This window comes from Acanthochromis polyacanthus, chromosome 6 (assembly GCF_021347895.1).
Source record: "Acanthochromis polyacanthus isolate Apoly-LR-REF ecotype Palm Island chromosome 6, KAUST_Apoly_ChrSc, whole genome shotgun sequence".
NCBI lineage: Eukaryota > Metazoa > Chordata > Actinopteri > Pomacentridae > Acanthochromis > Acanthochromis polyacanthus.
In genome coordinates, this window is record NC_067118.1 from 43,197,185 (window position 1) to 43,328,054 (window position 130,870).

General features: G+C 40.6%; 1 protein-coding gene across 1 annotated transcript; it reads left to right on the forward strand.

Annotated features, from left to right (window-relative positions):
• The first annotated feature begins 27,352 nt into the window (after window positions 1-27,352).
• sema3bl (sema domain, immunoglobulin domain (Ig), short basic domain, secreted, (semaphorin) 3bl) lies at window positions 27,353-107,058 on the forward strand. Its single transcript, XM_022209015.2, has 16 exons — window positions 27,353-27,690; window positions 50,710-50,870; window positions 63,162-63,224; window positions 72,926-73,045; window positions 82,548-82,638; window positions 85,333-85,449; window positions 85,707-85,849; window positions 88,950-89,064; window positions 89,142-89,211; window positions 90,002-90,146; window positions 95,591-95,822; window positions 96,033-96,124; window positions 96,392-96,433; window positions 96,956-97,181; window positions 100,204-100,331; window positions 101,399-107,058. The coding sequence occupies exons 1-16, from the start codon at window positions 27,585-27,587 to the stop codon at window positions 101,912-101,914; spliced, it is 2,367 nt and encodes a 788-aa protein (XP_022064707.1). The 5' UTR covers window positions 27,353-27,584; the 3' UTR covers window positions 101,915-107,058.
• The last annotated feature ends 23,812 nt before the right edge of the window (window positions 107,059-130,870 follow it).

Consider the following 130,870-nt stretch of genomic DNA (forward strand, 5'->3'; position numbering starts at 1 on the left):
GTCTGAAGTCACACAGGGCAGGAAGAAGGCCTTCATCAAGGAAAGGAAGAGGAAAATGACAAAAACGAGACACAAAATGACAAAAACGAGACACAAAATGACAGGAACTAGACAAAAAAGGACAAAAACGAGACAGAATGATAACAAATGAGACAAAATGGAAAAAATTAGACAAAAAATGATATTACGAGACACAAAATGATAGAAACTATGATGGCAACATCTTTGACCAATCGCACTTGAAGCACTTTTTGCACTTACTACAGGTTTTTCCTTGTGTCTGAATTCTTGCTTGTGTTGTACGTCGCTTTGGACAAAAGCGTCTGCTAAATGAAATTGTAGAATTGTAGAAACTAGACAAAAAATGACAGAAGTGAGACACAAAACAACAAAAAAGAGACTCAGACTGTCCAAAAGGGCAAATGAACCAGGTCATGTTTGGGGCTACTCTAGAAAACAGTCTTCTTCCATCAGATGGAAAACTCTTTCCTGCCTCCAATGACTGGATTTTCCAACAAGACGAGGTCAGTTAAAGCCTGGATGGAGAACCAGAACACTGGAACCATGCCTTGGCTGCTCAATCACCAGATCTAAATCCAACTGAAAACCTGTGGAAAATCATCACACGCTAAACGGAGAACCACAAGCCCAGAAACAAGCAGATTAGTTAGAATGAGTGCAACAGGAATGAACTGCTGTGATCAGAAGCTGGTGGAGAGCATGAAGAGACATCAGGAACAATGGTTCTGGATCAGTAACTCCTGGTGGATCATGGGACTAAAACAGACAGAAAACATGGAATCCTAAAAGCTGTTTGTGGCAGAACAATGCCATAGCTACTGATGGAAGAACTGAAGGGATTCTGGTTATTATCCAGAAAACCATTAAAATGTTTGATATCAGCTCTGAAATTAAACTTTTATGACATATCTTTGTTGTTATCATTATATTTGTCCAAACAAACGGACCTTTAGTGGTACCAGGCATTAAAATGAACAAGAAACTGAAGAAAACAAGGAGGTCTGATCATTTTTCCATGACTGTATATTTATGTGTGTGTGTGTGTGTGTGTGTGTGTGTGTGTGTGTGTGTGTGTGTGTGTGTGTGTGTGTGTTGGGGGGGGGCGGTAATGTGGTGTCCATGTATGTGTGGTTTTGTGTGTCTCTATTCAGGGTCATCACCAGAGTCTTCGCTCTGCAGCTGACAGCTCTTTGCTCTTTGATGTTTTGGACCAGATTGAATTCCTTTGAATCTGTTTGATAAATGGAGTAATTATTCTCTCTGAGAGCATGGACAACGTCACACCGAGGAGATGCTCACTCCTCTGACACTTGGAGAGTTTTATTTCTGTAGATGTGAAAGGAGAGAAGAAGCTGTTATAGAGGACAGTCTTATTCAGAACCGCCTTTATTCAGCAGAGGAAGGTTCTCTGATGTGTTGGCTCCACATCCATGTGTTTAAATGCCTGTTTTTAAAAAACAGAAACCAGATGATGATAAAAAGATGATAGTTATACATAAATCTGCTCACAAATTTTGAATTAGGCTTCCATGTGCCTCAACTGGAAAGACTCATCGCTCCCATCATCTGTGACTGATTACAACACAGTTCTTCTCTTCTTTGGCAGTTTAAAGCTGCTTTCACACGTGTGCTGAAGCCCTGAAGATATCTCAGAGGAGCTGGAAGTGAGAACATAAATGTCCACTTCAGTTGGATGAACTTTAACCTGGCAGAGTCTTTACTGTCTGGCTGTAAATACAGTAGGTCATAGTGTGGAGGGAGTAGATGTGGTGATGATGTTTCTATCAAGCAACAGGCATGAAAATCAGAATTCAAACACCTGAGGGTCAGTAAGACTCCATGACATCCAACAGTCTCTACATAATTATGTTCCGCTATAACTACACTCAGTTCTCAGTTATGTTCTGAAGGGAACCTATTTCCTACCAACTTATTTTTGGAACATTTCTGGTCAAAGTATCTTTGATATTAGTCGTTGATTTTACAGCTTCAGTGTCGCTCCTTTTCAGCCAACCAATCATATATTAGATGGGGACTTGTCACCATGGTAACTCCAGAAAATACAAGAGAAGCTTCAAACATGGAGGGAAAGGATTGTTTGTTTTTTTGCCATAAGAATATTCCTAAGTCTAACCAAAATTTTAACATGTAAACGTGTCTATGAAGATACTTTAACAAGTTCCAAGCCTTACCTGGAAACAAGGGGTATAACTCTTATTTTGGGGCATAAATCCATCCATCATTCATCCATCCATCCATCCATCCATCCATCCATCCATCATCCATCCATCCATCCATCCATCCATCCATCCATCCATCCATCATTCATCCATCCATCCATCCATCCATCCATCCATCATTCATCCATCCATCATTCATCCATCCATCCATCCTTCCATGTTCTTCCTCTTATCTGGGGTCAGGTCATGGAGGCAGCAGATGAAGCAGGTCGTTCCAGACGTTCCTCCTCCCACCAACACTTTCCAGCTCTTCCTGGAGGATCCCGAGGTGTTCCCAGGCCAGATGAGATATATAATCCCTCCAGCATGTTCTGGGTCTACCCTGGGGTCTCCTCCCAGGTGTTCAGAAAACCTCCTAAGGAAGTCTCTCTGGAGGATCTGAACCAGACGTCCAAACCACCTCCACTGGTTCCTTCAGAGGTGAAGGATCAGCAGCTCTACTCTGAGCTCCCTCCAGATGTCTGATCTTCTCCTCCCATCTCTAAGGCTGAGCCCAGACACCCTACAGAGGAAGCTCATTCAGACGCTTGTGTCTGTGATCTTGGGGAATAACTGTTTACTAAAGCCTCATATCACCGTTCACAATGACTTAAACGTTTGCTTTGAGCTGGTTGCTTTTGCTGCAGGGCGTCCGTCCACAGTACAGGTGGCAGAAGAAGCCAGATGTGGCTCTGAGCTGTTGCCCCATAAACCTTCCTGACCTAACCCGGCACTGACCGGTCATCCATGTTGCTGAGGAGCATCTGGAGGCTTAAGATGTGACCTTCTTTCATGAAGGGATACCAGAGCGATCAGTGGACTGAGTGCATGGAGGTGAAAGGAGATGAGGCTGAAAAATAACGCAAGAACGTCTCTTCTGATGTTTTCAGGTGAGAACTTCTTGAAGTACCCTTGTAACAGAGATTTGATACTTTCCTAAACCCTAACCATGGAGTTTTTTCTAGGGCCCAGCTGATTAAATCAAATGATTAAAGCCCTTTTCAAAGTAACGGGTCAGTAACGTCCAGGAGGAAGCTACAGCCAGGTAAGATTACAGGAGTGGGCGGAGCCAACAGGTAAGTTTAAAACGATAACATTACAGTGAGACTATTTGTGACCATTATAGATTTAAAATGCTGTCAAAGATGACATGTTGTCCATCTGAGAAAGGATCTCTGGTTTTTCTTTTGGTTCACATGAGTCCTGATTCATGGCAAAGAAAATAACTGAGGAGAGAACATGTGACTGAATGTTTTATAATAGTTTCAACCTACCTCTAATCTGCAGCAACTGGAAGTACCAGAGCAGATGTATTTCATAACTCATTTATAGGGTGACTCTTTCTGCAGGTGATATCATTTCCCAGAGGTTTAATGTTTAATTCCTCTCTGTTGTAAAGTTAAACAAATGCTAAAGGACAAAGTATTAAACAGTAAAATGTTCTGCCTGTTAAGGGACCAAAAAGTGAGTTATTTTATTCATAATATATTTTTTAAATTAATCGGTGAACAGAATTTTTTAGTGCCAAGTATCAAAATCGTCCTCAAAAAACCCACATCGGTCGGGTCCTTAAAAGAACACATTGGCATGTGTTTGACTGGAAGCTGATCAGTTCTTCCTCTGGGTGCTGGGGGGAAGGTTACACTCTGTGTGTGTGTTTGTGTGTGTCAGGTTGTGTTTGTGTGTGTCAGGCTGTGTTAGTGTGTTTGCTTTATCTTTGGGGACTCATTTCAGCCGAGTCAAGCCAAGGATTAGGACGAGGCGCCTCGTGGAAATAAGAAATTAGCCTGAGGGCTGAAGAGGTGTTAGTGTGTGTGTGTGTGTGTGTGTGTGTGTGTGTGTGTGTGTGTGTGTGTGTGTGTCAACAGAAGTCAGAATTTACATAGCATCTTAAAAAATGAAGTAAAAACAACAGTCTGTGCAGCAGAAGATACTGTAAATCATCTCCTGCAGGTTTTATTTGCATAAAATAGACTCGACTTCTACTTTATGCAAATTTGACGTGGCATCCGGAGATCCGAGACTTCACAAAAATGTGATCAAACGTCTAAACTAGCCGTCAGTGAACTAAAACCAGGACAGACTCAGCTGCTGCACAGATTATTTCTCATCTCAGACGCTTTCGGAAATATTTTTCTTGAACTGTTTTCGTAGTTGGAGAAGAAGGAAACAGGAGCTGAACACTGACTGCTGGCCTCAAGGACCCAGGTACCAAGCAGGACATTTTCAGATGTTTACATGCAGGAAAAATGCATCTAATGGACACGTAACATCAGTCTGTCCTGGTTTTAGTTCACAGATGGCTAGTTCAGACGTTTGATGATAGTTTCATGATGCGTTGGACTTCCACACGCCTCACTGAACTCGAGTCTACTTCATGCAAATGAGCACATTGGACATCGAATGGGATGCAGGAAAATGGCAGATCTAGTGGACATGTACCTTCACGGTGAAACAAACCGTCTTTGCAGCATTTTGAGCTGAAGACACATCCTGAGGTCGTGAGATTTTCAGTAGTTTGTAAAACAGGGCAAATATGAAACCTTAAAACTTTGTGCTGCATGTGAACATCACACCACTTCTAATGTGAGTCAGAAATGCAAAATAACTGCATATGAACGTAATTAGCAGCAGATGGGGTTGGCTGTGGGGTGTGCTGTGAATGCATGTGATGTGTGTGTTTCTGTGGACACACACATTCAGCTCTGCAACATTTCCTTCTGAAGGGGATTAAAGGGGCTTCATTCAAGAGGAAAGCGTTCAGAATCTGTGAGTTATCTTTGCCATACTATAAAAGCCTGACTTAAAGGTGAGGGCGGTGGGAGAGGGGCTGACGGGGATTAAAGGGGCGGTCTGGGATTCATCAGCAGGGCAGAATCAGAAGGAGTGTTGGAACCACAGAGAAAACAAACCCATATTTATGCACTTAAAACCTGCCATTAAAAGCACATTTATGTTTATGCGGCTAAATCTACTCATTAAGTTTCACGTTTATGTTTAGGTGGTTAAACCAGCGTCATTAAATATAACAGTAGAGCTTATTTTGTTAAAGAGCAGTTGTTAAAACACACTCAGCTGTGTTTACGGCGATCTGAAACCACCAATTAAGATGTGAAAGCCGGTCCGTATCAGATCCTCCCATCAGAAAAACAACTGATCCAGATGTGTGCCAGTGGTTTTATTTCAGAGAGCTTTAGTACAGTTTGGTAGAGACTGGTGTAATAGACTTATTATCAATCCTCAAAATAAAACTGAAGGTACTGATTACAAAGTGAGCAGCCTCTCCTGTCCTCACCCTCCTCTCCCTGCTCTAAATCATCCTCCCCTGGTTGGTTTCCAGAATGCAGCAGCTGAGATAAACTACCTCTGACCACCTTATCAACAGAAACACCAACATAAATCCTCTTTAACAGAGTGCTGGGACAGGTTTTCCTGTAGCTAACATTCCTCAGTAAACTCTCCTCCTGTACCAGACTGGAGGAACACGCGCTCTATGCCGACACAAACTGATAACTCAGTGGAGTTAGATCTGAATGGAGCTCATTTAGTGGATGTTCTATGGAAATAAAACATCAAACTACATTTGGAACAAAGCTGACTATTGAACAGAATATTGCTGCTGCGTCAGGATTGATTTATAATACTGCACTGGATCTATGCAGTCTGCAACGCTATGAGCATTAATATTTGGACACGACTGTTTCTGTGTCGCTGTGTCTGTACACATCCAACAACTGGAATTGTTGGACAAAAACTACTTAAATTATTGCAACACAGGAAAGAATGAAACTGTAGGAACCCATTAAGTCCATACACAGACTGGTAAAGCATTAAAAAGGAGAAAAATAGCATATACAGCAGGTCCTCGATTTACAACGTCCTCGACTTACAGCGTTCCATTGTTACATCAGAACTGGTTACATGGAACTAGTTGATGAGCAGAGCGGATGAATACGTCACATGGCGCTATCAGACGTCTTTGTTTCCATTCTCTGGTTGTACTCCACCTTGGATTGTGCTACATTCTCTAACTTTTTACCTTCATTATGGCTCCCAGCGTAAGTCAGACTCTTCTGATGCTGGAAGAAAAGGAAAGCGTCTCCATGGAAGTGAAATTAGACAGAATAAAACGCTGGGAACAGAAACAGCGACCAACATGGGTCAGGTTGTAAAAACAGGTCAGCATGTTGTAGTGACCCTCTGATGAATGAGTGAGACTTTATCTGGTTCTCTGCTGGTTTATTGAACCTTCACACAGGATACTGTGGACCGTAGCCAACGCCAGAAGAACTAGAAAACCCATAACTTAGCTCCAGAATAAGTAGAAAAACCCATAAATTAGCTCCAGAATTAGCCGCCGTTCCCAGCTCTCTCTACTGCTGACTCTCAGCCAATCAGAGGTGAGCTAACTAAACATGACACGTTCACTGACATCAGGTAAATCTGGAACTGAACAATAAACACTGAAACCTCAACATCAGTCTGTTACAATGTTCTGTTATCTTCTAGTAAAATGATTCAAACATGCATGAAAGTGGTTGGTATTCATGACTTTATGAAGAACTGATGGATGTTATGATGAACAGAACAGATTTGGTTACATTTTCACCAGAGTTCCAACTTACGGCGAAAATTAGCTTGCGTAAATCCAGAAATAGAACTCCGATGTAAGTCGAGACCTCCTGTACTTTCTATCACTTTATTTACATAGCTCGGTGATAATTAGTCAAACTTTAGTACTCTGTGGACATTTTTTCTAAATATTGACAACAAAAAGCTGTTGTTCTCGGCTGTACCACTGCATAGGAAGATGAAGTCAGAATTTAATATAGAGAGTGTGTTAATGTGCCATTTCTGCACAGATACTCACTCTTTTTAAATATATTTTAAACCAAAGTCATTCCAAGTGTCAGAGAGGGAAATAGAGAGTCAGTCCTGCTCTAACAGCATCACTCCCAGATAGCAAACTATGGGTGAATCAATGTTGAATCTATGTTGAGACCTAACGTCGAAATTATACAGAAAGCACAAGGTTGATAAAATGTTGAGTCAACGTTTGCTTTTCAACCATAAATCACACTTTACCCAGATAGCAAAAGATGTTAAATCAATGTTGAATTAGGGTTAAGAAGGTTGAATTGTGGTTACGGTTGAAGACTGATGGTTGGATCAACGTTGATTCAACAACATTTTGTCAACATTGAAGTTTGTGTTTAAAAGATTCCATTGAATCTACGTTGTATTTTGGTTTAATTAAAATGTTTGACCGGTCAATGTTTAATTAATGTTGAATCTATGTTTGCAAACATGTAATCTATGTAAGCAAACGTTGACTCAACATTTTATCAACCTTGCGCTTTCTGTATAATTTCGACGTTAGGTCTCAACATAGATTCAACATTGATTCACCCATAGTTTGCCATCTGGGCTGTTTCTGTGTGTTTTGGAAAATCGTAGAAAAATCACACTTCATGCAGCTCCATGTTTACATTTTACCTCCATATTTTCTGTGTTTTTCTTACCTTCGCTTCTTTCTCCAACCTTTCCTTCCTCTCTGGTTTTATTCCAACTGTTCTCTGTTCCTAAACTAACTCCACCACTGTCCTGCTGCCCTCCTTTCCCTTTTTCCTCTCAGGCTTCATTTCTACATCCATCCCATGCCATCTCTAATCCCCTGTTCTTTTCTCTCCACCATTCATCTCACCGCCTCCTCTACGCTGGACCATAAACCTCCTGACCTGTGTCTCTCAGGTGAAGTGAGCTGCAGTAAAGTCTGGAGAGAGTGATGTGAGGATTAAAGAAGGTAATTGGACCGGACACTGACTGTAAATCACTGAGGGTTTAGGTTCTCATAACGAGAGCATATTTCTTTTTTACCAGCCTCACGTTCATTCTGAGTGGATGTGTGTGAAAGAACAAGCGACACACACTCAGCCTGGTGTAGGATATGTGAACGTTTAAATGGATCGCTGCCATGTGGAGAAAGTGATCAGTTCAGGAGCTCAGGAGAGACAGCAGCAAACAGAAAATGACAGAAACTAGGAAACCTGAAAATCATCAACCGGCTTCCTGCAGAAAACTCTAGAAGAGACGACAGATAAAATAAAATAAAATATAGAAATAGAAATGTATACCAAATACATTCCATTCAATGAGAAATACTGTTCTGTATGCGGTTATTTTTTACACCTGTCAGTCAAACTGTTCTCAGGCTGCTTTTTATAAGCGCCGTTATATAGACAAGAGCAGATTTATGTGGTCGGTAAATGTTCTGTATGTGGAGGACGTTGGAAAGAAATGTGTTTGAGCTGCTGGATGTTAGATGCTGGGAGAGGAATTCACAGAGACAGAATAATATGAACAGATAAAAGGAAAGTGAAGAGATAAAAGAGAAGCAGGAAGGAAGGAAGGAAGGAAGGAAGGAAGGAAGACATCGGACAGAGAGAAAGCTTGCGATGAAAGGAAAGGAGGGAAGGCCAGAGATGGACGGGGTCCAAAAGACCAAAAGAGAGAGAAATGACTTCAGCACATTATACAAATAAACTGTGGACCTGCAGGAGAACAAATTACAGAACAGAAAGGATGGAAAGTGGTGAGGACATCAATGTAGAACGACCCTGAAAACAAAGGGTGAAAGACATCCCATTTATAGAAAGCAGAATTTGTGATACATCAGTTTCTCTGAGTTAAGAGACTTTGGTTGAAGTTCAAACTGCCGTGTTTCCCATGTATGTGGCTGTTGGAGCTCTATTGTAACTTTGCACCTCTCAGCTTCAGTTGTAGAGAAAACTAAGGCCACATTGTGTTATCAGTCTATACTGAAGTGACTTCTGGGGGCTCAGTGCAGCTTTTTTAAAGGTGTGAGTGTAGCACAGACAAAGCAAAGTTAGCATCACCTATAGAGTCACTTTGAACCACGTCCAAAGAGAGCATCTACAGAAACTAATCTCAAGACTAGAATCAGTTTGACATCCCTGGTTTAAAGAGTTGTTTGTGCGTTTGTTATCTTAGAAAGAAGGCAGACATCCCACTGTGAGTATTCTTACACATCCAGTGCTAGACGAATCCTCTACTGTTGGCAGAAGAGAAGCTTTTGCTGCTCTTATTGTGAACCCTGCGTCCAACCTTGGCTGGAATCACAGGTGACAACACCAGGTTGAGCTCCAAGAGTCGAGCTCTATAAACTGTTCTCCATTTAACTTTTTAGGGAAACTGTAATCTGCCAAGCAGGAAACCACAGGGGCTGTAATCCGGCTCCACTGGGCACGCTCAGTAGTGTTCACTGGCTCGGTCGGTTGACAAGGGAAAGGCGGAGTTGGCTTTAAAGAGGAGAGGAAAGACGGAGCTGCTCCACTGAGCATCAGCGAAGCAGGAAGACTTTTATGAAAGAGCTTAGAACTGAGAAGATTCACAGGAGGGAGGGAAGGAAAATATGGAGAGTTTTATTACGTCATTCATTGTTCTGTAGGGGCCTGAAATGAAAGTATCAAAGGTGGCTGACTGAAGGCCTCTCCACACTGTGTGATTTTAACAATCGATAAGGTCCCTGCTTGCTCCACTGGACAACATGGATCTAATGATCTTTGGGCAGGGTTAGTGCACATTAACAATGAAAACGCAGTTGAATCTCAGCTTATGATGTGCGTGAGTTGACGTGAATGAAAAATAAAACGTCAATCAAAGCATAAACGGAGCTCATACAATCACAGGGAAAGTAGCCAAACCTGAACCCTACAATCAAAGAGAAACTAGCCAGACGTGAACCCTACAATCACAGGGAAAGTAGCCAAAGATGAACCCTACAATCAAAGAGAAACTAGCCAGACGTGAACCCTACAATCAAAGAGAAACTAGCCAAACATCAACCCTACAATCACAGGGAAACTAGCCAAACATCAACCCTACAATCACAGGGAAACTAGCCAAACATCAACCCTACAATCACAGGGAAACTAGCCAAACATGATCCCTACAGTCAAAGAGAAACTAGCCAGACGTGAACCCTACAATCAAAGATAAACTAGCCAAACATCAACCCTACAATCACAGGGAAATTAGCCAAACATGATCCCTACAATCACAGGGAAGCTAGCCAAACATCAACCCTACAATCACAGGGAAACTAGCCAAACATGATCCCTACAATCACAGGGAAACTAGCCAAACATGAACCCTACAATCACAGGGAAACTAGCCAAACATGAACCCTACAATCACAGGGAAAGTAGCCAAAGATGAACCCTACAATCAAAGAGAAACTAGCCAGACGTGAACCCTACAATCACAGGGAAGCTAGCCAAACATCAACCCTACAATCACAGGGAAACTAGCCAGACCTGAACCCTATAATCAAAGAGAAACTAGCCGGACGTGAACCCTACAATCACAGGGAAGCTAGCCAAACATCAACCCTACAATCACAGGGAAACTAGCCAGACCTGAACCCTATAATCAAAGAGAAACTAGCCGGACGTGAACCCTACAATCACAGGGAAGCTAGCCAAACATCAACCCTACAATCACAGGGAAGCTAGCCAAACATCAACCCTACAATCACAGGGAAACTAGCCAAACATGAACCCTGCAATCACAGGAAAAGTAGCCAAAGATGAACCCTACAATCACAGAGAAACTAGCCAAACATGAACCCTGCAATCACAGGGAAAGTAGCCAAAGATGAACCCTACAATCACAGAGAAACTAGCCAAACATGATCCCTACAATCACAGGAAACTAGCCAAACCTGAACCTTACAATCACAGAGAAACTAGCCAAACATCAACCCTACAATCACAGAGAAACTATCCAAATATGAACCCTACAATCACAGGGAAACTAGCCAAACATCAACCCTACAATCACAGAGAAACTATCCAAATATGAACCCTACAATCACAGGGAAACTAGCCAGACATGAACCCTACAATCACAGAGAAACTAGCCAAACATGAACCCTACAATCACAGGGAAACTAGCCAAACATGAACCCTACAATCACAGAGAAACTAGCCAAACATGAACCCTACAATCACAGAGAAACTAGCCAAACATCAACCCTACAATCACAGAGAAACTATCCAAATATGAACGCTACAATCACAGGGAAACTAGCCAGACCTGAACCCTACAATCACAGGGAAACTAGCCAGACATGAACAGAGCCCTTGCCCTGCTGACATTCATGTGTACATGTGATGTTATGTTGTGTAGTTTTACTTAACATGTGGATTTATTCCAACTAATCGAAGTATTGCCAGTATTTGTGTAAATACTCATATAATGATGTTTTTGTGTTCTCTTATAGATTATAATTCTAGATTTTTTCTATTCTTTTCTATGTCTGTAGAAAGTACACTTCTGATGCAGCTGTTTTAATATTTAACATCATACACCAACATTTTAACCCACATTTTACACTGTAAGCCTGCCTAAGGTTCTCTGTTTCCTGACTATCTGTAATTACCTGCTGCAGTAACGTCCCTAACTTTCATCATCTTTAACTACATCTTCCTGGATTGAAGAGGATATATGCTAACTGTATCTGTACTTATTTCATTTCCATTTTATTTCATTCAGAGAGAAATATCTGCAGATGAGAGGTAAAGCTCCACACAGATGTTGACTCACACATCTGTAGACTCCCTCCCACTCGCCTCAGCTTAAACACTGCTTTAGTTGTTTTACAGGCTCTGTGATTATTTTGGTAAGCCGTAATGATGATGGATTGACTGAGGTTTAATGGAAGGAAATTTAATGTCTCATAAATTTTAAGGTGGCACTCTGTTTTGCCTTGTTTCAGGGGTTTTAAAACCATTACACGGTGAGGGTTACGGGACGTTAAACAGCCCACCTTTACAGCCTGGTGAGGGACCTCAGCAGGAACAGGACTGCTGTTCATCATCTGCAGGGAAATAAGAGGAATTTAATCTGCCATTTTCATCTAATCGAAAGTGAAAGTTTGCTCTAAATCAAGTGTTTTCTTCAGTCGGTCCAGTCAGCGGTGAGTTTGATTAATCAGAAACCTCTGGTGTTGAATTTACAGCTCAGTGATTATAAGGTAAGTTTCTGAAGAATTATAAAGTTATGTAGGCCAGAAAAATGTTATTCCAGTCGGTCGACTTTAGCTGTTAGTTTTGGAAATGTGACTTCCAGACAAAAACCCTAAAGCTGAGCAGGTGATGTCATTGACAACAGATCAGTGTTGGCCGAGTGTTTAACGAGTCCTACAGAGAAATTGGTGGTTCTGATCTTATATGTAATGCCAATGATCATGCACGCTGGCTGAAGGACAGATAATCCCTTAAATTCAAAGAATTAAAAAGAGCTGTTGGTTCCAGAAACCGGTCCCTCCAGGATTTCAGGACGTTTTTCCAGATTGTTGCGTCCTAAAATGCTTGAATTTGTGGCAACTTTAAGCATATTTGTTGCGATGAGTCACAGAGATTGGTTGAATTTAATTGTTGAGAAATAATTTCTGCTGGTTGACAGATTCATGCCACGTGGACACATTTCCAGTGCAGTCAAAAGGGTAAACATTAGTAAACTTTGGAATCTTTTGATTGGAGTTTTTTGTTGGAAAACTTCTAGACTAAAGTATCTGAAAAAAACCAAAACAAAACAGATGAACCAAAACCACGTTTAACCACCGAGGGACAGATGTAGATAAATACGTTGTGATTTGGAATAATGCAGCTTTGTAATGTGTGTGATTATTATTATTAATATTGAGTTGGAACACGACTACTTTTCAGAAATGTTTGGGCAGTGGAGCTGAAGCCAGAGCCGTGTTTCTGCTCAGTGATTGTGGTTCATGATTACAGATGAAGTCACCACTGAGCAGGTTCACTGATCAGATGATAACCAAACAGGATGAGACCAGTTTGACCATTTAGCTACATGATCAGCAATTTTCCTCCACATGAAAGCACAGTCTGAGTTTCAGTAAGTAATTTGGGGAAATGCAGGAAATTACTGATAATGAAAAGCAATTTAAGTATAGCAGAACCCAGACTGCAGTAATCTGATTTTTTTTTTTTTGCAGCATTTATCAAAAAGTCTGCAGCTTTCATCCCAAACACACGGCATCTCCTATTGGTTCTCTGCAGAACAGCGTACTGGTCTTACAGGATTTAAAACAACTTTATAAAGCCATTTAACTGAACTTAATGCATAGATTTTCTGTGAGTTTCTGTGTGAAACAGAAAATTACAGCTAGAACACAAAATACAAAACAAAAATACATAACGTGGCCAGAAGTGCAGCTTTCCTGGAACCTGACAGAAGTTTAAAGGACAGAGTGTTTCCTTTTACTCAGCTCGCTGTTCATCTTTGGGGAGTTTTAAAAGTTAGTGGAGAGTGTGTTCAGTCTTTAGGGGTTGTGCTGCGAGTCTGCAGGGAAGCAGTAAAGACAACGATGTGATTGGAGGTTACGGCTTGTGTGGAACCAGTCATCAATAATTCCAACTTTACCCCAAAATCTGAACCTTCAGACTTTCTAGAAATGTCAAACTGTCAAGTCCAAAAGCTCCTTGACCACCCAGGACATCTCTGAAGGTTTGTTGGAGCTAAATATTGACACACGGCGTTTCACTCATCGCCTGTTACACAACACACACACTCCAACACACACACACACACACACACACACACACACACACACACACACACACACACACACACACACACACACACACACACACTATGTTTTTCTATCATTGTGGGGACTTACCATTGGCTCCCATTCATATCTACCCCCTAACCCTAACCCTAACCTTAACCAAACCTTAACCCAGACCAAAACAATGTCTAACCCTAAAGAAACATTTTTGCACTTTTACTTTTTCAGTAACAACAACATGGCCAAGAAAACACTGTTTAAACTTGTGGGGACCAAAATGAGGTCCCCACAAGTGACATAGTTTTCGGTTTTCCTACAGTTGTGAGGACATTTGGTCCCCACAAGTATAGCCAGCACCTGAGCACACACTCCAACGCACACACTCCAACACACACACTCCTGCAGCCTGACAGTGATGATGGATGTGATTGAGGCTGGAGGGAATCAACAAATAAACATCTGGCAGCGTGATCTACGGGTCAGGAGGTCACAGAGCACGCTCACTGTGTGTGTGTGTGTGTGTGTGTGTGTGTGTGTGTGTGTGTGTGTGTGTGTGTGTGTTAATGACACTGTCACACTGATCAGCCTCATCAGGTCTCCGTGGTTCTGCTGCAGGAACCTCCAGCAGTCGTCACTTTGTCCTGGAGGAGTGGACGCACACGACCGGCTGTAGGCTTTAATTTAACGATGATTGTTGAAGTCGTCTCTGCTTCAGTAGAAGGTGACCAGTGATGAGTGACAGGGAAGACTGGGACCACTGGGAGGAGGTGATACAGAGGTAAGAGGAACCAACAGGGCCTCTGTAGGTACATCGTAGTCTGACATTCACCCCCAGAGAGAGCACAGCTGTGATTGGTGGAGTGTGTTTAACTCAGGAGGAGTTTTCCCAAAAAAGATGGTACTTTTGTGAAACTAAATGTAATATGTAATAGGTTGTAACTGTGTCTAACTTGCTAATAATGCTAACACAAGAGTCAGTATTCTGCTACAGGAAGTCCTCGATTTACATCGGAGTTCTGTTCCTACAGAATTATCTATCTGTCTAATCTCACTTCCATGGAGACGCTTTCCTTTTCTTCCAGCATCAGAAGAGTCTGACTTACGCTGGGAGCCATAATGAAGGTAAAAGTTAGTGAATGCAGCACAATCCAAGGTGGAGTACAACCAGAGAATGGAAACAAAGACGTCTGATAGCGCCGTGTGACGTATTCATCCGCTCTGCTCATCAACTAGTTCCATGTAACCAGTTCTGATGTAACGATGAAACGCTGTAAGTCGAGGACGTTGTAAATCGAGGACCTGCTGTATATGCTATTTTTCTCCTTTTTAATGCTTTACCAGTCTGTGTATGGACTTAATGGGTTCCTACAGTTTCATTCTTTCCTGTGTTGCAATAATTTAAGTAGTTTTTGTCCAACAGTTCCAGTTGTTGGATGTGTACAGACACAGCGACACAGAAACAGTCGTGTCCAAATATTAATGCTCATAGTGTTGCAGACTGCATAGATCCAGTGCAGTATTATAAATCAATCCTGACGCAGCAGCAATATTCTGTTCAATAGTCAGCTTTGTTCCAAATGTAGTTTGATGTTTTATTTCCATAGAACATCCACTAAATGAGCTCCATTCAGATCTAACTCCACTGAGTTATCAGTTTGTGTCGGCATAGAGCGCGTGTTCCTCCAGTCTGGTACAGGAGGAGAGTTTACTGAGGAATGTTAGCTACAGGAAAACCTGTCCCAGCACTCTGTTAAAGAGGATTTATGTTGGTGTTTCTGTTGATAAGGTGGTCAGAGGTAGTTTATCTCAGCTGCTGCATTCTGGAAACCAACCAGGGGAGGATGATTTAGAGCAGGGAGAGGAGGGTGAGGACAGGAGAGGCTGCTCAGCTGGGATTAAAGAGTGTGTGTGTGTGTGTGTGTGTGTGTGTGTGTGTGTGTGTGTGTGTGTGTGTGTGTGTGTCTGGCAGCAGAATAAAGAATCTTTTCCTTGTTTATGACCCAACTTTGCTCCTCCCTCCACAGGATGCAGCATCCAGGAGAAACCCGTAATAAATGATAAATTAGAAAGAGATAATGGTCTCTGAGCATGAAGGGAGCAGTAGTTCCTTTTCAGGCTTCAGTTTTTAGTACAGAGAATGAAACCACATGTGCACAGAGTTCCATATTCAGACGTTAAGAGCTGAGTGAACTAATAGCAGCAATAATGCATCCATAAATGTTTATGATCAGACAGTGATTCTGTCTGATGTTTTAGATTATATCTGCAGTTTAAAGCGGCTCACTCACTTTGAGCTGTTTTTGCTTTTACAGTTTCGTGGGATTCGTCTAATATTTGATGCCGTCTGTTGAGCAACAACGTGCACACATGGAGAACTCCTGCAGCGGAGATGACCTCACCGACACCCGACTCGTCCAGAGAAAACACACGCAGGACAAAATGTAATTAAAGTGTTTCATACTTTTTATGATTTACATTTTATTGGCTTATTTTTTAATACATTTACATCTAGCAGAGTGAAGGATTAATTTTAACTGAGATTCTTGACGAGTGACTCAATTTCAGCATCTAAAGACATTCACATACAGTCATGGAAAAATGATCAGACCACCTTTGTTTACTTTAACTTCTTGTTCATTTTAATGCCTGGTACCACCAGAGGTCCATTTGTTTGGACAAATATAATGATAACAACAGAAATAACTCATAAGAGTTTAATTTCAGAGCTGATATCAGACATTTTAATGGTTTTCTGGATAATAACCAGAATCCCTTCAGTTCTTCCATCAGTAGCTATGGCATTGTTCTGCCACAAACAGCTTTTAGGATTCCATGTTTTCTGTCTGTTTTAGTCCCATGATCCACCAGGAGTTAGTACTGATCCAGAACCATTGTTCCTGATGTCTCTTCATGCTCTCTTTTTTGTCACTTTGTGTCTTGTTTTTGTAATTTTTTGTTTCATTTTTGTCATTTTTCTCATTTTTGCCATTTTTGGTCTCGTTTTCATCATTTTGTGTCTCATTTTTTTGTCTTTTTGCATCTCCTTTTTGTTGTTTTGTGTCTTGTTTTTGTCATTTCACACACACCATGTTCCACCCATTCTGAAACAGCCCCAGATGGTCGCTGATCTAACCCTAACCCAATACAATATATGAAGTATGATGGAGTCAGCTGCATTTAAAGTCCTGATCCTTGTATTCTTCAGGTCATGTACCTTTAGTGGGACCAGGCTTTAAAATGAACAAGAACTTAAAGGGTGGTCTGATCATTTATGTGTGCAAACACTTCAGATTCAGATGATTCTAGCAGGAAACCTCAGAATCCTCTGTGCTGTAGCTAACAGAACCGGTTTGAGCAGAACAAGGAGCTTTCCTCATGCAGCTCCACAGATGAGTCTTTCTGCCTCCTCAGCTGTTTCCTCCTGGTCTGGGAGTGTTTAGTGTCCGGTGGTCAGTGTGAGTTCACTGCTAAGGTCAGCCTCTAATCATCTAAATGAGACCTGGGGAACATGAAGGTGTGTTTCTGAGTGTGTGCTTTGTTTGTAGAAGGTTCCACATGTCGTCCCATCATGCTCCAGGCTGTGTGTGTTAAAGACTCTTTACTTCACTTCATCTCTGCTTTTTCTGTTTCTTTCCCTTCATAAACTGTCAAAAAATGCGTTCATACTAACTAAAGTTTAATCTGTTCAGGAGTCACTGATTTTTTGACTTGACAGCAAACACACAGTTCTTCTGAACACGCTGCAGCTGCATAACTGTCTTTATTCATATTTCTGTGGTTTAAAAGTCAGTGAGAAATGAACAAACCCAGAGGATGGACAGCAGAAATGCCCAGATGAATTTCAGGCCAAACTTTCTAAATAAAACGTGTTTGTTTAAATGCAGTGAATCAGTTTAACTCCATAAACGTCTCCTGAGTGAGATCAGACCTGCAGAGTCACAAACTTCTTCTCTGAAAACCCTTTTTTATAGACGTGCTTTAGTTTTATTCAGTTCTAGTGTTTTATTCTGCATTCTGTCCTGTTTATTTTAGATGTTCTCTCTGGTTTTATTTGACTTTTAGCTGCCTGTTCTTTGGTGTGATGTCCTCTCTCTAATTCTTTAATTCTCTGACTTTTTCATTTTTAATTTCTGACTTTAACCTTCCATCTTATTCTTTAATTTTCAAACTGCCTCCTTCCCCCGTTTACTATGAGTGCTAATCGAGCTAATTATTCATTTAATTTATTGTCATTTTTACTATTTATTTTAATGTCTTGTTTGATAGTCTGTGTTCATGTTTTGACTGTTAGAGCTCTTTTTCTTCTTCTAATACTAAGAAACAGATTTTTGATGTGGACACTGCGTGAACTCTGTAATTTAGTGCCGTTTGGGGTGATTTTTATTAGATATTATCTGTAAATTAACAAAACGGGAAAAATAAACTTATTTACCATTTTTCATTCCTTTTTTCTTGCTTATAGCGGCTGATATCTGTAAAGTTCTGACATTTTAGCTGCTTTAAATAAAATAAAACTGTAATTTTACAGTCAGACATCATAGATATCATCCTCATCTGTATTCTTACTCGTGGTGATCTGTTTCTTTGCAGTTTTGCCTGTTTTTGTCAGGTTGACGGGTAAATTAATCATTTTTTTCTGTCTGTATTTTAACAAAGCTGTAAAACACCAGATACCAACACTGCTGTCCTCTCTTTGTTTTGCCTTTTCTACCTCCCTTCACCCTCTTTTTCTGTTTCTTCCCGTTCTTCTTCGATCTCATCACTTTCTTCCACTTTTTCTTTCTCTTAAATGTTGTCTGGCCGGTTTCTTCTTCTTCCTTCTTCCTCCTTTTCCAGTCCTGAGTCTTCCTCCTCTCTTCCATCCATCTCTTCCTCTGTGGTAGTAACGGTTGAAGATCATGTTCTCACATCTTCCTGGATTAACGTTAAGAATTCTTGTCTGATTTCCTTGACTTGGAAGACGGAGGAAAGACGTTATTACAGCTGTGTTTGTGTTGGGATTTCTTAATTTTTATGAGCCGTCCCTCACAGCGTATAAAGTTCCTGAAAAGCCAAATAATCTGTGGAGGAAAGTGATGGAGGCTGGAGGTCCTCCTGGTGTGGAGCTCTGCTGCTAGAATCACTGTTGGCTGGTTAGTCTCAGAGTTCTTCTACGTCCAAATAACTGTCCACCGCTGGCTCAGCTGAAGGAAAGCGTGCCTTCAGGATGATGTTTCTGAGCAGAACACAAGCCAATATGATGTTTGAATTTATCATCACAGGTGCTGGATTGTGAAAAAGGAGGTATGTTGAGTTATTTACTTGTCGTCTTAAATCTTAAAGAGTTGATTTCACAACTTCATGAGACTTGGAGACAAACACGTTCAACTTCTAATACATGTTTTTGTAATTTTATCGTAGTTAACCTGTCAAATTGTGCTCTTGTAAAAGACATTCTAGACTTTTTCTGATTAAATAAAATGAAAAAAAAAACCCAAGTGGCAAAGCTCCCTGCAGATATTTGGTATCAGATAGAAATAATAAGTAAATGAGCACCAAAATCAGCGTTACAGCCACAAACAAACAAATAAAATCTCTAAAAATAACAGTGCTCTCTCTCTGAATATGAGGCCAAACACTCCAAAGCTTCATGGAAACTGGGTCAGCGTTCCCTCTGCTCACAGATGCAGCAGCTGCTGCAAAAGTCTTTTTCTCAATTGATTTCTTTCCCCTCCGTCGATGGAAAGCACTCTGCGCCTGATCGCTCTTTCTCGCTAAAGTGCTCCCTTTTTACAAAAGCTTTCACGCAACTCGTTCCAAGTCAGCTGAAAAACACTGAAGAAAGGTTAAACAAAGTGCAGCCTCGGTGTAGAGTTTTACAGGTCTGTGTTAATCTGCTCCAAATTAGGTTTGTGACATAAAATGTGAGCACATGAAGCAAACGCCTCCATCAGTATCCTGCTGAGAAATGTTTAAAAAACACACCAGGGCTCATGCAGGTTTCAGTGAATTTTCTGGGTCCAGTTTGACAGATGGGTAATGCTAGCTAGTGATTTGTAATGCCAGCTGGTAATTGCTAATGCTAGCTAGTGATTGCTAATACTAGCTAATGATTTGTAATGCTAGCTGGTGATTGCTAATGCTAGCTAATGACTTGTAATGCTAGCTGGTGATTGCTAATGCTAGCTAATGACTTGTAATGCTAGCTGGTGATTGCTAATGCTAGCTAGTGATTTGTAATGCCAGCTGGTAATTGCTAATGCTAGCTAGTGATTGCTAATACTAGCTAATGATTTGTAATGCTAGCTGGTGATTGCTAATGCTAGCTAATGACTTGTAATGCTAGCTGGTGATTGCTAATGCTAGCTAATGACTTGTAATGCTAGCTGGTGATTGCTAATGCTAGCTAGCAATTGCTAATGTTGTTGCTGCTCCTCTTGTGAAGTTTATCCAGAACTGAGTCCCTGTGGTCACTAGAAAACAGTTTTCCTGCACTTCTGTCTCACTTTTCTGCAGAAGGTATTTCTGCACAGGTGCGAATAATAAAGCTAATGGTGACTGACTTCATTCAGTTCTGGTTCAAGAAAACGGATGGGAAATACATCCATTTCCCTCCGTTTATCCGGGGTCATGTTGGCAGCAGGCTAAGCGGGGCATTCCACACATCCTGATACTTGGAAATGATCTCCACTTCCTCCTGTGGGATCTTAAAGTGTTCCCAGGCCAGATGAGGTATATAATCCCTCCAACGAGTTCTGGGTCTAACCTGGGATCTCCTCCAAGTTGGACGTGCCCAGAGAACCTCTAAAGGAACGTACCCAGGAGGAGTACTTACTGGATACCTGAACCACCTTGGCCAAAGGAGCAGAGATTTTACTTCTAGCTAACGATCCTGTCTGTAGGGGTGAACCCAGCCCCCTACAGGAAAACTCATTCTGGTCACTCGTATCTGCATTCTTTTGGTTCCTGACCATAGAGGAGGTTTAGGATGAAGATCGAGCTTTGCTTTCTGGCTCGGTTTCTTCTCCACCACAATGGTTTGAGCCTATAATTACGACTCTTTCAGGTAAAGTTAGCTGTGTCTAATCATTAATGTAATGTAGTTCCAGGAATAAAATAGTGACTGTCTGTGTTTTCTTTGAACTGGTTAGATACTGCGTCTTCAAAGGTGCATATTGTTTCCAGTAAATAGCCATCACCACCACATCAGAGTCTCTTATGTGTCATCATCCACGTCTTTGTTTTTCATTAGGGAGTGCTCTGCTGTTCATCATGTATTCACCTCAAACACATCAGCACCGTCTAATTCAGACTTTCAACGCCTTTTAGTATCTTTTCTGGATCTTTGTCTAATCAGAATTTAGCTTAGGGGATAAAATTTGAAAAAAGCGAAACACAAAACAACATAAAAAAAGACAAAAATACACAAGCGAGACAAAAAGGAAACACAAAAGACAAAAACACGAAAGAAAGAACAACAAATAAATTGAAGCACAAAATGAGAAAAATGAAACAACAAAAGTCAGACAAAAAACGAGACAAATGTTACAAAAATGAGACACAAAAAGACAAAAGAACAAAGAACAATCTAGTATTTTACTTTCTGATCCAAAGAACTTGGCATGGTCTAGAAATGATTTTAAATTTATAGTTTTACTAATTTACAATCTGCAGTTAATGTCTTCTCTGTAATTTTTACCCTTTGAGGGCCGGATTGGACCCTCTGGAGGACCACTTTTGGCCCACGGGCCTCATGTTGGACACCCTGATCAAAGCTCTTTGTGAACGCTGTTAAGGCTGCTATAAATAAAGTTATTTTATTATAATTAAGCAGGCTCCAACCTCACTGTACAGCATGATCTGGTAACACATGGTAGTTTATTTTTGGCAGTGTTAAAGCTTCCTCTTTTATCCTCTTAATGTGACTTTCTCTCTCTGTCTCTGTTGGTTCTTTCTTACTGTTCCTTTCCAGAGTCACTTTGTCCTTTACTTTAACTGCGTTATGTGGGTTGAACCTCTTATTGCCAGGAACGTTAAAACATTTATGAACCCTGAGGCTCGTACACAAACACTCCAGCTGTCTCCTCGCCTTGTGCTGTTCCTCCACCCGGCCTCCCACATTGTGAATTCATGAACTTCTTGCACTGCCGTTCCCAATCAGCGCTCCAGGAGCAGCGGCCCGATCTGTCAGAGTGACACCATGTCAAGGTGCTGCTAAACGTTCTTACGTTTCACCTCCGCTGACAGCTTGAAGAGCATAATTTGGCCCTGGGAGGGTTTGGTGAGGCGCTCAGACATCCAGCTCCCAGAGAGGTGATTCAGAGAAGAACAGCAGAGCTTTCAGAGGGAATTAAGTTGTTAAAGAGACGGAGACACAAGAGGATCCTTTAGGAGCAAACAGCATGTCTGAAAACCACATGAGCATCATTTGTGATTGGTAATGACACGAAGGAATTTACAGAAGAGAGGAGCAGCAACAGAACTTTGTTTAGTTCAATCATGGCAGCTCCTCATGTTCCTCCAGCAGTCTGTGGTTCATCCTGAGGGTCAGTTTAAAGTCTGAAGATGTGGAAAAAAATGTATGTTCACAGTGAAACTTCTGATGTCCACATTTTCAGCATTTTTGGGAATTTTTTGAAGATTTTTGGTGAAAAAGAGAAATATTAAAAAAATGTTTCTTTAAGAGCATTCACAAAAAATCATCATTGACTTTTTTGTGAATATTCTTAAATAAAATAGAGGCTTTACTGATATCGATGTAATCACTTTAGATATTTTTAGAAGATTTTTGCTCATTTTTTGAACATATTTACAAGGGAAACTTTTAAGGAATTATTGGAATTTTCTTCCTGAAGATTTTGCAAATTTTCTGAAATTTTGGAAATTTTTTTCTGAATTTTTGGATTTTTTTCAGACAAGGAAACTTTATTTTTACAGAGACACTTCTGATGTCCACATTTTCAACAATTTTTGGGAAATTTTTGAACATTTTTTTGGTAGAAATAAAAGAAATGATTTTTAAAAAAAAGTTTTTTCATTTGCTGGATTTTGGTTGATTTTTATGTGAATATTCTTAAAGAAAATGTTAAAAGTTTTACTGATATATATGGAATAATTTTAGATATCTTTAGGATTTTTTGGAAGGTTTTTAACTCATTTTTTGAAAATATTTACATGAATTTTCTTGCCAAATTTGGGGATTTTTTTTTAAATAAAACTTTTAAGGAATTATTGGAATTTTCTCCTTGAAGGTTTTACAAATTTTTGGAAATTCTGGGAATTTTTTTGCTGATTTTTTTCAGACAAGGAAACAACATTTTTTGGTAAATGAAGACAACAGGAGGCTCACAGAAGCGTTTCTCCTCCTGATCTTTGCAGTCAGCTCGTCCTGTGACAGATCCAGGGTCTCTGATGCTTTCACACTTTAATTCATTCAGCTCTTGAACTCCCGCTCTGCTCGTGGCCTCTTCTGCTGCTTTCCCACGTCCGTTTGTCCTTCAGAGAGACGAGTGTTGTCCGGTCTGAGATGCTGAGAGCTCTTCAGTCCAACAAAAGCTCTGAATCACAGATGTTCAGCAGTGAGGAGAATCAGCGGCTGTAATGAAAACGTACATTTCTTTCATGAAACTAATGCTTGTTTTAAGGGTCAGCAGCCACCAAAAACAGTCACTACTGTTAGAATCTTATTTTCTGATGCTGCAAACAGCATGAGCAGTTTGAATCCATCACTTGGTTCAAATTACTGAGAAAAAGAAGAAAATGAGGGTTTTAGTTTTCCAACATTTTCATGATTGATGCAAGAAAAAACATTTTTCATGTAGTTAATAAAAAGTGATTTTAAAGAAGGAACAGAGCCAACAGGCCGTGGCTGTGGGGAGAATCATTTCTTTGCTTTTTTATGTTTTTCAATATTTCATTTATTAAGTGAAATCAGATTTTCTAAACATCTCCTTCAACCATAACATAGAGCATTAAAGTGATGAGATAATGATGTTAAACAGCAGGAAGAACTCTAAACAATCACATCAGCTCACTGGCAGCCTCCACACAAGACTTTTACGCATTTTTATTCCATACCAGCGTGTCTGATTCAGTTAGAAACCATATCTGCTGTGTTGTGTTATGGAACCAAAACACAGTGAAGATAATGTTCCTGGTAACATAAAACCAGCAGAACGTCAGAAGGAAAATTGATGTTTGGTCTCTAAAAGATGCCAACAGAATCGCCTGAAGAGAAGGACAAGCAGCAACATCTTTTTTCCATCAGTGTTTACCCGAAACACGATCTTAATTTGAAGGAATGAGATGGAGGTTAGCCCACGGCAGCGCTGTGGTCTCATCTGTCTGCAGCACTTCTGCTAATCATTATTTAGGTGATTTTCTCAGCGATAAATTAATGCTGACATTAATTCATGCGACACTGAGTGTGTTTTTCTTTGTGGTTCACGGTAGCTCACAGCAACATAAAATGAGTTTAATCACGCTGTGATTCCTGACAGAAAACACACATTTCCATTTTCCTGTTTGAGGTTTTCAACTTGGATGCATCCGGATGTGTGATAAAATATGAATGTTTCCATCAGAGACGTGAGGTAGCTTACTGTAAAGCAGGAGAGTCAGATGATCTTAGTCCAGGTTCCACATTAAACCAGTCTGAGCTCCAGTAAAACCAGTAAAACCACAGCAGAATAACCTCTAAATAACCACAACTCCTAATGGTTCCTTTGTTTTAGTGCACAAATGTTCACATTTAAGGAATTATCTTTTTACTAAACATCATAAACAACCTGAAATTTATGAAGAAAAATAAGTTCAGTTTCATCCACATTCATCCTCAGTTTATCATTTCCACATTACAACTTCCAGATCAGAGTGTCTACAAAGGAACACAACATTTAGTCACCTGGAGCTGAACCACAGAGGATTTTACTTTATGATTAAAACGACAAAAGACAGACAAAAACAAAAAAAAAACAACAAAAATAAGACAAAATATTACAAAATGAGACACAAAACGACAAAAGAACAAAGAACAATCTAGTATTTTACTTTCTGATCCAAACAACTTGTCATGGTCTAGAAATGATTTTAAATTTATAGTTTTACTAATTTACAATCTGCAGTTAATGTCTTCTCTGTAATTTTTACACTCTGAGGGCCGGATTGGACCCTCTGGAGGACCACTTTTGGACCACGGGCCTCATGTTGGACCCTCTGGAGGACCACTTTTGGACCACGGGCCTCAAGTTGGACCCTCTGGAGGACCACTTTTGGACCACGGGCCTCATGTTGGACCCTCTGGAGGACAACTTTTGGACCACGGGCCTCATGTTGGACCTCTGGTTTAAATGAAGCTGTCTTTACTCATCTGGGGTTCTCCAGAATACTACGGATGAAGCAAAGTTAGATTTCCTAGATGTCATGCAGGAGCTCTGCTCTCTGCTGCAGCAGTGGAACATAACATCATAACACTGATACATGTAACAGTAATAACACGGATGGTTCCTGTTGGGTAATTCTGACTTCCAGCTATGCTCATTGATGTTTTGACAACTTGTCAGATCTGTAGAGAAATAAATCCTCAGCTGCTCCAAAAAGAGACGTGGAGCGGCTCTTCAACCTCCTCCTCTGCCCGCATGAACGATGGATGAGAGAACAGGAGCTCCCCACAGAAACACTCACACCTTCAGTGGCTCCTTCTCAGCCCAGATGTGACCCTGGAGGTGGTGAATAGATGCCCCTGGAGGTGGTGAATAGATGCCCCTGGAGGTGGTGAATAGATGCCCCTGGAGGTGGTGAATAGATGCCCCTGGGAGTGGTAGGGTATTCAGGAAGGTGCCCCTCAACTTAATTAAAGCGCTGAACATGTTAGAAAAGACTGAAGGGGTGAAAGGAGGTCACATGAACAGAAAGTTCTGGAGAGAGAAACGGAGATGAGAGATGTTTTTCATTTATTGCCTCATTGTTCCGACACTAGAGCTGCTTTAAAGGGCTGTATTCACCTACAGAGGGTTTTTTTTTGTAACATAAAGCTTGTTTTTTATTAGGGAGTGTTCTGCTGTTCATCATGTATTCACCTCCAACACATCAACACCATCTAATTCAGACTTTCAACGCCTTTTAGTATCTTTTCTGGATCTCTTTCTTATCAAAATTTGGCTTAGGGGCTAAAATTCTCCTGTTTCTAAGCAATAAATCAACATTTCTCAGTTTCAAACTGTAAAAAAAATGTGAGTGCAAAGGAGAATTTGTAATATTTGAACCTAATGTACATTAATTAACACTTTAAAATCCCTTCATCTGCTTACAACTGCAAAAGTAACTACAAAAAAGTTTCCCATCTGCACATATATTACATTAAGAATCCCTCTGAGGTCTTTTCGTCCAATCACAGCCATGAAACTAAACAAATCCTTAAAACTCATTAAAAACTTTAAACTGATTGGTTCCATGAAAATAAGAACTCTTGGATCATTTTGGTAGAATTTAGTGTCTTAGTTTTTCTTGTAAACAATAAAAATATAATTTGTGTTTGTGTGTCTGAAGCAGCCACACATTTTGAAAGACAAGAAAGATTTTTCATGATAATATTTGAGATTGTCTAAAGTTTGAATGGTGTCTGAAAACTTATTTCTGCTGTAAATAAGAAGTTTTTCTATGAAAGTTCCTCTGAGCTGCACTGTAAACACACCATGTATCAGTTTGTCTTTTTATGTGTTTTTGTTGTATTTTCAAATAAAAACCACAAACAGTGTCATCAGTGGCAGTCTCCATGTGAGACTTTTATGTATCACCTCCCCAATTTATCATTTTTATTATTATAAACACTGTGTTCTGTTAGATGCACTGTGTTGGTTTTTAGAAGCAGCACAGTGAAGATAAAGTTTCTGGAAACATCAAACCAGAAGAATAGAATAGAATAGAATAGAATAGAATAGAATAGAATAGAATAGAATGTGCTTTATTGTCATTATAGTGTCCAATGAAAGTGAAAGTGTCTCCTTTCCAGTTCCAGAATTCTTAAGAACTCTTTACAAACAGTCTGTTTACACATGTAACTAACAGTGGATATAAAGCAGATGAATGAGGTGGAGTGTATTGCTCATTTCACATTAAACTGTTGGCTGGGTGTGAGAGTTCAGGGTGCTGATGGCTCTCAGATAGAAGCTGCTTTTAGTCCGTTTGTCGTCACTTTGATGCCTCTGTAGCGCCTCCCAGAGGGCAACAGATCAAAAAGGTGAGAACCAGGATGTGAACGCCAAAAGGAAAAATCTTTTCTCACGTGTTTGAATGAAGAAAAGGACAAAGATCGTTTTCTATCAAACCAAAACATGAGCTTCATTTCAAGGAGTTTTCCAAAAGTTCTTTTCCACCTGCGCTGTGAGCATCTGAATCCATTTAACCTGATGATGATCAGCGGTGAGGACCAGGTGCGTCTGGAGGGAGGGGCCTCAGCTACGGCTCTCTCTCTCTGCTGTAAAGGCGTGGTATCTCTCCCTCCCTCCCTCCCTCCCTCTCCTCCTGGGTGAGACAGACTTGTGCTGGGCTGTGGATCTGCTCAGAGCGCGGCAGTCTCTCCGCGGATCAGGACTCCAGGTGTTTTACGCACGGAAGGAGGATTAGATCACCTGGAAATGCTGGCATCGTGAGCAGGAGGATCGAGCAGTTTCCCTCTGAAGTCTGCGGGAATATTGTGTTATTTTGAAAGACAGCATCTTGTAAACGCGGGAGGACACCAGTCCAGCAGAATGAAGGGATTTACACCTTGTTTGAGCGTGATTTGTGCCGCGCTGCTGTTGGCCACCGTGACTGGAACCAAGTTAAATGTACCGCGACTGAGACTCTCCTATAAAGGTAATTAAACATCTGTCTGTCTGTCTGTAGAGGGCATCAAATTAGGGTTGACGTGTGAAGCATTTCTTAGTTTTCTTCAGTAAACAGTTGAACTTTTTATTCTTCTCCTCTTCGCGGTGGTCGGAGCTGGAAGCGTTGGTTCCGTCTCGGTGTTCTGGCTTCTGTTTCTGGGCTTCATGTGCTTCAGGAGGCGCGCACACGTTTATTTGCGCGTTTTCCAGGCGGGGTGCAGCAGCCAGAGGAGCTTCTGGCGGAGGTTCATCTCTCTGCGGTTCTCATCCGCCGGAGTGATCCTCTGGTTCCTGGACTTTATTAGAATCCACACAGAGCTGCTGCTGAGGAGGATTCTGTTTGTCAGGGTCCACAATGCTCGTTTAGGTTCAAACCTGGATAAAGATCTCCATGTTTGAAGCCATAAAATGTGATTTCATGCTTTCCTGGCTGCTTCAGGACTTCATATCTGAACTAAAGTGAAACCTGACCACATCCAGGGTGTTTCCTCTCTCACCTACAGCCCTGCTGCTGGCCATGACTCACGCAACTTAAATGATAATAAGCCAGTAAAGTGTGTGTGTTTCAGTGTGTGTGCTCATTGTTTGGCTTCACTCAGGCTAAAACAGTTCTGCAGCCATCATCATCATCATCATCATCATCATGGCTGCTCGATATCACACAGGATTTCCTCCTGTTCAGAGAAACTCACCGTCTGAGCTTACTGCTCTTCCTGTTGGCTGGACTGGAAATAAATCCAGAAGGAGAGAGAAACCAGCACAGAACTAACAGAGGGATGTCTGGATATTTAGCAGGACAGAAAAGAGCAACAAAAACAGGAGAAACGGGGTGAATATGTGGATTCAGTTCTTAAACTTCACATTTCTTCTTATGCTGCTCATATCTTTGCTTTAGGATGTTTGAGGAAGTCCTCTTAAAAATTCAAGAGTTTTAAACCTCATATTCTGGGCGCCTTTTGACCTTTTCTTTTTCTTGTCACTATTACAGCACAGTAAGTCTTTATTAACCCTCATGTTGTCAGATTGACCCGTTTTTAAGTTTGAAAATGTGAATAAAAAATATGTTTTCACTGTGAAATTTCTGATGTCCACATTTTCAACATTTTTGGGAAATTTTAGAATTTTTTTTGGTGGAAAAAAGAAATGTTAAAAATGTTCTTAAAGAAACTGATATCTATGGAATCACTTTAGATATTTTTGGATTTTTTTTTTCATTTTTAAAAAATATTTACAAAAAAATTCTTGCCAAATTTGGAGGATTTCAAAAAAAATTTACTTTTAAGGAATTATTGGAATTTTCTTCCTGAAGGTTTAATAAATTTTCAGAAATTTGGTGATTTTTTTTTTTTTTTTTTTTCTGGTGAAATTTTTGGATTTTTTTCAGACAAGGAAACAATATTTTTTTGGTGCCTGTAGATGAAGACAAGAAATATGAAAAAATAAACTGAAAATATCCATAAGTAGTGACTGAGATTGTTCAAATTCCTCTGGATGGAAAGAACAATATTACACAAAGCAGTGGTATTGAAAGTATTCTTTTATTTAGTCAGGAAAAGCCCCTGAATTCATCTGAACATAATGAGCTGAGCACATTTCCAGCCTTCCAGAAGTTGCATTTTTGCATTGTAAAGTAAATTCTTCTTTATTTGAGCTGTGGAGGCAGAACAGTGGAACTTCTTTTAGCGAACAAACACAGTCGAGCCCTGAGCAAACACAACCAAAGGAGAGAGCAGAGCCCACGATGCTGAGTCACTGCCATTAAAGCCTCTAAAGCACAGAAGACTTTAAACCATTTTTTCTTCATCAGAAACACTCAGGTCTCATTTTGTAGCATCTTGAGGAGTGTGGGAAGAACTCTGTGGATCAGAGTCCAGCAGGTCTTTACTTCCTGCCTCATCACCTCAGATCTGACCCCAGTTTACCCTCTTTTACAGAATTTACCCTCTGACTCAAGTCTTCCTTCATCTTTTATCTCTTTTACCAGTAAATCGTCGTCTTTTCTCTCTTTACTCTCGTTTCTTTCTCCTTTCTTTCTCCTTTCTTTCCTCTCATTTCTTTCTGCTTTCTTTCCTCTCATTTCTTTCTCCTTTCTTTCCTCTCCTTTCTTTCCTCCTGTTTGTCGTCCTCATCCCTCACCAGAAGCCCACAGGGTGTTTGTATTCCCAGGAGGACGTCGAGGTAATTAGGCGACAGGAAAAGCTGTGATTATCTCGTTTCAATCAATTAGTGGGTAGAAGTTCAGCAGGAAGAAGACCATTTTTACCAACTATTAAAGTACTTACTGACTACAGATGCAGCAGATTTAGTGATCTGCAGGAGAAACCACTGATGCAAAAATACATCAGTTCTATTTTTAAAAAAAAAGATTATTATTTTATATCATATGTTGTGTGTGTGTGTTGAGGTGACATTGTGTGGATGTAGTGTGTGTTGTTGGCTGGACTCCCAGACCTCTACCAAGCATCTAAACAAACTTCCCATCATGCATCTCTCTCCCCGTCCGTCTTTCATTTGACCTCCTCTTCCTCTAGCTTCACCTCTTTGTTCTCACACACTGACTTTAAACACACACTGACTTTAAACACACACTGACTTTAAACACACACTGACTTTAAACACACACTCTGATGCAGCGTTCCCTCTGTGTTGATGAGGCTGGGGGGGGGTGGGGGGGCGTCTCTGCTCACTGGTTCTCAGACTGAAGGGTTCTGTTTGTTTTTGCTTCCATGCTGTGAACGAACACGTTTGTTTTTCCAGTTGGCATCGCCCAGATGCTTACGTACCGCCGGCTGCTGGCTGTTTTAAGGCGGAGCTGGGTAATCTGTCACCGGGAGGCCGATCCAGACTCCAGGGATGATGGAATGTAGGGCGTCTCTCATCCTGTCATCTCCTTTCTTTCATCCATCCATCTCTCCTCCTCTGCCTCGTCTAATTGCTCGTTCATCACCATCTTCTTCTCCTCTCGTGTTTTTCTCAAGTTAAGCTGAATTTCTGATCTAAAACCCAGCAAAACAAAAAGAAGACAAGAAAAGCAGTCAGAGTTCAGTCCTCCTCCAAGGCTGCTCAGTCGTTGCATCATTTCCAATCGATATGTCCTGATAAGTCCTCAGCTGAAGGTATTAAAAATGCTTCTACAGCACTAAACCATTTTCACAGTCATGTTCAGATGCAGTGTAATCAATGACTAAAAGGAATAAAAACATGTCCAAAATGACTCAAATTTGACCTCATAAAATAAGTATGTTTTCTAAATGGTGTCAAAAATGACTAGAAGTTGGTCCAAAATGACAGATTAGTCCAGAAGTTGCTCAAAAAAATGCTCTTTAACTGTTCAAACCCTGTCCAGCATGAGTTAATGATCTAGGATGGCTGAGAAGGGTTAAAGAAATGGGTCCAGAATGACTTTAAAATGTTTTCAAGCTATTAAAAGTATTAATTATTCACAGTTACAGTTTTATAAACACTGTTGGTCCTCAGAGGTGGATTTGTAGCAGGATCACAATCAGCTGATGTAGTGTTCACTGGTTGTCATGGTTACAGTGACGCTATCTGGCAACGATACAGAAATCTTTAACTAATCCATGGATCCAGACCATAAGCTGCATCACTGCCAGAATCTGATCACTTGGTCCTTGAGTCATTTCTGACCTTCACTGGAAATTTCATCCAAATCTGTTGGTCTGTTTCAGAGGAATGTTGGTAACAGACAGACGCCGATCATGACAAAATAATAATAAAGCATTTGTACTAACCAGATTTAGTGAGAAAACCCAAAAATGTGTGCCACCATGAATCCATCAGAGCTCACTCATAAATCGGGTCCTTTTCAGCTGAACTTCAGGCGGTGTTTAAACATGTGAGCAGAATAATATCTACTGTGTGTGCAGTCACCATTTTCCCAGTATTAGCAACACATGCGAGAAAAATATTGTACATATTGATTCCAGCTCCCTCCAACTTTTGTAAAACAGCAATACTTTTAAAAACCCGTAAAACACTTTAAATCACCGTCTGGGATAAAACACTGAGCGAGTATCTGTAGACAGTACCAGTGTGTTTAATTAGTAAATTAATGAAGGATTTCTTCTTCAGACGTTGTGACTGATTCTGGAGTTTTGGGTTCAGAAGAGAGAAACTGAAACGTTGAGCAGCAAAGCCAACTTTCTGGTTAGACGTCCTATCTTTTATTTTTACTAGAATGTATATGAGCTAGAGTTGTAAGAAATGTGTGGAAGCAGAGAAGCATTCAGAGGTTTTAATGTGCTAGTAATGGATGGCATGTGTTTAAATGTGAGATGTTTGTGTAAAATCCTGACAAACAGTCGAGGAGCTCTTTACTCTGTGGGCCTGATTGCCAAAATTCAGAGTTTACAATCCATGAATAGCGGTCCAAAGAAGAAAGAAAGAAGAATGTAGGAATGGAAACAGTTTGGAGAGAAATTCCTGATGTGGGTGAAAGTTGTGATCCTTTATTGATTTCAGCTGTAAAGAAGCTCTTTAAGCTTTCACATTAGGATGGAGGGTTTTTAATGTTAACGACATTTTTCTCAAGTTTTTTATGTAACATTTTGTTCTGGAATTATTTACGGGAACAAAGTAAACTGACTAAATAAACGTTTTTCTCATTTTTAAAGTAAGTAAAAATCAATAACTATGGATTTCAACTGCTATGAAATGTACTTAAACAGAGCAGGTTCATCAGGTTCAAACTTCTCTACTTCTTCACCCACACTTTAAATAAAAGCTATGAACCTGCTGCTCAGGTGTTTGGCTGAAAGGTGAGGATTAATGTTTGCTTCAGCCACATTCACTTCCACATCCGTGTTAACATCTTCATCCCTGGTCTTCATTCAGCTGTGAGGATGGTAGTTTAAACGGTCTCAGCTGTCAGGATGGTTCCGTGACTCACAAAGGTCTAAATAAAATCCAGTAGCGCACATCAGTGCAGCATGTGGCCACAATAAAGCACAAAATATTAGAGACTGCTTTTATTGTTCCTCGTTTGGAAAACTTCAGCGTTGGTTCATCTTTAATGACTGAAATACAGTTTTTGTTGTTCAAAATTACATTTATATCAGACCGGCCGTATATATTCACTGCTTTTATGTAGAACACACCATGAAAATGTCCCATATTTAGTTTGGAGGCGACACCGTCCTGTCTGGTATGTGGACCTGCTGACAGAAGAAACACGCTGCATGTTTCTGACACCACGGCATGAAGTGACGACTCACACCGGATGCTGGATGTAGATATGTGCCGGTGATCACAACACAGAGACGTGTTGCCTCTGATGTAAAGGTCTGTGTTCGTTCAGCTGCTAGGGTGCGCGTTTGGAGCCGAGTGTGTGTTTGGCTGTGAGAGTCACAAAAAGAGCGACTGCATCTGATGTGGACATCTGTGAGTGTGGAGGTGTTGCTTGTTCAGCATGTCAGCAGCGTTTCTCATGTGGCAGCCCTTCAGATGGAGGAATTAGGAGCAGGAAGTGTGAGAGAGACGAGGAGCTGTAGATAAAGACGAGGACAGATGGAAAAGAAGCCGGTGTGAGAGGAGAGGAGGTGTCTGGGATGTTAGAGGCAAAACATAAAGGATGAATGAAACAGAAATGAAGAAATTAAAGGAGACTCCCGATAAGAAGCAACCAGAGTGAGACATCCCGTCTGAAAATAACCCCGTCTTTGATTGTTTCTGCTGGGATTGATTGAAAATAAAGAATAACCATCCCTGCTGACTGGTTTTCATTTATGGAGGAAATAAACGAGACTCATTTGGCAGATCAGACTTTAAATGAACCTTGAACAGGCTGGTAGTTCAGGTGTTTGATTTCCATCAACTAAAAGTAGATACGGTTGTTGTTAAACCTCCAAAACCAGATTTTTCTGGGTGTTTTCTGCTCTCATCACGTTTTTACTCACTGTGGGCTCATTTTTCACTGCATTATAAAGTCCTGAACCTCTGTAGAAACCTCACACCAGCAGCTAGAAGTAGAGAGAGCTCAAAAAAATAATAGAATCAGCGTGTACCTGCAGATGTTCTACGACTTCCACTGGCTTCCATACTTGTACAACAAGACAAATATTACAGAAATGAGACCAAAAATGACAAACCTGAGAATAAAAATGAGACACCACAAAACAAAACAAGTGACAAAAAATGGACAGAAATTTACAAAGCGACAATAAAATGGACGAACGACAAAAACAAGACTAAAAATGACAAAAGTAGACAACACAAGCAAGACAAACAGAACAAAACCATGAATAAAGCAGAAAACAAAATTAAGATAAAAACACAAGTAAGACAAAAAGGAAACACAAAATGACAAAAGTCAGGCAAAACAAGACAATATTAAAAAAATGAGACACAATTAGGACTTACTAAGACTTTCTTGGTTTTGAACTTTTCATTAAATCTGTTAAAAGTAAAAAAAAAAATCTGTAGAATAACTGATAAAACTGAGTCCAGGCCTGTTTCCTTCAAACCCTCAGACTTATGTTGTACGTCTTTAAGAGCGAGCTTTGCTCAGTGTAAACATCTTAAGGCTGGACTTCCTGTGATAAACACCCACTGGGAGATAAATGTGACACATCCCTGAAGTCCACGGCTCCACTGATAAACTCCTGCTGGATTGAAAGGCTTAGCGTCGCTGCCAAACACGTCCAGATAAACGCTGCATTGATGCCCTGACAGGTCAGGCCCTACCAGGCAGCGCTCTGAATCAGAACATGTGGCCCCATTGCTGGCAGCATTCACCCAGCTGAAAGATGAATTAAAGAGGGGAGGCCATGAAAGAGAGGAAACATCAATGAACCGCTGAGAACACAGAGGAGAAAGGAGGACGTAATGAATGAAGGACTCATGAATGTCAAGGGAAAGCAAACGATGGATCCATGAAAGACTAAACGAGGAAGAAGAGAAGCATTAGAGGAGGATGAAATGAGTCATTCCATCTCATTTCAACAAATCTGAGGAAATTTTGTTGCATGACCTCCTCTGATCATCTCCAAACTTTTTTTTAACTATCCCAACATAAGAATAGATTACTTGCAAAGTTTTAACATCATATGATTGCTATTTGCTAAGTTATAAAATATTTAAATCCCTATTTTTCCACTCGGAAATTGATATTTTAGGTAGAAAGGCTTGATTTAGGAAGATAATACTGGGAACTGACTGATGATATAGACTTACAAGTGATCTGAAGGGTTCAAACACCTTAACAATAGAGCAGGAAAAAAAAATTTGGAATGAATATACCCATTTCTCTGTGGTACAGGGCAATTTAAAAATTTGGCGAAAATGGCATTTTTCAAGAATTTAGGCATTTTTTTCACAAATTTTAATAAGTAACAAGGTTCATATGTTATAAAAATCTCAAAGTACCTTAAAAGTTCTCTCTAACCTAAAAATATCCAAGAGCTAGCTAGTCTCCTTAGACCTCAAAACGATGCCTATTTATGAAACAGACTGAAAAACACCATACATATATTGGCACAGAAACCAATGTGGGACATGGAGTAGAAACATGAAACTTTGTCTGTATAACAATAAACATCCGAATAATTGATATCTGAAGTATCAACATTGTTTCTTGAATCCTTCATGGCCAATTTAACCAAGAAATGCACTATGTTTTATAGGCGTTTTTTTAGGAATTCTAACTAATATATTGCAGTTAAAATGAGTTATATTGCCTTAGGTCCCATGTAAAACATGTAATTTGTCCCCAACTTATCACACCACTATTTCTGTCCTTTGAACTGCTTGAATTTCTCTGAAATCAGGCCATCATCTGCACCAGATATGTGGTACTGTCCACCACGGCGTGTTGAAGGAGCAGTGATTGGACAGAGGATGTGGGCTGTAGGCACCCACACTACGTCATCCTTTCTAGGCCATGTGAACTTCTTGCTGGGACCTTTTGGGTGCATGAATTTCACTTGCAAATCTTCAAATTCAGCTGATAAGTCAAATACGATACCGAGGCTGTCCTGAGAATGCAGTCTGGGAGTGATGCCATTTCTTCTTATTCAGTTACTGTATGAAAGAAAAAACAATGTCTATATAATAATTAACTTCAGATATGCCCTTTGTAACTTATACTACGATGCTGATGCTTCAGATTCATCTTTCATCTTTAGTTGGTCATGTAAATGGTTCCTAAAAACAAAAACGAGGATCAAAATGTATAGTAAATTGATTCAGCAGTTGCTCATCTTTGGCACAAGAAACAAATATGAAAGTAAGTTCACACATACTTCACACATACTAGTTCCTCCAAAAAAAATTTGAACCGCGTACCATGTATCCCACATGCACTTTTTAATGCCTAAAGTTAGGCTATTTTGGGTCTACACCTGAGTTCAACAGCCTATAAATCAATAAATAAGCTTTATTTTAATGTTTTAAAACTTTTACCTTATGCAACTTTCATTAGTAAAGAAGAAAATTCATTCTTTCAATGTCTTTTCACAAGAATAAGTCCTAAAATAGAGGCATGAAAAACCCAAAATAAAGTCGCCCATGAAATAATAAGGATATTTTGGGAAATTCCACAGTCCAGTATTTTTTTATTTTCATTCATTTCTATACTTTTCTCACCAGAAGGGTAAAAGTTTTGGAAGGGGAAAAAATTCTGACCATGTAAAAGGAGTATAAATTGCTTTTTTTAGTAGTTTAAAACCCTAAAATCATAGGCGAGGATTAAGTTTGGACTGACTATGGGTATTAGATTAGATCATTACTGCTTATACTGTATGTTTATAACCATAATACTTTGCATTTGTTCATAAAATTACCCAAATAAAGCCCAAAAAAAAATTTGGGAGGATCTGAGAAAGTGGTGCAACAAGCATTTGTTGAATTGACATGGAATGACTCAAATACCAGAGGAGGGCAGATAAAGAGGAGGTCATGGTGGTGGAGAGAGATAAATGGATGAGAGGGGCGACGAAAATGAAAAGAAACGGGAAAGACGGGAGGTTGAAAGAGTGAGGAGGAAAATGAGAGCGGCGGAGGAATGACAGATGGATGGATAAAAGAAGAGAGGAGCTAACCTGGAGGCTAGGAGACACTGGGCCCTTTGAGAGGAAAAGGTTGAGGGTTCAAGTCCCAACAATGTGTCTTTGACCATCTGTCATGTAGATTACTAAGTAGTCCACTTACAGAGCGGCGTTATGGGAGACCTGTGAGGGAGTATCCTGTGTCTCCGTCCTCTGTGGGATCTGTACTATTGTTTGACTAGCATGTTGAATAAAGGGAACATGCATGTGTGTTCTCAGTTTTTAGCCAAAACCAACCTCGGGTCCTCAGCGCTGGAGGTTGTTTTAACATAAGCGTTACAAATCACAGCGGTACACCCACACCAGAGGGGGTTCAAGCCCTGAAAACTATTTATCTAATCTTTGAAGACTGAAGACGTGCAGCAGCTCCCCTCCTGATGCCGTCCCTGTCAGGAAACAAAGATCCGTCTCAGGAGATGTTTTCCAAGAGCGTTTTTAAGGACACTCTTGAATTTCTTCACTTGTTTGCCAAATCAGCACTTAAAGCTGTTAAGAGCTTCTTATTTTCAGTGTCTAAAGATGCTGAATGCTCTGTAAAGTAGAGAGTCTGTGGGCTGTGCTGTGTATATGAAGACCAAGACATTAAAACCACATGTATGTTAATGAGCAGGTCCCCCTAAAACAGCTCTGAGGACTTCATAGGACTCCTGAAGGCGTCTTGTGATGTCAGACACTAAGACATGAGCAGCAGATCCTTTTCAGGTACTTGGATCGGTGGAATTCAGAGGCCAGGTCAAGAACTTGAACTTCCTCAAAGCATTCTTGAACAGTTTTTGGAGAATTATCCCGCTGAAAGAGGCTGCTTCCACCACAGAGAGCCGTTACCATGAAGGTGGTGCATCAATGGTTAAAGGGATGTCAAAGGAACATCCACGTGAATGCAGGACCCTAAGCTGCCCACATCATCTCTTTCCTCCGTAAACAACCCAAAAAAATGGCATCATCTTGATGACAATGAAAGAACACAGTGATCTGTTTCCATCAAGCTTCAAGGATCTCTCTGGTTTTGTTTGGATTTGACCTGTAGAAACGGTGAAGGAGGCCTTTCAGGGATGTTCTAACAGGAGGGATGTCAGCTGTGTTTCATGGGCTGTTTATTTTATTGGACTTTACATACCCTGCCTGTCCAAAAAAAAGTGTCCACCTGGATTTAACTAAACAGATCAGATCCTTCCACTGGATTATTACTGCAGTGATGACAACAAATTCTTCAACCCTAGCTGATGCAGTGAGGAGCTTCATGTTAGCTGTGGTCATAAATGATGTTAATCTGTCTCAGAAGGGTCAAATTATTGGCCTGCATCACGCAAAGAAAACAACTAAGGAGGTGAAACGACTAAAATCAGGTTAAGAACCGTTCAACGCATCATTAAAACCTGAAGGATAGAGGAGAACATCATCTTCAGGAACTAATGAGTCTGATGAGTCCAGAGTGATGGGGGCAGAAGTTTAGGTTTTGGTCTTGGTTTTAGACCTTTCAAGGTCTGGTTGAGGACTGGTTTGTCTTGGATGCCACAGTGAATGAGTGCCGTACTCAAAGCTGAAAGCAGTCCAACAACAGTGTGGGACTTTCTTTTGGCCGGGCAGCATATCTTGCTGTTCAAGTTACTTTTTCTGTTTTTGTCTCACTTGAATCGCTCTAAAATCAAAGTAAACATGCTGGTATCCTTTCCTCCATGGCAGGGCTTCAGACTGAGACCAAAATGTTCACGTTTGCGTACTTTTTTCTGAGAGTGTGTACATTAAAATTTCTAGTGGTTGCATTGTGGGGGTGATTGATGATCCTTAAGCTGTATTGGTGTCACTCTAACTGGTACAGACAGCTAAGCATTAACCACAGTGGTGGGAAGTAAGACTTTGTGGTATTTATACTTACAAATGTGAGGCTTTTTCGCTCATAGAAAAGACTGCATGTAGAAAATAATAATATATATTGGACAAATCTGACTGTAAAGCTCCTAGATTAGGTCTTTTCAAGGTCACACACCTTCCTGAGCACCAGAACTACCAATCAGCAGCTACTGTATGTGGGGGGTTTAGGGAACATTGGTAGCTCGTAGAGTCTATCGATAAGCAGATGTTCAGCAAGTGATGTGTTTTGTCTCATGAGGTGAGAGGAGCTACCAGTGGAAAAGGGATGTTCTGATGTTCATATCCTTATTGGGGACACTTTGAGCAGTGGACTGGGGTTTTTATGTCTTTATTTGATGGGGACGGAGAGAAAAAGGACGGATGACATCCAGAAAAGGACCAGATCTGGAACTGTCTCCATAACCAGCATTAAGGCTTTGAGCAGCTCTTTTGTGGGTCCATCCTTCAGTCCTGACATGCATCAGTGGTTCTTAGGCACCCATGACCTTCTCAGTAGATCACTGGTTGTCTCTTCTTGAACCAAACACTGCATACCAGGAACACCTGACAATCCCTGCTATTCTGGACATTCTCTGTCTAGACATCAGTTTGACCCTCAGAGTCTCTCAGATCCTTTAGCTTTTTTCCTGCTTCCAACAGTTTCAAGAGCAGACGATTCACTTGCTGTCTAGTAGATCTCAGCATCGTAGCAAGATGATCAGTTTGACTAATTTGATTAAAGTGTCTTTGAATTTGTTCTGATAACTTCCTCTGTTTTCTACAGCAGCTCACATCATTCCTTTAAGGCTTCTTAAGGTTAAACCAATTGTTAAATTTCAGGTGTTTCATCATTTGACCTTGGTTTGTCTAACGCCAGAGACAATCTAATAAACAACTGTGCCCTTGTCATGGTACTGGGGGGAAAAAAATGAGGTTATCAGCATTTATCACCTACAGGAAGCAAAACTTTCCTGGAAAACCATCCAGTTATTACAGCTTCCTGCTACGGAGACGTGTTGAAAAGTAAAAGTCCCCATGTAACATGTGCAACATACAGAGAATCACCACACATAACATGACACAACATGACATGATATGGCATAAGAACAAAATATTATATAACATGACATAACAACATAGCATGATATAACATAACAACAAAACATATAACATAACATGATATAGCACAATAACATAACATGACACAACATGACATGATATAGCATAACAACCCAATATTACATAACATGACATAACATAGCATGATATAACATACCAAAACATAACATGACATAGCAACATAACAGCATAACATATAACACAACATAACATGATATAGCACCATAACATGACATGACAGAGCAACAAAACATGACTTGACATGACAGCAACATAATATAACATAGCGTTACATAATAACATAACATGACATAACATAGCAACAAAACATGACATGACATAGCATGATATAACATGTGACATGACAGCAACATAATATAACATAGCATAACATAATAACATGACATGACATAGCATAACAACATAACTGTTCATTCACACTGAGGCTGAAAGCTCTTTAGGATATTTTGTTCAACAGAAATAAATCGTTGCAAGTTTTAGTGGAATGCCTCAAGTTTATCTACGTTTTATTTTGAAGGAAATGCAATGCCAAACTTGAGCAATTCCACCAAATCTGCAATTTCCAACAAGCGAGTTCTCTGCAGGGATTCTGTGGGTCTTGGAAAATCAACCTGCAGTTTATTAGCAACACTTTGTTGCGAAACGTAACGCTGTCGGTTCTGCAGCGCTCACATGTGGCCCCTGGACTGAAAAATAATCGTCTGTCTTTGCTTCATTTTCTCAAACCTGCACGAATGTAGCAATAAAATTAAAGTATAACTTACCCAGCTGTCCACCCAAAGCTTTTAATGCTTTAAACAAGTCACAGAGAAAACTTTGTGATCTGCTGGACTAATGTTGAGTTTGGCTCCTCGTACGTCCAGAGAGCTCGCCGGGCCGTGGTGTTGAAATGACAGATGCTCTGCCAGGGTTTTGTTTTATGGTGAGTCTCGCTGTTCCAACATGAGACAGAAACATCCCTCCACTGATATTTTTCTCTGGCTGAGACAGATAAACAACATTAGCAGGAGACGTTAAAGGATTACCGGCTGTTCCACGTCGAGCAGCCGGACCTCACTGCAGAAATCAAACGCACAAAAAGTGAAGTAGGAGAAAAGAAATATACACAAACCCTTATATTACAAAGACAAAGAGGGCTTTTCTCATCCCCTCGTGTCACTACAGGATCCTACCATTTGACGCTTTGGCTCAGAATGAATGCAAAGTGACAGAGAAACAGGCCAGAGGTGATGGGAAAAGTCTTTAAAGCAGGATGGGGGAACATTACACGTCAAACGCAGTCCGCTGAAACAAACACTCCCTCCCTCGTAGCAATCGATTAGTTCCACTGGAGCCGCCGAGCACAAGAACTCCTCTGTTCACTGACATTTCAATTAAACAGCAGCCGACAAACATCCCAGTGATACCAGAGGAGAAAAGCTGAATATGTGATTCAGTGATACAAGTGGCACACGAGCGTCCAGCTGTATAATTACAACCAGATCTCTTTGGTTTAAACAAATCAATTCGTTTCTTGACTTTTAAATGCTTTAGATGTATTTTGGGGTTTTTTTTTGCACAGATTTATACACTGAATATGAGCAGTTTATCCTAAATCTGTCATACAGAAACCATATATCGTCATCAGCGCGGCGTTTATGAAGTTTAATGTGGAACAATTACACAGAATAACAGGGCAGAAAAATGAAAACAACAATCTTACACTCGTTTAATCAGTGGACTGAATGAACTGAAGAAAGAAGAGGCGAGATGTGGAGCTGAGTGACGCCAGCAGTGATTTATCTGAACTGTTTGTGCTGAAAAAGGCGACAAGATGGAGAATTTTACTGAGAGTGGAGGATTCAGGAGAACAGGAGAGAAAAGTATGAATTTAAAGACTGAAGTCAAAAGGAGAGAAAGTGTATCTGAGTGAATTTATACACTAGTGTTCCAAAGTTTGGGGTCATCCAGACAAAAACTCCCACTTTTATCCATGTGCTAACATAACAAGGGTTTTCTAATCATCAATGAGCCTTTCAGCACCATTAGCTAACACAATGTAGCATTAGAACACAGGAAATGTTCCTCTGTACCCCTATGGAGATATTCCATTAAAAATCAGCTGTTTACAGCTACAATAGTCATTTACCACATTAACTATGTCTGCACTGGATTTATCATTCATTTAATGTCATCTTCACTGGGAAAAAAAAGTTTTTCTTTCAGAAATAAGGACATTTCTAAGAGACCTGGTGTGTAAATGAAGCATAGATGGAGAAGTGAGGTAGGATGATAACGTATTTCTGCAAAAAGAGAACGGAGAGAAGCAGGAGAGCTGAGGAGGAGTTTTTCTCCAGGACAGAGTCAGAGGCAAGTGGAGGAGCTGAGTGATGTTTTCAGAGTGGATTAAAAACGGGAGATGAAAGTGGACCAAAGACGGATGGAGAGAAAGAGGAAGATAAGGAGAGGAGGAAGAGATGATGATGAAATGAGGGGAGGCGGGTGAGGGTTGATGAGGATCGAGGGTGATGAGGTCACACCCCACGCCGTGTTTTGATTGGCCCAGGAGGAGGGATCGGGTAACGGGAGCGCTGACAGGCATCCTGAGACGACGGAGGGAGGAGATGTGGTGAGAGAGAGGAAAAGATGGAGAAGGAAAATGACAGAAAAAATAAAGGAGAAAGATATGATTTAAAGTCGTACCGTTGAGGTCAGCGGCGTGGATGAGATGACATCCAGTGAGGAGCAGGAACAGGTTTGCAGGAAATCCCAGGATTTATTCTGTCATGAGTTCTCTGACCTGCTGGTGGAACTCCCTGAGAGTTTAAACAAAGAAAGCTCACATCTGCAGGGAAAGAATCTGAACTAACACGCCTTCACTGACACGCAATATTTTACTGAAACTCCTCTTCAGAGTGCTGAGGCCTGATAAGAAATAACTCAAAGGAGCTTTAATTATTATTAACTTTTATTTAACCGGGACAAATCCCAGAAGCAGAAAATACAAAACACAGTTCAAACACGAGAAAAAAAAACAAATGAGAGGTTAAAAAGCGCTCCATGAGATTAACTCCATTACCTTTCCAGTCTTTCTCCAACACATTCCAGTACTGTATATTCATTAAATCAGTTATCATCATAATCATTCAGAATTCATGTGAATCTGAACTTTAGATTTCTGTCACTCTGTGCTGAGCGGCTGCAGCTGTTTTCCTTTTAGAGAAACAATGCTTTTCATTTGGAAAACTCATTTCACCTGTTTGTTGTCTGTAAAAGGAAATATTTCTCTGAAGTGCAGAATCCTTCCAGCTGGAGAAGCTGAGCTGTCCTCTGTTCACTTTACGTGCTCTAATCTGGATCTTAGCACCTTTTAGGAACATGATTCATCCATCATCGTTAAATACTACCGGCAGACTGACAAACTCCGTTAAGGGGCTTTTAGACAGAACTTTTTTATGAAATCAAATCAAATTCATTTATAAAGCACTTTAAAACAACTGGAGTTGACCAAGGTGCTGTGCAGAACAGAAACATGTTCACAAGATAAAAACAACAGAACTAAAAGCAAAATACACAATAAATAGACTAAACAGACTGGACTGCCCATCCCAGATACAGGATAGTTCACACAGAACAACAGAGCTACGTGATGTGAACAGTCCAAGAAAACAGGTGGGTTTTAGACCGGGAGGAGGATGTCTGATGTGCAACAGCTCATTAAAAAGTTTTTATTTCCAGTTTGTCGCCGTTTTGAGCAAGGTGTTGCTCCACCTGAGCTTAACAGTCCCACAGCCTTTAGAAACACCAGCCAGACCCAGAAGGCCAAACAGAGGCAAAGCTGAGGTTGAGAACACGTTGAGTCCTTTTGGACGGGATGTATTCCTGATGCAGTGAATGTAAACCTGTCTGCCCAGAAACATCTGGACCAGGTAGAAGAAACGCTGAGCTATATCTCCACACATATCAACATGCATGTGGCACCAGAGGACATCTTTGGAACTCATACTTGTTGGGAAAAAGTCTGTAGTTACGACGCTTTAATGAGGATGGAAATGCTGGAGCTGATCGACCATCCAACAGTTTTCATAGGAACTGTAAAACTGTGCAGAAACATAAAAAATGCAATTCTTTCATGTAAATGAATGAATTTCACTTCAACTAAACAGCCTGAGGACAAACTGACAGCGACCGAAGGCGTTAAAGTAAAACAGCGACACCAACAATAATCTTCATCTACGAGCACAATGTGACCAGTTTAACCTGTACACTCTCAAAAAGGTCCCAAATGCAACCACTTTCATCACAATCTGAATCCCTGGTAAATAAATTACATGTTTTTAGTACTGTACTTGTGTTGATTCACTGTTCAGAAGATGTGGCCTAATCTGAGCATACTGCACTTAATTAACAACACATCTCTAAAAATTACTCTTTTCACGTTCAGTAAATGTGGAGAGATTTAAAAATGAGGACATTTAAGTCAGGAGGAGGTCCATAATTTACTAATTTTCCAACCTTCCTCATAAAGACGCTGAATGTAAAGGATGAGAGGAAATACGAGCCTCAGGAGAAGAGAAGCGTTGTGAGGTGGCTTTGTGTTCATGCAGCAGATTCCTGGAATATTTCAGCTCTAATAACACACACCCAGATCTAATGACATCCTGGGCAGCGTGTCGGCGTGTAATGAGTCAAATGAGCCTCTGCTGGGGAGTGTTTGTGTGCCGGAGCTCGAGAAAATAAAAACCTAGAAGAGTAATATTTGAAGAAGGACGCGGGTTTTGTTAGCTCAGATGTGACGCATTGATTCAGGATGATGATGTTTCTGGTCTGCGTTGTGGAGCTCAGGGGGTCTAATGGGCTTCAGATGTGTCTGCTGATCCAAAAATAACAGCGATACCATCATATATGGATCAGAGCCGTCTCATATCTGCACCAGTCTGCACTCTGAATGGGACCAATTTGTACATTAGAGATGTCAGCAGGAGATTAGAACTTTTTACAGGCACTCAGTCCCTCAGTGAAGGTTTTTCTGCTTCAAGCCACTTTGACTTTTGTTTCCTGTTCAATTATTCACTCCAATGACATTTTTCCTAATCAAAGCCATAAGCTAGAGGCTCCACATTTCATCTGTCTAAATATATTCATACGACGCTGAAGTGATTCCACAGAAAATCCGTTTTGTGCATCACAATATCATTTTGTGCATTTTTGTGGCTGTTCTCAGTCTGTTTGTGGTCATTTTGTGTGTCTCTGTGGTCATTTTTCACCTTTCTGTATTCAGTAAACCAGCAGAGAACCAGATAAAGTCTCACTCATTCATCACAGAGTGTCACTACAACATGTTGACCTGTTTTTACATCTTGACCCATGTTGGTCGCTGTTTCTGTTCCCAGCGTTTTATTCTGTCTAGTTTCACTTTCATGGAGACGGTTTTCCTTTTCTTCCAAGCATCAGAAGAGTCTGACTTACGCTGGGAGCCATAATGAAGGTAAAAAGTGAGTGAATGCAGCACAATCCAAGGTGGAGAACAACCAGAGAATGGAAACAAAGCCGTCTGATAGCGCCGTATTCATCCGCTCTGCTCATCAACTAGTTCCATGAAACCAGTTCTGATGTAACGATGAAATGCTGTAAGTCGAGGACGCCGTAAACCGAGGACCTGCTGTCGTGTAGTTTTCTACAGCGTGGTGATACTTTCTAGTAGATATTCAGGACAACATTAGCGAGTGAGGAGTCGATGTTGGAAATAAAAACATTTGAATTTAGGATTTGTTTGTCTCTTAGCTTTTTACCTCCAGAGGTCCATAGATGATGATGATGTGTGTTGGACAACATAAAACATTCAGAAATGCATCATTCCTTCAACACAAGTAGTTTTCTGCTTAAATGTTAGAAGACATATTTACACTCATGTGTGAAACAGAAGCTACCAAAACATTCTAAACTGTGGTCATTAAGTCATTCTACTTCACTGCAAGAAAACTAAAAAGTACCAGGACCCGCATGTATTTATTTACAGGAAAACCGCTGCTGTTGCTTAGTCAGCTGTATTATTATTCCCTGCTCTGAGCTGTAGTGAGGGTTTTTGCAGCAGACTTTATGATAACTATGTAGGATGTTTTGTAGTTTAATATTTTAGAAAACACTCCTGCAGGTTTTTATCTGTGAGTTCGACGCCTCCCAGCACCGGTTTGTATCGTCCTCATTTAATCTGTAAACAAAGAAAAATGACCTTTTTTGCCCGGTAGCTGTTATTTTTGAGCCTCTGCTGGTTGTTCTGGTGCATTAACCCTTCATTAATCACTTCTACGTGCACTTTTCAGCCACCAGATACCTCAATAGCATGTTTAGGCGGCCGGTGGAAATCAGGAGAGAAACTCTTCAAACTCTACACAGAAAGGCTGTAACTGGGGAAAACAAAAACCTATTTTATGTTTTAAGAATGAAATGTATTCCTGCAGAACATCTGCCTGTGGTTTCATCACGTTAGTTCTTTTCTTTTTATCTTTCTTCCGTAGTTTGATCACATTTCTGTGGCCCTCGGGTGATGAAAGGACCTTGTAAGCTCCCAGATCAAACCAAAATATGCAGAACAGCAGCAGCGAATTAGACTGCAAACTCTGACTATTAAATGTGACAGACACCAGCCTGACTGAGCAGCGACAGAGTAAACAAATGAGAGGATGAATTATCTCCTAGACGTCTTCATAGAGCTGGATGCTGAGGTCTGACAGCGGAACCAGATGCTGCTTCGGTTTGGATCGACTCTTGTTTGTCGACGCTGCATCAGCCGGTCGCCTTCAGGGAAATAACGCACATTGAAGACAGATGTCTCACTGTGGACGCTGTCAGGAGTTTATGGATATATATGATCCGCAGAAATAAGACGGATAAAAAGGAACCGGGTTCAAAAGATCGAGTAGCAAGAAGTGGACAGAGACAGATGGACGGACACGAGAGATGAAAGTAAAGAGGAAGTTAAAGATGGATAGAGCAGGAGGTTAAACAGATAGATGGAGGAGAGGTGCAGATGGATAGACAGCAGGACACAGAGGTTGGTGTGATTTCACAGCGAGTGGTAACAAGCTGCAGATGGAAGCTGTTAGTTCACCTTTTCCTCTCCTGTGCGATAGCGTCCGTGTGCTGAAGTATTTATGTGCCAACAGATTTTAGTTAAGGATTTATGAGATGTAAAGGCAGACATAAAACAGGAATCTATCAGTCCCTCCACGGTGTTTTTCCGGATCATTGCATCCCTAAAATGTCTGCATTCACGGCAGCTTTTCTAAATAATTGTGACATAAGTTGAGATGTTTTAAGCATTTTTATTGCTATAAAATTGAGGGAGACGGTGAATAAAAAGTTGCATTTTTTCAGCTTTTAGAACATGTTTCATGATTTAAGCTAAGAGTATTTCTTCCTCCAAGCAGAGCTGATGTGAGAACGTTCTTCCTACACCACCTCTGAGTCGTAGGAGCTTCAGGAGAAACCAGCCGGACTTCTGTGGAAGACGATTCAAGCAACAGACTGTATATACACGACAGATGATAGCTTGTTGGACTCCAGTTTGGTGTTTGTTCATCATTTTAGTGTTTTGAAGATGAGCTTTACAAACAGATGGCGTAAGTCACTTTGAGAGCCTGTACAGTATTACAAAGTCACCACACCTGAAATACACCGTTTTTATCGTCTGTTTTACTCTAAATGTGACCCAAACTTACAAATCAACACCGTGCTGTAGCAAAGGAAGTCTAAATCTAACTAATGAGACCATAAATTAATTCAAGAAATGTTTACCGAGGAAACAAATCAAGTGAGAAGTAAGATCATTTATGAACTGATTTCTATACAGTTAAACTTCTTGTGGAGTCGCCCCCTGCTGGTCGTTAGTAGGAATGCAGGTTTCAGCCTCTGCGTCGGTTTTCAGATCTGTCCAGACTCCACAAAGTTTTACAACTTGTACAGGACTTGATGAATAATTTTTCTTGCTCATTTTAAATAGTTTTTAGGCTTCATATTTCCATTTAAATACACAGAGCGCATGCAGGTTGGACATCTCTGCCCAGTCAGCAGACAGCATCCATCCTCCACAATCTGTCCTGTCAAAACAAAGAGGTGTGCCGTGAACATTAGATCTCGACCCGGTACCGACACTATCTGCTGAAGGTCTCAGCATGTGAAGACTCCCACCATGAGCGGCCATTTTTCATCACTCTGCAGTCGGAGGTCGTCTCGGGGCTTAAAGCTACTTGGAAAAAGCTGAAGCTGTGGAGACAGGCGGCTGTGGGCTGAAGACGTGCAGAGGTGTTCTTCTGATAAAACCACGGCTCACACCTTCCTGCTCACATCACTGACCTCACACTGAACCCGCTGCTGATGTGGGATATTCCAGCTTTAGCAGCTTTTATTAAAAAATGCTTTTCAGAAACCACAACTCTGAAAACATTCAAAGTATGCTGAGAAAATCCCACGTTTGTTTGGAGGCTCATTTACATCTCCAGCATGTAGAGCAGAGGGAGGACAACCTGTAGATGTCTCTCCATCATTTCCATGACTTTTCCTGCCAATCCCTCCAGATCAGTCAGACTTCAGTCCACTCTGTCTTCCTGCTTGTTATTTTCTGACTCTTACAGCTGCTAGAAGCCACAGCACCTCCTCCCTTTGCTTTAAAACTTTATCTGTCTTCCTCCTGCCTCCCTCTCCCTGCAGTAAATCCCTCATGTCTTCCTACTCATCTATCTACTTGTTAATCTCTTGCTAGCGGCTTTAAACTTTTAGATTCGGTCTTCCTTACAAAACTCTCTCCCTCATCGCCATCTTCAGAGGATTTTTATGTTTTTTTGTAATAATATTCGACGTCGGCTAGCCTCAGCAGAGGGAAGTGTTTCCCCAGAGTGTCGGTTCACCGTGGTTTGGATTTGGCTGCTGTAAAGAGACTATTAGAGAAAATGTCTGCAGCAAAACATGTGAAGTTTTAAACTGTTCAAAGGATTTTCACTGTGGAAGTTTCTTCTGTGCTGCATGAGACTGAGCAGGTTGAATGCAGTTGATTATACAGGGAGTCCCTAAAGTCTGGACACAAAGGAAATCTCAGAAATTATAACTTTTTTGCCTCCACAGATTAAATGTGGCTTTGTCAAAAGATGAAGGAGTTGAACTTGTGCTTGTCAGTGGACGTGAAGGATGGACAAAGACAGGGTTAGGGTTAGTCACACTGAAATACAAATAAGTAAAGTAAGGCTAGAATAGAAAAGCAAAAAACAGTCCTGGTAATTCTACTAAAGTGTTCAGTAAAATCAGTTCTGATCGTGATCCTGATACAGACACTGATGTTACACAAACTGGTGAGAAAAGTAAAGCTGCAGATGATATTAATATTATTATGGTTTAGATCTCAGTGTGTGACGTTGTTACTCTACATGTACATAATGCTCAGGTTTAGAGTCCAGAGTGGAATCTGTCAGTTTCTCTGAGCAATAAATCAGTGATTTAAGCAAACACGACGAGTTAACGAATAAAGTAAATAATCCTCAGCATTCATTATGTGTGGAGGACTGGAGGTTTGTCCTGATGAACGCTGTGTGTTTGTGTTCTTTGTGTGTCTGAATGGTGTGTGTTTGTGTGTATCTGTGTGTGTTAGTGTGTGTTTGTGTGTCTGGAGGCCTCAGTCATGGACAGGGTGTCAGAGCTGCATGAGTTCCTTCATCTCAGTCGATACCTTCGCTGAGTGACTCAGACTTCTTTCTCACCGCTGCTACATGTGAATGTTGGTGTTGGTGGAAAAAAAGCGCGAGAGGAATATCGGGAGTGACAGACGAGTGATGAGGGATCGACGGAAACCAACCGAGGATTCCTCCTGAGAGCGAGGCGTGCCGATGATTCCTCCTTTCTCTGCCCGGCTTGTTACCCTGACAGCGATGAAGGAGGAGGAGACGGTGTGAAGACGGAAACCAGGAGAGACAGGAATAAGAAGCAGTGGGATGGAGGTTTTTATGTCTGTAGAAGAGGAAGGAGAGACAGCCTGCGACGAGCTGAACTCCAATTCAACCCGATCTGTGAACTCCTGCTGAGCCGCTGCATCAACCTTTGACTTTGAAGCTGCTGCCAGATCACTGTGGAGTTTCACCTTTTAGGAGGTGGATTATGGGGACATTCTAGTTCACCTTAGCGACCCCAAACCAGCTCATTTTTATGAGGAATCGACCAGGACTAATGCTGATTATTACCAGAAAAGGCAGATATACATTTGATGTTTTATCAGCATGTCATAGCAGACTAGACTTAATAACTGAACATGTAAAATAAATTGCGCTCATCTTTTTCTGTGGGATCCGCTGACATCGATCAGTCTGTCTCCTGCGGTTTTCTTTCCGTTTTCTTAATCTTTCACCATTCTATCACTTTTATTACCCACTCAGGTCCAGATCCTAAATTAATTATTGTTTTCCAGACTCTGTTTCAGGCTAATCTTCTAACCTCGCCGCTAGCTGTTAGCTTAGCCTTAGCCACTGTGAGAGAAGCTAATTTCCTGGTTTGTGGCAACAGCTTATGTTTCTTATTCAGTTTTTGCTGTCTCGGTTTAACAGGTACCAATAAAAATGCCAGATATCGGGCACAGTAATGGGCCAGGCTGATCCCTAATTTTTAACATTTCCTTTTCTTGTTTCGTACCATTCTGGAGTTGTGTATGAACAGCAGCAACAGGAGGGTTTTTGGAGGCAAATACAGCAAAACAGAAGTTGTTTGTAGTGTTCTAGCCTCCACAAAACGTCTGGAAGTCTCCATTTCAGAGAACAAGGGGGCAGACAGTGGAATAGATGCAAATTGATGTTGTGGTGCTGCGTATTATCTGGGAAAACTCAGGGAAAGGAATGCAAAGTCTGCCTCCCAAAGACTTCTAAATACATGCCAGCCTTTATTTCTGTAACGATGCCTTTGGGATGCTGCTGCTCATCCGTTTTTCCTTCTCTCTGCAGACCTGCTGTCCACCAACCGCTCGTCCATCTTCAGCGGACATCACGGCCAGCTCTCTCTGACCGCCGTCTTCCTGGACGAGTACCGCGACCGACTCTTCCTGGGAGGGAAAGACGTCCTGTACTCTCTGCTGCTGGGACCCACCAGCAGCGAGTCCAAAGAGGTGAAGGACGCTTCTGCACATGCTCAGTAACACATGGGAACAATAAAAATGTATGCTGCTGTGGTTTCCGTATCGTAGAAGGTTATTTAGTGCACAGAACACACTCATCCTCGTATTTTGATTTAAGCTGGAAGCAGTTTCAATCTGTAGAATGATGATCTGCGGCGTGAAGAGATAGGTGAAGGATTTTGTGGTTTTTTTCCAGAATTCCTTCTTTGCCCAACATCTGTTAAAGCACTGACTGTTATAAATCAGCCATAAATACCTAAACCTGGACAGGCTGAAGTTATGTTGCTGCATCACAAGTGAAATAATGGCAGGAAACAGTTTTCAAGGACTAAAGAAGAAGAAAAAGGATCCCACACTTGCTTTCTGTACATGTCCTGATTACAGTCTCTGTTTCGGTTCTTGCTTCACATGGAAGCTCCCTTTAATCTAAACTTCAAAGTTTACGTCTCTCTTCCTTCTCTGAAACATCTGGACGCTTCCTGAGGGAGAAACACCTGTAAAAGTGCAGCGACCTGTGGATTGAACTCGTTATAGAGCTCGTTAAACACAGGGGGACACTTTGTAGAAGCAGAAAGACGTGAAACGTGATTTAAGATCCAGATTTACAGTCGTATAAACACTAACAGACAGAAAGGATGCTACACTGCTAGACTCATGATACAAAGCTTCTTTTTTACTCCCATATGTTGTTTTTGATGAATACTTTAAATATTCACTGATCTGTAACGTGTTGTTTTGGCTTCACATAGAGTAAGTTAACAATTACAGAGAAAATCTCTCTCATATTAGAGTCTGATCCATATTTAATGTAATTTATTCCACTGAACAGGAAACCTTGATGATCTTCTGCTCTGGTTTGTGGAGTTTTGGAGCTTTTATACCTTTGAGTTTTATCTTAAGAGGGTTTTTATGGGAGGACTTTGCCACCAGGGAAATGAGTTTAAATTAAAAACAGGATTTCATTTCATCCACATGCACGAGAGAACTGCTTCTATTCAGATTTTACTTTCCCGTGGTCCATCTGACTGGTCTGCAGCGATACAGCAGAAATAATCCTCCTCTGTGTGTTTGAGCACTTCAGCTACGAGGTGTGTGTGTGTGTGTGTGTGTGTGTGTGTGTGTGTGTGTGTGTGTGTTCATACAGAGGTCAGACACACAGTGAACAGCTGAACGGGGAGTTTTCAGGTTTCATCCACCTCTTCATGCTCCTTCATCTCCGCCTCTTTCTTGGCTGATGATCAGATGAAGCTGAACCCAGTCTGCTGTTTGAGGTTCCTGCTGGAGTTCAGGAAAAGAACGGTTGAAAGGATGGAATGGATTATCTCTTTAGGAAAGCGTGTTTGATGTTAAACCGGCTCTGATGGAGCCCACACCACTAAACCGTTTTCTGTTATGTTTAGATGGAATCGCAGCTAGAAAAGCCCTCAGAGAGCTCAGTCCTCCTCCGAGGCTGCTCAGTCCCCCGTATGTCAGAAATACAGCATTTGTTTATTAGTTATTGATGATCAGAAATCACAGCATCATAGGATAAGAAGACTGGGAGAGACAACAACTGACCAAAATGAGTGGAAAATAGTTTAAAGTGATGTAGAATTTGCACAAAATGACATAAAATTGCCCAGAATCACTGAATAAGTGTCAAAAAAGAATCACAACCTGCACAGAATTAATAAAAATGTGTTCAGAATGAGTCAAAAATGGTTGATAATGATTCAAACTTCCTTCAGAATAATAGAAATTCATCTAGGATAAAATTACAGTGTAAATAGTAGAGATGAACCCACAAACACAATGACCTGCTCTGACTGCAGACAGGCGTGTGTTCTACACGTGTACGTCATGTACGGACACCGGATCACATGACCTAAACATGCAGAAACCCCCCCACAGTTTAATCAGCTGTTCCTTGGATCATTTCTGATGGATAAGTCCTGATAAGTCCTCAGAGGTGGATTTGTAGTAGGATCACAATCAGCTGATGTAGTGTTCACTGGTTGTCATGGTTACAGTGACGCCGTGCTGCTATCTGACAATGATACAGAAATCTTTTATAAATCTCTACATTCGTCCAAATTGATTAGAAATTTGTCCAAAACTCGCTCAATGGGGCGGCATGTCTCAGTGGGTAGAGTGGCTGTCTTGAAACTGGAAGGTTGCCGGTTCGATTCTCGGCCTGTCGAGTTCATGTCGAGGTGTCCCTGAGCAAGACACCTAATCCCTAATTGCTCCTGATGGGTTGTGGTTAGCGCCTTGCATGGCAGCTTCCACCATCAGTGTGTGAATGAATGGGTGAATGTGACGTATCATCATGTAAAGTGCTTTGGATAAAAGCGCTATATAAATACAACCATTTACCATTTCAAAAAAATCCTCTTTCCTTGTTCAAAATCTGTCCAAAATGAGTTAAACATCTTTATGGCTTAGAAGGTTTCCACAAATGACTAAAAAAAAAAAAAAAAAAATGACCTGAAATATGTGTAAAATGACTAGAAATTACTCAAGTTTGTCCAGAAGTTGCTCAAAAATCCTCCTTAACTGTTCAAACCCTGTCCAACATGAGTTAATAGTCTAGGATGGCTGAGAAGGGTTAAAAATACTAAAAACTGGTCCAAAATGACTTTAAAATGTCTTCAAACTATTAAAATGTTCTTTAAAAAGTAGGAGTTATTCACACTTACAGTTTTCTAAACATCGGTGGTCCTCAGAGGTGGGTTTGTTGTCACAGTCTTTCTCTAAATTTTCCAGTTTTATCACTGAATATTGCTGTAAACATGAATATTGGACATTCCCTACAAGAAAGAAAATAATTATCAACACAGATGCACTAATTAACCACGGTTACTGAACAAATTGATAGCAGATGTAGTGTTTCTGAACAGACTGGAGACACAGCAGAGTACAGGCAGCGCTGAGCCTCCGTAGACCCTCCTTTATTCTCCTTTAATGCTCCTTTAATGCTCCTTTACTTCTCCTTTATTGCTCCTTTAATTCTCCTTTAATGCTCCTGTTTGTTGGCCGGTGATCAGACACGATGCTGAACGGTGAAACTCCAGCTGTTTGAGGATTCTGATTGTGAGTTCAGTAAAAGAAAGGTTTAGAAGACGGTGAACATCTGCCCAATGCTCCAACATGGATTATCTGTAAGGAAGCATGCTGACGTTGTCATGACAACCAGCCAGTCCCACCGCTGATCTCTGCATCATTTAGTTAAGATCCAAACACCAGGACATCTGTGGTTTGAGCCCAACATTTTGGGGTGAGATTAGAGGAAAGTGAACACTTTTCTGAGTCATCTCCTGCATTCATGCCCTCTGATCTGATGAAGTGAAAATAAGTTTTAAAATCTTTAACCCTACATGAGTTATTATTCTGTTTGTGACTCACCTTTTTCAGTTTGCCCTTTGGATGATCTCATAGTGAACTGTAGCACTGAGGCCATGTTCTGAAGTTGACATGAACACATACATGTTTGTCATGGGGCAGCTGAGGAACTGAACAGAATTCTTGTGCTCATGTATCTGAGGCTGTGTCCGACATGGCATACTAACGTACTACATACTAACGTACTACATACTACATACTCAATGAGTATATGCTGTATACTACGTACTATAAGTATGATTAGAATGTCGACCGTTCACACTGTAGTATACTACTACGTTTCCCATAATGCATTTCAAACCTCCGACGACAAAAACCGGAAGTACGGCTATCAAATATCTCGGCTGAATGCCGGCTTCAGGTCGATTTTACGCTAACAAACAGTCGCATAATTAATGTGGTAATTTCAAGCCGGCACTCCTCATGCAGTTATTAGCCAGATTATGCGAATCGTTTCAGTTGTAGCTGCAGGCTACTGGAGGTAGCTGCTACTTGTTCTGTATGCAAAGCGAGCTGCTGCAACTAGCTGCTAGCATTCACTAGCACGTTGTGAGGCGTCTGACAAATTTAAAACGTTGGTCAGAAAACGCCTATTTCTCAAATCTGTGGGGTGATTAGGATGACTACTTAACCACATAAAATAAAATAAAAATCGCCGCGGTCCGGCCACATATCCCGCGGAGGCTTCCATTTCGGTGGATAGCTCGCAAAGCATTATGGGGCGGTTGAGTATGACTAGTGTGGTCACCGCGCATACTTAAAATTTTTCCGGATATAGTATACATCCAGGTATTTGTCGCGTACTCAGTCTTTTCATATTATCTAATGTGAACGCACTACATACTTATTTTGACATCACACTTAGCATGAGTAGTACGTTAGTATGCCATTTCAGACACAGCCTGAGATTAAAGTAGTAGCTTAGCAGGTGTGTTTGCCTTCAGTGAAGCTGGCTCTGTTTTACCTGCTGGATCTCCATGGTAACTGATGCTGAGGAGCTAGCCTGGTCCAGGTTCCATTCGGAGTTCTGGATTTAAATCAGTTGAAAGAAGTGCCTCCTTTAGACAAACTGTTTCCTGGTGATTCTTAGTGACTGATACAGATTCAGAAATGTTTTATCTGAACCTGTTGAGCTGTAAGTGACTAAAACCACTGAATGAAGCCGTGTAGTTCCAGTATCTCACACTGTATGCATCGTGTTGCCGTGGTAACTCAACATATGTTTCGTTGGTGATGCAGAAAATGCGTAAACATGTTTTTATGTTTGGTGTGTTTCTGGTGCTGCAGATGATAGAACACTGATTATTCTGTTGGTGTTTGTTACAGCCAATAATGAACCACTGTGAACCGTTCAGCCCAGTAAAAACAAAGTTTAAATAATCATTCTGAATAATGCAACTAAACTGAGACCAGAAATTAAATCAGTGCTAACCAAATAAACGAAACTTCTCTCTTCCAACTCATCATTTCTTGGCTTTTACAGTCCATGTGAAGGAGTTTAATAACTGGAATAAAAGAGCCAAGTGTTGGGAAATCTGTGGTTTTCCACTTCAAACTCTGCCCACCAAAACTTACAATATTTTCTTGGCGTAAAAGCCTAGTTTGCCACCCTCTGCTCTGTAAGTCTGACCAACAGTGTGGTAATGGAGGTAACACAGGACTTCAGATGGTTTAAACTCCGTCCTGCTGAACCAGATCTGTTAATGGAAAGGAAAAATCCCCTTAATGATGATTACCCAGGAAAAATGGAAACAAATCCAGATCCAGTGAATGTAGATGTTTCCTATGATGGATAAACACGCTCCATCCTACAGATAAACACCATTGATTGGTATTTGATGACTGTATGCATGACGTTCAGGCTTGTTTCTTTGGCTCACGGTCAGAGATGCCGTCATAAGTTTCAGCAGGTTCAGACTTCTAACTGGTGTGTTTTCCTCAGTGTTTGGTTCCTCAGTGGATCCAGTTCTTCCTCGGTGTTTGTGGAGATGGCATCCGGCCCGACGGAGCGCTGCTAACCTCCAGAGAAATCCGTTAGAATGAGGTGGTGAAAAGTAATCCTCTCTAGGAGTCAGTTTCTCTCTGCTGAGATTCTTAGAAACGTCTCGGTCCAACATTTATAATCAAACAATTCTGTCTTCATGGAGGAAAGTTAATTTTGTCCATAAAAGTGATGATCAGAATGGAAATGCATCATCTGTGTGTCCAACAGTTCAGAGCACATAAGCAATAAAACTACAGGGAAAGAGTGTTTTACTGTGACACTGATGTCCAGAAGATATGTGGAAATCTTGTTGAAATTAGGATGAAAGAAATGCATTTATTTGTTATTTATTTGCAGTTTTCTGTGCTTGGAGCCAAATCAAAGTGCTAGCAGCTGTCTATTGTCATTTCTCACGCAATATTTGAACTTCACCAAAGGATTTTTAACTTCTTTCAACTTTTAAACCTTATTTGATGATTTCTATCTGACCATGAAGAAGTATTGTCTGAGGAGCAACTCTTCCTTCTGGGATCCTGTTTGTTTGAGGCGACGGTTAAAAGTTTCAGTTTGAAGTTAAGAGACGGCTTCTAGTCGTGACCGTCGCTCATTTCCAGCTTTGGATTGACGTCGTGTCGTTTCAAACACACTTTGTTCTAAGTTCAAAGATCAGAGCAATAACAAATGTGAGTTATGTTCGAGGCCGGACTCCAGATTAAAGAGAGCTTTGAAGAGATGAGTCAGTGATGAAGTGTTAGATAAAGGCAGGATGAGGACCGCTGGAAGAGGTCGGCCTCGGTCCCTACAGCATGGAGGTCTGGAAAGTACTGAAGCCAAACCGTTGTCAGAAAGGTTGAGTTCACAGAATATCACAGATTTTCCCTTTCAGAATGGTACTTGAGGTTTTGAAAAAGCATCTTGCAAATATTACTAAAGTAATATAAAATACTGAATGATTTCTCACAGTCGAGCATTCAGAATCTCAAATGAAAGTTCTTTATTGTTGCTGTTGCGGTTCTGTAAACCACCCAATCACAGGACATGGAAAGCTTTTAAAAGCTTCAAATCAGAGGTTTATTCCAATGTCCATACGACGCAGTCTGCCAGAAAAAGTTTTAGTGCGTCCCAGAACACAGTTTGTCAAAAGCAGTACCCAAAAAGCCCCGATGTCCCGCTCCATCAGCCAAACCAGCATGTTTTTCTTTCTGACCCACCATCCCATGCGGCGTTACATCACACGTGCCACAGCGTCTCAGGCGAATAAAAACACGGTTAAAGCTCGGACAGACTGCAGCGGTCAGAGCTGAAGGCTCATTATTGGTACGAAGCGATAAATCCCAAATGTCTTCATACTGCAGGACACAGGAGTTTGTGAGGGCAGCTGTAGAACATCAGGAATGTGAACATTTTTAGATGCTAAACTAGAAACAAGAAAACAAAACGAGCAGCTGAACAGCAGGTCCTGGAAATGGCTGGAAAGCTTCACTACAGCTGCAGAGAGGTTTGGGGGGACTTTCACAGTGTGTTGGTCAGTAGCAGGTGATTACTGGATGGAGGGCAGAGAAGCAAGCAGAATGGAAATATAGCATCCCTACTTCTGTACTCGGCAAGTACGAACTCATGTACGTATGGACTCAGAAGTATGGACTCCCTTCATCGTTAATGTACAGCTGACGTCACCTTCTCTGATTGTTTTCACCAGCGGTGTCACACATGCTTCCATCAGATGGTCCGTTTTGGTCCACAGGATGACTTTGCAAAGTGTGAAAATTCCAGAGAAAACATTAACTGTAAATAGTAAATTTGTAAAACTGTCAAATTTTAAATAGCTTCTAGATCATGACAAGTTGTTTTGATCCTCCAGTAAATCCTCCATGGTTCAGCTCCAGGTGACTAAATGTTGTGTTTCTTTGTAGACACTCTCTGATCTGGAAGCTGTAATGTGGAAATGATAAACTGAGGATGAATGCTGATGAAACTGAACTTATTTTTCTTCATAAATTTCAGGTTGTTCATGATGTTTAGTAAAGAGATAATTCCTTAAATGTGAACTTTTTCAGAATGTACTTTTTGAACACTGAAACCTCAACATAACTTAGCTCCAGAAGAACTAGAAAAACCCATAACTTAGTTCCAGAAGAACTAGAAAAACCCCATAACTTAGCTCCAGAAGAACTAGAAAAACCCATAACTTAGCTCCAGAAGAACTAGAAAAACCCATAACTTAGCTCCAGAAGAACTAGAAAAACCCCATAACTTAACTCCAGAATAAGTAGAAAAACCCATAAGAGTCATTCCATCTCATTTCAACAAATCTGAGGAAATTTTGTTGCATGACCTCCTCTGATCATCTCCAAACTTTTTTTTTAACTATCCCAACATAAGAATAGATTACTTGCAAAGTTTTAACATCATATGATTGCTATTTGCTAAGTTATAAAATATTTAAATCCCTATTTTTCCACTCGGAAATTGATATGTTAGGTAGAAAGGCTTGATTTAGGAAGATAATACTGGGAACTGACTGATGATATAGACTTACAAGTGATCTGAAGGGTTCAAACACCTTAACAATAGAGCAGGAAAAAAAATTTTGGAATGAATATACCCATTTCTCTGTGGTACAGGGCAATTTAAAAATTTGGCGAAAATGGCATTTTTCAAGAATTTAGGCATTTTTTTCACAAATTTTAATAAGTAACAAGGTTCATATGTTATAAAAATCTCAAAGTACCTTAAAAGTTCTCTCTAACCTAAAAATATCCAAGAGCTAGCTAGTCTCCTTAGACCTCAAAACGATGCCTATTTATGAAACAGACTGAAAAACACCATACATATATTGGCACAGAAACCAATGTGGGACATGGAGTAGAAACATGAAACTTTGTCTGTATAACAATAAACATCCGAATAATTGATATCTGAAGTATCAACATTGTTTCTTGAATCCTTCATGGCCAATTTAACCAAGAAATGCACTATGTTTTATAGCCGTTTTTTTTAGGAATTCTAACTAATATATTGCAGTTAAAATGAGTTATATTGCCTTAGGTCCCATGTAAAACATGTAATTTGTCCCCAACTTATCACACCACTATTTCTGTCCTTTGAACTGCTTGAATTTCTCTGAAATCAGGCCATCATCTGCACCAGATATGTGGTACTGTCCACCACGGCGTGTTGAAGGAGCAGTGATTGGACAGAGGATGTGGGCTGTAGGCACCCACACTACGTCATCCTTTCTAGGCCATGTGAACTTCTTGCTGGGACCTTTTGGGTGCATGAATTTCACTTGCAAATCTTCAAATTCAGCTGATAAGTCAAATACGATACCGAGGCTGTCCTGAGAATGCAGTCTGGGAGTGATGCCATTTCTTCTTATTCAGTTACTGTATGAAAGAAAAAACAATGTCTATATAATAATTAACTTCAGATATGCCCTTTGTAACTTATACTACGATGCTGATGCTTCAGATTCATCTTTCATCTTTAGTTGGTCATGTAAATGGTTCCTAAAAACAAAAACGAGGATCAAAATGTATAGTAAATTGATTCAGCAGTTGCTCATCTTTGGCACAAGAAACAAATATGAAAGTAAGTTCACACATACTTCACACATACTAGTTCCTCCAAAAAAATTTGAACCGCGTACCATGTATCCCACATGCACTTTTTAATGCCTAAAGTTAGGCTATTTTGGGTCTACACCTGAGTTCAACAGCCTATAAATCAATAAATAAGCTTTATTTTAATGTTTTAAAACTTTTACCTTATGCAACTTTCATTAGTAAAGAAGAAAATTCATTCTTTCAATGTCTTTTCACAAGAATAAGTCCTAAAATAGAGGCATGAAAAACCCAAAATAAAGTCGCCCATGAAATAATAAGGATATTTTGGGAAATTCCACAGTCCAGTATTTTTTTATTTTCATTCATTTCTATACTTTTCTCACCAGAAGGGTAAAAGTTTTGGAAGGGGAAAAAATTCTGACCATGTAAAAGGAGTATAAATTGCTTTTTTTAGTAGTTTAAAACCCTAAAATCATAGGCGAGGATTAAGTTTGGACTGACTATGGGTATTAGATTAGATCATTACTGCTTATACTGTATGTTTATAACCATAATACTTTGCATTTGTTCATAAAATTACCCAAATAAAGCCCAAAAAAAATTTTGGGAGGATCTGAGAAAGTGGTGCAACAAGCATTTGTTGAATTGACATGGAATGACTCACAACTTAGCTCCAGAAGAACTAGAAAAACCCATAACTTAGCTCCAGAATAAGTAGAAAAACCCATAACTTAGCTCCAGAAGAACTAGAAAAACCCATAACTTAGCTCCAGAATAAGTAGAAAAACCCATAACTTAGCTCCAGAAGAACTAGAAAACCCCACAATTTAGCTCCAGAATAAGTAGAAAACCCCATAACTTAGCTCCAGAATAAGTAGAAAAACCCATAACTTAGCTCCAGAAGAACTAGAAAAACCCCATAACTTAGCTCCAGAAGAACTAGAAAAACCCATAACTTAGCTCCAGAATAAGTAGAAAAACCCATAACTTAGCTCCAGAAGAACTAGAAAACCCCACAATTTAGCTCCAGAATAAGTAGAAAACCCCATAACTTAGCTCCAGAATAACTAGAAAAACCCATAACTTAGCTCCAGAAGAACTAGAAAAACCCCATAACTTAGCTCCAGAAGAACTAGAAAAACCCCATAACTTAGCTCCAGAAGAACTAGAAAAACCCCATAACTTAGCTCCAGAAGAACTAGGAAAACCCCATAACTTAGCTCCAGAATAAGTAGAAAAACCCCATAACTTAGCTCCAGAATAAGTAGAAAAACCCATAACTTAGCTCCAGAATAACTAGAAAAACCCATAACTTAGCTCCAGAAGAACTAGAAAAACCCCATAACTTAGCTCCAGAAGAACTAGAAAACCCCATAACTTAGCTCCAGAATAAGTAGAAAAACCCCATAACTTAGCTCCAGAATAAGTAGAAAAACCATAACTTAGCTCCAGAACTAGCTGCCGTTCCCAGCTCTCTCTACTGCTGACTCTCAGCCAATCAGAGGTGAGCTAACTAAACATGACACGTTCACTGACATCAGGTAAATCTGGAACTGAACAATAAACATTGAAACATCAACAACAACATCAGTCCATTACAATATTCTGTTATCTTCTAGTAAAATGATTCATACATGCATGAAAGTGGTTGGTTTTCATGACTTGATGAAGAACTGATGGATGTTATGATGTCATGTTTACATTTTCACTGGAGTTCAGACTTACAGCATAAATGGACTGACATCTATCTGTAGGACCAGAACTCTGACTTTATTACTCTCTGTGTTAAATTTAAAAATAATCATTTGTTTTCATACATCTAAAAGAAGCAGCACAACACAAACAAGGAAAAAGAAGTTCTTTCACTCACTGATTTTGAAAAATACGCTGAGTACAATAAGAAATAAACACAAAAACAGCGGCTGGTTGACTATTGTAGCTGTAATTGATCTGATCTGTTTTAAATGAGCGACAGCAGGGATGTCTGAATGGGGTCCTAACATGTTAGTTTTACTAAGTAATTCATTAAATATTATTCTTAGATAGGAAGGAGGGAATGAGTGGATGATTCACAGATAAGGAGGAAAACACCAGAAAGCAACAACATCCAGTCCTAACCCTTTAAACTAAGCTGAGCCAGGTTTAGGTGATTTCCTCTGAGTTTAATCTGTGATGAATCCTGATCTGTGTCCACATTTCCCTGCTGATTTAAAAGCCTCTTTGTGATTCTTATTGTGGTTCAGTTTTGAGCCTCAGCAGCAGAACCAGACTCTCATTTGTCCTCTTGACTTCATTTACATCGTTTGTTTCTGTTTCTTCATTTTTCTGTCGATGCACTGATCAGTCACACAGGAAAACCAGCCGTTTGTTTCTCCCTCTGCTTTCTATTCCCTCTGTTAGCCAAAGCGACCAGAGCAGACAAAGACTTATTGTCCACAGAAACCTCCTGCAGTCTGCATGGAGCTCCGTTACTGAAGCTTCAGTTTGATCTCATTTTTCATTTTGCAGAGGACAGTGTGAAAACTAGCTGCATTGTTTGGGTCCAAATTTCATTTCATTTTATCTGAGATCCATCTCATCTACTGGCAGAATGAGAGGAGGACCAGGGGGTTTCTAATCAGCACATCTTGGATTTATTCTGTGAGAACTTGACCTGAAAATTGAAGACAGTTTTATATATTCACATTTTCTTTTCCTTTTAAAGCTCCAGATGCTCTTGAAGCATCACAACGACTCGCTGTGTTTCAGTTTGGTTTGTTTTTAACGTCTCCCAAAGACTGCTCCAAACAGAAGACTTCCATTTCAGGGATTCTGAAAGCAGACGGTTAATCCAGCGTGTGAGAAAGTGTCTCGTTTTTTAGACGAATCAATCATAATCACAGTCATTAGGATTCTATTCTCCACTCAGATTACCAAAATAAAAGCTGAACGTGATGCCTGCAGGGCTCAGAGCGTTACATCATCCATATTTATTTATTTATTCACTGCTTGGTTAGAGCTCAGTGGGAAAATCTGCTTTTTCTGTCAGTAATTTTTGTTCTGCTGCTGTTCTGAGCGATTCATCATCCTGTCTTCTGCTTTACAAGCCAAAAGTAAACTCCTACAATGTTTGGCCGCCTTTCGCTTCATTTCATCATCTTTGTTTCAGAGAATCAGTTCGCCTCTAATCGTTTGCTAAATAATTCCCATTTAATGACTCAGAGGATGAATATTGTTCTGATTGCATGAACAGACTTTCACAGAGAAGCTACACTTTAAAATGTGACTGAATGAGGAGGATGTCTGTTAGTTCCTACATGAGCTCATTCATCATCAGCTTCTCTGTTTGCTCCTTTTTCTCCTGCTGAACAGATCTACTGGCCTCCTTTACCTGGAAACAGAGAGGACTGCATCCAGACGGGGAAGGAACCGCAGGTAAACATGGAATTTTAACAGATTTACATCGATTATAGAGTATTCCATGAATGAATTGCCCCATCTATAATAGTAATCTATTAAAATAAAAGCTGATAGAGATGAAACATCATAGATTCATCCTGGTCTGAACTCCAGCTCAGTTATTCACTAAATAGTGTTGTTTCCTGTAAAACTTACTTCATAGTCAGGTATGATGTTTCTGTTGGTGATATTTTCGTACCCTGTCCTGCCCCATAAGTCCTCTAAATCAGCGTTCTCCACAGAAAGAATGAAAACGTTTCATTTTTTATTTTAGTTCCTGCAGAGTCGAAAAGGCTTTTATTTTGAGGAATGACTAGATCATCTTCCCGTCACTCCGTCTGCTTGTTTCCTGCACTTTACTGTCAATTTTTATCCATTAAACGAAGTTTGACTGCTGGAAAGATTCATGAAGAGCAAACGTCTGCAGAGACTGGATGCTAAAACAGAAGAAAAACTAAATACATGTTCAGCAATAAAAACTGATCTTTTTAGCTTGGTTGATGCTACATATTTATGTTAAGGGAAAGTGCCGTATCCGTAGGCCACAGGCTACGGGTACGGGTCCGTATCTGTAGACACTACCTTTTAGCTTAGGACACATTTTTTTTAAATAATAATAAAAAACTAACGTGAGTCTACAGACGCCTGCTGACTTGCTGCTTCACTAACACTGAAGCCTTTTTATAACTTATTTATACACATAATATTCTTTATGAACTACTGAACAGTTTCTGATGTTTTTGCTGCTGTTAGCCGGAATATAAAGTCCCGCACAACCATGACTGGAAATAAAGAAAACTCAAAAATATCTTCTGTAGAGTATAAGAAAGTTAAAACCATTCAGAAGTTTGGGGTCAGCCAGACAATTCCATGTTTCCTGTGGAGATATTCCATTAAAAACCACCACATTAACAAAGTCTACACTGGATTTATCATTCCTTTAATGTGATCTACATAGAAAAAAAAGATTTTCTTTCAACAATCAGGACATTTCTAAGTGACCCCGAACCTTTGAGTGTTTATAAATGTGAACTCAAAAATGTCTTCTAAAGAGTAAAATAAAGTTAAAAACATATAAATCTGAAGTTGCATTTCTTTGAATGTGTGTTTTGCCCAAACTTTTGAACGGTAGGAAGCAGCTAATAAACCTGATATCAGACAGCTGACACACACCAGAGAACACCTCCAGTCAGTCTGACCTGTTCCACATGGATGAGGCTCAAAAATCACAGTTCCTTCTACATTTATTGTGTGTAAACCAGTGATTAGTGGAAGCGTCCTCAGAGCTGCTGCTCCAACTGGGAACTGATCTAACAAAGACTTCTCCTTTCTGTTCCTTCCTGCCATTCCTTTTACACTTTCATTGCTTCCTTCTTCTGCTTTTTATTAGGGGTGAACAAATACAAAGACGAGTTTAAAAGGAAGAATCCACTTGAGAGGCTTGAATGAGCTGAGAGGAGAACGCTGAGAGGACTTAGAGCTGAACAAACAGGACTCATGGAGAGGTTTTAATTAGAATCTTTGATTGATTTCAGTAATATTCTGCTTCAGTCGTGGTTTCCCTGGAGGCATTCATGACTGATAAAACAAAATACGCTTTTGCTGAGATGGGAAGAGTCTCTGGAACAGTTTTTATGATCTGCAAAAACACTCAGCTGGGTTAGTGGACAATCAAATAATTCATTTATCAGCGTCTCTGAGTGATTCAAACACCGACTGAAGCCTCAGGAACGGCCTTTATTCCAGAAGCTGCTCTGAGCTCAAAGAACACTGCAGGATAATAAACATGAACTTTTCTTAAAACATCACACTCTAAGTTGAACTTTATTTGGCAGAATCCTGTTTATTCTCTTTGTCTTTAACCCTCTGCAGACCAATACTACTGGTGAGTTTAAAAGGCACAAACCTCTGAAGAAATCCTTTATCAGAGCCACAAACTGTAAAAACAGAAAGACCTGCTGGTTTTTCTGCTTTCTGACCGTCCTTAAACCACTCATCTGTTTCTTCAGTCCAAATCCAAAGCACAAACTTGAGATATTTCATCAAATTACTTCATCCTACATTTAAAATTCACCCTCAAAAATGAAATGTCCACACCTAAAAATCTGAAGATTCTGAAGCCATCAGTGACTCTGCTGAGACCAGCAGGGACCAAAACTCATGGACTTTTCATCATAATTCAGCTGAACTGCAGGCTGTGTCGAAAATATAGAAACCAGTTAAAAATGTTTGCTGATTTCTGCAAAACACACATTTCCAGCAACCATCACTCCATTTTTACTGAACATGGTGACCCAAGATAGCATGAAACGAATCATAGTTAATGAGGTAAATGACTATTCTAGCTGTAAACAGCTGATTTTTAATGGAATATCTCCATAGGGGTACAGAGGAACATTTCCAGCAACCATCACTCCTGTGTTCTAATGCTACATTGTGTTAGCTAATGGTGTTGAAAGGCTCACTGATGTGCAGTTCTGTTAGCACATGGATAAAAGTGTGAGTTTTTGTCTGGATGAGTCCAAACTGCTGAACATCAGTGTATGTACTGTCCATACAGCAGAGGAGGAGTCTTCATGCATTCTCCTGCTGGATGTAACTCCACCCTCTTGTACCAGAGGAGCCATAAAGAATGTGTGTCTCTGCAGAATAGATTGAGATGTTGGTCAGCGTTAGCTCAGCTCCAGACGTCTTCCTGCATGCCTTCACGTATCTCGCTTTCTGCTGGTGTCAGAGGAGATGGATTGCTGCTGCGTCCATCTACAAACCAAACACACACATGTTAGCGCTCATGTTTGCTGTCTTTAAACAGTCTGACAGAAGTGGAGCAAGCTGAAGGTGAAAGGTCCTGGCATTGTTGAGCAGGACTTTAGCGTGTTTGGTGTCTGATACGGATGAAACACAGAGGCCACAAAATCAGTTTAAACTCACTAAAGTTTGTCTATTTAGAAGAATTTATGTTTTGAAGTAAAACAACAAAAACCATGCATGTGTCCTTTTGAACACGCTGCAGCTGCAGGACGGTCTTCAGTCTGGAAATGCTTTAAAGGTCAGTAAAGAATGAATAAATCCACAGGATGCACTGCAGAAATCTGGTCAATTAAAAACGTTCTACATGTAAATCTGGCCTGATAATATGTTTTATTAATAATCGAGCCAGAAGATCATCCCAACAAACTCTACACTGTGAGAATGGAAAAAAAGAAATATTTGATGAAATACTGTAAAAACTGCAAAAAGTACAAAAAAAAGCATTTTTGGCTGATTGAAATAAACTGATCTCATTTTTAAGTACTTCATTTAAAATACAGATTTTTGAGTCAACATCATCATTTATCATTTTTGTGACATTTTATTAATTATTATTTATAATTTAATACAAGAGGGAAAGTTAAAAATCGTTTACCATCTTTTATTCCTAATATGCATTTTTTTTGGCTTTTTAAATTAAATTTTAGTTTCCATTATGTACAGTTTTGGTCTGTTTTTGTTTGTTTTTACAGTCAACATGTAAATTAGTATTTTTTTCTGTAATTTTAGAAAATATCTGTAATTTACCAAACCAGGAAAAATCTACCAAAAATTTAATATAATATTTTTAGTTGTTGATATACAAACAGGGAAATTATTATTATTATTATTATTATTATTGTTTTATTATATTGTAATTTTATGCTACTTATTGCAAAAGAACAAATCAAGATTTTTCACAGTCAATATGTAAATTATTACTTTTTTTCTGTGATTTTACCAGTTTTGATCTCTAATTATTGAAAAAGGGAAACATTTGTGAAATGCCATGTTAAAATAAAAAAATAAAAAGCTTTGTTTCTTTCCAGTGCAGATCTATTTCTACTCAAACCAGACCACTTGTATTCTGAGTCTTTTCCACCTGGTTAGATGTCCAGTTTCTGCCTCCAGCCTCTCTGAGAACCTGTCCACCACCTCCAGCCTGTTTCTGCTCATGGTCTCCTGACCTCCACCGTCATTAATCACAGCTCAAATAAATAAATACCATCCAGAAGGAGGTGACTTCAGCTCAACATGCAGCGTCTTGCTCTCTCTGTTAACACATTTTTCTGCTCCATCCATCTACATCTGCGGCCTCAGACTGGATTTATGATCCAATCTGTGCATCAGCAGCAGGTTAGGCGTTTCCAGAGAGGCCCTTTTAGAAAATCTGTTTAAATTCTGAGCAGGGTTTCCATAAATCGATTCCTGCAGTGAGTTCTGAGCTTTGTTCCTTCATGGCATCCCTGACTGTTCGTAATCCAACCTTCCTCTGGTGCTCTTCAACTTTATTTCATTTGCATTTTGTGCCACAGTGCAAGAAAGTCCAGAACTTTCCTGGAGTACTTCAGTAAGATGCCTTCAGTTGCTGAGTCACTGACTTTGCAAACATGGAATTCCTCCTAGTGACGTTTTGCAAATCGTTCCAGTTCATCAATGTTTGGGTTTCAAGATCTGTAATTCTGCAAAATCTGAAAGTCTACTTAAATATATTTCTCGGGTAACAGTGACTTTTAGCTGCCCCGTTTCATAGTTTAACGTTCCTTCTGGTTTCCATCCAAAAGCTTCTGGTTGATCTTGGACTCCTGCGGACGCTGATCCTACCGTAAAGCATGGAGGTGGTGCTGTCATTGTACTATCAACTGAACTGACTCTGACTTGGTTCTTCAGGTTCCTGATGGGTTTAAGTCAGGACTTTGTGGAAACCAGTCTAGAACCTTCATTCCAGCCTGATGGAACCATTTCTTTACCACTAACTGAGTCAATTAAAGTCATTTTGAACAGATTTCAAGTCATTTCTGAGTCACCGTTCAGTATTAATGACAGAAGCTGTAAACGCTGCTAAACGATCGCTGCCAGGAAGCTGAGGAGGTGGCTGTGGTTTTTATTCCAAAGCTTCATTCCCTTCATGGTGGCAGTAATTGGTAGATATTAGGAAAAACCGTCTCATGCAGTTTGGCCAGAGCTTTTTGCCGTGACTGAATGTTTGTAGTCTGGAAATCAGTCAAGAGAAAAAAAACGGTTTCTTTGAGGATCAAACAGCAGCTGAGACCAAAGACTTGGACGGAGCGGTTGGTCCGTCTGTCCGGCTTTGAACCGGCTTCATGATGTTTATGTGTGATTGTGTTTGGGTTTATGTGCATATATGTGTGTCTTTGTGTGTGTCTCCATGTGTGTCTTTGTGTGTGTCTCCATGTGTGTTGGCCTTGTTTCCTTTTGGTATTACAGAATCTGACTGCTGTTTATTCTGGAAACTGCTCTCTAAGTCCAAACCAGCCGCTCCCTGTCCCGGGTCAGTCGTCATAAAACATGTTTGGCTGCTGGGGCTTTAATAGCAGCTAGTGAAGGGTGTAATCTTCAGCCAGGTTTATCTGAGACGCTGAAAACACAATAAGAACGCCGACATGTAATTTGGAGCGTAATGACAGGATCATCTTTGTAAAAATGATTCATCCAGAGACACTTTAATACCAATAATTTCCCTTATAAACCTGGAATCAGTGGGGCACAGGTGATCTATCAGGTGTGAGGAGGAACAAAGAGCATAATTTGCCATCAAATGCTGGATCAGTGAAGTAACTGCTGCTGTGTCATGAAGAAGAGTTTCCATAGACTCATAAAGACCAAACATATTTTGGTCTGTAGCTGTTTTAATGTGGCTCCAAGTGACTTCCTGAACTGTTGAAGTCGGTGATTTTCTGTTCAGATCTGTACTGAGCTCCTTTAGTGTTCGAGTCTAATGAGTGTTTAAAGCCAGTCCTAAGAGGAGTCACCAGCTGTAGTCAACTGTAACTGACTCACCAGAAGTTAAGCCTGGGTGATGCTGAAAGACCCAAAATACAGGAAGCATCACTGACAGTCCATCCAGGTGCATCAATCTGATGTCCTGTGTGTTAAAACAGATCACAGAGTTTTGAGGCTTTAAAAGTTTCTGTTGTTTTGATTCTGGAACAATCTGCAGAAATGTGAAACAATCAGCCTGAAACCCTGGAAACTGAAAACTGAGAACTTCTACTGCTAGTACTGAGCAACAACATGTTCTCTTCTCCTCACACACTTCATGTTGACTTCCTCTTTGTGATTTTAGTTATGAGGAGCAGACATATGTGGAGCTCTAAATGTTCAGGTGAAGGGATCAGTGAGCTACAGGACGAACCCAAAGCTTCAGCACTGAGTTTAAAGACAGAACAAAAGGAAATGTGTTGGAAATCAATAGGAAATACAAACAGATAGACCCACTGCCAGGGTTCATTAAAGGAGTACGTGTTTAGCATGTTTTCTACTGCATATCAGGGCTCAGCTTTTCTGTGGAAACAAACCACTAAAAGAATGCATGGTTCAGATGTTCTCCAAGGATGTTGTTCATTAACCGTCCATTGACCACAGAATGAGTTCCTCTGAGCACCAACAGGCTCTGGACACACAGAGCAGAATAACAGAACCATCGGCTCCTGGTGACAGTTTTTGGTTCCTAAAGTTCCCAAAAATATCAGCAAAGAACAATGAACAGTGTGAACTAGAGGCAGAGAGTTCAGATATAAATGATCTGCAGCCTGGGCTTCACTTTCATCTCATCATAAATTCTAATTTCTTTCAGTCAGCAGAAGGACATTCATCTCCACTTCTTCTCTGTTCTTCAGCCCAAGTTTTTCCACTTTAATTTCATTCTCTTTTTTTCTACTGTAAAATATGTGTTGGAAAATCCCTCAGATTTGTTCTCCAAATAGTTAGATGTCAAATAAAACTTTAGGAAATCCATTTAACTTCCTGCTAGTCCTCCACCAGTAGCCGGCTGGGATGTTTGGCTGTAGCTGTCTTTGGCAGCGTTCTGGTTTATTTATGCTAATGATGCATGTGCCCCAGAGCAGAGAAGTCATGTTTTATACAGAAATGTTAAACATACCTTCTCTACGGTCTCAAGACGCATAATTTGTGGTTTTTGTCGGGAACTTCAAAGTTAAACCCAGTGAGTGGTGCTGCTGGGAACCGTGTTTGTGGTGAACCCGGCTCCCCCTGCTAATCACAGGTTAATAAATGAGCACCGCTTTGTCCTCATTCTGATTGTTTACGCAGCATCTTCTGCTCTGGGGAGATGGTAAATCTATTCCCAGTGAGACGCCCACATTTAGTAATCAAACCACTTGGTTTTGTGTTTGGCTCCACTCCCTTTATTGCCACTTAATCTCACAGAGACCACACAGAACTGTAAAACCCAAAACCCCAGAGTGGGAGAGCCGAGGCGTGTTTCCTCTTTTCCACATTTCATTTTGCAGCTCAGATCTCCAAAGATGACTCCCTCAGTAACAGAAACACCAGGAAGACGGACTGGGCTCTGCTATACGTCTTTGTTACGAACGTAGAGACACAAAATGAAGTCCAACATTTAGTTTTATGCCTCTAGGAGATGATTTGATCGTATTTTTCTCATCTTGTCACCATTAAACTCGTCTAACATTAATTAATTAGCGGGGAACAGCCTGTCAGGGATCCTTTAAAGCCAGCCAGATTTAATTTCTTCCACACGTTTGAACCTCATTTGCTCGTAAACTGAACAATTAGTAGCAAATGTTCATTTATTGGACTCATAGCTGAGATAAATTCCTGCTTTTTTTGGGTGCAGAGAGCAGCTAATGTAACCTGGTTTACTTCAGCTCTGCAGAGACACTCGAGGAAACGATCAACAACGTCGAGTGTCTGACGCCACGTTTAGAAGGAGGCAGGCCACACACAGACCAGCTGATTTATTATTATTATTATTATAAAACCATAAAGACGTGAGCGCATCATGAAGATGAGACGACACAAACATGTAAAACAACTCTTAAACCTTCTGCAGCTTTGTAAACCCAGCAGTCCCCCCTCCTCACCCCCTCCAGCCTCTGATATGACTTTGACCCGGTTAATGCGATCCCACCACCTCCATCCCGTCCTTTTGTCCCTTTTCCAGCTGCTGTTGTTGCAGACAGGAAGCAGGAAGTAGTCGTGCCCTCGGCTTCCTGTCGACCTCTCCGTGTCGTATGCAAAGTCTTAATACTTCCTCAGTCCCACTCTGTTCTCTTTCTGTCTCACTGAGGATCTTTGATGTTATCCACTCAAACCAGATCATTTTCCTGTCTCCACTTTTACATTTAATGTACAGCAGGGCTCTATCTCGTACCTTTTTTATTTCATTTCTAAGGAGTTGGATTCATGTCGTTTTAGTACAAAGCTCATGTTTATGTTCTCATCTTAAATCGACTGTTTTTGCTCTTAACTTGTAAATACTTTGATTGTTTAGTTCATTAGTGCTTCAGATAATTAGAACTCAGAGTGCTTCAGAAGCTGTTTTATTCTGATTGTTCTTTTAATAAAATCTAATTAGGTTTTATTGATGTCTGTGTTTAGGAACTTTTACAGGACATTTTTGAACTGGATTCAATCTGGTTTTTATTCTACATTTAATATAGATCTTCATATGCACTCAGATATATTCAGTACCATTTGGTTTTGTCCCCACATTTAAAATAATTCAGTAAAATGGATGCAGGTCATTCCATTCAGAGCTGTTTTACGTTTGTAACAACCTTCCTCTGTTTCAGGTCATTTTAGTTTTCTCATGTTGAAGCAAATTTTTTATTATTAGTGCTTCAAATAATCAAAAATCAAACTGCTTCAGATGCTGATGTCATCATTTTATTCTGCATCTTTGGAACTATTTTGTGTTTTTTTTGTGTGTTTGTTTTTTTTTGTCACAGCTGATAGAATAATAGAACAGAGTGGAATATTTGGTACATGAGGATTTATTTTTTAAGTAGTGTAACTGAATTATAAGTAGTGTAACTGAATAATAAAGTGTAACTGAATAATAAGCAGTGTAACTTCTGCTGAACATGTAGGAAGCAAAGGAATAACTCGGGTAGTAAAGCCGACAGAGCAGCTGTGTGTAAACGTGTCGTTTCAGGGACCAGATCCATATTGTATATTTGTAATGTTTGTCTTACTGTATAGTGTTGTGTTTGTGTGTGAATTGCTTCGTTTTGAGCGGTTATTGTTTCAGACAGATCACATGGTTTTGTGTCATTGACGTCTGTGTTTAGAACTTTTTATTCTCCTCTTGAATTGGATCCGTCCCGTTTTTCTTTCTCCAGTTTTCCATTTTATGTCTTTCTCATTGCAACAGAGTTAAGTTCAGATTTATTGTTGGTGTCTTAATCACCTCCTTGTCTTCTCCACCAAACAAAGACTTCATATCAAAACCCAGGAGTTTCTCAGATTCCTTTGACCTTAAAATGATGAAACTCGTTGAACATCATCGTGCTTCTTTGGCCGACGTCCAGAAGATTGGAGATAGGAGTCCTGTTCAGGGTTATCACATACCAGCTAATAAAACTCTTTACTTGGTCCTCATGACAACATGTGGGATCAATAAACTGTGTTAGGAAACCATTTTGGTTCTCCTCAGTGCCCCGAAAATCAACTTATCTGAGTTAGATTTGATTTATTTCAGGGCCTTCTGCTATTTTAATGAGCAGTTTGTGTTTTTGATCTGTCAGGGCAGCATTCTGCATTTAGACACTTTAATCTCACTGCTGCACTCGCAAAATACGTTTTTAATGAGCTGTTCTGTGGATGTTTGACTGATCTGTTGACATTTCTAGAGCTCTAATCTGTCTGTCTGTGTTTTGCAGACCGAATGCGCCAACTTTGTTCGCCTCCTGCAGCCCTACAACCGGACTCACCTGTTGGCCTGCGGTACCGGAGCCTTCCAGCCCATGTGTGCCTTCATCTCTGTAGGCCACAGAGGAGAGGTAGGAGGGCTAATAACGGCTGTGGGCCTACGATGTCTCTGAGTACATCAGTCATCCACCAAAGCACACATACAGTCAGATACCCAGAAAGACCCACAAAGACACACACAGGCAAACACTGCAGCTGCATAGAAAAACCAACATTCATTTGGTGTTTTTGAGGAAAACTCTGCGGTTTTCAGCTGTTATTCTTACACCAGACCCATATTTTAGTGTCTTTATGCTGAGCTGCTCTATTTCTTATTGGAAATGTTTGGAAACTGTAAATTTTATGCAGTTTTTAGGTACTGTGGAGCTGAATGCTCAGTCTGGACGGTGTTTTTTACCTTCAGTTACTGTTGGGAACTATAAATATAAGTTTCAGCTGACAATGTAAGAAGAAGTTGACTTTTCACTTCTACACAGCTGCCTTATCACGTTTGAGTTTGGAAAGATGCAGGAAAAGAGGTCTTTAGAGCTAAGTTTACCCAGCCACTCTAAAAGAAACCTTAAAAAATCACTGAACTAACCATGCTCAGGACATTATTCTGTTATGAACAGAGCTCATAACAGAAGTACATGTAAATATAGAACTGTTTTCATAATACACTATATGTTTTCCTTGATATGAGAGCTTGTATAAAAATGTACAGTATTCTCCTGTCTAGATTCACATAATGAAATTACTTTGAATATATCCGACGGTCCAAATAGAGTCCTGAATTTATGATAAAAACTATACCTAAGGTTAAAAGGAACGGTGTTTCTTTCTTCTATACTGAATTATTAGTGCATGGTAGGAACCTAAAGTATCAGTTTCCATGATAAACGCTGCGTATGAGAGCTGATCTGATGATAGGACTCAGCGGTTCTGTGGAGGAAACCAGTCTAATGGAACAAACATGCTCGCTGCCACTTTGCTTTTCCATTAAACTCAGTCTGTCTCAGGTCCGTGCACGGATCTCTGGGTTTAAGGTTAAGTCTCAGCAGGCAGCTCTGGCTTCGGTTCTTCTGTGGAGCCTCTTTGCTTCTTTTCAGCCTCTCAGCTCCCTGGGACCCTCTGCTGAGTTTCACACTTGGAGCCGTTTAAAAGACACAAATTGATGAATGGAGCCATTATGACGGACTCACAGCTCTGGGTTTTACGGCCCGGCGGTGCCCAGTGTTCTGCCCGGCCCGGCCCAGCAGGAGGGGGTCAAACCGGGCACGAGGAGAGGGAGGGAGGGGCTGGATGTTGGCACCGACTGGAGGAAATGAAACAGTAGGAAGGCAGAGCGCCAACGGTTCAGAGAGAACTGCATAGAAAGTACAGAGCAGTACGAGGAGAAGTACAGGGAGTACACTGCAGTGTTTCTGCTCTCATGGGTTTAGGTGGGTGTTCTCCACATGTTCTCCTACACGCTGCCATGTTCTGTTTCCGTCTCAATCCGTCATCCTCAGTGTGGTTTCTGGGTTTTATAGCACATCATGAACAACGTCTTTGTCTCCTCACCTTAAACCACTTTGGCCCAGTGACCACAGAAAGCTGCACTGGAAACAGCAAGACAGCAGAATCCTGTATAGGTAGGTAGGACAATAAGTAGGTAGGTAGGAAAATAGGTAGGTAGGTAGGTAGGAAAATAAGCAGGTAGGTAGGAAAATAAGCAGGTAGGTAGGAAAATAAGCAGGTAGGTAGGTAAATAAGTAGGTAGATAGGTAGGTAGGAAAATATGTAGGTAGGTAGGAAAATATGTAGGTAGGTAGGAAAATAAGTAGGTAGGTAGGTAGGAAAATAGGTAGGGAGGTAGGAAATAGGTAGGTAGGTAGGTAGGTAGGTAGGTAGGTAGGTAGGTAGATAGGAAAATATGTAGGTAGGTAGGAAAATATGTAGGTAGGTAGGAAAATAAGTAGGTAGGTAGGTAGGAAAATAGGTAGATAGGTAGGAAAATAGGTAGGTAGGTAGGTAGGTAGGTAGGTAGGTAGGTAGGTAGGAAAATAAGCAGGTAGGTAGGTAGATAGGTAGGTAGGAAAATAAGTAGGTAGGGAGGTAGGAAAATAAGTAGGTAGGGAGGTAGGAAAATAGGTAGGGAGGTAGGAAATAGGTAGGTAGGTAGGTAGGTAGGTAGGTAGGTAGGTAGGTAGGTAGGTAGGAAAATAAGTAGGTAGGTAGGTAGGAAAATAGGTAGGGAGGTAGGTAGGAAGGAAGGAAAATAAGTAGGTAGGTAGGTAGGAAAATAGGTAGGTAGGTAGGTAGGAAAATAGGTAGGTAGGTAGGAAAATATGTAGGTAGGTAGGAAAATAAGTAGGTAGGTAGGTAGGAAAATAGGTAGGGAGGTAGGAAATAGGTAGGTAGGTAGGTAGGAAAATATGTAGGTAGGTAGGAAAATAAGTAGGTAGGTAGGTAGGAAAATAGGGAGGTAGGTAGGCAGCTTGGTGAACAGTAGTCATTTGTCTGAATCAACACATCTGTTAGAAATGTAGAACTATTCTTTAAATTACCTGCTGGCTGCCTGACTGGCAATCTGGTAACTGGAATTTCAAAGTAAAAGTCTAAAAACCCCTGATGAAAGTAGTGTAGCTGTCTTTATGATCATTATTACTAATAGTTGTTTAATTGGCCCATGCCTATGTGTTTATAACATGTTTCTGACTGATTACGTTTGTGTGTGTCTCTATGTGACCTACATATAGAAAACATTCACTGATGCTCCATTTTTCAGGAACTTTTACTCAACATTTCTGCTTCTTGGTGCTTAGAAATGAAACTTGCTGAGTGAGAAGCTCAACAGATCGTGTTTGTGAGTCTATCTGAGTGTGTTTAAAATGACTGGAACACATTATATCAGCCATATTTATGGTAAAAATCACCTCAGCTGCACCAACCGGTGGTCAGAAAGTCTGTCTGAATGAAGGGAGCTCCTCCATTTATTTAACCAGCAGTTAACCGCTGGTTAAACCTGTTGTCTGACCTCTCCAGGCTGAGAGACCAAATACTGGACTCTGGGTGGGATGATCTCTGACCTTCTCGGTGTTTCATCTCTGCTAGGAGCAGACAGTTCTCTTAACTGTTCCATACCACCTCTGTCTTCTGTATTAGTTTCAGTTACATTGCCTTTTAAATGTAACTCAGTAGGAACTCTTCCACCGTTAAAGTTTTGATGAGTTTATTGACATTGGACTCGTTGTTATTCTCCTTTAGTGTTGACTAATCCAAACTATAGTTTCTGCTTTTAGTAAAAGATAAAAACATCCAACAACCACCTCCAGATGAAAGGCAGAGGGCTTCATTTTCATATTAAAACAGACATTTTCAGATTCCATGGAAGTTTTGCCCTACATGACCCTACTGTGTCATGTTCTGCTCTAAGTCCATGTCTCTCATCCATCCGTCCACATCTATGAACTTCTGTCCCTTCAGCTCTGATCGTTGCTTCAGCAGCGTCGTAGATGTGAAAATAAACCGACGACGTGAAAAGGACGAGACCACACATTCAGTCAGACCAAACACATGACAGCGACTAGAACATACAAACACGCAGAGACACAGACGGAAACACAAACACCATGAAAGACACCAGCAGTCAAACGTAAAGACAGAGGAAAGCAGCACAAAGGGGGAATCAGAGCTGCATGTTGGAACTTTTAAAGTTCTTTCCAGGTACAAACAACTTTTCTCTGCTTAGTTAGAAGCTCTGCTGACTCCCAGTGATGCTAGATGTTCCTGCTGGAGCCACAGATGGATCCATTTTCTGAGTCCAGCAGTGAATGAATCTCCTCAGCAGAGCAGCTTTAATGTGGACACAGAAGGCTGACAGAATATTCAGAATTAATTGCTCATTTATTCCTCTGGTGTGTGTTGGCTTTGGATGGAAGTCCTGCAGGCTGGACACGAATGACGTCCTGTTCAGACTTCTGCTTCTTCTACTGCCTCCTTTCTGCTCCTTTTATTTGACATTTACTCTCATTTTTTCTCCATAATTGTTACCATAATCCTTCAGAGTAATTTTTTCCTTCCCTTTCTCATCTCTGTTCATCTTCTCTTTTACTGAGGAAGTTTTCACAATATTTAGCAAGAAGAAATTAATTAGCGATGGGAACAAAGATAAAAAATGGGATTTAAACAACAAAAGAAAATATAAACCAGAGAATAGAAAGCAAACTTCCTGTGCTTTGACTAGAGCTGAATGAATGAGGCCAGTCGTTATTTAAATAGACGGAGGGAAAGTCAGTGAGCTCTGCTGCTCGTCCAGGATGGATCTAAGACGACTGAAGTGAATCCAGACTGTTGACTTTTATATGCAGAAGAACAAGACTGAATCTGAAGAAATATGTGTTTGAAATGCAGGAGCTCAGACATGATCTAAATAATCACATTTCTGCTTCATTTTATTCACTCCTGAGGGGTCGACCTGCATTTCATCAAAACATTTCTAACAGGACTGGACAAGAGAAGAAGAGGAAAGAGCCGAAAATGGATGTTTGCTTATTTTAACTTTAGTTTATATGATTTAAACTCTTTTGTCTTAAATGCTGCCGATTGTTTTCTTAAACTGATGAGGTTCAAATGTCGTAACGAAGAAAGAATGAGGAATAGTTTCCTGCTTTTTCTCCTCAGGCAGAAAGAGTTTCAGTAAAAAAGTTTATTTAAATGGACCTCAGCTTATTGACATGTAAAAGGTTGAATGCATCATTTTTATTTTCATAATGTTTCATTTTAGGAGCTTGTTTGAAAACTATACTGCAGAAAAAGTTCAAAAAGGATAAAATTCCACCTGGATGACAGAAAAACACAGAAAACAAGGAAATAATTACATTTACAACAATACTGGATCTTTACACATAAAAGCAATGAAATTACCAATAATAATAATAATAATACCAATAATAATAATAGAAATAATAATACCAATAATAATAATAATAATAATGGAAATATTACATAGTTGCACATTCTCACTACTTGTATTTAATTTTAGAAATTTACAGTAATAAACTCTAATGAAAGAGTTTTATTGATTAAAAATACATAATGGTACATTTGCAAATGTATTTTACTGTCTTTTGTTTTCTTCACATAAATAGATTTTTAATGATTATTTACAGAAATGGGTTCATTGTGAGTTTACATGTCTAATGTAAAACAACCTTTTTTCTATTTATTATTGATATTTTCAGGGATGTTGAGATGAGCGCAAAATCTGAAAAAAATCTGAAAAATAAATAAAAAATAAAATCAAAATGACTTTTTTTTCCGGTACACATTTCCCTCTGGCAGTTAATTTCTTAATTTACTGAGTGCCTCTTAAAGCATTAAAAAAATCATGTAAAATGTAAAATAAGTAAAAGTCCAGAGTTGCAGCAGAAACATTCAGTTCTGTTTAAAAATCCAAAATAAAATCCTTATTAAAGTGTTATTATCTGTGTCTAAAGTTAACATCAGCCTCTGATTATACTAATAGGAACCAGCTCAACAATAAAACTGTATGAAGAGTGGAAACTGTGGTTCTTTCTTAGAGAGAGAAAGTAATATTTCTCCTGTTAAAATCTAATTTGTTTATGCAGTGCCTGATTTAAACTGAACGTTGTATTCTATTAGATTTTATTTTGGCGGGGTGTAAGGTTAAGTAATGGATCAGTCAGAGGTTAACCAACAAACACAGCAGCTGTGTGTGTGTGTGTGTGTGTGTGTGTGTGTGTGTGTGTGTGTGTGTGTGTGTGTGTGTGTGTGTGTGTGTGTGTGTGTGTGTGTGTGTGTGTGTGTGTGTGTGTGTGTGTGTGTGTGTGTTTCCTTGGCCTGGTGTTTCTGTTTCTTGGTGTTTCTGTTTCTCGGTGTTTCTGTTTCTCGGTGTTTCTGTTTCTCGGTGTTTCTGTTTCTTGGTGTTTCTGTTTCTTGGTGTTTCTGTTTCTTGGTGTTTCTGTTTCTTGGTGTTTCTGTTTCTGTTTCTCGGTGTTTCGCTGCTCTGCTGTGTATTTGTTCTGGCAGAGTTTGGCTGCAGTGACTCTGACAGAATAATCAGCTGCACAGTTCCTCCTGATCACCCTGAGATAACGCAGACACTCTGGAACCTCCTCAGAAAACCTCCACAGAAGAAAATCCACAGAAAGCCTCCACAGAAAGCCTCCACAGGGCTTCATGATGTTAAGCTCTGCAACCAAAGAGGTGCTGACAGAAAGAGGAGGAACGAGGAAGCTGAGAGAGACGACATGGAGAGCAGAAACAGGAGACAGAGAGAGGCTGGAAGTGATGTAATAGATGAGAAAAGACACATTTACCAGGAAACACAGCGAATAAAAACACATTTACTAAAAATATCCATCAGATCTGAGACATTATGATGAAGATGTTTGATTTTTATTGAACAGAAACTGCAAAAAAATTCATTTATCAGTGAATTAATGGTGAAAAGTTTACATAAAATCCTGATAAATCACATTGATGAAGCACTGGAAGAAAGAAGAGTTCTGTTTCTTTCTTAAGTATTTAAAATATTTAGATCAGATTAAACTTCATTGTTATTGCACCGAGGACAAGACAACGAAGGGCAGTTCAGCGTCTAATTAGGAGTGCAAAAGGAGTTGTGTCATGTTGTGCATTTCTGTAGTCGTTTTCAGTCTGTGGTCATTTTGTGAGTCTCTGTAGTCATTTTGCAACTTTTTGTACTTATTTTGTGTGTCTCTCATTGTTTTGTGTCTTTATATGATAATTATCTGTCTCACTGAGCCATTTTGTGTTTTTCTGTGGTCATTTTTGTCATTTTTTTTGCCATTTTGTGCATTTTTGTGGTCATGTTGTGTCTTTTTGTGGTTGTTTTGTGTGTCTTTGTGCTCATTTTGAACATTTTTTGGTCATTTTCAGACTGCTTTGTTGGCTTTTTAAGTCTTTTGTGATCATTTTGTGCATTTTTGTGGTCATTTTGTGCCCCTTTGTGGCAGTTTTCAGTCTGTTTGTGGTAATTTTAAGTGTGTCTGTGATCATTTTGCAACTTTTTGTAGTTATTTTTGTCTTTATATGATAATAATCTGTCTCACTGACTTATTTTGTGTTTTTCTGTGGTCATTTTGCACCTTTTGTGGCTGTTTTCAGTCTAAAATGTCATCTATGATACAAAAAGGCCCACAGTTATATGCTGGCCCGGTTAGATGTCCGTTCTAACACCTGTAGAAATCCTTCCAGAAGCTACATGTGGATCACATTTTTTAAAAAGTCAGTTGTCTCTGCTTATTTCCTGGGCTCTGTTGAATATTCCAGCTTTAATCAGCTCGTCTAAATGCAGGAGTGTTGCTGTAGAAGCCAGCGTGTTCGTGTTTGTTATTTTTATCCGGCTCACTTCCATGTCATCATCTCCCCTGTGGTCAGCGTTCAGTCAAAGACTCGCCCTCCTCCTAACAATGCTCCATTGTCCATCAGAGGAACAGAGAGTTCACCGTGAGGACGTTTAAATCGGTAACACGCATCCAATCCAGAACCACTGGAGGTCTTGTCACCTTTTATTCCTTCTGAATCGGGGAGTTAACTGGACTCAGTGACAGTCTGGAGAAGGACTGAAAACAAAAGGCCTTCTGTCCACATGGACCTGACAGATCACATGATCCAAGGATGTGGACAAAGTTCGTCAAGAAACTGGCTGTGGAAAGACCAGTCAGGAGTCTGCTGCTTTCATTACTTCCTTCTTTTTACAGTCGGAAAGAAAAGACTCCAGTTTGACTCCAGTTTAACGTGAAATGGGATCAACTTTTTGAGTGTTTTAGATGGAGATGGTGACGGTTATTATTTTTAGTTTAGAATAACAAAGCACCATAATTAACCAGTTTAAACCAGTTTAATGAAGAACGCCTCCAAACAGCCTTCATTAGGAGTCTCACTAACTGCGTTTTTCCGTACATGGAAAATTAATCTGAAGCGTCACAAGAAAGAAAATGCAACACTGCATTTTAAAAAGCAAATGAAATGACAAAATCTGAAGAAACGTCCCTCATTGTGGCTCAGCTTTGTAGAATGACAGAGTTTTTTAGGTTTGAAGTGGGAATGTCCAATAATATCAACCCACCAATATTATCGGACTGATAGAGGCATAAAAATGTAATATCGGCCAATATCGTTCTCATTTTTTTTTGCCTGTCACGAAACTGATAAAATAATGTCTGGATTTCGCTGACATTTACTGACTCATAGAGGAGGGAGAGTGTGAACTTTTGTTTGAGACAATTAAAAAAATCCATAAATATATAATTTTTCCCACAACTTCAGCTGAAGTAGTTTTTTTAATTTTCCATCTGAAAACCTTGATTCATCTGAGAAAGCATCCAATGAGGCATCACAATAAAATGATGATGATGTGTTAATTCCACCACCGGAGATATGAGATGTTACCTAAAATTAGTTCAACAGCTCACAGATATCGGTATCGGTTGATATCAGTATCGGTGATTGAGAGCAAAAAACCAATATCGGACATCCCCAGTTTAAAGACGTTTTGGCAAACAAGTGATTTTGTTGAAGATGAATCTGCAGTTTCAGGAATATTTATTAGGGTTGTAGATTATATTTATCTTCAATAGTTAATTTTAAGAGAGGAAGTTTTATTTCTTGTCTTAAAATGCAGTTTCTCTTTATGGCTGCTGATTTTGAGTCAATATTGCATTAAATTCCATTTTTATTTTGGTCTTTTGATGTCAAAAAATGTCATTTTTCTTTAAGAAATTCGTTTTTTTATTGTGAGTTTTCATGTCTAATGTAATACAGCATCGTCTGTTTTGTAATTTTATTGATATTTTCATTTATTTTAAAGCTAAATGAGTAAAGCCTGTTTATAGAGGTCAATGTTAGCGACTGTAGATTCTTATTTTTTCACCTGACACACTGAAATTAAACCACAAACATGCCATGAACCCAGTGTTGGTTCTGTTTATCACTCAGCCACAGAGAAAGAGAAAAGTTCCCATGCAATCGTCATGGAATATCTCTTTATATTTGATATTTTATCAGCAGCTGCAGCGTGCCGATTGATTTTATCGCCTCAGGAGTCCAGAAATCTGCAACTGTCAGCATCTTTTATTGTCGATAAGATTTCCAGAGCAGTTTTTATTTGATAAGAGTGTTGTGAACTCTGCGTTTCTTTATTCCCCTCCTCGCTGCTCAGCCTTAAAGGGAGCTGATTTGTTCTGGGATCTCGGTGGGAAACAGCCGGACTCTGGCAGCTCCACTGATCCTGCATTTCCTCTAACAGCAGACCAACTCCACCGGTCTCAGACGGACGCAGAGTTCGATGAAAGGACAAATTAATGGGAAACACCGGGTGAAACTAAAACTATTTATCAGGGTGGACCCAGAATGAGCTCTGGGTTTGTGAAATTAACCCCAATAAAACATCTGGGCTGGTCTGTAGAGCAGGTGTTTGTGAAGCAGAAGCAGAAGGTTGAGGGACTTTTCTGGACACAGGTCGAGGGCTTCTACTGCTTCTGGAGAAGAGATGAGCACTAAGTTGATGATTATGTCTTAGAAAAACCACCTGCTGGCTTTAATGACATCTGATTTCCTCCCCAGCATGTCTTCACCATGGACCCTCTGAACGTGGAGAACGGACGAGGAAAAGTTCCTCATGATCCCAGCTTCCCCTTCGCCAGCACCTTCAGCGGTACGTCCAGGCCTCCGACTCTAAACTGGTGTTTAAACGGTTTATGGAGCTAATTTGGCCAGATTTCTGTTTCCCCACGATGGTTTGGCAAATATAAGAATGTTGATAAATCTCAAAGATGGAAAACTGAGAGAAAAATGGACAAAAAGAGACAAAAATTCAAACAGAAAGATTAAAAGACCCAGAAAGGCTGGGTCCTATTAGCATTAGCAGTTAGCTTTGAAAAGACTTTAATGCTGAAGTGAAAACTGGTTTCTACAAAACTACATCTACAAAGTGCAGCTACTAAATACACTTTTTTGTTTTATGTGATTTATTTAATTGGCATTACCTTGTAGAAATCTGCTTTCACTTTGGCATGAAAGAGTCTTTTTTTGTAAATCTTTGTCCAAAATGCCAGGTTTAATTGGCCGTCATTCAGTGTTGAAAAGCAACAAAACTTCAGTGAATATTTTGTATGGGCTGTGTGTGGGCGCTTATTGAACATGTTCTGGTGTCTTTTTTCAAAAATGGCTTCTGTGTGATTAATTAGAGAAATTATGAATTGATTGAACACAGATTTCACGACTCAGAAGTGTCTCCTTTTACATAGTTCTCTTTTATCAGTCAGAAATGCCTCCCCTCACCTCTCTGCTGTGTTCTGCTGTATCCTCACATGATAATAATCCACCAACAGCGACTCAGAGGAACTTTCTTTGGCTCCGTCTGACTCATAAATTCCACCGAGGACCTGTGCTGAGCACCTTCAACACTTCTGGGTGTTTCTCCCTGAATGTCGTCGGCTGTTTGCTGCAGACGGTGATTTACGGCTGACAGACAGTCTGGGAGCCGCTGAGGGTGGAGGTCTGCGTGTGCACGTATGAGCGTGCACGTATGAGCGTGCACGTATGAGCGTGCACGTATGGGCGTGCACGTGTGTTTAAACCTCTTTTTCTCTGCAGCTGGCTGCTTTCAGGATCAGAAATGATCCCAGGATGTATTGTGTTTGGCAGGAAAACGTTAAAGTGGAGCCAAATGTTTAGTAGTTTGGACGTTAGCAGCGATACCCAGAACAATACAGGAATCTGTGAATTCTAAAACAGAGTGGCAGATCTGGAGCAGAGCACACAGGACAGTAATATTCAGCCTCACTTCATCATTTCCACATCAGAGTGTCTACAAAGGAACTCAACATTTAGTCTTCTGGAGCTGAACCACAGAGGATTTACTTTATGAACAAAATGACAAAAGTCAGACAAAGAAAGGACAAAAACAACAACAAAAACAAGACAAAATATTGCAAAAATGTGACACAAAATGGCAAAAGTGAAGAATAAAAGGACAAAAACTGAGACAAACGACACAAAACAAAAGAGAAAAAAAATGTATAAAAATGTTACAAAATGACAAAAAATGGACACAAATGAGAAAAAAAGAAACAACACAAGAGAGACAAAAAACCCTCAAAACAATGAATAAAGTGAAACACAAAATAACTGAAGACAAAAAACACAAACGAGACAAAAAGGAAACACAACAGAAGTCAGACAAAAAAGACAAAAAACAACAAAAACAAACTAAATATTCCAAAAACGAGTCACAAAACAAAAGAACAAAGAACAGTCCAGTATTTTACTTTCTGATCCAAACAGCTTGTCATGGTCTAGAAATGATTTTAAATTTATAGTTTTACTAATTTACAATCTGCAGTTAATGTCTTCTCTGAAATTTTAGATGTTTAATCTTTCTGAAGTCGTATTGTGATGAGATTTAAAAAGTGGTCCAGCAGATATTTTGGCTTCTTCAGGTCGATGAGGTCGTGATGAGGAACCTCAGAACATCAGAAAAACCAAAAACCAAAGATTCTCACTGATCTTTGCACACATTTAATCTAATTTACATTCATTTTAAAGTGATGAGCAAATAAAAGTTTTCAGCGACGTGTGTTCAGATCAGAAACCTAAAGAGAATAAAAATAATGAAACCATAAAACTGGATGAAGGTTCGTCAGTTATCAGCTCAGTAAAGCTTCTCTTTTTATTCCTCCTGTCCACACGTATTCCTGATGTCTGTCTGTTTATATTTGCTGGTGATATTATGGGATGCCACATGAGGTGACTCTGGATGTGTGTGTTTCTGATTCCGTTACAGCAGACAAATCAAATAAGGAATTAATTTTCAGCCACAGCAGAGCGTCTGTGGACAGACTGGGTTTCTATAATAGCTGGTAAAAATGAAAAACAGATGAGATTTAGAAAGTAAATCGGCTTATTATAAAAACGAGCTCTAATAATTCCTCATCAGCTGTGATTCTTTCCACTCCAGCTGTTTCCAGGTCAGCGTTTGTCTCGTCTAATGAGAGATAACCCCGATATCTAAAAGGCTTTTTAAACAAACATCCAGTGAAGGAAACTTCCAGGATCTTATTTCCACTCTCAGGACTTTTCTGAGTTGTTAAGCTGAAGGTCTCGGTGGAGGAGGTGCTGAGCAGAGTTCAGTTTCACATCGCTCTCCCACTGAGTTCTCTATTGGATTTGTCCAATTTCCTCTTTTCTGCTCCTCCCTTTCCCTTATTTGCCCAAACCCCAGGATCATGATGCTCCTCTGAGCCAAACTTTCTTTATTTTCCCAAATCTCTTTTCATTTTTTGCTTCTGTTCCTTCCCGTTCTTTTCCTTCCTACCTCCCAGTATTGAATGGTGTTTTTATTCTCCAGGTGGTGAGCTGTACACCGGACTGACGGCAGACTTCCTGGGCAGAGACTCGGTGATCTTCAGGAGTATGGGGGGACGTTCCACCATGAGGACGGAGACGGACCAGAAGCTCCTTCATGGTAACGATTCGCTGCAGATCCAAACACAGAAACAACAAGATCTCAACTCCGTCATTAGTTCTTAGAGAGCTAAATTCATAAGTAAGGAGAGTTAATTCACTGAACCTGGAAACTTTCTGCTGGGTTTAAAAGTCTTCTTATCTCCTCACCTGTGAGACAAACTTCCTGAACACCTGAGGTCTGCTCTAGCAGTTATCTAGAACTGATGAACTTTTAGTCAATCAGTCAATCGTCCCTCCTTCCTTTTCCTCCTGCAGATCCCAAGTTCATCGCCGCCCACCTCATCCCAGACAACGATGACCGAGACAACGATAAAGTCTACTTCTTCTTCACAGAGAAGGCCACCGAGGCGGGAGACCGGGAGGGAGCCATTCACACCCGAGTGGGACGAGTGTGTGCGGTGAGAAACTTCACAACTTTCAGTTTTTGGCCTCGTAAACGCTGACGTTTTATGAAAACAGAAGACTCTCTGTAGCTGCTCTCCAGCCGTCCAGATCATCTTCTGAGACTTTCCCCACTGAGATCTGGAAGAATAAAGCACTAAACAGTGACAGATTAGATTTTAAAAGCTCAATAACAAGAAACAGTGTCGTACTTACCCCAAAGACCTGAGTTATATGCACGATAGACATATAAAGATTGAAGGGTTTTCTGTTGTGACTGAAGCCAGCCGTTCAGGTGATCCACATGCTGGAGCTCTCTGAGGCCAAACAATCATCTGAGAGCAGGACTGATCCATCTGTGGAGGTGTTTCATGTGAAAAAACGGTTGCACAGGAATCTGGGGTCCTCTGAGGCTTCCTGAAGATCTGTTATGAATCTCACGTTTTAAATCAATGTCAAGCAGAAAGAGCCAACAGAGTCTGGAAGCTTTCCTTCATGGCCACAGACAAACCTATGCAGGATTTATTATCCAGAGGAGCAGATTTTATGGGTTCATTCTCTTATTATGACAGATTTGTGGGAAGACAAAGGGTCTTTGGGGGCGATCGGATATTTATTTCCCCCCAGGGCTTGTGAAGGCATCACAGCATTCAGAATTATAAAATTTTTTTTTTTTCATTTTCTTCTTCCAAAATGCCCACAGCTGTCACATTTCCCAGCCGTGATCTCCATGAGCTCTGCATGCTCTCTAATAATGTTTCACGCATTGATTTGCTCTATAAAACTGTGTGTGCTCTCACAAAAACAACAAGAAAAGCTCTCAGAGAGGCAGTCCTCCTCCAGGGCTGCACAGTCCTGTCATTTACAAATGAAGAAATCTTGCAAACATTTGTGGCAGAAATCACGAAACCATTTAATATAGATGAACCCACAAACTCAATGAGCTGCTCTGAGTTATGTACAGATACCGAATCACATGACCTAAACATGTAGCAGGCAACTCAGAAACACCCCCACAGTTTAATCAATCCGTGCCGCTATCTGGCAACGATACAGAAATCTGTAACTAATCCATGGATCCAGACTATGAGCTGCATCACTGCCAGAATCTGATCATTTGGTCCTTGAGTCAGTTCTGAGTTTCACTGGAAATTTCATCCAAATTTGTTGGTCTGTTTTAGAGGAATGATGCAGACAGACAGACAGACAGACAGACAGACAGACAGACAGACAGACAGACAGACAGACAGACAGACAGACAGACAGACAGACAGACAGACGGATGGATGGATGCTGATCACATAAGTCCATCGCGTTCCTTGGAGGAGTAAAAATGTGAAATTTAGAGGAAAGAAAACTGGAGGTTGTTCAGAGAAACAACAGGATTGTTCAACTGGTTCTTCAAGACGTTTCTTCAAAAACCTACAAGACTTCTCTTCTACGTTCTTGAAGACGTTCTCGTCACATAGCTCTGCCGTTCCTTTTTGGATTAAATATCTGTAACAGAGTGCACATAAACACATGGGTTTCCTTGGAGACGGAGCCACAAACGTTTCTCAAGCTTCCCATAGAAAGTCTTGAGTTTGCGTCATCCTTCGTATCTCTGCTGCTCCTCTGTCTCTCCTTTAACCAGTATTACAGCATTTCCTCCTGCTTTTCTCCCTCAGGCTGGTCTGAATACTTGTCATCACTTCTCTCATGGAGCCGTCTGCCAACAAGTCAATTATCACCACTGATCCTCATTACATCCAAACACACCACTTATTCTGCAAAACACCAGGGACTGTCTGCAGTTTCCCTGTTTATAGTCTAATAAAGTCATAGAAGGACCTGCAGCTCCATGGAGACAAGCACGACTGGAAGTAGAGAGGATTTAGAAACATCTTCTCTGCAGAAGGACAGAGTTTTAACACCACAGATCAGAAAAAGACAACATCTGAAAGCGGACTTTCTTACAAAGAAACCTGGAGTCAGCATGTACGGCGTTATTCCAGCTGCTTCCAGGTGTTCCAACCCTGGAAAATGGTGACTCTGCAGATGTTTCATTATTTACTTTCTTTTTTTTTTGCTTCCGTTGTTGTCTCCTGTTGGGTTTGTGTAGAACACAGCCTGCAGTTCAGCACAAAACAGTTCTGAGTTCTTGTCTCTAAGTCGTCCGTTGCAGCTGAGTTACTGATGGTTTCTAGGTTAAGGAGTGAAGGTTTGTTTGATTTTTAAAGAATCCGGTTTCTTTTTGGTTAAATATATAAACTAACACAAACAGTGATGAAGTGACTGTTCAAGGACTGCTGGAAAGTTGACAACCACATAAATCATTGATTTTTTACAGACTTCAGCTCATAAATGCTGCAGTTTTTACACATTTTATAAAAACAACAGGATTCTCACACACACAGCCAGGATTAACTTAAAGGTTTATCTTCATATTTTACCACCAGTGTAGGAACTTTAGAACAGTTAGTAAAGTTAGTTTAAACATAGAAAGTCCCTATATTTATATTTACACAAATAGAACTCCTTTACTCTTTATTACACTCAACACTTCCGTTTTTCTTTTCTAAAACTATGCACGTTTTCCATTTTATGTTTATACGTGTTCTACTTTTGTTTGTAGTTTTAGAACTTACTTTTCTACTTCTGTTTCTATAAATATATGTTTGTCCTGTTCATATTTCTCAGACGTTGAACTGTTCCATAAACAATCAGTGAAATATTTCTGATTCTGATGATCCTAATTCTGATCTGTTTATTAAATATCTTGTTCATCTACAGACACTAATACCTCACTTGTTCTCACACTGCATTTACTTTGAGCTGGTTTTCTGTGACTTCAGCTGATAAATTAACAAATTAATTCCACTGTTTGGCTCCACAAACACACTTTGCTTGTATGTTAAGGATCCCAGTCTCTTTATTGTCCTAAAACTGGGAAACCGTGGATAAAATAAAGCCTCCAGTCTGCTGTGTTTGACCTGATATGGACTGAAACCTGTTAAATCATGGAATCAGTCCAGATGCAGCTCAGAGCCAAGACTGTGAATGATTTGCGTTTGGAGATAAGCATGCAGCTGTGTTTTATGGACGTTTTACGGGTTTTCTTTCTATATTTTCTCTCAGAATGACGTTGGAGGCCAGAGAGTTCTGGTGAACAAGTGGAGCACCTTCATCAAAGCCAGGCTGGTGTGTTCTGTTCCCGGACCTCACGGTATCGACACACACTTCAACCAGCTGGGTGAGACACTGAACCACACACACATTAAAACACCATTTAGCAAAGACGCTAACCAGCATCGTTTCTGTGTCCAACAGAGGACGTGTTCCTGCTGAGGACCAAAGATGAGAGGAACCCAGACGTCTACGCCGTCTTCAGCACCATCAGGTGAAGCTTAGTGCCTTAAAACTGCTTCATAACCGTTAATTATTACACCTCCTGCTGTTTTAATTACACAACAGGCCTTCAATGCTGAGGATTTAGTCTAAATTTTATTATAGAGGTTAACCCTCCTGTTATCTTTGGCCTTAGTTCAAGGTTTAACGTCTCTAAATACATGATTCACACAATTTTTTTCTTCATATTTAATGACAAAACTACAAACAAAGCAACAAAAAGTAGACAAACAACACAAGCGAGACACAAAGGAAGCACAAAATGTGAAAAGCAGAAACAAAACGATAAAAATCTGACAAAAACAACAAAAATATGACAAAATATGACAAAAATGAGACACAAAACGACAAAATAACAATCTAATATTTTACTTTCTGATCCAAACAGCTTGTCATGGTCTAGAAATGATTTTAAATTTATAGTTTTACTAATTTACAATCTGCAGTTAATGTCTTCTCTGTAATTTTTACACTCTGAGGGCCGGATTGGACCCTCTGGAGGACCACTTTTGGACCACGGGCCTCATGTTGGACACCCCTGATCTAAAACATTTCCCTGAAATATTTCATTCTGACTCACAGAGCTGCTTTTATGCTTCTTATATTTAATTAACTGCATGTTTTTGATGTTTTTAGAGGCTTATCAACCATCACACATAAACCAGTGACGTCTTTTTTTCCTGTGGACATCCGGCGGTTTAACTGAACGGATTAAAGCTGATCTTCATGGACAGTTCATTCATCAGGATGTGACATGTATGTTTCCCTTCTGTCCTCCTCAGTAACGTGTTCCAGGGCTTTGCTGTGTGTGTTTACCGCATGGCCGACATCAGAGAGGCCTTCAACGGACCGTTTGCTCATAAGGAGGGTCCAGACTACCAGTGGGGGGCTTATGAAGGCCGAGTCCCTTATCCGAGGCCAGGCGTGGTGAGTCACTGTTTACCAAGCAGCAGGTCCTCGGTTTACGGCGTCCTCGACCTACGGCGTTTCATCGTTCCATCAGTTACATGGAACTAGCTGAAGAGCGGAGCGGATGAATCACGCTGCGCTGTAAGACGGCTTTTGTTGAATGATGTGATGATCTCCAGCACAGAGGAACCTACGAGCTGTACGGAAACAAAGCAGGACAGCATATGAAAAGAAAAGCTCTGGAAGCATTAAAGACGAGCTGTAGAAAGTAAGCCTCTGGTGCAGCTTTATCTGTTGGTGAATTTAAATCCATGATCAAAAAAAGGGTGAATGAATGAACGAATGAAAACTTTAAAAATCCCCAAAGCTCTAGAAGCATTAAAGATGAGGTGTAAAAGCAAAGCTCTGGTGCAGATGTGAGACTGTAAGCGGCTCAGACCTTCTCCTGGTTTACATCCCGACTCTCCGTCATCTTCTCTCAACCACATCACTGAACTCAGCCCGGTTAAACACACAAACACGCGTGTTTCAGCATCATACGTGCACGATTACAACCAGCGTGTAATTCCAGCTCAGAGAGAACGAGAGTCTGTGGAGGCATCAGGAACATGAATGAAGTGAGAACAGAGCCGAGGTTTCGCTCCACTGACGCTCTGACTGGAATGTTTGGGCCTCAAACTGAACAAACACAAAAAAGAAAGAAAGAAAGAAAGAACAGAGGAAGAAGAAGGAGGAGATAATCCAGAGGAGGCTGCTGAGGAGGCTCACATTCTTTCCCACCAGTTTTAAAGTTAAAATATTCCCTCTGACCTCTGATTAAACTGTCAGATTTATCTCCTGTGCAACAAACAGAAGCTTAAAGTCCCGTTCAGCAGAAGATAAAACTTTATTCATCCTGAAGGAACATAGAATGATGTAATAGAAGAAACACAGCGCCTAAAATGTAGAAAGGAATGAGATATAAGAACAGAAAATATGTAAATAAGCTCAGATAAGGTTAGAACAGAGCAACAGAGGTAATATGTCATAATAAGTTATAACCGTCAGTCTTTTACTGCACATTTCCAGTCGTTTGGTGCATTGATGAGGAATCTTGGATCTTAACTTTGTCATATTTTTTCCTCGTCTTTCTTCATTTATTAGTATTTTTACTGATCTGAATGCTCCACATCTACTTCTGTGCTCATTTAGACTATTTAAACGAAGTTTTTAAAGAAGCTAAAAACTGTATTTTGCAGAAGTCCATTTCAGTTTTTACCTTCTACAGAAATCTGACTTAATCTTTTCTGCAGTAGTCCTCATCATCTCTGGAAAATCAAAGTCCAGTTAGAGTGAATGTGAGGCAGGTTTGGTGGATTCATCCTCCCACATATTTACTGGAGGCTGAAACGTTTCTGAACACGATTTAAATCTGTCAGCAGACACAATGATGGATTCTGGTTTCAGATTTAGCAGAGCTTTGGTTCTAATCCCACCTGGAACCCAGACGTGAGCTGAGCTGGTTTATCTGGATGCATCCACTCACATCCATTTAAACAGTAAAAACCTCAGTTTGGGTTCAGAAACCTCATCTTTTATGTTTTATCTCTGAGTTTATATCTGTTTCTCTGAGATGGAGGACTAATTTTTGACAAGAAAAATCACTTCTGTTGAATGTTTTACATGAATTAATCTTTATTAGGCTGTCATTTTAAAATGAGAGCTTCAGCATATCTTCCTGCCTCCAGACTACAGCTCAGATTTTATTTAAAGAGCCATAATTTAACACTTTTATTAAAGGTTTGGATGCTGAGGTTTAAAGCTTGTTAGACTCGTCTGTTTGGGAATTTTCAACACTTTTTGTGTTTTGAAAGACTTTTATTACAGAATAAAGAGTCTTCTGCTAATTATTCGTGTTTGTTAGCAGTTTTCTGTGTTAAAATGAATCCAGGAAAGATGATTATAACATTTATATTTTCATCACAGCGGTTTAAGGGTTAATAGTTTCATTAAAAAGTCTAAGATCTTATATTTAAACACTCTAAATACACCAAACAGTTTGAGTTTCAGACATTTCAATGCATTTACGCCAACATCTGCTTTAAAAGTTCAGTTTGTGAAGAATAAAAACAGTTTTAGTGAATTAAACCGACTTCCCTTCAAAACGTCATTACACATTAAAATACAAAACAAACCCTCAGATTTTGGAAAAACAACTTTAATATTTCTTAGAATTCTTGATGGAACGTCACATTTTCATTTTGTAAATGAGATCTAAACCTCACAAATGAACACATGAACAGTTTAAATCATTTACTTTCTACAAAACTGAATGATTTTGTGACTCCAAAGAAAAAAACAAGACGTGAAATAACGGCAAGGAGACACAAAATGATCACAAAGACACGAAATTAGTGCAATAAGACAGTACGACGACAAAACGATGCAAAATGGTTGTAGAGAGACACAAAATCACACAGAAGAGACACAAAATCACACAGAAGAGACACAAAATGATCACAAAACTTTATAAGATGAGCAGAAAGAGACACAAAACAACCCCAGAAATACAAAGTGACCACAGAGAAATGCAGAACTACCAGAAAGAGACACAATATGACTGCAAAGACACAGAAAACACACACACAAACCCCATACAGACAGACAGAAGTACTGAAAATGACGTGAAATTATTGCAAAAAACAAAACAAATAAAAAGAGATGCAAAAATGACCAGAAACAGACACAAAATCATACAAGAGACACAATAATGATGACAAGGATCGATAAAATGACCAGAAAGAGACACAAATTAATGAAAAGACACAAAACAACCCCAGAAATACAAGATATTTGCAAGAACTAGCAGAAAGAGACACAAAGTGACCATAGAGACACAATAATGACTGCAAAGACGTAGAAAACACACACAGAGACAGGAAAGTACTGCAAAGACAAAGCAGCTACAAATAGTTCCAAACTGGTCATAAAGAGACACAAAACTACCACAAAGAGACATAAAATGACTGAGAATTTAGGAGAAACTGAGTGAGATTTCCTTCTGCAGAAAATAGAACCTGCTGTTTTCCTCCTGAATGTAGAATCTATATTTGTTGATTCTAGAGGTTTTGCACATAAACGTGATCGTTTCAGCCTCAGCGTCGTCATCAATCTGTTTTTTAATCCCATACATACATGTACACACACTGAGCTCATGCATGGAATAATGGAGTTTAACATTTAACAGGTCTCTTCCAAACCTCCACCTCATTAACTCTCTGGAGGCTGAAACCAGCCGACCTGCTGCAGCAGAGAACAGACGGTTCCACTGTAACAGACGGATGATTTACTGAGCAGCAGACTGACACGTCAAGGACAAACACTGGCGCTTAGACAACTATGATAAGCCAATTAGTAGCACATGCAGTAAAAAACAAGTTCTTATCTGCTCCACCAGTTCATTTACACGAGCTGGTGAGTTTTAAAGGCTTTCATGCCAAACTTATTGTGAAACGCACGCTGACTTTAAAGGAATTTAACGCTTTGGGAAACGTTTCAAGGTAGTGAGTTGGAGAGGTGAGCTGCAGTAAATTATACATGCTGCCATTTATTAAACATACTCAGAGGAATGTGTGATTATACATCAGTAGTTTAAGTTCAGTTCAGATCCCCTCTGAAATTAAATCCAGACCATAGTAGGTTTGTGTGGATCGGTTTCTGTACTTTTAAGAGACAATTGAAGACTCAGTTGTTCAGAGAACACCTAGGCACTTAATGTGACTCCACCTTAAGGGTAGAATAAGTCAGGTGGTCCAAAACCCAGCACTTATTTAGCACTGACAAAGTATTAAAAAAAAAAAGGGCGAGGGGGGCGAGGGGTGGGGGGGTGGCACTTCTTCTGCAACTTGATGGCAACACCACCAGGTTTTTCCTCATATCTGAATTCTTGCTTGTGTCGTACATTTGGACAAAAGCGTCTGCTAAATGAAACTGTAGAATGGTAGAAAAGTAACAGGATCTGTAATGATGAAGGAAACAGCACCTTCTGCTGCAGATACCTTCTGTTGTCTCTCCTTCATTCCATTCTGATGGTTATTCACAATAGTTTTATCTGTTGTTTATTCCTGTCTGTCAGACCTCTTCATTCAGCCGCCTTTTGTTCTTTCTTGTCTTACCTTCTGTTACCGATTAGCAACAACATTATCCACTATTCACCCTCCCTGTCCTCTGACATCCCTATACATTGTGTTCTGGGTTGGTTTGACCTTCACAGACTGATGCTCTGTGTTGATAAGAACACCCTCTACAGCGTACTTCCATGGACTAAGAGTGAAATTTCTCCACCACTAACACATGGAAATACATCCTGTAGGAGCTTATGAACATCTTCAGATGACACAAACTGTTCTCTGATGGATCCTTTATGTCTTAGAGCATCTCTCTCAGCTGTGAATTTCTTTCCGTTTCTCGTCCTTACTTCAGGATTTTTGGCATCTTTCATTTCAGTCTTTGACTTTTCTTCACTGAAATTGTTTCCCTCATTTAAACGTCTTCAGTAAAACGACCACAAGTTCCATGAAATTCACAGTTTACAGTGTTAGCTTCTTAGGTTTCTGGGTTTGTGTGAAATTTAGCATAAAACTCCCAGTTCTGCCCATTTTTGCTCCTTGAATTTAATCTAATGTTGCTTTCTTGCAGAGTTCATAAGTCAAGCTCCAGAAATCAGACCCAGAAGCTCCTTTTTTGTTGTTTTTGGTTCCGTTTGCATATTAGTACCAGACCTGGAGCTCATTCCTCATTGCTGCATTCGGTCTTTATTCATAAATCTAGTTTCTCTTCTGAAGACGGTGAAGCTGCTTTGGAGGAAGAATCAAACAGGTCTTGACTGCTGTGGTTTTGGCTTCCATCCTTTGCCAGTTTTCTGACCCACAGTCGTGTTAAATGTGTGAAACAGTTGCACTGCAGATTTGTGAAAAACTAGTTTTGTGTGACAAACACTTTGGCTGCTTGATGAAGAATCACAGCTCTGAATCATGAAACCTCCAGGTCGTAAAGTTCATCTGGCCTCCGTTCAGCTCAGTTCTGTAGGTTAAAACATCTCAGCCAGTTCCACCACATCTCAGGTTCTCTTTGTGCCACAAATGTGAGTTTTTTCTTACCATTCGAGCTTCTATAAAGATGTTTCCAGGCACCTAGCATTAAAACAGTGGTTGTGAACTTTCATCCAAAGTTTTCAGGCCCAATAAAACTGCTAATGAGAGTTCTTTGAGCAGCTTTTAACACCATAATTAGGCCACAGTGCTTTCTGGGTTTGGTGGGAATGTCGAGTCACTGTGGATAGAGGCCAGATTTCTTCTAGAAACTCTTCCTTCTGTTTGCTTTTGTTACTACTTTCTTCCATTTCCCTCACTTTAAATGTGCAATCAGTCATCCAGGCAGAGGATTTTCCTCATAGATATTAATGGTGTCCTCTGTCTCCACAGTGTCCCAGTAAAATCACCAACCAGCCGGGGAAAGAGTTCGGCAGCACCAAGGACTTCCCTGATTCGGTGCTGCAGTTTGCTCGGAGCCACCCGCTGATGTGGCGGCCGGTGTTTCCCGCCCTGCGCCAACCTGTGCTCGTCAAAGCCAACATTCCTTACAAGCTGAAACAGATCGTGGTGGACCGGGTGGAGGCAGAGGACGGGCACTATGATGTCATGTTCATTGGCACAGGTGAGGACATGTGGATCCATTCCTTTCCACACTGAGATACCTGCATTTCCAAAACCCAATCCCAGCTACGTCTGCTGGTCGACGGCCCAGTTGTGTTTGTAAAATCAGTGATAAAACGTCCTTTACATGCAGAGAACACACAGGGCTTAAAAGCCAAAGTGTGATTCTTCTTCTTGTTTCCTTCTTAGTAAACGTCTGCTTGTCTTCCAGATGTTGGTACCGTTCTGAAGGTCATCGCTCTGCACAGTGGAAACAGTCTGGAGACAGAAGAGGTCACACTGGAGGAGCTTCAGGTCTTTAAGGTGAGTTTTATTCCATCAGGTGTTCGACTTCCTGTTTCCTTCTTTTGCTCAGCAGACGATCATCATTAGAGATAACATTTCTTTCACTTTCTCTTTGACAGATAAGAACGTGGTGTAGAGTCCTAAAGTCTTTGAAAAGCTGTTTCAGAACCTCGTCACATTCCTAATCCTCTTTGCCTTTCTTCATATGTTGGCTAGTTTTCATTGTAAGTCTGTTCACAGATCATAAAACACCCTCAGTAACTTCAGTTATCTCCATTGTTGCAGGTTCCAACTCCGATTACATCACTGGACATATCTGTGAAAAGGGTGAGATGACCTGGATGTAATCACAGAAGGTCCTCGGTTTACCACGTCCTCCAGCTACACACACTTAGACTGAGACAGACTTTATCTACAGCGTTTCATCGTTACGTTGAGCTGGTTACATGGAACTAGTTGACGAGCGAAGCGGATGAACACGTCGTCACACGGCGCTATCAGACGGCTTTGTTTCATATAAAGACACAAAATGATCAGAGACACACACTGAACAATAAACACAGAAACCTCAGCATCAGTCCGTTACAATGTTCTGTTATCTTCTAGTAAAACAATTCATACATGCATCATGACTTTATGAAGAACTGATGGATATGGTGATGCATGTGACGGCTCTGTTTATGTTTTCACCGAGGGTCTGACTTCTGGTGAAAATCGACTTATAGATCTGTAGGAACGGAACTGTGATGTACGTCGAGGACCTCCTGTGCTAACTTTAATGGTCTCATTTAAACTCATCTTCATCATGCCTCATGTTCTCTTTACTTCCTCCTCCATGGCTCCAAACAGCAAGCCCTGTACGTGGGCTCTCCAGCGGGTGTTGCTCAGGTGAAGCTGCATCGCTGTGAGACGTACGGTAAAGCCTGCGCTGAGTGCTGCCTGGCCAGAGATCCGTACTGCGCCTGGGACGGATCGTCCTGCTCCAGATACGTTCCCAACAGCAAACGCCGCTTCCGCAGACAAGACATCCGACATGGAAACCCAGCGGTGCAGTGTGTGGATCAGAATCTGAGCGGTAAGGAGGAACAGCTGGACTACTTTTGTTCTCTTTTGTCTCCTCTGTAACCTCACAGCCACGGCACAGCTCCCCTTCTTTACTGGGTGTTTGCTTATATCAAATAAATCAGTCTCAACATTTTAATCAGTGCTAGTAGGAACAGATTCAGGAAATGACGTTCCAACCGCTGCACTATTTAGAAGAGATCAGTAAAGATGAAAAGAAAGAGCTGAAGACAGCTGAAGATTCCAGACTGAAGTCATCTAAAAAAGTGTTTGATTTCTAGAACGGTTCCTGATTCTGTATCTGGATGAAATACACTTTCTAGGCATTTCTTTATATCAGGGTGTAATTTGTGTTTTTATTGTACTTAGGGGATAAAAAAGTTTAAAACTTGTAGCCTACATAATACAGTAAAATAGCAGAAAATAACACAAAAGTACAGATATTTAATTTTTTATATTTAAAACACATTTTTAAGCTTCAGTTTTATCCACCATGGGCATTTGTTTGGCTTTTTAAAGTTTAATGAAGATAATTTATGTGTGTAAAAGCAAATGATCTGCAAAATATAATAATAAATAAACTGAAACCATCTTTTTTAAAATATTATACGCTGACGTTTGTTCTTCAAACATCATAACTGATCAATTTAAAACTATAGAACCAATAATTATTGTTCTCATAATCGTCATAAAAGCAGAAAGGTTAAACTGTTTTACCTATCATAATTCCACACTTATTTCCTTTTAAAATAAAACTTAGTGGTTTTCACATTGCAGCTTTTTTTTTCATGTAAACTAACATTTTATTTTGTAATCTTGTGAATATTTTTCTATATTTCCAAAAAAGCTGAAAGTATCTGTAAAGTCTAAAAGAAAAAGGGCATAGAATGTAGATTTCTTCCACAGTGTGGTTTCAGGCTCATGTTTTAATCTTCATAGTGTCTGTAGGTCTTCATCCCTTACAGGAGGCTGTAGATGATCCTCCTCACTCTAAACATTTAGCTGTAGATCAGATGGAGACTCTTCTGTATAAATGTGAGGTTCAGACATGGCTGTTATTAGAGGAGGATTGTATAAATGTGTCTGTGAGGGTTTTCCTCAGATGAAAGCTAAAGTCTGTTTATGTGAGGAGGCCAGTCCGTTTATCTGAAGCCGTAGTCCACAGATGTTTTACTGTATATTAGAACAGAAATATGTGTCCGTTTACACACAGAACATCCAGCAGAAGTAGAACAAACCTCACTGGTCTGTACATCTTTTAGAGGCATTTGGCCTGAAGGAAGAGTCGACAAACACGCTCCAACTTCCAGTACAAGCCAGAAGAAGACAAATGAACACTGGCGACAGACAGACAAGAAAAAGAGAAATTAGGTGGTTCAGAGGCAGGAAAGGAGGAGTGTGTGAGAGTGTGTTTGCTCACCTGAATGGGTGTTTGGAGCTGAAGTGATGAGAGATGTTTCCCTCAGAACCTCTGGGTGAACCTCGGCTTCACTGAGCTCCTTTGTGCCGACGTGTCCGGGAGAGTTCAAGAAGAATTTGACTGAAATTTCATCCTAAATTCAGACATTATTTCTTCTAAATGGGTGCTCAGGTGATTAATGAACACTTTGCTGAGCGGAGTCCAACTTTGTCTCCAGAGATGGATCCTTAAAGATAGTTTGTACTCAGACTGTAAAACTGGAGCATAAAGGTGAACGAAACGAACACACCAGAGCTTCTAAAATGTACCAGTTACCAGATTATAGGTTTTATCTGTACAAACGCCAAAGTGTGAAAACAGCAAATAGCCGCAGGGAAACGTATGGGAGCATTTTAATCTGTTTCCAGTCTTTATGCTAAGCTAATCCTAGCATGCAGGCTCCAGCTGTATGCTGCGGATTTAGACGGGTATAATCATCTACATCTCCTAATCCATGCTGAACGACTGTATATCTAACAGTAAATGACCTGTTTTCTGTTTATATGTTCATTCACAAGATGAGAACCTCAGGACAACATCACAAGGAGGAAAACTCCTTCTGAGGCCTTCAGTAAGACGTTCTTTATGCAGCAATTAGAACGGCATTAAAGAACTTTAAGTGTTAACAGGTCAAAGAACAAGAAAACTGGATGTGCAGCTTCCTCAGTGGGTCACCCTACTGAGGGTAAGAGGAATCTAATCAGAGTTATTATTAGCAAAAATAACAGGTAAAATAATCTTTATTTCTATAGAACCTTTTCAGAACTGCAGTTCCACATTCAAATGCACAAATCATTAGAAAACCACCAACAAAACATCAAGAGATCAGTAAAGACAGCACAGCGTTAAAAGGAGCAGTAAAAGATCAGAGAAAGAACAAAATGTTCTCCAGGTGGGAGTGTGAAAGACTGAGCTGTTCTCAGAGGTTTGTTCCTCAGTGTTGGAACTAAAACAGTAAAAGAACAGTTCTTTGTTTCTCACATCTCAGTGGGTCAGAGAGCAGAATGTGGCCTCTAAAGGTCAGAATGAGCAGAGACTTAAAAGTAATCGACAGAATCTCAAAGGGAATTCTTCACTGAGTGGGAAGTCAGTGAGTTATTTTATTGGTACGAGAAAGTTTAGTCCGTTTCTTCAGCAGTGCTTTACAGATTTAGTCTGTAAAGCCCTGCTTTTACAGCCTTTCTGTTCCTTTCCCTTTCCAACAATAAGACCAAGGACGAGATGGTTTACGGACTGAAAACAACAGATTTCATCAAACAATTTCAGATTTTTCTTTTCAAATTTAGCAGTAATAAATTAATTTTTTAGAAGCGTCTTTCAAAGTTCTTAAGGTGCCCAGCAATATAGACAGAATAAAAAATAGTGCATTACACAATGGGCTTCTACATTTTGGATACCAAAAGTGTTCCAGATTGTTGGAGCCTTGAATCGACTGTCCAGAGTCAGGGGGTGAAAATAATTGGAACCCAGTGAGTTTTGTTGGTTGATGTCAGTCAGAGAAAGTTTAGTCCTTTACTCAGCAGGCTTTAACAAACTGAGTCTTCATTTTCCGTTCCTTTCCCTTTCCAACAATCAGACCTGGATGTGACCGAGGACAAGATGGTTTACGGGACGGAGAACAACAGCACCTTCCTGGAGTGTGTTCCTCGATCTCCTCAAGCTTCTGTCTCCTGGTTGGTCCAACGTGACGACCGTAAGGACGAGGTAAGATAACAAAAGGCCTTGTTTTCCCTTTGGGTTGGGTCAAATGAACATCTAGTCTGTGGAACTGCCTTTAGAAGTGAGATCTGAGTGTGAATTTGGCACGTGGTTGACACATTTGACAACCATTTGACATATGGCTGAAATTAAGCAGTTCCATTTCAAAGCAAAATGCACAATCGCCCTTCCTCTTGTGTAAACAGAGAATTCTTTGCAAACCTTGACCACACGCCACTGTAGCTGTCGCTCAGCGTCGACTCACCGCTGCGACTTTAGCTGCCAAGTCCCTCATAAGCACTACTTAGAAAACGATGTCTCCGTTGCCTACACCCCACAGCAATCATTCATCTGGTGGAGGTTTACGTTCCTCTGGTTTCACTGAGGGCCTCGGTCAGCCATGCAAGTATTAAAGCATTACCACCCCTCTCCCGTTTCCCTGCAAATAAACATCTGGCTGCCACTCTGGCCGACAAGCCTGCCATGTTTGTGTTGGCACTGAAGGACAGTTAGAGAAGCCGAAGGGTTGAATCTATAGAGGGGTTGATGTAGAAACGGGGTGTAAATGACGGGCGGTCAGAAGGGGAGAAAAAGATACAAAGCAACAGTAACTTGGTTTATGCTACATTCAAGCTGAGAAAACAATACAAACAGCTTCTTTCTGTTCTCATGCTGGGAAGGGAAGATTATATGTTTTTGGACAAATTTTCCGGATTTCTTTCTACTTTGTTTACGGTTTGTTGGGAGGTCTTCAATGTTTTTCTTCTCCAGACACGAGAATGTTTAAAAGAAAGCGCTTGTGGTGTTTAGTCGAAAGAAACATGCACTAATTCAGGTCAAAGCATGGTCACAACTGGAGCTTTCTTCATAGTTAACTCTGAGGACAGCAGTATGTCCATCCATCCATCCATCCATCCATCCATCCTCTGTACACCGCTTTATCCTCACTAGGGTCATGGGGGGTGCTGGAGCCTGTCCCAGCTGACTCTGGTGAAGGCAGGGGACACCAGTATGTTGCTGCATCAAATGTGAAACTAACTCCAAATACATTTGCTCTCTCTTTGCCTCCTCAGGTGAAGCTGGATGATCGTGTGATGTCTACAGACCAGGGTCTTCTGTTCCGTCGTCTCTTCCATCAGGACGAAGGCGTTTACATCTGCCGCTCCAGAGAGCACGGCTTCACCCAAACCCTGGCCCGCCTCACCCTCCAAGTCCTCCCGGGGGAGACGGTGGACGAGCTCATGGCCCGAGACAACGCAGGCCTCTCCGACTCGTTTAAAGACCGGTCTGGAGGAAGCTACCGGGCCTGGATGCCTTGCAGCTCGTACAGCAGAGGCGCTTCATCGAGCCAGATGAGCCAGTCGCGTTCATGGTTCAAGGACATCATCCAGCTCATCGGACCGTCCAACCTGCCCCACGTGGAGGATTACTGCGAGAGGATGTGGTGCAACGACAAGCTGAGGAGGAAGCACAAGAGCATGCTGGAGAAATACCGCCAGGCCCAGGAGAGCGCCAGGAAGGCTCGAAGCAAGAGCTCTGGAGAACGCAACCGGACACCACGAGATCTACGAGCACAGGAGGGCTACTGAAGAGAAAAGGAGGAAGTGGAACAAAAGGAACTGAAAGTGGAAAAAGAGACGATGATTATGGTTCAAGAAAAGCTCAACGGGGCGGCATGAAAGAACTTCGTAGTGGCTGGATCCGTCTTACTCAGATCTGTAAGAATAAAATAGATGTTTTGACCATTAAACAGGATCATTATTAGTGTATAAAGTTCTAGAAAATACTCTTGAGGAAAGCACAACTTGATTTAAAAGGCGCCTGAATGCAGACAGTACGTAAGGGGTTTAAGTTCTGATGAAAATGGTGTATAAAGTGATGTGTGCAGGTGGAGGTTCACGCTGTCCCCGCTGAAAAAGACAGATGTGTTCATTTGTCTGGAAAGACGAATGCAACAAGAGACTGCTGAACTGAACAGGTCGCTGCAGACGTGACGACTGATGAAGAGAAGAGGATGCTTTCTAAAGTCCTGATTACCAAGGACTGCTTCCTCTCACTTTTTGTGCTTGTGTAGTTCTATTATCACTGAAATGAGACACTAACTTTAATTTCTGGAGTCATTCTTCACTGAGCGACCCTGACAGAAACAGAAACACCCGCCGGCTGATTTTACTGACAGCACACTCGCTTTCATCCATCAGAATGTTCTTTGTCTTCTCGGACTTGTTCACACACTTCTTTCCATGACTTCTTTGGATGCGTTTCACTGCAATCACTGGACTCATTTCCTTCCCACTTTGCCTTTAATGGCCCGTGTCTCTTAGCTCAGATTTATTATGAAATGTTCACATTTGACTGCTGCTCTTCAGTGACTTTGCAGTGTATTTATGAGAGGAACCAGCGAAGCACACAGGTTTAGACACTGATCTTCCATTATGCATTGACACTCTCTCTCTTACATAAGCTAGCTCTAACTGGACTCACAATGAGACGACTGTTGATGGTTCAACAGATTAAACTGCTTTATTTTTACTCCAGTGGGCTGAACTTTCCATCAAACACCAGCTAGAAGTCCCTTCTATCCAGTCCTTAGAAGGGATATTTCACAAAGGCTTTTAGGTTTTTAATGCTTGTGGTTACAGACAATCTCCAGTTTTTGCTATCTTTATCTTGAGGAACCCAGAGAGCTTCAGCAGACAGAAACTGGACTTCTGTTTCTGGTCCAGTTGTCTTCTCCTGAAGCTGTTGGGACTTTCTTGTCCTCGATGACTGAGGATCTACGTCTGACTCAAAGAAAGGGACATTAAACTCAATCCAGCAGGGAAAGTCAACGCTTTCTTGATTAGTTAATTTTTCATACTTGTTTTAATTACCCAGCTTATTGTTTAGTATTTAAAGGGCCAGAAAACTGTCAAAACTTACCGGAGTCCAAGGACACATTTCAAATTCTTGTTTTCTTTCCCAGCAATGATCTAAAAAAAAAAAAACAGCCACTAGAAGAAATTCTACAAGCCGACCTCACCTCACACTTTAATCATCCACTAACTCATTTTCCCACAGTTCCTCTGTGAGCCCAAGCGTTCCAGAGATAATAAGAGGACAATGGAAGGGTCGAGTGTAAATACGAGTTCTAAGATGGTTTATGGTCTGAACACCGTATAATCCACACGGCTATTGTCTCCAGCTTTGTTGTAGAAATAATACTTTCATGGTTCAGGAGAACATTCTCTTCCAAATGAACAGGTGGAAAAAAAGAAAAGAGGAGATGGAGGATGTATGTGAGCAGTGGAGGGACTGGAAGTGAAAATTAAACTGAGAGGATCGTACATGGAGGGGAAACTGAAGCAACACGTTCTCCAAATTATGCTCAAATATGAAGTCCTACAGAAGGACACATGGACCAGCAGGAAGCCACAGAGCTGCAGCACATCTGTTCAAAATAAACCAGTTTACTGATTCCACACTGTTCAGGTTTGATTATTTCAACAACTAAACGTCTTAGTGTGCTGCAGAGGAAGACCAGTTTGAGCCATTTTCATCATTTTTACAATAATCTCTTGGTTAGATAGAAATGAAATGGTTACAGTATATAAACACATGCTGACTGTTGGAATAAAATGAGAATTCAATGTTTTCATATTTGACTTGTTGTCCAAATTCTCCACAGTCATTAGTCGTATAAACGGGCCAGCAGAACCCTGTTATGATCACTGAGGCCGTTAGAACACGGACACCTCAAACTAAACATGTTTTTGGACAGTTCACCTCTTTTCTTTTCTCAGAAATCTTAAAGGAGGAAAAACAGGAACAGTAGAATGAGAAGTGATTAACATGTTTGGAGGTTTTGGAACAAAACAGATTAAAAACTCATCAGCAGAAGTGTCGATACAGTTGATTTATTTTAGACCGATTCTTTCAAAACATGGGATGTTGAATTTCAAATGCATGACGAAAGCTTGGCTTCAGGATTCATTTACATCAGAGGAGTCCAGGTTCCACATTCAGTTCCTCTGTTTTAGTGCAAAAAATACTTTCTGAATATGTTCACATTTAAGGAATTATTTGTTTCCAAAACATCATGAACAACCTGAAATCTATGAAGAAAAATAAGTTCAGTTTCATCAACATTCATCCTCAGTTTATCATTTCCACATCACAACTTCCAGATCACAGAGAGTCTACAAAGAAACACAACATTTAGTCACCTGGAGCTGAACCATGGAGGATTTACTGTAAAAAAGACAAAAAACAACAAATAAAGGACAAAATATTATAAAAATGAGACACAAACCACAAAAGCAAGAAACAAAAAATGAGTGCGACATGAAGCAGTATAAAAATTAGAGCAAAAACGATTCCCAAAACAATGAATAAAGAAAAACACTTAATGACAGAAATGAGACAAAAAAAAACAAGCTGGAAAAAAGGAAACAACAAAAACAGAAGAGGAATGACGGAAGTCAGACAAAAAGCAACAAAAATATGACTATAAATATGACAAAAATGAGACACAAACGACAAAAGAATAAAGAACAATCTAGTATTTTATGATCCAAACAACTTGTCATGTTCTAGAGATGATTTTAAATTTATAGTTTTACTAATTTACAATCTGCAGTTAATGTCTTCTCTGGAATTTTTACTCTGAGTCTCTAACTTCACTGAGTCGTTCAGGAATTGGACAGCAGCTCTGATGACCTCGTTAAGCCCATGTGCTGCAGATGTGTGACTCGTTACTGACTTCAGGTTTCTGCTCGATGATCCACCTTCAGTCTGCAGCTGAACCTCATCATTTCTAATGTGGCGCATGCTTGGTTTAGAGATGTGTGTTGGTGCCACACATGCTTACTGAAGGACTGAAATGTAAGAAATGTTACACACTGCATTTATGTTTTTATTCAGTGTGTATAGAACATGTAGCTCCAGGTAAACTCAACGTTCTTCACAGCAACAAATCATGAAGCGTTAAACTCTAGAGCAGCGGTGTCAGACTCATTCTGGTTCAGGTCCACATCTCCAGTGGGCCGGACCAATAAAATCACAGCATAATAACCACAACTCTGAATTTTTCTCTTTGTTTTAATGCAATAAATGTTCACATTTTTCACTGGTCTGCTTAGTTCCAGTTCTCAGAGCACAGAGACCCGTAATAATAATAATAATAATAATAATAATAATAATAATGTCTACATTAAATCCTCCTGAACAGCAGCTGCTCCTGCTAAAACATGGAGGACGTCTATGAATAAATGAGCTCCTGAACGGTGTTTCTATTCTGGGATTCCTCTCATTGTTTAGAATCAGGCGGGATAACGCTGATGAACTCTGCAGCGTTTTCTGACCTTCATGGTGTGTGAACGTTTCCCAGAGGAGAAAAAAGAGAAACCAGACGAGTGCAGACAGGAATTAAGTTCTTTTTACATTCTGCTGTAAGAATCCTATGAAGGCTGCATTATAAATCCCTAACAAACAGATTTTCCACCATTCATCACCCTGTAAACATAATCAGACAGTTTTATTCCTGTTAGTGCAGCACATGTTTAACTCAGAGTTTATTTTCTCAGTTTGCAGAGCGTGACATTGGATAATAGACCAAAACTTGTGATGTTTTCTCTAAAAATATTGCTTCTAATGTATTGTTGAACTAAGAAAATGATGGGATGGCAGGGTAACAAAGCTATAAACTAAACAATAAAAGTAGGTTTTTCTGAGCATTTCATATTTTTATGTTGATGAATAAGAAAGTTTAGCGGTTGTAGTTTAAAGTGTGAATATCTGAACAAACAAGCTTCCATTTGACAACAAAAAGTCATAAGATGGAGCCGCCAGAGCAAACGCTGACACTTTTTTTTCTTGTTTGACGTGTAATTTGTATGTTTATTTGAACATATGTGGAATCAGTAGTTCAGACAGAAATGTGCCAAAACGTGTGCACGTTCAGAAACAATGTAAATCATCCAGTGCAGCTTCAGTTGTGCACGGAGGGTGTTGTGGTTTGCATGTGGCTTTGATATTTTCTACCTAATCTGATGACGTCCTGTAGCTCGTCGTGTTCAGTTTGTCTTTTTGGATTCAGAGCATCAGCTGTAGCGTCTGATGGATCCCATCTTCTAACGAGGATCCAAACACTCACTCAATGACAGCAGCTGATTCCACTGACGAGCTGCTCCTCCTGATTGGCTGTTTGCTCGTTAAGAGAAGTCTGCACACGCTCAGATCACCACAGCGAGTCTATATAGCCCAGACTGGAGCTGCAGCCCCAGGGGGAATAGAAAAGGGAAGGTTGTGGCGCTACTTAAGGTTTATCTGCGACTCTAATGCCCAGAAACCTGCCAGCAGTTCAACGTGCACATAATTTGATCCTGAAAGGTTCAACAAGCAGAAATGAGTGGAGAGGTTAGAAGCAGGGTGGAATAATGGACAAGAACAATCCAAACTGAGTTTAGAATGGTTTCTGGTCCAGCCCAGATACAGAGTCACAGTGTTCTTAAAAACCCAGAAATGTTGAAGCCACTCTTGTCAAACTAGTGAAGCTGGTTAAGTTAGTCCAAACCCTTCAGCTGAACTACAGACTTTAGGCTGAAAAAATCCAGAATCCTTGAACTGTCCCATCATGTTGTGGTCTCTGACAGAGCCTAATTTAAATGTGTATTTATTAGTGTTTTTCTACTGTGCATGCTATAAACCCTGTATGCTATTTAACACTATTAAAGTTGCTGATTTTAAACATGGAGATGATCCCTGACTGGGTGTTTTACTGAAGACTGAGGGAAAGGATTGTGTTTTGGCAGAATGAGACTAACGGCGCCAGTGACCTAAACGGAGACAAACATGGGCTTGCTGAAACAAACCGCTCTTGTAAACTCTGGTGTTTACTGCACTGAAACCCAGATATGCTCTATTTAATGCTGAATCAACTGCATGCAGACCGCACACCTGCAGCAGGCCGTATGCTGCTTAAAGCCAGAGGAGGATGGGTTTCACAGGCCTGCTGTCATTTCACCTTGTTGGGCTTTAAGGGCAACTTAAACTGAAACTTATACGATTATTGTATACAAACCAACCTTGTGGGTGGAAAATGCACTGTAATATTGTCCCACACATCTCAGTGCAGCAGTTCTCTGGTATCTGCAGTCTGTTTGTGCACACCCATAAGTCTCCATAACAGCAGGACACGTGTGCAGGTGGTTTCAGATTTACAGACCCGGCGTCGCTCCATTACGTTACCAAGTTGCTCGGTCTGGCCATGCGTGTGATTGGAGGGTAATTGGGCTGCAACATCTGTGGGAACGTGGGGTAACGATGGGCAAACAGACCATCTCATATAAACCGGAGCTGCAACCGAACCCACTAAACGACTTCACACCCCGTCAATTACTGCAACCGCTGAACACACAAACGCAGAGGGAACGTCTGCACGGTTTCCTTCACACGGCTGAGGAGCACAACGTGGAATTAAACCTCACAATGTCAAATACTGACGTCAATGTCTGATGTGAAGGGATGAAAGAGACTTTACGCTGCAATAACTCAATAACTGTTTATTTTCAGTCTAAATGTCTCATCCCACCTGATTTAAGATAAATTCACTTAAGAGACATTTCAGCAGATGGAGGGACTTGATTTAAGAAAATGCATCTTAGGGGCCGTTTACACGAGGACACTTGCAGGTGAAAACGTCAAAATATTTCAACAAAACGCCCTATCGTTTATACGAGGACGGCGTTTTGGGGGCTTGAAAACGCAAAAATATGAAACCGGCCTCCAGAGTGGAAAAGTAGAAAACGCTCCGCCGTTACGTTTCCATCTAAACAGCAAAACACAAAACTTTGCCGAGATCTGACCACGTCACGTACGCCATTACGTCGCATACGTGTGCCGGTGCTTTGGTTTGCCAGCCGGTACAAGGACATAAACAAAGATGTGATTATTTCCATCCTTCTTACCTTCAAGCAGCTCTGGCAGCTCTATGTACACTACAGGAGTCGTACCAACAAACGTACAGAATCTGTACAGATTCCATTCATGAACATTTACCGCGGCGGAGATCCGAAAAGGGAGACAGTAAGCATGCGTGTAGACATGGTGGAGTTTTATCACAGCGCCACCCAGCTGCCTGGCATGCATATCCAATCGAATTCCACACACTATAGAGTCACCGTATATACGCAGATTTCCTTCAAAACCTCGTCTAAACGTGAAATGACAAGACGCCACTTTTGCGTTTTCTGTTAAGATGGTCCTCGTATAAACGGCCCCTTAAATGTCTTCAGTCAAACAATCTTGAAATTATGTTTTGAGTTGAACTTTACAAAAAACTAAATAAGTTTTGTCCTGCAGGCCAAACTGACCCGTTTTAAAGTTTGAAAATGTGGAGAAAAAAAATTGGGTTAGGGTTTTGAAGGTTTTGCAAATTTTCAGAAACTTGGGGAATTTTTTTTTTTGCTGTTTTTATTTCTTTTTGGGGGGGGGGGTTCAGACAAGGAAACGATATTTAATTTTTTTTAGTGCCTGTAAACGATGTCAACATTAGGGTAGATGCATCTCAAATTACGAGGTTACATGAAAGCAAAAATCTATTTTTAAACGTATCTAAGACACCGGAGCTTGACAATCCTGGTAAAATATGGCTTCAAATAAGTTTTCCAGCTAATTTTGAGATCTCAATATTCTAAATATCATCTTATTTCAAGAAATCCTACCAAGCCATTTTCCACTTGTTCTACTGGCAGATTTTTTTTCCCCACTTATTTCAAAGTAGAAGTTCCTTGAAATAAGATTTTTTTTTTCTTGTTTTAAGACGGGCATTTTTTCCAGTGTACTGAAACTACTGATGTCTAGAAATCAAAGCGCACGGAACGAACAAAGAAAACCAACAGGAGGTGAAACATGAAGGGTTTCAGGAGGTTCACTGCAAGTTTCTGAAATCCTTCAAACACTGTGGGCTTTTTACATGTGCAGCAAGTCACAAAGTTGAGAGTTCCTTCTAGGATTAGTTGTTGGTGAAGAGTTTCTTGGTTGCTGTTGGAGATTGACTTGACTGGACTTTTCCAATCAGCTCCACTCAGAATGAAGCTGTCTTTCATTTCCACCTTTTCACTCAGTTTCTCCTTTAAGATGAATCAACATCTTCACCTACTGCTGCCAGTAAAACCGACAGATCTGGAAGTTCTAGTCTTTGGGGCATTTTTGTGAATATGGTCTTGCACACTTTTCCCAAAAAACTCCAGACAATCACACAGGTGCTGCTAATTGATCTGATCAGCTTTTTGCACCTGTAGTGTGTCCATCATCCTTTCACTGCAGATCATATCCAGCATGATCAAACAAATGGAATAAGAATAGCAGACACTGGTTGCATAAATCCTCTGGGCCTGTATAGAAGTTTCTGTTCCAATCAGTCATGAGGGGTTCTGTGCACCGACAGAACCGTTTAAGTCGCTGCTACAGCCGGACTCAACGTTCTCTTTCCTCCAGTCAGTGGCCTGAACTGGACTAACTGAAGCAGCAGCTGGTTTCAGATCTGTGTCTGAAATGTGCCAAAGCAGAACCCTGTTAGTCCTAATAACTGGCGCTGTGTCCGTCGCACGTCATTAGGCAGCAGCAGACTTTCTATTTAACAGCTGGGGTTTTTTTTAATTCAAAGCTTCGTCAGCTGCTCCTCATTCCAGGTTCAGACATTTACATCCAATGCTTCCATTGGTTTCTCAGTTCAGTCACTAGAAGATCTTCAACCTGCCAAAAATGCATCAGAACAACTAATTTCTGGGTTTAATGGTATTAAATGAGTCCATTTTGGACACATTTAATAGACATAATGGCTGTTATTACTCTAATAATGCCATGTTTAGCTGCTGATGCTACGTGGGACTCCTGCCAATAAAAAGCCTGAAAACAAAAGTAAAGAACTGTTTTTATAATTTCACAGTAACTGTTTGCATGCATAAAGATGTGTTTAACATCCACTGCTAAGGTTGCTGCTGTTCCCAGGACAATAAACATCTTTTAAAAGTGAGCAGGAAACACTGAACAGTTGTTTTCCTGCTCCAGATGTTGCACGTCTGGAATAAGGTTATATGAAGTTGGTAGTGGTTCACCTCGTTTGTGTTTCCTTTAACCAGAACTATTCTGCGTTTCTGTCGCTGCTACTTTCCCAGGATGCATGAAGCCACAATCCCATGTTCCAGTGTCACTTTAAATACATTTTACACTCCCAGTTGTTGGACAAAGCGGCTTTATAACCTGATTTAGGTTTATTACAGCGGCTCTAAACAGCATTATGGGTCTGAGGCAGTTTTCCCTCAACATGCTGGACTACAAACACGTTTCCTCTTCAGCTTATTTTTATTCTGTTTCTGATCCACTGCAGCAGTCTGAGCTCATTGATCCTGATTAGAGGCTTCAGGTTTTCCTTTAATGTCTGTGAGCTGGAGAACATCAGCCTCAGACTGCAGACCTCGGTCTGAGCTGTTTGATTATTCAACACATCCAATCTGTGGTTTGACATTAGTTAGTTCTGGGTGAGTTTTTAAAAGTTAGGATGATACCGTTTATCCATCACTCTGAAACTGTCAAACGAGACTGGATCTGGGCAGAAGCTGTAGGAATAACTCATCTACAGGGAGAACGTGTGTTTTCGTCGGCCACATAAAGAGACTTTGTTTGGAAGAACAATTAGCAGCAGTGCAACTAGAATAAAAATATTCTTAAAATAAAAACTCAAAGTACTATATACTGGTGTCACGACCAGAGGAGGGCTGGACCCAAGCAGAGAGTCACACTTCCACGACCAGAGGAGATTTAGGGGCCGTTTACACGAGGACGCTTGCAGGTGAAAACGGCAAAATATTTCAAATAAACACCCTACCGTTTATACGAGGACGGCGTTTTGGGGGCTTGAAAACGCAAAAATATGAAACCGGCCTCCAGAGTGGAAAAGTAGAAAACGCTCCGCCGTTACGTTTCCGTCTAAACAGCAAAACGCAAAACTTTGCTGAGATCCGACCACGTCGCGTACGCCATTACGTCGCATACGTGCTTTGGTTTGCCGGCCGGTACAAGGAAGTAAACAAAGATGTGTGATTATTTCCATCCTTCTTACCTTCAAGCAACTCTGGCAGCTCTATGTACACTACAGGAGTCGTACCAACAAACGTACAGAATCTGTACAGATTCCATTCATGAACATTTACCGCGCCGGAGATCCGAAAAGGGAGATAGTAAGCATGCGTGTAGACATGGCGGAGTTTTATCACAGCGCCACCCAGCTGCCTGGCATGCATATCCAATAGAATTCCACACACTATAGAGTCACCGTATATACGCAGATTTCCTTCAAAACCGCTCGTCTAAACGTGAAATGACAAGACGCCACTTTTGCGTTTTCTGTTAAGATGGTCCTCGTGTAAACGGCCCCTTAGAATGATTTATTTTAGGAGCGGGGAGCGGCTGGTGTAGTGGGGGGTTTTTTGGCAAGGAACGGGGTGTCCAGGCAGGCACAGAAGGGGTCCAGGTAGGTATGGGGGTCCAGGCAGAAGGAAACCAGTGAAGAGTTGCTGGGGAAAACGGACAAGGGTTCTGGGTGGCTGGATCCCGGACAGCTGGATCTGAGGGGAAGCAGGAGAAAACAACGTAAGAAAAACAAGGCAGGAACTTAAACCGATTGTGCAAGAGGCTAGAGAGTGAACTGAACTGTGTGGTTCTTGTTCAACAATCTGGCAGGGAGTGGAAGGAGGAGCCGGTTCTTATTGTGGAGGTGAGTAATCAGTGTGATCGTCAGCTGTCCGGGAGCCGTAGAGGAGGTTGATTGCCTGAGTGGAGTCAGCTGAGAAGCTAGACTCCACTCAGGCACCGAGCTGCAGGGGGAGAGACAGGGCAGAGGAGTGGATGGGAGACAGAGAGAGACAGACGGGGTGAGAAGGGAGCTGTGACAACTGGGGGTATTTAAAAATAAAAAATGACTAAATAAAATTCAAAGACGCATGAAATAAAAAACACAAAGGGGCTCTGTGCACCACAGACTGATTTTTGACCCTCATCACCTACCGTAGCAAAACACTCGTTTCAAAACTGAGGAAGACGAGGTTCAAGAATTAGCATAGACTGTATATAAAGATGGACGTAGCATCTGGCTCCAGAATTGAAGCCAACCCGGAAGTGTCAAAAACTTGCAATATCACGCCGTCCGCTAGGGTTGGCTCCAAAAAGCTTTTGCTCCATAGACCCCAATTCATTTTTGGAAAAAATAAAAATTTTTCCCCTAGTGGTAAAATGAACTCCATCGTGCAAAAATAGCCCAGGAGTGTCAAACCTTATGGCAGGGTGATGTATGAAATGGCCATTTAAACTTTGAACATACGTAGCCATAACACTGTTCACAAACTTTCGTGCTTTATCGATTTTTCCTGGATTGGCACCAGCCTTCCACCTACATCTGTGTGATGCCAGAGAAGATGATGCTCATCCCTGGATACTGTAAGTGGAGGTGGTGCAGGTCCTCTTTCATTGCATCAATAAGCTTCACACTCGAGATGTTCGCGAGGTCATTGCCTCCACAGTGGATGAGGACATCTGGTAAGAACTCTTCCCCGTAGTGACTGATCGAAAATAGGACGGATGCCTCTCCACCTCAGGCCACCACAGCCAAACCAGTGGATGACTCCATCAATCCCAAGGTTGCTCCCCATGGTCTCTGCAGCCCTCTCCGCTCCACGCCGGTCTATGCGCCGGACATAACTGTCCCCAGTTATCCAGACCATGGCTAGATGGGAAAAAGTGTAATGGTAAGAAATATGTAATATTGCAGATTAAAAGCAAAAATGAAAAGAAACCCATTTATACTCGGTAGCGCTCTTCAGTAAAGGAGACGCGGTTGTTATTTTCTTTGATTATCGCTCGGCAAATTACGAAAAAGTTGTAAGTTAACCCTTTTTTCACATTTATTAGGCAAAATTAGCTTTGCCACCGTGGCTAAACATGCTGAAAATGACTTCGCCATCCTGAGGAAGGCTTCGCCTATGGAGAAGTGGCGAATGGCTAGCGCAAGCACAGGAACCTTCTCTCCAAAAGGAACATATCCACATTAAACAGTTAAAGCAGGTTGACCTGGGATAGTTCAGTCAGCAGCACTTTAAAAATAAAGTCTGAAATCCTTCATGTATCTGTAGGCTGAAGGACATTTCCTGTCTTCATTCTAAATCTTTTCTGCATGCTACCGGCTTATGTTTAAAAAGTAAAATAAGAATACAGACTTGTTTGTTTGCAGTGACTTTCTGTAGCTCAACACTAATGCAGCCAGTTGGTGCTGGAAGCACCACAATAGTTAAAATGGAGTTTATGAGGTCAGTGACTGTAGCATAAAGATGGATAGAACCACACCATGAAGACAAACACTAAACAACTCTGTGAAAAGGCTGTTAAAGTATAATTCAGGAGATGGAAGAAAGACTTTCCAAGTCACTGAACATCCCTTGGAGTAACACTAACCTACCAGGGGAGCTCTGGGGGAGTCTGTGCTGACGGTGAAGATGTTGTGGATTCTGTCCATCTTAGAGTTCATACTTCTGCATCACCTGTCTGATGGTGGGAGGTACGAGTCAAAGTACAGAATGCCAGGACCCAGGTAGTCTGTAGCTTCAGTCATCCAGGTCATGGTAGTAAGAGCTTCAGTAGAAATCATCTGGACTTCTCTTGCAGGTCCTTGAAGATGTTCCACCTTCATCCAAGAGGCTTCTTTGGTTCTAACTAATTTGGAGTTGCATGTGAGCAGTTTTAAACAAAATGAATATTTTGATGGAAAAACTTCTAAAATATGTAACTTTGATACAGAGACAAGCTTTTAGGGGGTAAATTAATGACCAGTGACACTTTAAGATGACTGATTGCAGCATTTGTTTATGGACATTTTACTATGGTGTTTTAATTAATTTGACAAAAACAAATGTATGTTGCTTCACAGCAGTTTCCATCTATAGAGTAGGAAATGTGAGAATGGGGAGGAGAGGGATGGAAGTCCTGAAGGCTCAGAGGATGGAAAAGAGATGGAAGTAATTAGAAGGATGGGAGGGGAGACCAAGATGGCACAAAGGTTGGCAAAATGTGGAGGGAAAGTGATGACAAACAGACAAAGTCCAGGAAATGAAGAAGTGAGTGGAGGGAGATGAAGGCCTCGTGGGGAAACGAGGAGAGTCGGAGCATCCATCTTTTTAATGTTCAGTCCTGGCCGTCCTCTGGGGGGAAAGAAATAATGAATTTCTTGGTGTGTCACAGCCTGTTAGGAGTCTAAACTATTGTTTCTGCAGCCTCTCAATAAAACTCATTATTCATTAGTGGCACTGCACCACAATCTCTCCGGACACAGTCTTTCTACGGGACCGTACATTTTCCATCTTTCACTGTTCAAACCAGCGTCGTTCATCACTCTGACCCTCCTTGATGTTCCCACAACCGCAGAAACCTCAGTCCTGCTCGTGTTGAAGAAATGAATGTGTTCGGTCCGTCATGTTTTCTTCACTGAAACCACAGAAGAATTCCTGCTTCAGCTGGAAATGATGCTAAATTAAAATGGTGTGGAAATCGTTTAAATCCGTGAAGACGTGACTTTACTAGTGGAAGGAAGGAGGAGCGATCAGAGAGGGATTCCTCAGGTTTTCCTGATGGGGGGGGTCAGCTCCAAAGTTCATAACTGAATAATCTGACTTTACTCTGGTGTTGCATAAACATCTAGGAGGAAAATACTTGGCTGGAAAACTACACAGCTGAAGCATTTTCTACTTAATGATGAATGTAGTTTAATGAACTTAATCCCAAGTGCAGAAAAAGAGAGAAACCCACTTTAACCTTAATGATAGAAACACATGATGTTAATTATAATTTTGCTAATGTAGTAATCAGTCATCGGTTGTCCAGAAATGTTAAACTTCACTTTGAAATGATAAATAAGAAGTATTTGTTGGCTCTAAACCTGAACAGCAACCTGGCTTCCATCAAATACTTTCTCATTAATGGAATTGCAGTTGGAAAAACACATTTTTATTGCACAGATGTTTCATGTTTGATAGAATTAGGATCCCAGAAATGGCTTGTTTGGTTTTATTTGTCAATCCAAGAATAATTCTTATTGGTTTAAAGAAGCACTGGGGTCTTACTACCTCTTAATATTGGAGTGTATAATAAATGCATATTAAAGATCAGGAATCTACCCAGAGTCTGTTTAGCCTTCAGGGACTGAAAGCTCTTCACTGAGTTTATTCCTGTTTTCTTTCCCGACACGTTTACGTTCTCCACTGATTGTCAAAAGCAAAACGGCTCAAAAATCCTTTAAACCAAATAAAACCCACTGTCCTGTGACATTAGGGTGAATATAATGTGGTGTGTGGATGGTTTTCTGTCCTGAGGATGAACTGGGTTTGTTCTATCTGATCTGTTTCTGGATTCCATTAATGCTGAACTTTGGTAATTTTCTTTTTTCCGTAAATCATTCTGCTTGTTTCTTTCATGTGGTAACAAAAAACCCACAACCCACAGTTGATTGTAAACCATCTGAAAGTAGTCCAGGTCTTTGATGGAAGCAACGTTTGGGGAAAACATTTAGTTATTGAATAATCTCATAACTACCACTCTAATAACCACAGGAAAGATGTCTGTGATTTCAGGAGCAGCTTCAAAACGCAAAAGATGAAAATATTTAACCAACAAATGATGAAAGGTAATTTAGCTTTTTCCTAAATCTGACTGGATGAGGAACGGTTGTGGGACTTCAGAGGGAAAACTTTCGGAGGCGAAAAATGAGCTCTGAAGTTTCTGGTCTCCTGAGACGTTCCTGCTGATGTTGGTGCAGCTTCAGGTTAATCCCTTAAATGAACTATTCCAAAATGCATCTGTGACTTCACACTTTTAATCAGAAGCTTCCATTTTAATGAAGGCTTCTATTAGCAGCAGCTGATTATTGGATCCAGACTTTTGGCTTATTGAGCTGCAGTGCAGAACTTGAAGACTGTCATTAATAACCGTTAGCACACAGAGGCAAAATCACCTCGATTTAACGGCTCTCTGCCTCAATGTGACCACCTCCCTATGAAAAGGGAAAATCTGAGGAATTTCCTCTATTTTCTGTATCTAAGGGCTGTTACTTTAACAGAACCAGTCCACAGCAGGAATACTTACAATGAAGCTTGTTTTGAATGATCATTTCTTTGGGGAACATCTTGTAAATTTAGCAAACAAATTCCAAAACTTCTGAAACAAATGATGAATGAACTACACAGTAATCAGTCACTAGATGGGACCTGCCTTCATCAGCCTGTACTCTTATCTCGTTCTGACTGACTGATGACAGCAATGATCGGATCAGAATCAGAAAAGTCTTCAATGCCAAGTGAGAGAAGAAGCTGCTCTGGGGCTGGGATGTTCTGGTTCTCAGTCCTGAAGCTCTGACCAGAGGCAGCAGGTCAGAGGTGGTGATCTGGACATTCTGAGAGGATTTTTGCTGCTCTTTCCTCATCCTGCAGGAGTACAACAGTCCTGATTGTCGGTTGCAGTCTCCTCATGTCTGACTAGAGATGAGCACAGGACAGACTCAGTGACAGCTGGTAGAACCGGATCAGGCTGAACTTCCTCAGCTGGTGGAGGAAGTTCAGCCTCTGCTGGGCCTCTTTCAGAGTCTTTGTGGGTCTCCCATTTCAGGTCCTGGGAGATAGTTGAGCCCAGGAACCTGGAGTCCTCCACAGCAGTCAGAGCTGTTCAGGATGGTTCCTCCTAAAGTCCACGCTCATCTCCACTGGTCTGAGTGTGTTGAGCTGCACCAGACAGCCTCCACCCCCTCATCCCTGTCCTGGATGAGACCAACGGTGGTGATGTCGGAGCTTCAGAGGGGTGAGGAGGTGCAGTCATTGGTGTACAGGGAGAACGGTGAGGAGAACACATCCCTGGATATAGAAGATTCCCAACCTCACAAGCTGCTGTCTGTCAGGAAGCTGGAGATCCACTGACAGGTGGAGGTGTAATGACAGAATATTAATCATTTATTTATGGACACAGTAAAGAGCATTTAAACAAACTCAAATACAAATTAAATACTAATTGGGAAAATGACACATTTACCTGATGTATTATATTAACTATTTAGAGACATTGCTCAGTTTGGCTGGACGTCCAGGTCTAGGAAGAGTTGTGCTCGTCCCAAACTTCTTCCATTTGAGGATTATGGAGGCCACTGTGCTCTGAGGAACCTTGAGTGCTGCTGAAATTCTTTTGTAACCTTGTCCAGATCTGTGCCTTGCCACAATTCTGTCTCTGAGCTCCTTGGGCAGTTCCTTCCACCTCATGATTCTCATTTGCTCTGACATGCACTGTGAGCTGTAAGGTCTTATATAGACAGGTGTGTGCCTTTCCTAATCAAGTCCAATCAGTTTAATTAAACACAGCTGGACTCCAATAAAGAAGCAGAACCATCTGGAGGAGGATCAGAAGAAATGGACAGCATGTGAGTTAAATATGAATGTCTCTGCAAAGGCTCTGAATACTTCTGACCATGTGAGATTTCAGCTTTTATTTTTTAATACATTTGCAAAAAATTCTACATTTCTGTTTTTTTCTGTCAAGATGGGGTGCTGAGTGTACATTAATGAGAAATAAAATGAACTTTTTTGATTTTGGCAAATGGCTGCAATGACACAGAGTGAAACATTTCAAAGGGTCTGAATACTTTCCGTACCTACTGTACATGCACACAGAGAATGAAGAGACCTTTCACATGAAGGTGACTTTGACCTCCATGCCGGTGATGCTGGATGGTGACAGCGTTTCATCTAAAGCGGTCAGGATGCTTCCAGCCTGTTAGGATTTACCCATGTCCTCCACTTTTCTGCTGTTGGGTTCTTCATCAAAACCAGACCCATCTCCAGCTTTCCTTCCAGATGTTTGTGCAGCTCCACCCTCAGATGATCCACATCCTGCTTTAATCCAGAGAACAGATCTGATCTCTGCCCTTTCAGCTGGAATATTTACTCTGCATTTCTTGCTGTTATTCATTGTTCTTCCATTTTATTCTTTAATAAATTACAAAGACAAATTCTGTTGCACTATTTCAGAACCATCAGACTGGACAAACGTGTGCTGCTTTTCTTCTGTGACGAACACAAACAGGGTACTTATTTTTTTACCTTAAGATTTTCCATGTTTGTTGCTGGGATGAGCGACAGAATGGTTTGCCTACATCAGGGCTACTTCTGCTCTGAGGCTGTGCTCCTTCATATTCCTGATCTCTGCTGGGAGCAGCACAGTGGCATCCATGCTCGGCTTTATGAACTGATGACTGTTGGGTTCCTGTACTGGCTGTAGGATGACGGCAGCAATGATAAAGATCAGAGCAGCTTCTGACCAAGCCAGGAGGTTCCTGAGATCCAGAAAGTTCAGATCTGTATTAAAGCTACTAAAAAGCATCCCTTTGTGCTCTATTTTAATGAGCAAACTGAAAACAGAACCATCATGTTGTTCAGCATTAAAACTCAAATCATTCTTTTTTCATTTCCTGAGTAGAACCCGCCTGAAGCGTGTTCACATCAAACTGAACAGGAGAAACGATGAAGACTATCTTGGAGAAAACAGAATCAAAGGAATTTTATTAGCAAACTAAATCAAGACGTTTTTACAACAAACCACCAAAGGAACCGTCAGAACCTGGCTACGCTACAGATACCACCAAAGCTGAAGTGAAATACGAACAAAGAAACGAGGTTTTACATCCTCCTACCAAACACAGGAGCCAGGGATCACTGAGACCTCCAGGATTTTATCTGATGATAAAACTGATATTAACTTTAGTTTTTATTCTAAACCCACATACAGCAGAGGATGTACTGAGGTCCACATCTTAAAGCCGTACAGATGATTCCCTCTCTGTGTTCTGATGGTCCAGCAGTGATTCACCGCTGGCAGCAGAGCGTTGATGCAGTCTGTCTGCAGGAGAAGCAGCTGATGTTTGGGACCGTTTCATTTCCTGGCATTAGCAGCATCCTCTTCAACAAATACAGGAACATTATCTGACCGCTAAGCAGATGTTTGCTGAGCAGCACCACATGTGTCTGAGTCATCTGTCAGGTATTAGAAGCTGATGGACTGTTAGACAAAGGAATGACATTTCTAACCCACAGTGGAATAAACACGGAACAAACACCTGCTCACATGAAGGAAGTACACTGCACGCCAAATGCTAATCTATCATTGCTGGGAAGTTTGATCAGCAGAAGCAGCTCCAGATGGAGCTAGAACACAGAGCTACGCTAACCGTAGCTGATGAAGGCTAACTGTAGGCCGAACGCTGCACACAGCACACTTTATTAAGAGTCAACATGAGGGATGGGAAACTTTATGAGAACATAAAAAACTGAGGAAAAGGTGAAGAAAAAAACTGAAAGAGAAACTCAATCAAAAAACATAAAACTGGAAAAAAAATACAAAAAAAACTAAAAAAAAAACAAAAACACAAAAACTTAAGCCTGGTTTCTGGTGGAGCTATGGTGACTTTAGTGCATCCAGATCCTTCATGGGTCTGTCCAGTTTCCCTTGGGGGGGGGACACCTATACGGGGGGCTGCACAGTGAGTAGGTGGTTAGCTCTGTCGCCTCACAGCTAGAAGATCCCTGGTTCGTGTCCCGGTCTTCCTGGGATCTTCCTGCATGGAGTCTCCATGTTCTCCTGTACATGTGTGGCTTTTCTCCATGTTCTCCTGTACATGTGTGGCTTTTCTCCATGTTCTCCTGTACATGTGTGGCTTTTCTCCATGTTCTCCTGTACATGTGTGGCTTTTCTCCAGGTTCTCCTGTACATGTGTGGCTTTTCTCCAGGTTCTCCTGTACATGTGTGGCTTTTCTCCATGTTCTCCTGTACATGTGTGGCTTTTCTCCATGTTCTCCTGTACATGTGTGGCTTTTCTCCAGGTTCTCCTGTACATGTGTGGCTTTTCTCCAGGTTCTCCTGTACATGTGTGGCTTTTCTCCATGTTCTCCTGTACATGTGTGGCTTTTCTCCATGTTCTCCTGTACATGTGTGGCTTTTCTCCAGGTTCTCCTGTACATGTGTGGCTTTTCTCCACGTTCTCCAGCTTCCTCCCACAGTCCACAAACATGCTGAGGTTCTAAACTGTCTGTAGGTGTGAATGTTTGTCTCTATGTGTAGCCCTGTGATGGACTGTTACCTGTCCAGGTGTCCCCTGCCTTCACCCTCTCTCAGCTGGATAGACTCCACCCTCCATGGTTAACCTACTGCTGGCTGTTCACCTCCAGTCCTGCTTCACCTCCTGGTCTGCTCAGGGTTCAGATCAGCCTGTGGTTGGGTGTTGCTGCTGTTCCAGACTGTCTTGATTATTCCACGGCTCTGAGAGGACGGACTGAGTGTTTTTATGTGATGGCTGCAGCAGCTGGAACAGATGTGGCACCTCTGGAACGACCCACCTGAGACCAAACCTTTTCAAACACACCCTGCAATATAGCTAAAGCTGTAAAAGCGTTGATTCAACTCTCCTCCTCTCTGTTAGGCGCTTCAATGAAACTTTAGAACAACGTTTAGATCAGAAACATGTTGCTGAAGCACAAATGTAAAGAATTTACAAGCATGCAGAAAAAACTCCATCTAGTCTAATAAAATCATGTAAAATATTGCAGTAAGGATCAATAAAGTCCATCAGGTGTGTTTGTTTTCCAGGCTGCACCCTCTTTCACCCCATCAGACTCCATGTGTTTGCCTTTTGCAGTTTCATCACACACCCACGATGTGACTCAGTCAACTGTTTTTTTTTTCTTTTCTGAAGCCTCCCAGCATAAAAAGCTGCAACGTGGGGGAAAATGTCTTTTTGGAGTTGTGACGTGAGTTATTTCTGTGCTTAACTTTCACTCATGTTGTGCAGACGGGTTAATTGATCCTCCATGTGTGTTTGTTCCGGCTGCTTCCTTCCTAACAGAGCACTGTGATCAGCAGGAAGTCATGCAAGTGTTCAGTCCAAACCTAACCTCCATGTTCACATTCACGTCCTGATGAATATTCTAACTCTTATTGTGAGGCTGCACATCTACAGACTTTCCTGAGGGACTTCCCCATAGTTCAGAGCAGCATTAATGACGTTTTAGTGCGTCTTCGTCCTGCCGTCCACAGTAAACACATTCCAGGCATAGCTGGAGCAGAAAACAAGTTTATCTGCTGGTGACAGCGAGCTCGTTGTTGTGGTTATTTATTGCGCGTAAGTCGAGTTGTTTGTATATTCAAATGTCTGCTCAGGGTTTACAGATGTTCGCTGCTGTGGTAGGAGAGGAATAAAGTCTGTCCTGCTGTAAACAGACTCATCCAGGGAGCTGCTAATCAAACTAATTAAACTGGTGACGCTTTGTTTCCGAGCAGCGTGTGGTGGATCACGTGTTCCTTTGTTCAGACCATTTAAAACCTTCACGGACAAACACTCAGATCTGACAGCGCTTAAGATTTTTTTTTGCCAGAATACAATATAGTTAGACCCTCCAGAAAAACGCGGGCTAAAATCCTTGATTATGTGAATAAATATGCGGGGTTTTATGCCATTTTATGTGGGAAAATTGCGGAAAGTTGCAAAGTATGTGAATAGTTGTGAAATATGCAAAAATATGCGCGATTCACCTGCCGTCTGGAGGGATGTGTCCTCTAATCAGACACTGGGACTGCTGTGGGGTTACTGGACTGACAGCCTGTGCTCTGGGAGGGGGAGAAGCTCACAGCAGCACCTGCTGCTTGGTGAAAACAGTAACTGCAGAATGATCCCAGTTTTCCTGTCAGTCTCCAAAACGGCAGAAAAAGTCGCTAAATTTGTGGCTAGTCGCTTTTGACAAAAAAAGTCACTAGGACGCTTTGGAAAGTCGCTAGATTTAGTGAGAAAGTCGCTAAGTTGGCAACACTGGCGCCGCGCTCTGCATCAGCTCGTGCTTCTAGTGTGTGTGTGAATGAACTGATGACGTCAGGCCGGGCGTCACATAAAAACTCACAACTCCATTTATATCGATTATAGTTTTCTCATTTTATGCGGAAATTGTGAAATCAAGCGGGACCCGCATATTTCTCTTTTTTTCATGGAAATGTGAGATTCTTGCGGGAATTATGCGCTGTTTGTGGGGATTATGCGGCCTTTTGGGAAATAATTGACCCCCGCATAATCAGCGGCATTTTGGTGATTAATGCAGGAATTCATGCGATCGCATAATCACGTTTTTCTGGAGGGTCTATATAATATAGAATAAACAGGTTAGTGGAATATGAATTAGAGGTGAGTAGTAAAACAGAAATAAAGAATGCAAAGTTTCTGAAAGTGTGACGTGTCTAGAAAAAATAAATAACACAAGTACAAGATGTAAACTGCAGACTAATAACAGATTAACAGGAAATTAACTGAAAGTATGGGATGTATTGCAGAAATATTGCATTTGAACATTGATAATCCGGATTGAGTCTTTTAGTAGAATGTGATATTTTCATGGAGAAGTTGGTTGATTGTGTTCGTCCTGCAGAAGGAGGGTTTAGTGTTTGACCTGAGGGTGGAGAATGGGTAATAATGTGCATTATAGGAGCCAGGATTATGGTTTTCCTTTTATTAATTTCTGTTCTTCTAGTGGCTGAATGATGGAGATAAGTGAAGGAAGGTAGAAACAGACCGTCTTCTGCTTTCTTTTCCTGGTATTTTAGGTTAGAAAGAGCTTTTTTAGCTCTGGATAGAGCTGCTGAAACCTTCAGTCTGAGCCGTTTGGCAGCAAAAATCACTTCTGAGTTCCTACTGTGGTGCCTGTATTTTAATGCAGTAAATCTGTTTCAGACAGCAAATAACTTCTGCTTTAAATGATTCAACAACAGAATTGAATCATTAATGTCACAGAGGAGTGTTAGTGCTTTTATTTTATACTGTTTTAACACAGAAATGCCCCCAAACTGTCTGACTACACGCCTCCAGTTTGCTTTCTGCTCTGTCCAACAAACACCACTGGTTTCTTTTAACCGTTTCCAACCAGGTAGCAGTAAAAGCTGATGTTTTTCATAAGTACAGAGTCAGGGGAGTCCTTCAGGAACTGTTGTACTCCATATGTGGATCTTAGAAGCGCTTATGAATCACTTATTTCATCACTAAGGTATGAGGCATGGACGTCTCACTTAATCCAGGATTTCTCTGTAAAAAATCGATCAGATGTGGTTTGGGGACACAGCAGCCCTTCTTTAATATAGAATGACCTGATGTTGCTCAGGGGACTCTCCACTTCTACAAGCATACATGTTTTAAGGCTGCATGCCTTTTATATTAAAGCGGTTTGCTCTCTACGTGCACAAACTGATAACAGACTGGGCTGGAATAAGTGCAGTTCCATCATCAAGCGTTTGGAGAAGCTTTCTGTTTTTTATTCTTCTGTGAAGGCAGATGGATGCTTCCAGGGATGGAGCACAGGAAGAAGCCGTTAAACTTCAGCACAGATCTGAATCTACAGGTGGATCCAGGGTTTTGTCTGTCAGCAGGATGATGTAAAACCTACCGAGCTGGATTTCATGACCCTCAGAGGTGTCTGAAGAGAGGAGCCAGTAAGTTTAGTTGTGGTTCACTTTAACAGAAAAGTACAAACTGAGAGAGAAGGTTCTGGTTTCTAAACATGCATGTCCTTTTTTAAGTTCATGTTTTGCTGTCTCTGTCGTGTCTGAACTCGTGTTCTATGGAAACCGTTTCCTGTGTGTTTGTGTTGTTAAGTTGTCGGGTTTCCAGCAGGTCTGTGTTTGTTTGAATGAGTTCCTATGGTCGGTCAGTGGGAGCTCTCTCCTTTGTGTCGACCTGCTGAGGCTAATCACCGGGGTAATTACTGATAATTAGCTCATTAATCATTAGACCTGTCAGGCTGTTTCTGGGTGTGTTCACTATAAAACAGTAAAACCACTGAGAGGTGAAGGGAATGACATGGATCCTCTTGAATCCTTGGGTCTTGGTGTTTGTGTTACTTTTGCTTGAACCATCCATCTAAACACAGATTCAGGCCCTGCATGGTACTAACTGACACAGCAGCATCTCCTCGTTGGATGATGTGGTTTTCTACTCGGTAAAGTCTCCAGAACAGCTGGAGGAACACAAGCTAAGGACCCAAAGTCTCTAAAATCCCAGCAGAACAAGCCTGGTCCATGGAGGCTCCAACTTAGAAGCAGAAGAACCAAAGACCTGATGCTGACATCCTCGTACCAGAAACCAGAGCGCCTCCTGATGTCGGACATTTCGTCAACAGGAACTAGGTAGCACTGGGACTTGTGCAATGTTAGTGTTTGTGTTGAGTGATTACAAATGACCAAATGGCTTTTATTGGGTCAGAAAGCCCAACACCAGACGATGGCATGCCAGGCAAACAAAGAAACTCTCTGATAATATTCAGTTACTGCATGAGAAGCATAGATTTTACACGAAACACAGGATCTATTTTACCTCAACTAATATTAAAGCTCAGTGTTTTTGCAGGAAATGCTCCAAGAATCAAAGAAAATTCATCAGTTTATTAAAAAGGCCACAAAAACCACAAAACCAAGGATTTGACACTGAAGGCACTGAGTGGTTTATTCTCTTTGGTTGTTTTTCTGTTTTTACACAAAAATATGCAAAAGGTGATCGTATCATTCAAAATGCGTAAAACGCCAGTGAACTAGTCGTGTTTAGTTCAGTTGTGCAGAAATGGTTCAGCAGCTTTAATGTGACTTTAAACCAGATGAAGTATCACTGATGATCTCATTCCAGCACAGCGTTCCTTTGGTATTTATGTGGATGTTCCTTCCATAAACATCACAGCAGCCTTACATGCTGTTCTAGCAGCTCAAACCTTCAGTTTTAGGCCGGTGGCTTCAGTGTTCAGTGGAGGAATAATGTGTTCTTTATTCTGAAGGGATTTCAACCCGACAGCTCAGTAAGTTAATTAACTGCTACAGTTTTAGAATCACAGAAACGGCTTCACATTTACCATGCAACAAGCAGTTCTTCAGTCAGAGACAGCACAGACAGCATTTATCCATGAACTACATGCAGTCAGAGCCTTTTTAATAAAACATAATGAATCTGTGTGACCGAAAAGCTCACAACAGTTTATAAGAACAGATAATTCTGGTCTGTTGATGGAATACTTTCCTTCAACGTCCACTTATTCAAACATCCAGATCCATAAAACCCGTTTACTGAGGAACACACAACTCTTCTTCTTCTTCCCTGCTTCCACCAGGCTGTTTTCTTGTGAGATGCTCTTAGCATAGCAGGGTTCATGAATATGTTTTACATGCAGAGCAGACTCTTTTGGGTTTTGTGGTCATTTTTCTGGAGACATGAAATTTAAACCTCTGTACATTCCTCTCTGACCAACGCTCTCCATGCTTCACCTGCTGCCAGTTCAGTGATTTTTTATTTTTATTTTTTAGGTAATTTTGATAAGAACATCCTCTACACTTTATTTACACTTTGTCTGAAGGTGAAATGATCCCACAGTAGTTACTACAATAAGATGAGGTATTAAAGGACTAAAACTTTTACATCACTCTGAACAGATCATTCTCTTTTCATTAATTCACAACTACAGATGGTAATAAAGTTTAAAAAAAAGACCATTAAAAGAAGCAATGAAAGTTAATTTAATAAAGTCTGAGTTAACATTATGAGGGTCTTTTTCCCCATAAAGGCAACAAAGAGGAGCCTAACATCATATTTATTGCAGTGTTGATGTTTCTAACATTTAAAAGCTGCTAAATACTGGGTGTGTTTTTAGGTATTTATAATACTGGAGTAAAATTCCTTCACTGGTAGAAGATTATATGAAATGTTTGTCTTAGAAATGATCTGATCTGAACGAGTTCATTCTGAAATATTTCTCCCACTGCTCATAATCTGTGCTCCTAATTCCTTCAATTGAATTATTTTTAGGTCAAAACAGCGTTCTGCTTTTTTAAAGTCTGAACTATGAGCTCAGTGAACTGCTTCCATAAGTCTGTTTAAGGTGGTATAGAATGTCCTGGGAACCACTTTAAAAGCCTTTATTTTCATTTAGTGCTGCCACAGATTGAATGTAAACATGCTGCTGGATAAAGAGTGCATTGGTGTGTGTTGGGCTGATCTCAGCTTTCATGCTGTGTGCCAGCAGACCACGTTCTGATAGCCCAGGCTTTAAAAGGAAAGCTTTGGCTTCAGTGGAGAAAAGTAGAAAAAACACCAAAATAGTACCTGGATGATGCTCAAAGAAAACGACACACACACTTCAAATACACACACTTTGTGTTGTTTTGTCTCATTTTTCATCTGCCCTTTTTTTGTCACTTTGTAACTTTTTCTAATTACTTGTCTCTTTTTGTTTTTTCTCATTTTTGTCTTTTTGTTTTGTTTCGTGTCGTTTGTTTCATATATTGTCATTTTTTTCTTGTTTCTGTAGTATTTTGTGTTTTTTGTGTGTTTTTTGTCTGTGTTTGTCTGACATTTGTCATTTTGGTCATAAAGTAAAACACTGTTGTTCAGTTCGTTACCTACTGGTTATTTATAGGTTATTCTGCTGTGGTTTTACTGGTCCGATCCACTGGAGATCAGACTGGACTGAATGTAGAACCTGAGCTAAAATGAGTTGGACTCTCCTGCTTTAATCCTTTGATGAAAAAGTGAGAAACTGTCCATTTTTCTCCAGTGTCCTCACTCTTACGGTCTAAAAGTCAGTCCTCACAAGCTTCAAAAAGTCCAAAAAACACCATCTGGCCAGTGGTCCCCAGTAAAACCAGTTCCCGGAAATGAGCTCTGAATCAGGACCCCGTGGACCTCAGCAGAGTCGCTCTAAAACTCTGAAGGCCGTTGGAAACCACTGGGGAACTCAAGGGTTGCCAGTTTGAGTAATATGGACCCAGTTTCATTTCCTATGTGTTTATGACTGGTGACCGCATGCTGCTTTGTATGTGAACATATGTGAATGTTTTCCACGTGTAGAGGAATGTGAGCAGCTCCTGGTGATGTTAGCATGAAGGATGAGGCTCCTAACGGCAAAGATGGAGAACCTGATAAACATCAGAAAATCTACTGTGAATATAGCACCACACAAACGTGTCCTGACAATGATTCCCTGTGTGATTTTACTGTTTGCTAATCGTCTTACGTCGTCTGTCAGATGATTCACTGTAAACTTTCAGCCAAATCAAAGGAGGGATTGTTTGCGTTCGACGTGACTGAGTGAATATCCTCCTCAGTGTGCAGTAACAAAGCTGTGACTGACCTAAAAGCTGCTTCCTCTTCCTCTTCCTCTTCATCTCGGCGGCGTTTCCCAGAAGCAGCAGGTTTAGGATCAGATCATCAGCTGATTCTGCTGTGAGGAAAACACAGATTCATGAAGCACAAAACACACAGATTCAGTCAAACATGGAGTCCAGGCTGAAGTGAAGACAAACCAGATTACACTCTAACACAAGCTGGTACTGTTAGCATATTTATGTAAAATGACATCAATGCTGGTATTTTCATCCATCAGCTGAATGCTGTCAGGTTCAAGGTCATCCTAATAACAGGCAGTTTGTCCTACAGTCAGAACGCCACACTTACAACCCACACAACAGACCAAATAATGATAAAATCTATCAAATAAAACAAATCTAAAATGACATTAGGCTGTTTAAAGACAGCAAAGACAAAGTGGTTTTAATCATCTGTTGGTTTCACACACTGAAGCTCAGTAAACAGGGATGGACCGGTTTATGCCTCCATCTGAGTCTGGAGCTAACATCGTCCTCAAGACCACCTAAAGAGTCCTGAAACACCAAGACAGTGATGAGTTGAGACCGAGGCCCAGCGACAGAAATCCACCATGATGTCGAGGTTCTCGGTTGTCATCTGTTGGTTCATTTAGTCCAGATGTGTCTTTGTTTGTGTGAAACTGTTCAGTAGCTTAACTACAGAAGAGTTACCTCATGGATCAGAAAGGTGAACATTTGAGATCAACCAGAGATGTTTAGACCTCTAAAAGGTTTTTGTCTTTCCAAAGCTGACCTCAGGTTTTTAACATGGTATCGACTCTGTTCCATGAAGTTTAAACTTACAGCCGGTTTATAATGAGCCAATAGGAAAAGAGTTTGTTTCCTATAAATGCAGTTTCATTGGAGGAAAGGAGTGAGGTCTGTTCCCCGCTAAAATGATGTGCTTTCATTCTCCACATTAACAATAATGATTTCTGTGTTTTCTTATTCAATGGTTGAACCCAGGAGGAATAAAACCTCCCCAACAGAGACACCAGAAGAATTAAAGTAAGGAGGCAGGAATGACTTCACTGGTCAGTGTTGGAATGATTTTCTATCGGTTGGGGACTTTTGGCTAAAAACACAAATCCCAGAGCAGAAGCGTTGCACAAAACCAATCCAAGTGTGAGTGTTTGTAACTGAAGTACAGAAACAGCAGATCTGAATGCAAACACACAAACAGAGGTGGTCTGGAGGAAAGTGTGACAACATCTGACATTACATGGAGAGAAAACTAAAAAATATAGAAGTACCGGTAAGTTGTTAACAGTGAGGAAAACTTGTTGTCAGGGGAGTGATCCAGGACGGACCCAATGCAGACGCTCAAACTTAAATAAAACCTGAACTAAAAGATGAACAGGATGGCAGAGGAGCAAACAATGATCCATAACACTGAAAACAGAGGAAACTAAAGAACTAATCTAAACAAACAAAAAGCCCTGGTGAGCACAAGGAGCGAATCAGACCGGAGTATAGACGAGGTACGAAAACTAAAAACACGATCCAGATCTAGGACCAGACAGGTGAAGATCAGGAGAACAAACAGGAACAGAACAAAGACTGTCTGTACAGAGAACTACACAAGACTGATTAAAGCAATCAGGACATTTAAAAAGGAGGGAAAACGGACAAAGGGAGGAAGCAAAAACAGAAGTGACACACGATGAAAAGCATTTTAACATGGAACAGGAAGTAAACAAAACAAACCTCAAAATAAAACTGTGAATGGGTTACTGGCTGCATCTGACACAGGAAGTTTAACATCCAGTCATAATGATGATGGAAATAAGTTCAGCTCAGTGAAATCACAGCAAATCTCCTCACAAGACACAAAGTTTAAATCATTCCCCAGATAGCAAACTATGGGTGAATCAGTGTTGAATCTATGTTGAGACCTAACGTAGAAATTATACAGAAAGCACAAGGTTGATAAAATGTTGAGTCAACGTTTGCTTACATAGATTACATGTTTGCAAACATAGATTCAACATTAATTAAACATTGACCTGTCAAACATTTTAATTAAACCAAAATACAACGTAGATTCAATGGTATCTTTTAAACACAAACTTCAATGTTGCCAAAATGTTGTTGAATCAACGTTGATCCAACCATCAGTCTTCAACCGTAACCACAATTCAACCTTCTTAACCCTAATTCAACATTGATTTAACATCTTTTGCTATCTGGGTAAAGTGTGATTTATGGTTGAAAAGCAAACGTTGACTCAACATTTTATCAACCTTGTGCTTTCTGTATAATTTCTACGTTAGGTCTCAACATAGATTCAACATTGATTCACCCATAGTTTGCTATCTGGGTCTGGTTCTGAGATGAGAATAAAGGTTTCAAACCGTGATCTCAGGACTGATCTTCAGGACAACGTGACAGTTATTTTAGGTTAATTCTGCTGTAATGATGCAGTAACTAAATGACTGTCTGACTTTGAACCTTAGCACACCTTCCTCCTTACCTGAACAGATGATCCGCTCCACATCCTGTCAGTCTTCAGTGATCAGCAGCTCTCTTCAGTTCCTGCAGTGTTTTTTGTTCCATTAATATCAGTGAACATCTGTTTCGCTGAAGCTTTCTGCAGCTGTACTGTCTAACATTTAGTGTTTTAAAGTGTTCTGCTACCAGACGTCTTCAGTCCCTGTGGCGTTGTAGATGTTCTACTGCCACCATGTGGTCAGAATTCAAACTGCAGAGTCTAGAATGTAGAGCTGGAACAAAGATTTAACCTAATTTAATAAAAAAAGATGATCTAAATGAATCTGTCAGTTACACATTTATAAAAATGATCTGTTATTGGGTTATTGTGTATGCATTTACATCAATAGCATAAAAATATGTAATTTAAATCAACAATTACATGTTTACAATGCAAGTATTTTTTTAAATTAACCATTTACTTCTGTTCAGTAAAGTCTTTTCAGATAGTTATTAGATTATTATTGGATGAACAACACGTAAGCAGCAGTTTAATCCTGTCGCCTGTAGGTGGAGCTAAACGTCATATTTCTTGATGGTTTCATCCATCGCAATGTTTTTTTCCACACATCCCTATATGTTATTCATAAGGCAAAAACTGTCTTTGTTGTTCCAGAAAGAATCAAATCTGAGTTTACTGAGCAGTGGTCCCGTGGTGTTCTTCTGGTTCCACACTTTCCCTGTGAGACGTTTTCCTGGATAAAGTCACATCAAAGAGAAAGATTCAAGAAAAGTACCTCTGCACTAAATACTGAACTTTTCTGTTACCACTGTGACTCATTCTTGCT

What these genes read in the sequence shown, in the direction of transcription:
- sema3bl (XM_022209015.2), top strand. Translation starts at nt 27,585, where the DNA reads ATGAAGGGATTTACACCTTGTTTGAGCGTGATTTGTGCCGCGCTGCTG. An exon ending in GAGTGGGACGAGTGTGTGCG is followed by an intron (nt 85,850 to 88,949) that starts GTGAGAAACTTC and finishes ATTTTCTCTCAG; the next exon opens with AATGACGTTGGAGGCCAGAG. An exon ending in TGTCATGTTCATTGGCACAG is followed by an intron (nt 95,823 to 96,032) that starts GTGAGGACATGT and finishes CTTGTCTTCCAG; the next exon opens with ATGTTGGTACCGTTCTGAAG.